Source organism: Sminthopsis crassicaudata, chromosome 3 (genome assembly GCF_048593235.1).
Source record: "Sminthopsis crassicaudata isolate SCR6 chromosome 3, ASM4859323v1, whole genome shotgun sequence".
Classification (NCBI taxonomy): domain Eukaryota; kingdom Metazoa; phylum Chordata; class Mammalia; order Dasyuromorphia; family Dasyuridae; genus Sminthopsis; species Sminthopsis crassicaudata.
Window position 1 is genome coordinate 277,999,157 of NC_133619.1, and position 106,278 is coordinate 278,105,434.

The window sequence follows — 106,278 nt, forward strand, 5'->3', positions numbered from 1 at the left end:
CAGAAACTACTGGATTTATTAACAGTGTTCAATAAGCTCTGAAACATAAATTACCCAGGAAAAATCTCTCTGTTTAACAAGTTATTTAAAAAAAAAAAAAAAAAAAAAAAAAAAAAAAAAGGAACTTGATTTGACGTCAATAACAGGAGAACTTATTGGGGTTGAATCTACGCGTTAGAGTAGCATTTTATATTATTTACCACAGCCAATTAAAAATAGATAAATCAACAATGAGATTTTATAATGATCAGCTATGACAGACTTGGTCTTCTTAGCAATGTGATGATCCAAAATAATTCCAATAGACTTGGAATGGAAAATGCCATTTGTATCTGAAAACTGAAGGTGGATGGAAGCAAACTATTTTCACCTTTTTTGTGTTTGTTTGCTTGCTTGATCTTTCTCAGGGTTTTTTTCCTTTTGTTCGGATTTTTCTATCACAACATGATTAATATGGAAATATGTTTTAAATGATTGCATATGTATAACCTATATCAGTTTGCTTGCTCTCTTGGGGAGGGGAGAAATAAAGGATGAAGGGAGAAAAATATTGGAATTCAAAATCTTTCAAAGATGAATAGTGAAAACTATTTTCATATGTAATTGGCAAAATAAAATGCCATGGAAGGAAAAAAATATATCATGTGAATAATAAAGCTCACACCAAAATTAGAAGAGAACTAGATTAGATAACTTTCTTAGCTTTGACTAGGTGGTAACTTTTTAAGAAAATAAGGGAGAGAAATAATTATAAAAGAAAAAGTAGATTATTTTGATTATATGGAAGTGAAAATTTTAATTAAAATAAGTTTAACTATGATAAGATGCTAAGTTGTCCACCAAAAGAAATAAAGATCTTAGTATGAAATATTTCTAATAAAGATCAAGCTGCTATCAGAAATGAGTAAGGGCAACATTCATTCTTTAATAGTTAAGTGTTTAAAGGACAAATCCTTATCAAAAAATTGCAATCTATTAACAACCATATGAACAATTGTTTCAAAACACTCATTAAAAGGGAATGGCAAACCAAAATAACTTTTAGGAGTCACCTGAAATTGAACAAATTATCAATGATGACAAAGGATGTGAATAGTGAGGAAGAGTTGTAAAAATAGATATACATACACTATTTTAGGAGTAGTGAGTTGCTTTAATCATTCTGGAAAGCAATATGGAATTTAACACTTTGATTCAAAGATTCCACTGCTGGTATTTATACCAAAGAAGTCAATTACAAGAAGAAAGATCAAAATAAATGCCAAAATATTTATAGCAGTATTTTTTTTTTTGGTAGCAGCAAAAAACTGGAAACAAAGTGGTTATCTATCTATTACAGAACGACTAAACTGTGGCACATGAGTAACACAATATTATTGTGCAGTAAGAAATTACAAATATGATAAATACAGAGAAGCATGAGAAGACTTACAGGAACTGATTCAACAAAAGTGAGCAGAATCAGGAAAACAATATACACATTGAACAAAACAATGTAAATGAAAAGAACAACAAAACAAGCAAAACAGCATCTTGCAAAATTGCAATAACGAAACTTGCCTTCTAAAAAGACAGCTGTAAAGGTAGTTTCCAACAACTTTTTAGAGTGTTAGAAGAGGAACTATGGGTGAGGAACACTGCATATAACATCAGAGTTTTGGTTTGTTTGTTTTGCTATTTTAGTTAATTTTGATGAATTGTTTTTTCCACCTCTTTTTAATTTTCTTTTTTCTTTTTTTGTAATGATATGATGGGGGTTATAAGAGAGAAGGATACATTGGGAAATGTAAGTAAAATAAAAACCTAAACTATCTTCATATGTAATTGGCAAATAAAATGCTATGGAAGGAAAAAAATACATCATGTAAATAATAAAGCTCACACCAAAATTAGAAGAGAACCAGATTAGATATCTTTCTTAGCTTTAACTAGGTGGTAACTTTTTAAGAAAACAAGGGAGAGAAATAATTATAAAAGAAAAAGTAGATCATTTTGATTATATGGAAGTGAAAATATTAATTAAACAAAATAAAAATGTTTGGCAGTTAGCAATTGTTGGATTTGGTGAGCGTATGTGTTTAAATGTTAAAATTGCAAAATATTGAATGTTGTATATGTTGAAAATATGAGTATACATGCTACATTCTTCAAAGTGGACTCCAGTGTGCTTGTTTACAAATAAATATTCTATTATTATATAATTTGAATATAAAAAGTAATGTCAAGTAAAAGGGGACAGGGAATATTAGGGATGGGGAAGTTAATGGTATCTCTGTACTTTATATGTGCCCTAGATTGAACACATTTTTGAGAAAAATATTGAGGATTTTGGACCCTGCTTTTTTGATGACACTAGTGTTTAATTCTTTCTCCCCTCCTTTTGAGGGAGTTTGTCATATTTTCTACAATTTCTTCCTTATTTGACCAAGCAGGACTGACTGCCACCTAGCTTCAGATGGTGAAGTTGACAGGGACTAAGAGTTTCCTCAGAGACTAATAACTACGTGATTTAATAGTTTAAAGAATGGTTTCTCAAGTATGCCTGAATGCATCATAATTTTTGTCTGGGGAGATATTCATTTGGTTTATCATAATATAGACATCTATTATCATTATTATTATAGTTTTTGTTGCTGTTGTAGAGAGCCTTGACAATGAGGAAAATAAGGCTGATAAAAGGTACCTGAAATTCCAAGGACAAGTGGGGCCAGATCCCTTTCCATTACTAAAATCCTGTGACTTATTTTGGAGATATTGAAAGGATATAAGTTTTTGGGGTGTGTATATATTGATAGGGAACAGAGGTGGTGGAATAATTCAAGTGAGATTTCAGGGCAATTGTGATGAACTATATCTCATTTCTAGAAGCGTTCACATGAACACCTTACTGGTGCTGCTCTTCTTATATACGTACACAACCATTTTTACTGAGGTCATGAACAAAGACCCTACCATGTTTTTTGCTTTACAAGCAAATATTTTGGTCAAATATAATTTGGTTTAGATGGTTGGAAAAAATGCTTTAGGGAACATGCTATTCAAGTATTTAAAATCACCCAGAATAGTGGTATAAGTGATAGTCTCCACTCAAAATAGACCCAGTTTGAGGAACAGGAAATGTTTGGACTTCAATAATCACAAGCATTGTCAGACTGCCCAGAATGTCCACAATAGAGCTCTCCTGCACTCATATCTCTATGAATGCATCCTTCCTCTCTCATAATGATGTATTCTCTCATGTGTATTTTGCTTCTCCTTAGAGAAAAAAGTTAACAATATTTAGTTTAGAAATTTACTCTAGTGCTTGAAGTTCTAAAGGTCATATTTTTCTCCTCTATATATCAAAATCAATACTTAAAATTGTACTTCTTTTGCAAAAAAAAGTAATCAAATTATTTTAAATAAAAGAAAAGCTTGGATTTTAACTTTTTGATTATCATGATTTTTATGTTGCTACTTAGCTGTTCTTAGTTTTGACACTATCTTAACCTTAAGTTAGCAAATTATTTTTGCCCTCAATCTATTTTAATATTTGTGAAGTGAAGCTATTAGAAGTATAGAGGTGAGAGAATAATTAGTAGGTGGCTTTGTAAAGTTTTGGAAAATTTAGTGGAGTTATCCCACATAAAAATAAATGGTTAGATGGTACAGTAGTGGAATCCTGAGCTTAGAGTGAGGAAGAACGGAATTCGAATTCAGTCTCAAATTCTTAATGGCTATATGACTCTGAACCTCTGTTGCATAACACCTCTATTGGTTTTAGTTTCCTCAACTATATAACAGGAATAATAATAGGTTTCCCTATTATTTCAGGGTTTTTGTGAAAATTTCCCTTCTCCTGCAAAAATACTGCCTAAGGTTGTTATCAGAAACACTTCTATAACTAGTTGTAATGTGATCTCACTGCTGGAAAGCTTTTTACCCACATCCAAAATGCATGTTCAGAAGATCCAAGCAATTAAAAATATTTATAAATGAACATAACATAGACAATACTTTGGTTCTTATTTTAATGTACTTCCTGCCCAGGAGAAGAGGGTGATATTTACTCTCTGAGACCTTGCATTCATTTCAGTTCAATATGTATTTATTATTAATAACTATAGGTTGCATTTCTGTAGTACTTATTTACAACAAAACTGGAAGTAACTAGAGCAAGTATTATCCCTATTTTGAAAGAAGGAAACAAATGCTCTGGGAGGTGAGGGACTTCATAAAACCAGCATAGTACTGGTTTCATTTGCTATATCTTCAGATGATGTGTATATATTATTTGAATGAGATTGGTCATTTTCTAAAAGACTAAACCAAAACCTCACTAGAATTATAGTTTTTTATGATTTCTTTATCATTGCCTAAAGGGAGATGTTCAGACACAGTTTATGGGTCAACTGGGGCTTATCATCTATCTCCATTATTTTTTAATTGAAAGCACATTTTGTGGTGCTTACCCAATGTTCTTTATTTAATTAGGTTTTTTGTTTTTTGACTAGGTGAAAGAGGAGATTCTTTGCCTCAGTTGCTACCTAGCCATAATCACTGAGTGGGTGTAGCCTCAGTCAAACTAAGACCTGTTGAAGACCTTAGCTTAAAAAGGTCAAGGTCTCCCATTTCATTTGGGGCGATCTTCAGTCATCTTGTGTTTTTTATGTGTGTGTGTGTGTGTGTGTGTGTGTGTGTGTGTGTGTACATTTACATATACATATATATATATATGTCGTCACTGGACCCCAGATGGCTCTGGAGGGGAAAGTGAGGTAGATGACTTTGCACAGCCCTCTCTCACTTCAACTCACTTGCATGTCATGGCATCACCTCCCTGATGCTAAGATCTTCTTTGAGAAGGAAGAACAAACAACTATGGTTTAAAGCAGTACCTGAATGCCCTCTTTGATAATGTTAGCATATACAGAATAAAATCTTTAACTCAGACCAAAAAATGAAATGAAATTTAAAGATCATGAATGAAAGCTTTTCATTCAAAACATGATAGATATGATTCATATAGAATAAATTTGTATACAAATACAACAATAACTTTGTAATATGAAAGTGTTCCCATATCCCAACTTCTTTAGGCACTGCATTCACAGGACTTCTAGGTTCCAATACCATCTTTGCCTCTCACAATCACTTAGCATCCCTTTTACCTTGGAAAAGACAATCAATGTCTCTGGGTCTCAGTTATTTAATCTGGAAAATGGGATAGTGGAACTAGATTATCTTTAAGGTCTCTCTTCCTGCTCTTAATATTTGAGTTTATGATCTTTTGAACATAATGAATTCCTCTGTCCACTCTTCACTGAACAAACTTATTCTCACAAATTTTGTGCTAGAAGGAATGAGAGAGATCATCGTGAATAGTCCCTACATTTTAGAGATAAAGAAATTAAAGCCAAGAAAGTCTGGGAATTACCCAATGTGATAATGCTAATAAATGGCAGAATTTGATTTCATATCAGTTCCTCTAACTTGAAATTCAAGACTCTTTCCTTTATTATTACACAATCACCTAAGCAGACTACTTTGCTGTTAATTATTATATGAATATCTTGTATTCCATTTATATCTTTTGTTCCGGAAATGAAAAAGGTCTATAACACTTCAGAAATTTTTAAAAAAATTTGTATTATGATTCCTTTAATAGCTCCTTCACTTAAAAACTGAGTTGACTGGGGACAGCTAGGTGGTACAGTAGATAGAGCACTAACCCTCAAGTCAGGAGGATCTGAGTTCAAATGTGGCCTCAGACACTTAACACTTCCTAGCTGTGTGACCCTGGCCAAGTCACTTAACCCTAATTTCCTCAGCAAACTCTCCCTCCCAAAAGAAAAATAACAACAACAGCAAAAAACCCTGTTGACCATCAACTGCTCAATCAACAAGAACTTTTAAGTGTCTACTGTGTTTCAGAAACTATGGATGGTGTGGGAACTCAACATTAGAAAAAAAAAAAAAAAAGAAAAGAAAAGAAAAAAGAAATCCTAAAAGATTCCTCACCTTCCAGGAAATTTGCATTCTCATTTAAGCCTTTTGAACTCAGAAGGAGGAAAAAGAGGTATAAATAACCCCAAATCAATTTCTCTTGGGATAGATCCTTTTCCTTTTCTATTTTGTCCCTTTCCTATTATCAATTGACAGGAAAAAAAAAAAAAAAAAAAAAAAAAAAAAAAAACATATATCAGAAAAAAAAACAAACCAAAACCAAAACCATGGGGCACCAAAAGCCCATTCGAATCTCAGCATCCCATTAGGAATCTTACTCAGAGGCTAGGTTGAACTGGCAATGCTGATTTTGTCATTCATATTCTTGCCAGAGGAATAAGACTTCTGAGAGCTTATAGCAAGACACTTTATCCTCCATTTCCTTTCCAAGTTACTAATTCTGTTTCATTCTGGATGTAATTTTGGCCAGGTGTGACTGTGTCAGAGAGTTGCTGGGTTTCCGAGCACAGCCACAGAGGGACAGAGCTGTTTACCTTCTTTAACTGCATAAACAAGGCTGTGTTTATTCACAACTGTAGTGTCAAGGGGACGATTCTGGTTTAATTCCAACAAGAGCTTGGGTGTTGAATTCACCAAGGGATCACCTTGAGCTGTGAAAGTTACCAGGCTTCCTCTGGAGAGCAAACAGACATTGTACATACGCCTTGTGACTTGAAAAAGCCTGGGAAAAACAGATAGGCTGCAATACCAATTTTCCATTTTCTTTAGCTCACATGGTTAACAAGAAGAGAAAATAAACAAATGAATAAATAAATGAATGAAAAAAAATAAACTTAAACAATATTACTAGTGACTTTCTCTTTATATCTATTTCTCATGTGTGTGTGTGTTGGTGGAAGGAGGTTGCTTTTTAATGTCAGTAAATAAAAGGCAGTAGGTAGAGCATTAGGCCTGGAATCAAAAAGAGCTGACTTAGATGCTGTGTGACCCTGGACCAATAATCTAATCCCTATTTGACTCAGGTCCTCATCTATAAAATGATGATACATTGGAGATAGAAATGGCAAATTACTCCAGTATCTTTTCCAAGCAAAGCCAAAAAAAAAAAAAAAAGCAAGCTAAGTCCATGGGGTCATGTCGCCTTGGCCACAACTGAATGACTGAACAACAATGAGAATGTAAACTTTGGACACTCCAAGGGATTTCTCTTATGCCTTATTTATCCCTCCTCCTCTGAAAATATGGAAACCTCACTATTGTACATGACTATACTCAATATGCTACCACTGACTTTTCTTGCAATCCAGCTATGTAGAAAACCAATGTAGGAGAATTTGGTTACAAGTAAAAAGCATAAAGCAGGATTCACAAGGGCAGCCATAGAAAATACAGTCACTCCTGTGAACATTCCAATCTCCAAGAATGCAAACAACACTCCTGACTGAGCTGGGCTTGCAGCAGGTCATGCTTCTCTATTTTCCTGGGTAGGAAGGGAGTGCCTCACAACTCCCAGAAGGTACTGCCCTGTCCAGCATCGTTCCCCTTGTCTTACTTCAGAATGTCAAGTATAATTCTTGGAGAGAGAAGTTTGATGAGTCCTATATTATGGCTTAAGGCAATAACCCAACGCAATTCCTTCTCTGTGTCCAGCTGGCTGTAAAGCAGTATCAGAGAAAGGCCTTTTTATTTATAGGCTTTCTCCTCCAAGCTATTACTTTCCCTACCAACTTTTGGCCCCAAGGATGTTTGCCCATGGACTAGGAATAATTTCTCCTTTTTATCTCCTAGCAAATTCTACTTGTCATCACTAGGTTCAGACATGGTGAATACAAACTCTGCTTTCCTTTTCCCCTCAGACACCAAGGTGATTTTTCTTCCCTTTTTCACCCTTCCTCAAAGTGAGACCTTCCACTAACACATCTGTGTCTCTCAAACCCTAAAGACTCTCCTCGGGGCCATTTGGTCTTGCAACAGCCTAACACACCCTGGGACTTTGCCTATCAGGAGAGAAAAAGGCATAATCCCTAAACTAGCTACTTATCTCTGGAAAATCTTTTAAAAGGCCTCTTGGGTACAAGGTTGCTCCCTTGCATGGGAACATTAAGCAATTATTTAGTTGAGATTTGAAAAGCATTGAAAAGACCTCCCCAACTATATTTCCCAGCAATCAAAACCTGAAGGTCAATAGTCTAAATTCAAAAATGTATGAATTTAATTTTACACAGAAATTTTTTGAAGTTGTCTTCTAGAACTACTGAATGTTTTTTCAGAAGTATGTATGTGTGCCTGTCTGTCTATTTCAGAACACACTCAGCAAATGGCAGAAATGCATTTTTGAATGTTTTTATAAAGGATTTTCATTGCCTAAAATTTGAAACACATCTCATGAGCCTATATGACCATTTTAGGATTTAATTCTCTTTGAAGAAGTTTCCTCTGTTTTAGCATTAAATAAACTGCAGCCTAGTATATACATTCAGATTTCAGGAATAACAACCAATCAGAGCTATCAAAGGAGGCTAGAGTTTCCTCTCCCATTAAGAAGTCTCAGTGAGGTAGTGTCAGAACAGGGTATTAAATCTCTAGTCAAGAAGACCTGAGTTCAAATCCAGTCTCAGATACTTAATGGTATATGATTCTGGAAGAGTCGTTCAATCTGTCTGCCCCAGTTCTTTAACTGTAAAAGAGCAAAATAATATCACTTTCCAGGGGCAGCTAGGTGGCACAGTGGATAGAGCACCAGCCCCAAAGTCAGGAGGACCTGAGTTCAAATTTGACCTCATACACTTAACACTTTCTACCTGTGTGACCCTGGGCAAGTCCCTTAACTCCAATTGCCTCAAAAAAAAAAAAAAAAAAAAAATCACTTTTCAGGCCATTGAGAAGAGTAAATAAAATAATATTTGTAAAGGGATTTGCAAAGTACCTGGCATATAACAAACAATTAGTACATGTTTGTTCCAGCAGGATGATTTCAGAAAAAAATATGGAAAAACTTACATGAACTGATGCATATTGAAGTGAATAGAACTAGGAGAATATTATACATAGTAAGCAATATTGTTCAGTGAAGAATTGTGAATGACTTAGTTATTCTCAGCAATACAATGATCCAAGAAAATTCCAAAGGACTCGTGATTAGGCATAGTATATGATAGAACTTATTCAGTCTGAATACAGACTGAAACACATTATTTTTCACTTTTTTCCCCTTTTATTTGAGTACTTTTTGTACAGAATTTGGAACTCAAATTTTTAAATAGAAATGTTTAAAATTATTTTAAATAATATTTTTATTCCTTTCACTTCCTGCTGGAACTCTGTCTTCCCAGAAATCAGCCGGAGTCATGATCACCAAAAGTCTTTATTCTTGGTCTTTTGCAGTCAAGGTCAGGGGATTAGATCTAGCAATCTCCACTCCACCTTCCTCTCTCAACCGCCATGAGAGAAAGCCTCAATTTCCTCCTCCTCCTCCTCCCACACACGTCACTTCCCCTTCTTTGTCCCACCAATCAAGTCAGCACAGAACAACTGGGGAGGGTCAACCTTCAAACAAGTTAATAGAGAACCGTCCAATTGGCAATTAGTCTCACATGCTCCATTATCCAAGTGCATTTGCTCAGTTTTAGCCCTTTACAACTTCCTCTTCTGGCCTTATATACATAAATTTATACATGTATAAATATATTGTTTCTTATCCAAATTAGATATCCCTATCACTTGTTATTGCGTTCTATATACAATAGGCACTTAATAAATGTTTGTTAATTGAATGAAAACCTGGGAAATATAATCTCCATTATAATTTAGAATATTCAGGCCATTCATCTATATCAAATATCTTGCTGTCTGGCAGGAGGGAAAGGGGAAGGAAAGAATTGGGAATTTAAAAAAAATGTTTTAAAGAATGTTAAACCTATGTCAGATTACTTCTGTCTTGGGGAGGGAGGAGAAAAAACTTGGAATACAAAATCTTACAGAAGTGAATGTTGAAGACTATCTTTACTGTATTAAAAAAATATTATTAAGAAAAAAAGTATTAAAATTGTTTTTGCATGTAATTGGGGGAAAACTAAAAGTTCAAAATAAAAGAATATATATAGGTACCATACAAAATCTAGAAGATTTCCTATTGACTTCTTGATAAATGAAATGTCTTAGAAAAGAATAATAGGCATTGTTTCTATATCCAATAATAGAAAGAGGAAAACAAGCTATCTCTGAATCATTTACCTAGAGAAAACTATTGACCATCTTCCAAATAGCAAAGTACTATTAATATAATAGAAAAAATTTGATAGGACAATATATTTTACCAGAAGTTCATTACTGTCTAAACTGCAAAATGTATGAATTTAATTTTACACGGAAATAGTTTGTAGTTATCTTCTAAATGTGCTGTATTTTTCAGAAATGGAGGGTGTCTGTGTGTATGTGTGTGACACATACATAGCCAGCATTGTATAAAGGATTGCCACTGTTTTTCTGCATTATTTCAATAACTATGCTACTTTTGTGATAATTTCTTACACTGTGATGAGCTACTATTTCTGGTTCTTGCAAAAAGGAAATAATCTTTTGAGGTCTAACATTCAAAGGATATGTTTTCCCTTTTCTTGTGTCACTATGCCATCCCTCCTGTTCAGGATCTTATATTCTCAACCCCAGACTATTGCAATAAGCTTCTGTTGGTCTCTTTGCCTCAAGTCAATCCACACTCCACTCAGTTGTCAAATTGATCTTCCTAAAGTGCATCTCACATACACCCTCTGTTATTCAATAAATTTCACTGGCTCCTTATTGCTTCTGGGATCTAACATGAAATCAATCTTCTTTTTGACTTTTATAGTCCTTCATCCCTTGACCCCTTCTGTTTTTCCAGTGTTCTTACACCATATTGCCCTTCATATCCTCTTTAAGCTAGTGACAGTAGATTTTGCTGTTCCTCTCATATAACATTCCATCACTCATCTCTAGGCACTTTCACTGGTTGTCTCTGAAGCCTGGAATTCTCTTTGTTCTCATCTGCAGCTTCTAGCTTCCCTGGAATCCATCAGGTTCCATCTGAAGTCCCATCTTCTGAAGAAGACTTTCCTAATCTTCTTTAATTTTCTGCCTTCCCTCTGAGATTGTCTTCAATTTATCCTGTAGACATGTTATTTGTACAGTTACTTATTTACTCTTTTATGCTGTAAGTTCCTTGAAAATAATTGACTATTTTATTTTTGTTATTGTTTTTTTGCTTCTTTGTATTTTTAGGACTTAGTATGGTGCCTGGAAAATAGTAGGCTCTTAATAAATGCTTTTTGATTTGACTTGTTGACTTGCCAAAACTCTCCTTCATAGTCCTCATTTATTTTCCAATTATTTCCTCTGTCACTCATTCTAAATTCATTTAAAATAACTTAATTATGTTTCAGCTGAAGTAAAAAAAGGCAGGGATAGCAATCATGATCTCAGACAAAGCAAAAGCAAAAATCATTCTAATTAAAGAGATAAGGAAGGAAACTATGTTTTGCTAAAAGGTACCATAGACAATGAAGTAATGTCAATAATAAACATTTATGCATCAAGTGGTATAGTATCCATATTCTTAAGGGAGAAATTAAGTAAGTTATAGGAAGAAATAGACAGCAAATCTATACTAGTAGATGACCTCAACTTTCTCCTCTCAAAGCCAGAGAAATATATCCTTCTTTGCCTCCTTATGTGAATATTTATCCTAATTATTTACAATCAGTCTAAGCTCAGGCCATGGTGTGGTTGAAATAAGTAGTCCCACATGGCTGGGGGCAAGGCTGAATGGTTAAAAATAAACAATAAGGAAATAAAACCTTGCAGAGTTGCACTCTTTGCAGATGATTGGATGTTATACTTAGAGAACCCTAAAGAATCAACTAAAATTAGTTGAACCAATTAAAAATTTTAGCAAAGGTGCAAGATATAGAATAAATTCATGTAAATCATCTGCATTTCTATGCATTACCAACAAAGTCCAGGAGAAAGAAGTAGAGAAATTCCACTTAAAATAACTGAAGACAGTAGAAAATATTTGAGAGACTACCTGCCAACACAAATCTGTGGCCTCTATGAACGTAATAGTAAAACACTTTTTTACATAAGTAGAGATCTAAATAATTGGAGAAATGTCACTTGCTCATGGGTAGTCAACGCCAATAAAATAAAAACAATTTTGCTGAAATTAATTTACTTGTTCAGTGCTATATCAATCAAACTACTAAAGAATCATTTTCACAGAGCTAGAAAAAATTAGTGACAAAATTCATATGGAAGAAAAAAGATCAAAGGAATCAATGAAAAAAATTGAAGGAAGGTGGTCTAGCAGTACTAAATCTTTAAAGTGGTAATCATGAAAATTATCTAGTATTGACTAAAAAATAGTGGTGAATGAGTGGAACAGATTAAACACACAATACACAGTAGAAAATGATGATAGTAATCAGGTCACTTGCCTATAGAATAAATTTCTGATCTTGGACTACAAAGATGACCCATGGTAGTTTCTTCTTCAATATCTTATTCACTACTAAGTCCAAAGTTCTTAGATAATTACTGGGAGTTTTTGAGGAGGGAGATGGGTTATACTGCTTCTTCCTATTCTGACATCTTGAATTGATCTTTCCCCAGTCTTGAAGAAAAGATTTATAATGGAGAGGCATGAGGCTTCTCTGTAGTACACATATTTTTGTATTGTTCCTGACCCATTTTGATACATTTCTTGCATTCTTTACTTCTTTATAACTTTACATTAAAGTTATTGAAATGATGAGATTCTTCAGATGTTCCTGTTTGTGGAAGACATTTTGCTAGTTGCATCAAACCCCAGATCACTGCAGAACATCCTGGTTGAAATCTATAACCACTCAAAAGAATTTGGTCTCATCATTCACATTGAAAAAACTAGAAGAAGGTCTATTGCTCATTTTTATGATAAATGGTTAAAGAGACAACCTAAAGAACTTGTCAATCTCTGTGTGTCATGAAGAAAAAGTATGAATGATCTATAAGTTGGACCCACAATAAAGAAGATGGAAAAGTGTCCACTGTTCTTTAACAACTCCAAACTTGTAGAAACAAAGGCCTGTCTTCTTAAAATCAATATTCAACCACTGTTGTTGTATGACTATAAGTCATAGAACTCAAAGATCTTTGAATAATTGATATTATCTTCAAAAAAAATGGACAGTGGAAAGGTATATGGTAGTTGTGAGCCGGCTGAAACGTAAAATAATTTTGAAGAAAAATAGGAGTGAGAGATTTAATCAGAATTGGTCATGTGGTGAGGGTGAGAACACATAACATACTCCAAATATTCCACTAATATTGTTGCCATGCCGGGAGAAAATGAGAGAAAGACTTCCATAGATAACAATAATTTTGTTGTCATGAATGTTTTGAAAATGTGAATATATATTCCAATGTGAAAGAGCAGGGAATATTTTGAGTTTTATTCTGCTTAAATTCTTTTGGGAGAAAACAATGAGGACACAGAAAACTATATCATTTCACAATAAATCACTAGCTGCAACTCTTCCACAAGCAAGCTAGGTCTTTTTCAAAATGAAATGTTGTATTTATTATGTATTTTCTGGTATAGTAGACAGTGGAAAAGAGCTAGCTTTAGCTATATTTATTCCCATGTCTTTCTATCATGGCCTCCTCCCCAATCTCATTCCACTGTTCAAAGGTCAAAGTCCTGACACACTTCATTCTATGCTCTAGAAGCTGTATGACCATTAACAAGCCCAAATTTTCTCCTGTTTCCTCATCTGTAAAATGGGAATAATTGAATATTAGCACTGAAAGAAAATTTGAATATCAGTGAAACCCTATTATTTTGTAGACAAAACTGAGACCCAGGGAAGAACTATGAGTTGCTCAGGGGTCACAAAGGGACTTATTGTCAAAGCAGGGCCCAGACTTCCATCCCTTGTACAGTCCCACTATATATCAAAGTTTCCTCTATGACATTTGTACTACTTCCTTCATGTTGTGAGGAAATTGATTCTTTAACTTCAAATTTGTAAAGGAATGTGAGCTTTTATTTAATCCATGATCTACTTTCTTCACCCTCAGCTTAGGACCCTGAACTGAAGAGCCTTTGGAATATCCATGCCTTCAGTACAGTGCTCTTGGCCCTTGGCCTGTATACTGGGAAATAACCCCTTTGGAGATGTAACTTAATACCTGCTCCTGTAAGTACTACAGACACATCTGTTGAAAATCCAGAAAAAAAATTTTTTCTTGCCGCAGAAATTCTATTGTCAAAGGATTCAATATCAGAAACTGATTTGATTTTATCAGTGGAAATTTCAATAAAGAAGTATTGACTTCTCCTTTTTTCAAGGATCATATGGGACTTATACATTTGATTTTCAGCTGAAACCTTGCATTTTTGTTATCTCCCCCATTAGAATGTGAATTCATCGTAATCAGGGACTGTCATGCTTTTTTATTTGTATTCCCAGCATTTAGCACTACATTTGCTTTTTTTTTTTTTTTTTTTTTTTGGCTGTTTGGTTGTTCAGTGGTGTTCAAATCTCTGTGATCTCTTTTGAGATTTTCTTAGCAAGTGATTTGCCACTGTTTTCTTCAATTCTTTTCACAGGTGAGAAAATTGAGACAAACAGGGTTAAGTGACTTGCCCAGAGTGACAGAATTGGTAGGTATTTGAGGCTGGATTTGAACTCACAAAAAGGAGTCTTCTGTACTTCAAGCCTGGTATACACTGTACCACTTAGCTTCTTTGCAAATAGTAAGTACTTAATGTATACTTCATTCATTTCATATATATCTATACACAGATACAGACACATGTGTCAGTATATATATATATATATATATATATATATATAGTATGTATATATATACATACTATATATATATAACAAATATATAAAAAATAAGTTTTTTGTATAATTATATCAATTTGACATAGTGAGATGGGGTGACCTAATGAACATAGCATATGACTTAGAGTGAAATTTGGGTTCACATCTTGCTCCATGCAGCATGTGTGGGTACTTAACCATTTAGTGTTTTCTTTAGGCATCTCTTGAAGGCTATAAATTACACCTAATGCCTTATATATGTTGAAAGAGATTGCACATAGTTCCCTATACTAAGGAAAAGGACCCACATGTCCAAAAATGTTTGTGGCAGCCTTCTTTGTAGTAGTAAGAAACTGGAAACTGAATGGATGCCCATCAATTAGAGAATGGTTGAATAAGCGCGAATTTATATGAATGTGAAAGACTATTATTGTTCTATAAGAAATAATCAGCAGGATGATTTCAGAGAGGCCTGGAAAGACTTATATGAACTGATGCTAAATGAAATGAGTAGAACAAGACAACATTGTATACAGCAAATGAGATATTTGTAAAGTATATAATATAGTTCCTGGCACATAGTAGGTACTTTAAAAATACTTATTCCCTTTCTTTCCCCTAAGACACAAGCATTTAAATCATTTGTGCAGCCCGAGGATGAAGCAGCTCACACAGTGACAGTATGGCCAAAAGATTGGGGTTGAATCAGAGACCACCACTTAAAAGATCACTATTTAGAGGTCTCAGTAAATGGTTTAATTCTGCCATCCACTATTTCATAGGGATGTAACAAGCATTCTTTTTTTCTTTATAAGTATGACCTATGAAGGGCTTTTAATGCCTTGAAAAGGGTCTGTAGAAGCAACATTAGTGGGCTGTTCTCATTTGCAACACCCCATTAGTATTAGTAGTACTTGATTATACTCCCTGCAGAAGTCAGCCAAGATAGCCATCTCTTAATTTTTAAGAGAGAGGAGGGGCTGAGATTCGTACTTCTAGGACGCTTCTGGTCTCTAACTGTGATTACACAACCCTCCATCCTGATGGAGGTAAAAGGCCATGCATTTAAATAGTGAGAATAAATGTTCACTCTTATTTAAATATTTATAACCTCTTCACAAGGACATTGAAAGGACTAATAATTTAATTATTGAGGAGCACGGTTAAAGAAATGGTTGATGACGTATGTAGCACTAAGCTTCCACTAACACCACTTAGAGAATTTGGCTGATGAAAAGGGAAGGACAGGGAAGACATTAATAGCAACCAGTTCCATGGTTTATCATCATTCACATCTATTGAGAGGCTATTGCAAACCACTTAGGAGTTCTGTGCTTGCTTGATCTATTCCTCTGAAAGTCAAAACTGAACAACCAACCCTATAGGTCCACTATCTTTCTGAGTACTAGTTGAATCTCTAGAATGTCTTCTTTGCCAGGCTTTCAAGGTGCTTTGGACATAAAGTGAGGATATGCGTTTTCTATCTCATCCCCTCCACATCTAAGACAAAATGCCATTTACCATCTCTAAGCCTCTCTTTCCTCATCTAATTGTTAGGGTGGATGTAGGAAAAGCACTTTGTAAGACTTAAAAATCTATATAATAGTGAATTGTGACTATTAGACACTTCCCATCCTGTTAAGAAGGCAGAAAGCAAATTTTATTATCTCCTTTGCTGAGTAGTGAACTGAACCTAAGATCTTAATTGATTTGCTTTTAGTCTTGTGCTTAATAAGGGATCTGTATCTACAATTTGCTATTTTATTTCTCTTTCATTTGCAGGCAGTCACTAAGTTCTAGAAATCCCTTTGTTCTTAACCTACTGCCACAACCTAGTCATCTCATAGCTACACAACCATGACTTTTCTCTCTTCTATTAAGCACCTGTCTCCCCACTGCCCAGTCCATCTTGCCCACCACAATCACATTAATCTTTCTACTGTACTTCTCTTAAGTCATTCTCCTGCTCCAACACAGTCAGTGGTTTCCTTCTTTATTTTGCCCTAGAGGATAAAATTGAACTTTAAATGTACTCCACAAGTACATTGTCTTCTCTCTCCTTTTACTATTCCTCAGAACATGCTCCCCTTTTTCTCTGACTATTTTCTTCCTTCCCATAATTCTTTTAAAAATATATTTATTTATTTTAAGTTTAAATAGATAATAGGAAAAAAATTGTCATGTGCGAAGCAGAACATGAGAGGATTAAAAATGTAAAGCAATAAATTTTTATATCAAGAAAGCTTATATAATAAACACTACACATTGGGTTCATAGCTGTCCAACTTTTCTTTGCTTTTTTGTAGGTTTTCATTTGTTCTTTGCTATGTAATTTTTACTTTATTTTTTTACCCCCTTTCCCCAGGAGGCTACAATTAAGTAGGGATACATACACATACACAGAGAGAAATATACATATATACACACATATATGTATTATATATAAGCACACACATGTATGTACATATATATTCAAACGTGCAGGTACAAGCACATACCTATACATAGATATCTATAATCATATACATATACATTTACATAAGACTGTACTATGCTTATTTGCTGCTTGTTTCTATAAAAGTGGACATCTTCCTTTAAAATGTCTTTGTGTTTTTCTAAATCTACCAATTCATCATTTCCTACACTACAGAAATATTCCAATCTTATATTGTCTAGTTATTTTAGTCAAAAACAATATTGATTAATATGATTATTGATTAATAATAAGGATAGAGTAGGTTTCCTATTTTTCTCTTTTGATTAAATTTATTTTATTTTTAACCTTGTCTGAGATCTTTTTTACACAATAATTTCTTCTCCTGATCTTTATTTTGTTTGTGTGTATCTCTTATTCCTATCCTTCCTCACTCTTCTGCTCTACTTCTATCTGCTACTTTGCCCTCCTATTACTTGACTTCTCCCCATCTAGGATCACTCCTTTAACCTCTCCCCTCAATTCTTTTCTCTTGCGCTCTTGTTCCTATCAGAATTTAGAAGACTTCTATAGCCTTCTGAATATATATGTTGTATTCTCTTTATACCATTCCCATTAATCTACACTCCTTATTCTATTCACTTACCATTCTTCACATGGGTTTTATCTTAGATTTGACAGTCTTCATGAAGTTTTTCCTGATCCATTCAACTTAGGTCATTCCAACAAGCATTGTTCAAGTCTACTATATGCATGGTACTGAGCTAGGTTTTATAAGTATAGACATATTAAGGAAATCATATGTTATTGAAAACAGATAAATAAATATATATAAAAATAATTGAAGGAGAAAGAGACAGAGACAAAGAGAGAGACAGAGAAGAGAGAGAAAGAGAGAGCATCAACAACTGTGAAGGTGATTAAGGTATCAATAAACACTTCATGAAGGGAAGTCAGATTTGAACTTAATCCTGAAGGGAGTGAAATATTCTGAATTGGGGAGAGGGAAAAGGGACAGTTATGCTGAGGCATGGGTGTGATAATTTGAATGCAGCATATAGCTAATATGTAGAATAGCCACATAGTATCCACATAGTAGAATATGGAAGGGAAGGAGCAAAGCAAGAATAAGGTTAGAAAGGTAGATTGGAACCATATTATAAAGTATTGATAGGAAGCCCCTGGAGATTTTTAAATAAGGGAGTAAACGTGGCAACTACACTTTAAGAAAGATATTTTAGCATCTATGGGAAATTACTGAAAGGAGGAAGAACAAATACACAAAAGTTCCAGTGAAAGGTGATATTGCATAGAAATGGACCAAAAGAGGTCAGTGCAAAAATTCCTACATAGATCAAATGAACAGGACTCAACAAATTATTAAATATTGAAGTTAAAGAGAGGAAAGAATCCAAGATGGTTCTGAAGTTATAAAGTTGGGTGACTAAGAGGATGGTTGTACCCTCAATAAAATGAGGGGATTTTATTAGGGGAAATGTTCTAGAACATAATGACTTCTGTTTTGGACAGACTGAGTTTTAATTGTTGGCAGGATATCAGCAGGCAGTCAGCCATCTGAGACTGGAGTTTTGGCAATAGATTAGGGCTTGACATAGAAATTTTAATCAAGTTGACAACCGAATCCATAGGAACAGATGAGCTCAACAATAGAATGAATGCAGAGAAAGAAGAGTTCCAGAGACTTTTGGGGACATCTGTGTGTAAGGGAGCAAGTGATACATGATGATCCAGCAAAGGAAACTGAGGGGAGAGATAGGCAGGAGAGAGAGGAAAGTAGCATCATTGAAGCCAAAGGAAGATAGAGTATCTTTTTAAAAAGTATCTAAATAGTAACTTTAGAATTATTGTTGTTTGTCCTTTGTTCTGGAAGAGTACCATAACATCAGGGTACTATGACATGCTGGTGAGTTGGTTTAAGTGAAGAGAGCTGCACAAGGTCACCTGCCTCATTTTCCCTCCATAATCATCTGGGTCCAGTGGCAAGATAGAGATCAGGATCACTGGAGATGGTTCTGGATGAAATGGGAGACCTTGGCCTTTTTAAGTTAAAGTCTTCCACAAGTCTCAGTCTGACTAAGGCTGCATGATTCTCAGTGATTAAAGTTAGGTAGCAACAGAGACAAAGAATCTCCTCTTTCACCTAGTCCAAAAAGAGAAATATCTTTAAAGTAGCTAAAGGAGGATGAATTGGCCAAAAGTGTCTAATACTAAAGGAAAGTCAAGGAGGATTAAAACTTGAAGTCACCAGGACTCAGGAATTAAGAAATCATTGGGAGGGGAGATGAAAGCAGCATTTATTAACACTTACTGTGTGTCAGGCTGGCAACCAAGTGGCTCCATAGTATACGAGTACCAGGCCTATAGTCCTGTAGATTCCTCTTCCTGAGTTCAAATCTGGCCTCAGACACTTACTAGCTGTGTGACCTTAGGGAAATCACTCAACCTTGTTTGCCTGTGTAAAATGATCTGGAGAAGAAATGACAAGCCACTCCAATTTTTTTTTTTGCCAAGAAAACTCCAAACGCATCACCAAGAGTCAGACATGATTGAAAAAGTTATAAAAAAAATTAAAAATCAACAACAAAAATTATGTGCTAGGCACTGTGCTAAGGACTTTACAAATATTCCTTCCTTTGATCCTCACCACAACTTGGGGAATTATGTGCTATTGTAATCCCCATTTTACAGTTAAGAAAACTGAGGCAAACAGAGATCAAGTGTCACTCAGAGTCACTCAGCTGGTACAAGGCTAATCTTGAACTCAGATCTTCCTGACTGACTTTATACCCCGTACTCTAGCCACTCAACCACCTACCTGCAAAATGATATGATTGGAGATTATCTCAATTGTTCATTGGTGTCAGTGGACATGTTGTTATTAAAAACAATTACAGAGGGAATAGTAGTTTGAAAGTACAAATGAAGGTTTTCTGCTTTTCTTTTAAAGTATTAACAGGGTCTAGTGTTTCTCTAACGTAGAAGGGACGAAGCAGTCTGTTTCTTTTTTTATATATAATTTTTTGACAGTATATATGCATGAGTAATAATTTTTTTATAACATTATCCCTTGTATTCATTTTTCCAAATTATCCCCTCCCTCCCTCTACTCCCTCCCCTAGATGACAGGCAATCCCATACATTTTACATGTGTTACAATATAACCTAGATACAATATATGTGTGTAAATCCCATTTTCTTGTTGCACACTAAGTATTAGATTCCGAAGGTGTAAGTAACCTGGGTAGATAGACAGTAGTGAAACAGTCTGTTTCTGGAGCGGGATGTGTTCTCCAGTTTGCAGCATGCACAGCTGGTTCCAGTCTGCTCACCACACGGTGATTAGCTATGTTGCTGGAGGCATTATTTGGTCATGCTCCAGCCCTTACTTTGCTCTCTCCTACCAGGCAAGAGAGATAATGACGTGAGGAGAGTGACCTTGGGACCTCATTATCTAAAGCTGACATATGGCCCTGTTCTTTGGACCTTGTGTATTAGTCTCTGTCCTTTGCCTCTGTGTTTGTTCTTTCTTGTTTTAGGTGAATGCTATTGGGACCCCTTAAGCTTCCAAGGGCAGAAGAGTAAACCATAAGCAAGAAGTCCAGGAGCTGTGTCCTTGCCTAGATTTGCTGCAAGACAGTAAAGTCCTGAGTGTCCTGCCTAACCCAGTCTAAAAATAGGATATGTGCAGATTTATCCATCCATTAGCCCTGCCAAACTGAAAAGTGAACTCAATAGGGTGAATACAATGTAAAAACTATATTAAGTTTGAATTCATCCTCTTCAGAGACCTCTCCAGAGAGGAACAGAAGAAAATATGTCTCAGATATTGAGGGGCAAGTTTGCATTTCTGTTCTTACTACATCTACAAAGTAAACATCCCATAATAAAAAAGTCATCTTAATTGGAGCCATTATTGTTGTTTTGCCTTTCATTCTTAAAGAAGATCAGGATATCATGATCATGACATGCAAATGAGCTGATTTTTAAGTGAGAATGGGCTTTACAAAGTCACCAGCTTCACTTTCTCCTTCATAGCCATTTGAGTTCAGTGGTTAAGATTTGAAACAGGATGACTGGAGATGGTTTTGGAGGCAGTGGGAGACTTAGGATATTAGTAACTGGTGGCTAACAGTACAGATTACATCCCAGAATTCCACTAACTCTCAAGAGATGCCTTTAGAACCCCAGTAGGATATACAGCTGGCTTCACTCTGGAAGAATGAGTCCTGAGGCTTATATAATATTGTAAATATAAATATTTATTATAGATAAATTTGTATATATATATGTATATAATCATAATATAAAATTGTAAATCTAAGCATATTTGTGGGCATCAGAAAAGAATTGAATATAAAATTGGGAACAGGAATAATTAATGGAACTAGTTACTGGAGAGGTTGAGAAAAGAATAAGAACTCATGTAGAATTGTTATCTTGAGAAAAAAAAAGAAATATTTTCCTCTGAGACAAAGCATTAAAAGAATGCCTTCCTCTTCAGAATATTTTCCATTTACTTCGTAAATACCATGAGTGTGCTTAGTTAGTGTCATGTCCTTGAGGATAGAGACTATTTTTTACCTTTGCATTCCCAATATTTAACACAGTGCCTGGCATGTAGTAAACACTTAATAAATGCTTCTTCATTGTCTGACCGACAAGGAGAATTTCAGAGTATCACATAAGTGGTAGAGTTCGAGGTATAAGCTGTGGCCATTTCTGTGGGTGACAGATTTACTGAAAATGCAGGTTTTGAAAACTGAAAAGACTAATGAACTGAGAGGTTAGAATATTTGAATTGGGCATTAACATGAGAAGTAAAGACCTCCAAATGTGAGGATGGATACTGGTATGGAAGAAAAACTATGATCCGTAGCCTGAACTCCTTTAAGAAAGGAAAGAACATGACTTGAGGGCTAGAGGAACAAGGGATTAGGATCAGATTCCTTTTTTTCTAAAATATAAATCTGATCATGTCACTTCTCTGCTTGATAAGTTTTAGTGACTCTCTTACTTCCAGGACCAGATATTCAATTTCAAGGGATTGGACAAGGTTATATTAACAGATGGAACAGTGGTTGGATAATAGTGGCCCAGAGAGGGCAAAGAAATGGCAATGGGAAGAAGTATGTCAACTCCTCCTTTTAGCCCGTGATACTGAGAGATATCAAAGGTAAATAAGGATAAGATGTGACAAAGAATGATCTAGGTTTCACTAAGCAAGAAGAGATGCAAAGAATGTGGGAAGAAGAGGTTTACGGAATTTGTTCCTATGGGAGTAGTTTCCAACAACAAACAGAAAGAGATAAATAGGCCAAAAAACAACATATGGGCAAAGGATTGTCCTTGACACAAAGTACCCTGAAATGTTTAGTGAGGGTAGGGATGGCATTTATACGTGCACATTTGTTTCATTGTTTTCTAGAAGAGTTTTGTCATTTAAGTGTTTTTCCTAATTGGAAAATAATTTTGGATGATGTCATTTCTAAATAGCAGTTACCTTTGATAGTGAAAGCTATGAGAAGAGTTACATTCCAAACTCAGGTTATAGCCAATATATTTGGTTCAGTTCTGGTCTTTTCATTTTTTTCCAGTAACTACCTTTTATTAAAACTCTCTACAAGTCAAAGTCACCCTTGGTAGTTTATAGGAGAATTGCTTTTTTGACTACATATAACAGCACAAGAAATTTTTTCATAAACAATTTTATGGATTCTTCATTGAGCATCTCATACATAATTTATCTCCTGATGATTTGTTAAGGTCATAACTAGACAATCTACAACTATAATACCACTAGATGGAATGCCAAGGAAGTGATTGTACTTGTTTTATACTCTGCCTTGTGAAATGCCCTTATGAAGAAGCACTTAACTTTTTGATATCTGATTAACTGATTGTAAAATAACATTTTACAATTATTCAAAATATATGAATCTGATTTTTATTTTAAAAAATAGTACAATAGCATAGATTCAGGTCATATAAAGTAGAAAGTAAAGAAATATCTCTCTTAAGCCTCCAGAAATAACTGGAGGTGAATCATCATAATAATGATATGATTGATATGTGCTTAGAGCTTTAAGTTTGCCAAATGTTTTATATACATCATCTCACTGGAGCCTTCCAGCTTTCTACCTTCAGAAATAGGTATTATGGGTATTATTATTATCACCATTTAATACAAGAAGAAATAGACTCAAAAGAGCCTTTGCTTATAGTCTGTCAACTTATGTTAGAAAGATTTGAATTCAGGTAAAAGCAACATAGAGTCAAAAAAAATAACATTTTAGCTTATTGATTGCTATCTATTGTTTATAATAATTTTTGCTTCTCTCCTGAGTAGGATATGTGTACTTAACTATGTAAACAGAGATGTTCCACTTCCTTGCCAGAACTACCACAGTGATGTAATTCTAAACATTCAAATAGCTAGATTTCTGTTTTTAAAGATATCCAATCTCTGTCTTCCTGGAAGGCCAGGCAAGTAACTTGTCTGGCCAAGGTTAAACTGCCTTTTAGGATTATTACCACCTCCTCCTCGACAACAGTCCTGTTGGCATTCTTAATAATGTAATCCATTTGGGAGGTGAATTATCTGGCCTTGGTGGTAGCCAAGGATTGCTGTGTCCTTCCAAAAGGGTATGAAAGCAAACTATTCACTGCCTCGCTCAACAGGTCTTTAAAGAGAAAACACGTTTGTAAATCTTTCCTATACAAATGTGAAGTTAGTAGTAGTAGTATTACAGATTGACTCAACAGTTGATAGTGAATAATATTTTAATGTGCAAATCATTGTAGGTAATGATCTATTAGGTTTCACAAATAAGTCACGTAACCTGCTTTTTGGATTGTTTTCTCATGTTGAAGTGGCAAACCCCAATAATTTTAAATGAATGCTCAAATTCATTTGTTAAATGACAGTTTAAAAGTATAGAAAAAAAATACATATTCTAGAGAGCTTTAAACAATGAGGCAAAAAACCCCACACAAATGCCAGAGCTTCAATATTGCATGGGATTTCATAACAGCAAAACGATATTGTAAAATTCACCTAAAATTAGGGTATATTAGGGAATGTCTCATTTCTTTGATCCCTTGTTCCCCACCCTCCACTTCCCTATGGACTAAAATATTCTGTAGCTACAGAATATTTTTCCTCCTTGGAAAAAGACGAAGCATCAAAATGAAGGCTTCTGCAGCTGTGGTGAGTAATCCGTCAGCAGGGAAACCATGACAGCCTGCAGTAGAGATGAAAGAAAAAGAAATTAATATACATCAGAAACGAATGTGGGATGAGAACCAGGTGGAAGGAGGAAAACAGGCTTAGGGTAAAAATGAGCTTTCTCAAGCAAATCATAATTCAGACTGTGCTTTGTCAAAATGCTGAAACATCTGAAATGATAAGGGGATGATTCTGTGCTACATTTGCTTTTATGCAGATGAGGAAAGGTCAAGAGGGAGCAGACTGGCTCAGCTAGACAGACAATCCATGTGATTTCCAAAGAATAATTGTAGGGTTAAAGAGAGAGTAAGCAGACATTAGAGCACTGTCTCTACGGGACTTTTGCAACCTGGAGGGCAGGCAAAAGATTGGCTGGTGAAGTTCTTTGGGTCATCGCAAGCCTACTGTCCATCAAGATACTTACTATAGCCAAAAGGGATTAAGGAAAGTTTAAGAGGTGGGGGTAAATTTAGGATCACGAAGGCTTGGGATTGGAGAGCCCTCTTGGATTTGGGTGATCCTATTGTGTATGTATAAAGGGATGAAGCAGACAAATGGCTTGGATTAGAAGCCTCCTCTGATGCTTTCTAGTCTTGTGATTTTCTGTATTATTCCAGTGGTATAATGAGGGTAAAAAGAGATGGCATATGTAAAAATGCTTTGGAAACTATAAAGTGTTATATAAATGCCAGGTGTGATTCACCAGCACTTTTTGTCAGCTTTCCTATGAAAAGCTGTAGAGCTAATAGCTTCTTCTCATTCTGCCTCCAGCAAACAAGGATTTAGGAAGGCTCATCTCTCTGATATCCACCCCAACCATCTCTTAAATCTTTGTCTTCAACATCTCATATATACCAAGCCCTGTCTTATATACAATCTATCTGTTTATGTCTTGGTTTAACATTTGTGTTCTTGTGTTTTCTCTGTAATTACTTATCCATATCTTTCTTAGTTTGTAAACCCCTTCCTGGAGAGGAGAAGCAGGTTAAGTAAGTGGTAAGTGGATAGAACATGGGTACTAGATTCAGGAAAAACCTGAGTTCAAATCTGGCCTCAAATGCTTAGTAATATTGGACAAGCTACTTAACCTTGTTTAACTTAGTCTCCTCATCTGTAAATCTGTTAGAGAAGGAATGGTAAACCACTCCAGTATCTTTACCAAGAAAATCCCAAATGGGGTCACTAAGAATTAGACATGACTGAAATAACCGAACCAAAAAAGTGAATGTTCTTAATTTCAGTTCAGAGGAATCACAAGGAGCTAGAGTTGGTAAAAGATTTTAAAGATAGTTTAATCCTGAATGCATTTGACAAATGAAAAAAGAGAGGGCAAGAATAAACATTTATATTTTGCCTACTATGCAGCAGGTATTATGCTAAGCATTTTATAAATATGATCTCATTTGAGCCTTACAACAACAACCTGGGAGGTAGCTGCTGTTACACCTTACAGATAAGGAAACTGAGGTAAAAGTTAAGTAATGTGTCAGGTGCCGGATCACACAGCTAATTTCTGAAGCTGGTTTTAAATTCAAGTCTCCCTAACTCCAGGATCTACACGTAGCTGACTAAATCAGAGCTGGGATGCAAGTCCATCCAGAATACTATATTCCTTGTAAAATTAAATGAATTCAAATTCTGCTTTAAAATTTTAATAAAATAAATACATAAAATAAAATTTAATAACTATTTAATATGTATAGAGAAGTATTTTAAGTGATGTGTATGATTCTTTCCTTCATAGATTTAAGCTTAGTAGCAAGATAAGTTATTGTTAAGTTATTTTTCAATTGTGTTGGATTCTTTGTTATCCATTTGGGATTTTCTTGGAATTTTCTTGGTGTGAAATAGTGGAATAGTTTGACATTTCCTTCTCCAACTCACTTTTTTTTTTTTTCAGAGGAGGAAACTTAGGTAAACAGAGTAAAGTGACTTATTCAGGTACAAACAGATAGTGTTTGAGGCCAGATTTGAATTCAGGAAGAGGAGTTGTCCTGATTCCAGGGCCAGCACTCTATTCGTTGCTCCTTCTGGCTGCCATTAATCACTAATTTGATATATGATATATATAAAATATCACATGATAAATACAGTAGACTAATACAGACAAAAGTGGTAGATGAGAGCATTATATGGTGAAATAATTCTTGAATTTGAAATCTATGGACCTACATTGGGAATCTCAGCTCTTCTACTTATTATTCATAATACTTTGGACAAATCTTTTCTTTTCATCTGTAAAGATAGCTGGGTGATACCATAATGCATAGAGCGGTGGGTCTAAAGTTAAGAAGAGTATCTTGAGTTCAAATCTGACCTTAGAGACTTACTAGCTGTGTAACCCTGAGCAAATCACTTAAATCTATTTACCTCGGTTTCCTCATCTGAAAAAATAATCTAGAAAAGAAAATTGCAAACCACTCCAATGTCTTTGTGAAAAAAACCCGAAATGGGGTCATGGAGAGTTGAACATGACTCAAAGAAATGGCTGAAAAACAATTTTATCTGCAAAAAATTGGACTAGATATTATCAATGACCCTTCATTGTTTCATATGCTAATTATAGCTAGATTGGGGAGATTATATGCTATTTATATAGCTAGTTATAGCTAGGTTGGGGAGATATCTTTAAGATCATCTAGTCTAGCTCCTTTATTTTACTGATGACTTAAATGAAAAAGTTAAGTTAAAAGTTAAGTATCTTGCCTAAAATGATATAGTGAATGGAAGAGGCAAGATTTGAACTTTGGACCCTATAGACTCCATATAAGACACTCCAAAAATATCAAATGTTGGATTAGAAAAGACTTCATGGAGGAAATATTGATTAAAATAGCAACAATACTTAAGGGACAATATATTTAAAAGTATTAGTATAAGTTGATTATTTTGTGGGTGATCTTCCTATCACATTATGTAAAATTTATAACTCTTTTTATGAGTCCCAAGAATCATATCTTATATTTTTTAATAGCTACAGAAGTGAGCGCTTTGGGAGTTCTATAAAATGCAACTGATTTTATGTACTCTGTTGCTTTGTGTTTTCAGCATCTATATTGCAGCTCTTTCTGGAATCAGACTTCCACCGAGTTGTTCAATTGCCTTATGTTTCTTGGCCATGGCAAAATCTGCCAGCAAGGGAACAAATCCAGCTGAGATCTCTGTCAGGACTGCTGACTCTGCCCTGTTCTGTCCCTCAGGGACAGGGACATCTGCCTTCCTTGGTAACATTCTTCACCTCTGGGGAAAGCTAAATAATCTTTAGGAGCAAATAGATATGTTACAGTTTAAAATAGTGAATATACACAATATTTGAATTCAAATAGAAATAGGTGAGGGGAGTGTCACTAATTTATACACAATGATCCCCCTGGGACTACATATTGACTTAATTTTAAAATGTCATATTATCCATGTTTTATTATAGTTCTAGTTTATCTGTGTCTTGTTAAATATTTCCCAATTACATTTTGGTCTGGTTTGGCCCATATTCAAGAATGTTATAAGCTACATGTGGTTGATGGGCCATGCTTCTGATACTTCTGGTTTAGAGAATAAGGATGTTTTGTGGGTTAATAACCTCTTTGAAATAGTTTCAGTTTTTCTCATTGGAAATTTAGGGCTGGAACTTAAAGATCCTTAGATCAATCCTGACATTTTGAGAAAAATATGGATGAGGCCCAGAGAAGGGAAATACTTTGTTAAGGTTACACAGATAGTGAGAGCCATACAGAGTTTGGATTTGAATTCATATCCTCTGATTTCATAATGACTGATAGTTCCATTCAATTATATTGACAGGGGAATTGTCAAAGGGTCAAAGCTTTTCATTGTAGAAAAAACTGTAAGTTTGTGTGCCTCAAATCACCCTTAAGATTTGTTCACCTGAGGACTGTACATGTGTTAGAATAGGGAGTAGCTACTAATCAACAAAATTGTGTATATGTATCTCCCCCCCACTTCCCCCCCCCCCCAAGCAAGGACTATTATGGATGGGGTAAAATGGTTTACAATTCAGTGAACTGAATGTGCCCAGTCCTGCCCTGATATGAAATTACACAGGATGTTGAAAGTGAGCATCTTTGCTTTAAAGTTCAAGCACTTGAAAATCAATTCTTCATCATCTTTTTTTACAAAACAGCATGTATTATGAGCAGTATCTCAGCATGGGGCTCAAACTGAGATTTTCTTTCTATTTTCTCCTACTGTTCAAGTTAGACTACATGTGGAACTTATCTCGGTAGAGAAACTAGATTTGGGCCTTAGAATATTACCTATAAATCTTTAGCCAAGCTGGGCCTGATGGTGATTGTGATGGTGATTTTGTGTACAAGGGCTGAGTTTTATTCCAAATTTTGTCAAGTGTTATCAAGTGGGCCAAGTTTTATCTCAAGTGTAATTAGTTAAATATTTTTAATGCAATAGGGCTTGAATATGTTCTTTCTCCTATTAAAAACAGCTAATATTTATGTAAATATATTCCAGAATTCCTTTTTGAATTTCTAAGAAAAACAAAGTTAAAAGATTATCAAGGCTATATCATTATTGGTGTTCTAATTATTTTCTGACAAAAACAAAAGCATTTGTTGTCACTTCCTATTTTATAGAGCTAATATGATTAGTCTGCACATCCTTTTTTTCAAATTGAGATAATTTTTTGTGTCTAAAACTGGCAAGAACAAAAGATTATCCTTATTATCTGGTACATAAATTTAGAACTTTAAAATACTGACATTCTCCTTTCATGCAAAGGCACCCAAAATTTAGTTCAATGAGATATAATGGGGCAAACTGAACCTTTATTATATCTTGATTATGTTATTAGTATGAGAAAGACAACATAATATATAGTGCAAAAGTTCTTAATTTATGTGTTATGGACTTCTTTGACAACCTTTGGACACCTAAACACAATGATTTCAAATGTATAAATAACATGTAGGAGTGCAAAGGAAATCAATCAATGAAACTAAAGGTAGTATTTTTTTTTTTTTTCTATCCAAATTCATGGACTCCCTGCCCCAGCTCTGCAACTTATCTATAGATCTGTTGATAGGTTAAGAACTCCTATTATGATATTGGAGTTGGATTAAGACCTGAGTTCAAATCTTGCTTTTGACACTTAATGGATAATGTGTGATTATGGGTAAATCACTTAATCTTATCAACTTAAATTAGGTTAAATTTAGCTTAGTTCTTACCATGATTGTCCATTTCCTGTTTTCAGCTTCTGGAAATACAAGTGACCTTGGACAATAAAATACTTCATCATCAACTTCTTCTGGTTTTCTGGGCAAGCAGTGTAAAAATGTCCAGTTGGGAGCAGCAACTTTACCCATCTAATAAATGATTATTTTCATTTTATTTAGTATCTATATACTGAAAATTATATATTTTAACAGCTATTACTTTACATTCCCTTACATAAGAAAACATTTTTATCATTTCTCCCAATCTTAGAATTAAGGAACCTGAGTTCTAATCTTGTCTCTGCTACTAACTTTGGACTACAGGCAAGTAACTAACCTCAACTGTTTGAGACTCCATTTTCTTTGGTAAAAAGAAGGGTATTGGACTAGTTCCCCAAATCCCCTCCTGTTCTAAAATCTTGTGCTTTGCTACACCTCAAGCAATCTCCCACCCCTGGCTCCAACCCCAAAGAGATACCCTAGAATTTATGGTCAGCTTGGAGTAAGGTAATTTAATGATCTCTCCATATGTAAAAAATAGATTTAGCAATGAGCCCAGGCTCTGGAGTTACTTAATCTTGATGATCCTCTTTCATTCTCTGTAAAATGAAGGAATTAGACTAGATCTTTCTAGATCTGAATAAAAGATTCTTAATCTGTGGTCCATGTTCCTTCAACCCTCATTTTATTTTATATATTTAAAAAACACTATTATTCTCTCCCCTGTTTTATTTTATATAATTAAAACACTATTCTCTACCCCAATGCCCATTTTATTTTATATATTTAAAAAACATGTATTCTTAGATGGGGTTTCATCAGTCTGACAAAGGGGTCTATGACACACACAAAAAAGTTAAGAACTCACAGTTCTAGAACCAGGAAAACATTTTAGATGGTAATATTATGTGATGATCAACTAGGAGTGACTTAGTTCTTCTCAATTTAATGATCCAAGACAATTCCAAAAGAGTCATGATGAAAAATGCTATCTGACTCCAAAAGAAAGACCTAATGTAGTCTGAATGCAGATCAAAGAATCCTTTTTCTTTACTTATTTTTCTTGTTATTTTTCTCTGTTTTTCTTCATGAAATGACTTATAAGAAAATGTTTTTATGACAACACATACATATATTACCTTTATTGAACTGCTTGCCTTCCTAATGGGGGAAAAGGTAGAGAGGGAGGGGAAATTTGGAACTCAAAATTTGGGGAAAAAAAGTCAAAATTGTTTGTTTTTCCATGTAATTGGAGGGGAGGAAATTTTAAAAAAAAAGAATCCTAGTTCTAATTCTAAAATCTTTTTACTTTAAGCATCAGCCCTAGTTATTTAAGAACCATAAAATTACCTCTGGAAGACTAGGACAAAGAATTTTTTGTGGAAATTAAAAATATACCTTTTTCTTCCCAAAGTAAAGGAATAATTTTATGGTTCTTGCCTTTATAAATTGAATTAATGAACCTACAGAGGAGCATCGATTTGTACCTTCATTGTTATCTGGTAACCTTGAAAGTCTTGTAGCCTCTTTTTCTTCTCTTCCTCTTGTCCCATGCTTACCCACGTGTCTGTAATTAAGACATTGCTCCCTTGTGCAGCTTCCATTGGATCAAAAGTCAGAGACAACTTGGTACCATGCTAGCATAGATAAATGGATAAATTAAACAACTCTTGAAATGTGAAGGCAATATTATTATTATTTTTTAATGTAAGTTTATCATACCTCTTTAGCATATTGCTCTGCTAGTTTGGTGATACCGGGATCTGGTTCATAACCCTGTCAAAAACAGATTAAATTGTTAGTTTGTATATATATGTGACACATATGGGCTTCCTAGGGACCTATCTTTCATCAGAATTAGGATTAAAACAAATTATACAGCAAAGTGAACATGCACATCATGGTTGACATATTCCATGATTTTTTTTGAACAAACTAAGTAAACATAATTGTTCAGTTCTCTTTAATGGGGGAATGTGGAACAAATGTTTTCTAGGAAAGACATGTAAACTGTGTATTTGATGCTATAAATTACCACATTTTTTGGTAGCTCATGATTATTAAGAGATGACTAGATGGTGCAGTGGATAGGGCTCTAGATCTAGAATCAGGAAGATTTCAAATGCAACCTCAGTCACTTTACCAGCTATGTGATACTGGAAAAGTAATTTTAATCCTGTTTACCTCAATTTCCTTATCTGTAAAATGAGCTGGAAAAAGGAAATACAGTAAACCACTCAGTGTCTGAATAATAACTACAAATGGTTATTAATGACTTTTTAATGACTATTAGTGACTAAGATAAATCCAAGAAAGCCTGGCCATTTCTAATATAAAAGATACTCTAATTTTAGATTTTCTAGCCTTGATAGTTCCTCTAAATAATTTCAAAAACAAATTGGTTCTCCCACATCCTCTTAATAATTTTATCAAGTTGATTGATTAGAAAAAGCATTTTGCTTTTTCTGACTAACTTGTAATAATCTTCCCTCCCTACCTCACTAAAAACTCCAGGAATTGAAAGATTTACTTAATTCTTCAACCTGATTCTAAACTGTTTCAAAATAAGTTGCTTATTTTTTGTTTAGTAACAAGGCTTATGATGGTGTTTTGAAGGTATAGATACAAAATAGTTATGGAGATTCCCATTAATAAATGACTATTTTGAAGGGGATGGAATTAAAAAGATTCCTAGAAGTGAATTGAGGACCTTTGTTACTGCCATAATTCGAATGCAGACTGTCACTACCTTGTTATTGTTTAGTTACATCCAATTTTTTTGTGACTCAATTGGGAGTTTTCTTGGCAGAGATATTGGGGTGATTTGCCATTTCCTTCTCCAATTCATTTTATAAAGAAACTAAGGCAAATAGGGTATCTGAGATTATATTTGAACTCGAGTGTTCCACTGTGCCATCTAGCTGCTCCTGTCACCACTTCCACCTGGATTATTCATCTCTGTGCCTCAAGACTCTTCTTCACTCTAGTGATTTCATTTCCTACTTAGGAGCCCAAGTAATCTTCCTAAAGCTTATGTCTCCCCTATCCCTGTCACTCTATTCCCTCTCCCAACCATAAAACTTCAAGGGCTCTCTATCACTTCTGAGATCACATATAAATTCCTCTCTTTGCAAAATCCTTCATAATCTGGACCCTTTCTCTTAATGACCAGGGACTAGTTTGCTTCCCTCACGCCTGTTGTCAACACTTAGCACAATTCCTGGCTCACAGCAGGTACTTAATAAATATTTACTGACCAACTCACCTTTTTAGTGTTCTTATACCTGATTTTTCTCCTCACCCTATCCCACATGCTATTTATTTATTGATACTGGTCTCCTTGTTCTTTGGATATAATATTCCATCTTCTGGTTTCAGGGGTATACCATGCCTGGAATCCCATCTCAATCTCCTGGTTTTCCTGGCTTCCTTCAACTCACAGATAAACTCTCATTCTGTACAAGAATCCCTTCTTCTCTCCTTAATACTAAAGCCTTTCCTCTGTTGATTATCTTCAATTTATCCTGAATATTGCTTATTTTTCCTACTTGTTTACATGATGTCTCCTATTAGGCTCTGAGTCCCTCAAGAGCAGGGACTGTCTTTGCCTTTCTTAGTATTTCTAGGCATAGTACAAAATAGGTATTTAATAAAATGCTTATTGACCAACTGATCATCCCAAGATGAAAATCAATAAGTATTCCGAAAACAGTTGAAGAGGTTTAAAAATGAGAAAAATAGGGTGGTTTGGAGGACAATCAAAAGTATTGCTCATACTTTGTCTTGGAAAGTAGACTTCTTTACTGATCCCTGTATGAGGAGGAAGGTCACCAGATGAAAATTGATTATCAGACTCACGCCAGTCAAACTTTTCCATAATGATATAAAAATTGCTTTCAATTATAAGTTAGGGCAAAATTTTAGAAAGGATAAAATAGGAACTAGATCTGTGATTTCATTGAGATAGGAAGCTGAGGATACTCCCCTCTACCTATGGCCTAGAACATTGGAATATCAATAATAATGATATAATTGTTACATAATTATTATATATTATATTATTATATTGTTTCATATTATATTATAATATGCTTTATTATGTTGAATTGTTTTATATTATAATATATAATACTATTATATATTTGCTATATATTACAATTATTATAACAATAATAATAATAGCTAGCAGTTTATATATATTTAACATTTGCAAAAGGCTTCACAAATAGTATCTTAATTGAGTGTCACAACAACCTTGCTTGAGAAGTTGGTGCTATTATTATCCCATTTTATAGATGAAGAAACTGAGGCAAATAGCAGTTAAGTGATTTTTCATGGTTAGTCAGCCAGTAAGGGGCAGCTAAATGATGCAGTAGCTAGAGTGTTGGGTCTAGAATTGGAAGACTTATCTTGGCAAGTTCAAATCTCGCCTCAGATACTTACTAGCTGTGTGACTCTGGACAAGTCACTTAACCTTGTTTACCTCAGTTTCCTTATCCACAAAATGAGCTAAAGAAAAAAATGGCAAATCACTCCAGCATCTTTGCCAAGAAAATCCCAAATGAGGTTACAAATGGTTGGAAACAACTAAAAATGACTAAACATCACCCAGCTAGTTTGAACCAGAGGCAGAATTTGGACTTTGAGGCTAGTTCTCTGCCCCTAACAAAAATGACTTTTTAAGTCATTTTTGCTTTTCGATGTAAACCATATTAAGTTGGAGAGATGAAGGGAGGTAGAGTAATTATCACCATAGAGGCCTTACAGTATTCGGTAAGGCAATAAATCTTCTGATTTTATCTTTAAAGAAAGCAGAATTGCTAATAAATACTGATTTGGAAATTTATGGAGCTATTCCTGAACTATTTGAATTTCCAGAGGTTAAAAAAAAAAAAACAAAAAGCCCTCAAACAATAATACACCATCAACAACCACCAAAATCCCTGGTCAAAAATTTAACTGGTTTTAATATTCTTTATCATTTAAATGAGTTTCTGCCTAAGAACAGTGCTGTACTCATTTTTAATATTGGATTGTTTTTCTTTCAGTAATAATGAAAGGCCTTTGACATCCAATAAAATGTTTAAACTCCAATTTTTTCCATTTTTTCAAATACAGCATTTTATAAATTTTATCCATGAGAATAAATATTATGTATGTATATTTTGTCAAATCCGTATTCTACCATTTATCTAAGTTTATGTTGATAGGACAGGGAATATCATCTAGATACTTCCCAATCCTGTTTTGACTAAGGAATGTCTAACAGTCGCATTCTTCATTTTGTCTGGATTGAATGCCAGGCCTAGAGTTAGGAAGACTGGAGTTAGACACTTACTAGCTGTGTGACAATGGGCAAGTCATTTACCCCATTTGTCTCAGTTTCCTCATCTATAAAATGAGCTGGAGAAGGAAATAACAAACTTCTCCAGTATCTTTGTCAAGAAAACTCCAAAAGAGGTCACAAAGAATCAGACACAACTGAAAAATGACTGAACAATAACAGCAACAAGTTGTCATTATGGTGCTGACCCAGTTAGTGAAGGGATAATAGCAAGAGAGAATGAGGAAAGGTGAGAGACAGGAACTTGTTTTTGTTTTTGCACAACACAAAGCTTTGCATTTTCTGTTATGTGAGACTGAATGGCTCGGACTCAAAAAAGAATGAGTTTCTATTCTCGGTAGAACAAATGGGATTTAGAAAAAAAAATTTAATAACACAGTAGTCCATGGCAAAGGTTGTTTGTGGCTTATATGATGGCTAATTTTTGCAGTTTGGTATGGAATCAATTCATGTATCTGGTGTAGACAGTAGTGCTAGTAGGGGAAATGACTGCACTTTCTTCCTTTTAAATTCTTTTTTGTGTTCTGATTCAATAAGCATTTATAGGTATGTACTATGTGGAAAAGCATTATTCTAGGTAAAAAAGTGAAAACTGGGCCATGCCTTTAAAGAACGTATGTTCTTTTTGAGGAGATCAAAGAAAAAAAAATATGGGTTAGAAATTTTGAAAGAAGTTTAGAATTCTAGGAGGTAGAGGTCAGTTAGTCCTGAATTTTTGAAACACCTAATGTGGTAAAGTTCTGGGAATATAAATAAAAGCAAAAAAAGGAAATGAAAAACAAGGAAAAAAACAGTATCTCTCTCAACAAAACAAAAATGAATTCCCACACTCTTATGTATAGACAACTTATTAAAAAGAAGTTACATACAAGATAAATTGGGAATAAAAGGAAAGGAGAAGCTAAGATTGAGGAGAATAGGAAAAGAATGCTTGCAGAAGAGAGAATTTCAGCTGATTTGCAAGAAGCCAGGGAAGTTAGGAGTCAGAGATGAAGAGCACTATGGGCATTGGGGGAATAGGCAATGAAAACATTTGGGGATGAATTATATCTCATATATCAGATGAAATGTCATGTGCAAGAAACAGTGAAAAGGAGTCACCAGATGTAAGAATACTTCAGTGGGGTGGGAAGGAGAGGAGTGGGAATGATAGGAAGGGGCCCAGGTTATGAAGACTTTGAAAACCAAACAGAGAATTTAATGTTTGATATCAAGGATAATACCCATGTTGCAAGATTGGGTGATCAAGAAGTTAGTGATATATCCAATATTAATAGGGAAATTAGAAAATGGAGAGAGTTTGAGGGAAAGAAATAATTCACAGCCAGGTTATCTGATTCCAAACCCACCCCTCCTTCCACTGAGCTACTTTCTTTTCACTGGATAAAATTACGCAACCCATTTGCCTCTGATATATTCTTCTCTCTCTCTCTCTCTCTCTCTCTCTCTCTCTCTCTCTCTCTCTCTCTCTCTCTCTCTCTCTCTCTCTCTCTCTCTCTCTCTCTCTCTCTCCCTCTCTCTCTCCCACTTTCCCCTGCCTTGAAAAATAAAATACTACTAACATTTAAAAAAAAGAATTAAAGTGGTATATATAGATGTGAATTGTCATTCAATTATATGTTATTGTTATTATATTTTATTTCTAATATAGATTCACATCATAGGATTGTATGATTTGGGAGCTAGATGGGACCATAGAGATTATTTGTTCAGCATCTTCCTTTTAGAGTTGAGGAAACCCAAATGTCACAAAAGAAATTGACAGACACAGAGCTGAAACCTGGGTTCACACAATAATTCCTGAAAAGGAAAAATGTTATTTTTAATGGGGAGACTAGTCTTTCCTGATGTTATTTGTTGATATTGTTCTGTCATTCAGTCATATTGGACTCTTCGGGACTTCATGGATCATAGCACCCCAATATTGTTTATGGGATTTTATTGCCAAAGATACTGAAATGGTTTGCCATTTCCTTCTCAAGTGGCAAACAAAGGTTAAATGATTTGCCAGGGTCACATAGCTAGTAAATGTCTGAGATCAGATTTGAATTCAGGAATCCCTGACCCCAGACCCAGCATTCTTTCTATTAAGTTACCTAGCTTCCCCAATGGTGGAGAATCTTTTTTTCTGCCTAGGGCTATTTGGATATTTATAGTATCATTCACTGGCCATATAAAAATGTCAACTTGGAGAACTCTAACAGTCCGAGGTTGTTGTGTCTAGTTTTCAGCTTATCACCTTCCATTGATTTTACAAATTATTTTATAGGCCTAATAGTGCCCTTGGGCAGATGTTCCCCTTCCCTGCCCTAAGTTGTTTAAGAAAAACAAATTATCCTCCTCTCCCATTAGCACACATCTTTTTCCTACCTTGGGTGTAGCCACCTGCAGATTCATCCCAAATTTAGCAGCACTCATCATGATGGAGTGAAGAATGTTGTTTCCATCACCAATCCAGCTGAGTGTGAGGCCTTTTAGATAACCATAATGTTCCTGTAAAACAAGTGATGTAACAGATTAAGATTGGGAAAAAACAAAAAGGAAAACTCATTAATTTGAAATGCTAGGTTTCCTTTTCTTCCTTCATCCCTTGCCCCCAAAATAGAGGAAACATTTCCAGCTTAGATCTCAGCCACTTGATATAAGATACTGTTCACAGCATATCAAGACCCATATTCTAAAATGTAATTTCAAATCTTAAAAATCTATGATATAGGTATTCACTCTATCATTGCAGATTGCCATGGAATTTAAAAGAACAGCAAGCACTGATCATTTTTTTTAGGATGAGTGTTACAAAATTACAAAGGACAAACTTGTTTCCAATGAAAAGATGCAACAGGACACCTTCCCTCTCCTTTGCATAGTTGTGTTATCAATAAGTGTGAAACATTTAATTTCAGGGGGGAGGGGTTGTTTGTATTTTGACTGGTTTTGTCGAAGTTTTTTCCCTTCTTTTTAAAAAGGTTATTTGTTATAAAGGATTGCTCTTTGGAAGGGGAAAAATTAGGAAATAAAGGAGAATAACTAGGTGATACAAAAACAAAAGTTATCATTCAAAATCTATTTTTTTAAAAAGTGACTTAATTCTCCTAAATCCACTTAGCTTTAACTGAGTATCCCTAATTGTTCTTAAATAATAATTCCTAAGCAATAGTACTCATTTCTGTTGATCAGAAGCAGAGTCAGCAAGAGCCATTATTGGCTGACCTGAAGTTGATGAATAACTTGGTTGTCCAGGGACACTGGTGAAAAGGAGAAAGAATAGTATTTTTCTCCAATATTTTTACATGCCCCATTATCACTTCCTTTACATTAGTGCAACACTCATTCAGAGGACGTTGCTATGTAAACTGCACATAAACTTACACTATTTTTCTTTCAAAAAATAAATGGAGTACTAGAAGTACTCAGTACCTGGGTGGGCAGCAGTAGAGGTGATAAGAATGAAGACAGGAGAAAGCCTGAGGTAAACTTCAGGTACATTACATATGTGCATGGAGTTTTTCCTCTTCTTTGGATAAATGAATACTAGGAGGGAAACTTTTGGTTCATTCTACTGAGAAGTCATTTTAGCCATCCATGAGTAATTAGAGAATTACTTCAGAATTTTTCCAGCTGTTGTATGTCTAGAAACAAATGGTTGCTATGAATTAAATGAATTTTAAGATTCAGGGGAAATGGACCACCTCCCTTAAATTGTGTTAATTGCACCATTATTTTAACTTGCTTCAAAGATAAATGGTTCACAAAAGAGCTGACATTTAATCTGTTTCATTCCAAGAATGGTATCAGATTGGATAGAATGACCATGTAAATACTAACACCTGTTCAAGGACTATAAATTTAGAGATATAATGGATGTTGAAAATCATCATATCCAACCATTTTACAAATGAAGAAATTCATGTTAAGTGATTTGCCTAAGGTGGTATGTAAGCAGGATTAGGGTTTGAATCCTGTTCCTCCAGATCCAGTTTTGCATTCAACCCAAGCAGTCAAATATTTTTATATCCTCATTAGTAAAATCAGAGAATTTTTTCCCACACTGCCATTAATACAAAGTAACTATTTACTGCTATTTGAATGATCTTTTTAGGGGGAGATTATATCTGAAGGGAGAGGGATCAAAATCATCAGAGAGATTCTTTTCCTTATAGGGCAGAGGTTCTTGACCTGGAGTCCATGAACTTGAGATTTGTTTTATTTTTCTTTGTTTAATTATTTGATAAATGTATCTTATTTCAATATAATTTGTTTCCTTTGGCAATCCCATGTATTTTATTTCAAGTGATGGAGAAACAATTCCTTTAAAAACTGCAAAAATATTTTTAAAAGTAGCATACCTGGAGAGTGAGGTAATCAGCCAGAATTTGGATAGGATGGTACATCTCTGACAAGCCATTGACAATTGGAACTGAAGCTTCCTTGGCTAGGTGGTCCAGATCAGAGTGTTTATACACACGAGCCAGAATGGCATCTGTCATGCTAGACAGCACTCTATATATAGCAAATATAAAAGTTAAATAAATCAAAGATATTCTGAATACGTAAGGAATAATAAGTAATGAGAACCAGATGTGCCACTAACAATATAGTAGCAAAACTTGTCTCAGGATTGATGTTTAAAAGTTCAAAGAATAAAAGGGGACAATCTTATTTTGCTCAATTGAACATGATCTTGCTCTGATACATGGCTTAAAGTAGATTAAAGTAGATTGTTGGTACAGCAAACAAGATAATAATTGATCACTCATAAAAGAGAAGGAACATCCAGTCACCAACAAAGTCAGAGAATTTGAAAAGATAGAAGTTGTAAACTTTTAACAGTAAAAAACAAACTAAGAAAAATCAGGGAACATTGAAGGTTACTGTATTCATATGTAGCTACTACTATTGATTTGTTATTACACAAATGAATGTTTAATTCTACTTCAGATGAAAACTATGGCTGATGCTAAATATGGAAGTAGTTTCTCTTCTACTTTCTATAGACAGAATGACTATTGACACCAAAGGTTCCTTTTGAAGAGGTTAGAGATATAATGAAAATGTACTTCAATTGAACCACAATCATAAATATAGCCTATGTCAGGAAATCTGAACAAAAATCTATCTCCATTGTTTGCAAAAGTCTTATAAGATCTATTTTTCTAACCCACACATAAATAATAGCAAATAATAATCCTCTAGAACAGGGCTTCTTGAATTTTTTCTACTTGTGACCCCTTTTCACCTGAGCAATGTTAATGCAAATATATCTAGGTATATAAAATAGGTATACAAATCAAACATTTACTGTTAATAAATCATAAATTTGTTTTGAAAACAATTCTTTGGTATACATACCATTTTACTTTTTATTAAAGATAAAAACAAAATTTCATAATAATGGATGGATGCCTGTTTATTTTTACATAAAGAATAAAATTTTGGCAGAATATTTGCTATTTTTTTATAATTGTCAAGTTCTTTGTGACCCCCTCACATGAAGTTATGGTGATCCCATTTGGGGTTGTGACCCATGTTTAAGAAGCTTTGCTCTAGGTAATACAACCTTTCAAGCCAGCCCTCAAAATTTTTTCATTAGAAATTTGAAGCATAGTAGTAATATTGTAGAATCTAACTGTCATATTTAATAATGAGCTTGTGGAAAATTAATTTAACACTGCATCTTGGAATGCCAAGAATGCATGTCCCTGACTGGCTTCTCCTTTCTTTCCCCATTATTAACTTGCCAAGCAGTGAAAATGAAAACTACTCCAACCTCCCAAAAAGTAGTAATAATTCCCATTCTAGAAGGTCAGATATTGGGGAGTTGAGGGAAATCAAAAGTTCCTCTTTCTATATATCCCAAGAAATAGTCCAATAAATTAATAAATATTTATTTAATGTTTACTATGATTCTAGCATTGGCAAAGCACTAGGGATGAAAACAAGAAGCAAGATAGTCTTGGTCCTCAAGGAGCTTATAATTAGGTTATTCATTATCTTTATAGACTTTCTAGTAATTCCATCTTATTTCTCTTAAGGCTCCTAGGAATTATATTAGTAAAACACTTTCCATAAAACTTTCAGTGAACTAACAAACACCACAACCACTAAAATTATATTCCCCATATTCTACCATTTGAAAGGCGGCTATTTCATCTTTATTACTCCAAAAGTTTTCCATTGTAAATTTTGACTCAGACTATATGAAGCGGTGACATAGGACTAGTGTAGAATGTAATTATGTACAGTATACATATGTTAATAATAGAGGTATACTATATCCAACATAAGTTTAGTTATCTCCCCAAACAAGAAATTTTATGACTCCTATTTGCTTCTATCCATATGTGGACAAATGATATTTTCAGGAAGAATTTAGAAAGTTTTGCCTCACTTTCACAACAAAGACTGAAATCAAGACAAGAAACTAAAGTAAGGACAAGGTATTTTCATTATCCCAGAAAAACGAAAGCAAGAGAACTTCCAAAGAGAAAGACAGATGGAGCCAAGATGGTGGAGAGAAGCCAGAAAGTTGGCTGAATTCTTCCCAGTTTCCCTCAGACAAACACTAAATCAATCCTCTAAACAGAATTTGGAGTAATAGAATCTACAACAATTCAGAGTAAAACAATTTTCCAGCTTAAGATATCTTGGAAAGACTTCAGGAAGGGTTTGACTTGCTTGAGCATAAGGAGAGTATGACCTAGACAGGCACAGTGCAGCTAATGGGAGCCAAAGTGCAGACCAGTAGCAGAGGTCCTTCCATCCTAATTCAGTAGACCAGCTGTGAGACTTCAAACCCAAGTGCAGAAGTCAAATTGTGAGCCCCTGATCCCAGGCACAACAGGTGGGACTAGGCCAAGCCAAGCCAACACAGTGGGAAAGCAGGCAGCATCTCTTACCCCAGTACCAAAAGCCAGTGAGAGGCCCCTGTTCCCCTGCAAAAGAAGCTTGGGACAATCTCCCTGTATCCTAGTAGCACCATTCAACTTTTAAAAATGAGGAAACATTCATATACCATAATTTATTCAGCCATTCTCCAACTGATGGACATCCACTAAATTTCCAGTTTCTTGTCACAATAAAGAGGGCTGCCACAAACATTTTTGCATATGTAGCTCCCTTTCCCTCCTTAGAAATAAAAAGACTATCTTAATCTAACTTTGTTTCACAGATAAGAATACTTGGATTCAAAGCATTAAATAACTTATCCATCCATCAGATGGCAAATGGTAGAGGTAGGATCAAAGTCCTCTGATTGCATAACCCTTCCCAATGTGCCTTATGAATTATTTTACTCACAAAAGCCACTTAAACATGAAAATTGATACATTCAGAAACTTTTATACTGTCTTCTCTTGGAGTTACGTAATCTCTTAAGAAATTCATTGAATCTGTTTCTGAATATGAAAATTTTGCAATGGACTTTGGCAAAAGCAATAACATTCTGACCAAAAAGGATGATTATGAGGTCTGTGCCTGACACAAACTTGGAAGGCTTAGCCACAATATCTCAGATTATAAAATCAAGATTCCAAACGATCTTGGCAGGATAGAATGCTGGATAGATATCAACAGGGATAAACATAAGAAAGTGAACCAGAAATGAAATACAATGGAAATCTAGAAACTAATTTTGTTTCATTGTTTTTTTTCTTAACTGTACTATAATGAGAATATTAATTAAAGAAGGAAGGGAAAAAAGGGGGGGAAAGGAAGGAAAGAAGGAAAGAAGGAAGGAAGGAAGGAAGGAAGGAAGGGAAGAGAGGAAGGAAGGAAGGAAGAGAAGGAAGAGGGGAGGGAGAGAGGAAGGGAGGAAGGAAGTTAAACATCACTGAATATGGTTAAAGCCATAATTAGGTAAAACTACACCTGAGGCACTAGAAGATCAAATACTGAAGCTGAAGGTTAAATACTTTGGTCATGTGGATGGGAAGGCAGCACTCATTGGAAAAGAACCCCAGGATGGGAAATACTGAAGGCAAAAGGAGAAAAGCATAAGATGGATAGATAATATCATGGAAACAATGAGCATAAGCTTGGATAGACTTAGAAAGATAATGGAGAATAGAAGGGCTTGGCATGCTGTGGTTCCATGGGATCATGAAGAATTGAACGTGATTGACTGACTGAACAACATACCTGAAGCAAATTCAGTTGGAAGAAAGGGATGGCAATAATGAACAATGGGGGAAAGATGGTGACAGAGTCACTAGATGACATAGATATGGCTACAGGATGGTCCCACTGTTGGGTAGGACAGAATACTCTCAGAGATGACTATAGATCAATTGTGTCCCATGATTCAAGGAAGAATAATAAGGAAAGGTGAGGAAACATAGAAGTGTGTTCTCCCAAGAAGAAGCACAAGGCTCATGCTGACACCTGAGGCAAAGTAATAGTCAACCCATATTAATTCTGCTTCTGTATATGACAATTATTGGATTTTTTAATTGAGCCAGTCACACACCATGAGTGTGATATCAGTGATAAAAGAATCATGCTATACAGACAACAGAAAGTAAGATAAATTTCATTTTGCATTAGTCAGATTATATCTAGACTCTAGTTTTTGACACTTTAAATTTTTAAAAATCTACCTGATAATCTATTTCTCTCCTTTCTTTTAATCTTCTTCTTTCCCTGATTACTTGGGCATATGTTTCACACTCTCTTCTAACATCGTATTTTAAGTAACTTTTTTTTTTTTTTGGTGAGGCAATTGGGATTAAATGACTTGCCCAGGGTCACACAGCTAGGAAGTTAAGTGTCTGAGGCCAGATTTGAACTCAGATCCTCTTAACTTCAGGGCTGGTGCTCTAATCACTAGAGCCACCTAGCTGCCCCTATTTTTATATTTCTTAGCTTTACATGGGAAGATCTAAAGACACGAGACAATTTTGTAAAGTGTTTATATATATATATAATGTATATGCATATATATACAAATACATACATACATATACATATACAAATACATACATACATATATATATACATATACATATATATATATATATATATATATATATATATATATATATATATACTATTATTATAAATAGAAAAAAGCACTTTACATAGAAGTAAAAGATGTGAGTATTAGTCTTGGCCCTGCTAAATACTTTATTTTTAATAGTATTTTATTTTCTAAGTAGAAGTAATGATAGTTTTCAACATTCATTTTTGTAAGATTTTGCATTCTACAAGATTGCTCACTATCACCATTACTATTCAATATTGTATTATAAATGTTAACTTTAGCAATAAGAGAAGAAAAAGAAATTGAAGGAATTAGAATAGGTAATGAGGAAACCAAATTATCACTCTTTGCAGATGATAGGATGGTATGCTTAGAGAATTCTAGAGAATTAACTAAAAAACTACTAGAAACAAGTCACAACTTTAGCAAAGTTGGAGGATACAAAATAAATCCATATAAATCATCAGCATTTTTATATATTGCCTACACAGTCCAGCAACAAGTGATATAAAGAGAAATTCCATTTAAAATAATTGTAGATAATATAAAATATTTGGAAGTCTATCTGTCAAGGCAAAGTCAGAAACTATATGAACACAATTACAAAACACTTTCCCCACAAATAAATCAGATCTAATCAACTGGAAAAATATCAAGGGCTTATGGGTAGGCCTAGCTAATATAATAAAAATGATAATAACTATATTAATCTACTTATTCAGTGCCATACCAATTAAACTCTCAAGAAATTATTTTACAGAATTAGAAAAAAATAATAGCAAAGTTCATCTGGAAGAACAAAACGTCAAGAATTTCAAGTGAATTTATGAAAAAAATTCAAATGAAGGTGGCCTAACTGTACCAGAACTAAAACTATTATAAAGCAGTGGTCATCAAAACCATTTGGTAATAGCTAAGAAATGGAGTAGTCAATCAGTAGAATAGTTTTGGTTCACAAGACACAATAGTCAATGACTATAGTAATCTAGTATTTGATAAACCCAAACAAAGACCTCAGTTTCTGGGATAAGAATTCACTATTTGACAAAAATTGTTGGGAAAATTGGGTATTAGTATGGCATAAACTAGGCATTGACCCACATATAACTTCCTGTACAAGATAAGGTCAAAATGGGTTCATGATTTAGACATAAAGAATGATATAAGCAAATAAAAAGAAAAAAGGGTAGTTTATTTCTCAGATCTATGGAGGAAGAAAAAATTTGTCCAAAGACGAAGTAGAATATATTATGGAATGCAAAATAGATCATTTTATTATATTAAATTAAAAAGGTTTTGTACAAACAAAATCAATGCAGACAAGATTAGAAAGAAATCAATAAACTGAAAAAAATTATATCAAAAGGTTCTGATAAAGGCCTCATTTCTAAAATATATAGAGAATTGAATCAAATTTCTAAGAATTAAAGCCATTCTCCAATTCATAAATGCCCAAAGGATATGAACAGGCAGTTTTCAGATGGAGAAATTAAAATCACTTCTAGTTATAGGAAAAATGCTCTAAATCATTATTGATTGTAGAAAAGCAAATTAAGACAATTCTGAGGTACCACTACATACCTCTCAGATTGGCTAAGTTGACAGGAGAAGATAATGATCAGTGTTGAAGGGGATATAGAAAAACTGGGACACTAATGCATTGGTGGTGGAGTTATGAACTGGAGAGCAATTTGAAACTATGTCCAAAAGGCTATGGAACTGTGTCCTTTTAATCCAGTAGTATCTCTACTAGGTCTGTATCTCAAAGAGATCATAAAAAAGGGAAAAGGACTTATGTGTGCAAAAATGTGGCTGCCCTTTTTGTAGTGGCAAGGAACTGGAAGCCAAGTGGATGCCCATGAATTGAAGAATGGCTTGAATAAATTTATGTTATATAAATGTTATGGAATATTATTATTCTATAAGAAATGATCAGCAGGATGATTTCAGAGAGGCTGGAATAGACTTACATAAACTGATGCTGAGTGAAGTGAGTAGAACCAGGAGAACATTGCATATAGCCAACAGCAAGATTATAAAATGATCACTTCTGATAGACGAGGCTCTTTTCAACAACAAAGTGATTCAGGCTAATTCTGATGGTTTTGTGATGATGAGAGCTGTCTGCACCCAGAGAGAGGACTGTGGGAAATGATTGTGTATCACAACATAGTATTTTCACTCTTTTTTGTTGTTGTTTGCTTGCATTTTTTTATTTTTGATTTCATTTTTCTTGTGAAACATGATAATTGTGGAAATATGCATAGAAGAATTGTATATGTTCAACATTTAGATTGCTTGCCATCTAAGGGGAGAGGTGGGGGGAAGGGAGAGAACAATTTTGTAACTCAAGGTTTTGCAAGGGTGAATGTTGAAAATTATCTGTGCATATGTTTTGAAAATAAAAACATTTATTGAAAAAAAGATTTTGTGTTCTAAATTTTTCTCTTTCCCTCCTCTTCCTCCAGATAACAATCAATCTCATATATGATAAATGTGCAATCGTTTTAAATATTTGTCATGTTGTGGAAGAAAAATCAGATCAAAAGGGGGAAAAAACCATGAGAAAGAAAAAAAAAACAAAAGATAAAAATACTATGCTTTGATCCATATTCAGTCTCCATAGTTATCTTTCTGGATGTGAATGGCCTTTTCCATCCCAAGTGTAATTGAAATTGCTATGATAACTACATTGCTGTGAAGAGCTAAGTCTGTCATAGCTGATCATCACATAATCTTGCTGTTACTATGTGCAATGTTCTCTTGGTTCTGTTTCCTTCACTCAGCATCAGTTCATGTAAGTTTTTCCAGGCTTTCCTGAAATCAGCCTATTTGTTATTTCTTATAGAATAATAATATTCTATTAATTTCATATATGATAACTTATTCAGCCATTCCCCAACTGATGGGCAACCACTCAATTTCCAGTACCTTGACCCTACATATATGCTACAAACATTTTTGCATATATAGGTTCTTTTCCCTTTTTATTATGTCTTTGGGATACAGACCAGGTGGAGACACTGCTGGATCAAAAGGTATGAACAGTTTGATAGCCCTTTGGGCAAAGTTCCAAATACTTTCCAGGTGAACTTAGCCGAGGCCATTGACCAATTTGTATTCTCTCTTTCCCAATCTGTAAAATAGGAATAGTAATATATGCTTAAGGGGGACTTCAAAGGGCTTTTATGAATATCAAAAGTGAAAGTAACTTAACAACTTTATAGCAGCAATGAACACAAAGTTCACATATACAAATATAGGTTCCTACCTTTTTAAAATTTTATCAAATAGCTTTCACAAATATCATAAAAGCGGGTTGTGGTGGAAAGAACAAAGAATTCAAAATTAGAAGGTCATAAAGTTAGTTGGTGGCAGAGTTGGTCTTCTAGTTAAAGAAGAAAAAGAATAAAAATATTCTTAGTAAAACTTCAAAGTCTTACAGGATTTTCATTTTAGAGATTGATTCTAAGTCTGGGGTTATGAAGTCCAGGGCCATCCTATTATTTTGTCTTTGCTACTGAAGCATGTGCCAATATTTTCTCTGTTCCAGTATCCTGCTGATGTAAAAATGAGATCTTGCAGAAACATGAAGAGCACGGGCTACCCCTCAAGTTGTTTTTCCCCAATAAATGAGAGTCATTAGCCAGCAACAGAGTTTTAAATGCTAAATATTGCTTTATTATGTTGTCAGCAGAAATGCATTTTAATTTTATTTCACTTAAAGAAACTATAAATCATGGAGTTTTTTGGGAAAAACTATTAAAGATTTTTAAAAAGACCTTTTATTGGAAATATTGACAAACATGTAACTTACAGTAGGGCTCAAGAAACTTTAAGTCACCTGGGTGGGGTTTTATATATAATCTCCCCTCAATTTAAACCACAACTCTCAAAGGCTATGAAAGCTTTTTTTAAATAAGTGCTATAAATTAAGGGTTATAGATGCTTAAAATACTTTGTTCCCACTATGATGAGACTCTGAATATTGTTTTGGATCAAGAGAAACTAAAGAATTGATCCCTGAGGCAAGCAGGCAGAAGACTTTGATAGAGATAAGTTAGCCTCCATGGTCCCTCCCTTTGGGAAAGTGATCCAATCTGAAATCCTAGTTATGCCAAACTCCCAAGACCCACCCTCTGTAGAGATCTCCAGAAGTCTCACCTTGCCATGTTCTGTCAGGAATCTCAGTCACGTCCCTGAGGCTAAATTTTCCCTCTAAAACAACTCTTGGCTCATGACTTTGCTGCTACCCTCATTTGAGTCAGTCCACTATGACATTCTGCCTTGTGGTGTCTCCTGTAACTCCACTCTGCTTCCCAACCCCACTTCTCTTCCTTACAGCTAACTCTTTTAGGGTACTAAGTCCCTTTCAGGATTTAGTCTGTTAGCTAAGGGCATGCCCCAACCTCATGGGGGTACTCCTTTCTATTGGAAAATTGTGAGTTCTACTGAGGAATTTGTCTTTCATATGCTCTCCCAACTCTATTTCATATTTACTATTTACTATATTTACTATTCCCAATGTCTATTACATCCTTTCATTTTGTCTGTAAGCGATTCCCCTAATAAATCTACATTTTGCCAAAGAGAATGGCCATTGTGAATTCTCTATATGACCAAACCCTAACTTTTGGTGCCTATCATCATCTGGTGACAAACCCCACACTATAGATTACATCACCTCCCCTCACTAGTGATGCTCTTGAAGCAGGTTGTGTCCCTTTAAGAAACTGTATTTCCTTTTGATCTATGATCCCTTTCAGATTCTCAGCCCCTCTTGGGGAGCATATCCTCCCTAGACAAGTTATCCTTCCAGGATGTCAGGGCCTTTGATTAAATTAGGAATCCATGTCAAAAAGCACCCCTTTGAAGTGTTGTTAATTCCACTAGGAGATCCAGGCTGTCCCAGCCCCAACTAAGACCCAATATAACTGCTTCCTTCAAGGAAGGTCTTTTGCAGATGGGCCATAGATAACTCACTTAGCTATCAGGACCCTTCTGTCCACTGAGAACTACATTCTCTCAGTGCAAAACTCTATTTTTCAATAGATCTGCCATTATATAAGTCAGTCTCTTGGTAAAGTGATTTCTATCCAACAATAAACTTTCATTTTGCAACTAATATTTGGGAATGAATGAATTCTTTCGCTCCTAAAACCTGTGGCCGATTTAAAGGAAATTCTTTTTTTAAATTTTTTATTAAAACTTTTTATTTTCAAAAAATATGCATGCATTATTTTTTAACATTGACAGTTGCATAGCCTTGTGTTCCAAATTTTCCCCTCCTCCCCCCACCCTCTCTCCTAGATAGTAAGCAATCCAATATATGCTATACAATATTCAATATATGTAAACATATTTATACAATTATCTTTTTTTTAAAGGAAATTCTTAATAACTTTCTTATAGGCACTAACTGCTAGACCACCAGGCATCTAGACCACTCAAACCGCATCACTCTAACTTCCTGTCTATTTTCATTTTTGTTGAAAAAATGAAGAGAGAGACAAAGACAGAGAGAGATAGAGAGAGAGAGAAACAGAGAGAGAGAGACAGTGACACAGAAACAGACACAGATAGAGAGGAAAGAGAAAAGAGGGGGCTCTTTCTTCAAAAATAAAAGATTTTATAGTATATATGCATCCTATTTCTTCTTTTTTATATTTATTTTATTTTATTTGGGGGGGGGGCATGAGATTGACATATGACCCAGATCTGATTGAGGCTTCTGTCTCTTTGTTCAAAGCCAAATTGTCAACAGTCAGGTCAAAATTGCCACTATTCTATTGAATTTAAAGGGAAGGTGAAGGAGTAGGAAATGAGACTATCCTTTGCCAAGAATTGTACTAAACTCTTTCATAAATATTTTATTTGAAGCTCACAACAATTCTGTGATGGGGTCAGGATAGCAATTCCTAGTTTGAAATAAAGTTGTCACAATCCACAATAGGCATTCTCTTTGCCAAAAGGTAGATTTATTTAGGGGAAGAAGTTACAGACAAAATGAAAGGATACAATAGACACCAGGAATGGTAAATATGAAATAGAATTGGGAGACCATATAGTTAGCAAAGAAAAAGACAAGTTCCCCAAAGGAACTCACAATTAATCAGGAGAAAAGAAATACTCCATGAAGTGGACTGAAGTCATTGACTGGCAAGCTAGCCTAACCAGCCAGCGATAGCTAAAATAAGGAGAAAGATGCCATCAAAGGAAAGGCACTGTGAGGAGGGAGAGAAAGTAACCTCATAGTGGGCTTAGTCCTGAAAAGAAGTAGCAAAGATCTTCAGTCCTGAGAAGTCAAAACGAACTCAGAGGGAAGATCAAAAAGCCAGATGGAACGTACCTGGCAGACCTGGCCTCATATGTGCTAATCAATATCTCAAAAGGTCATTTAAAGATGCAAAAGGAAGGATTGAAAAACAAGAGTTCCATTCTCACAATCACTCTATACAAAAAGGATACTGTTATTAGAACTGGTAATATCTAATTTAGCCAGATGGGCTTCTTTCTGATGGGGGAAGAATGTCAATTCACATAACTTGGGAGGTAGATATTATTATTATCCCCATTTTATAGGTAAGGAAATGAAAACAGAAATTAATTGACTTGCCTTCACAGCTAATAAATAGTAAAATCAGAACTGAGAACTTCCTGACTTCAGGATCAGGGCTTTAATCACTGTGCTTGGAAACTCCAATCAGCTGCCTTGAAAGCTCATCTAGCTTTCCTAACTTTACTTCATATTTGCCAGTCCTAATGTCTATTTTATCTCTTATTTTATCTATAAACTCTTCTAACTAAATCTCCCTAATATTCTATAACAGGATGATGGGCGACTCTCTTTAGTTGCTTAGAATACTTCCTAGTACTTTGAAGAAGCCTCCAACTTAAAAAAACAAACAAACAAACAAACAAACAAACAAACAAACAAACTGGTTGAAACTGAGCTAGACAAGAGGAAATGCATAAGCACAAGCACAGGAAACAATTTGACTTTAGGTGAGACCTGTGATTTCATAGCATCACCCTCTTAGCAATGCAGATCAATCAGTTGACCATTTAGGGTGTTAATGTATTCCTGGAGCCCAGAGAAGTTAATTGCCCAGGATGACACCACTAGAATGACAGAGAGCTTGAATTTGAACCCAATAAAGGTCACTGGCTTCAGAATCAAAAAACTTGGGTTTTTCAAATGTCATTTCTGACATTACCTTGGATGGCCATGGTGACTCACTTAACATACTCTGGCCTCAGGTTTCTCATCTGTGAAATGCAATGGAAGTGCTCTGTAACATCACTCTAAACTCTAAATCTATGATTCTATGACCTTCCTGACTCCGAAGGCACTTTTCTATCCCCCACACCCTAGTGATGTGACTTACTCTCCTCCCCTGTCAGGAAGAAGTCCAAATCCTATTTGTACAGAATAATGTGAAATCAGAGTCTATTGTTAATTCATCCATCTTGTCTCCAATCTAGTTAGCATCTTTAAAAACATTCACAGAAACCTTTGAGACTACCCTGATGGGAACTTAGCTTTCCCACATTTTTATAACCATAAGTTAAAGCAGTCATAATGAGAACTTTATCAACCATAATTGCATACAAAAAAAGGAAGTTAACTTTTTGAGACTATCTTGACTGACAAATCTTTAGACAGGTCTGAGACTGGTCTGCCAGGTACATTTCATCTAGCTGACTGATCCCTCTTTAGTTTGTGCCTTTGCATCTGAAAAACTCCAATTTTGCTATATTTCCCCTGCTTATGATGATCTTTGTTAAATCCTTTTCAGGACTAAACTCACCATGAGATTACTTTCTCTCTCCCCTCATAGTGACTTTCTTATAAGGGTGTCTTACTTGTCAGTCAGCGGCTTACTCCTACCTCATGGAGTATTTCCTTTCTCATGCATGGTTAATTGTGAGTCTTGTCTTTTTCCTTGTTAACTATATGCTTTCCTAACTTTACTTCATATTTGCCAGTCCTAATGTCTATTTTATCTCTTATTTTATCTATAAACTCTTCTAACTAAATCTTCATTTTGACAAAGAGAATGGCCATTGTGAATTTGTCACATGTTTATTTCAAATTAGGTATTGCTACCTTGAACTCATCACTACATAGGCATTTTGCTGACACAAATAAGTAAGAGAACCTGAAAAATATGTAAAATAAAATTTCTGTCAAAGTACTGGTGAAGAATGACTATGTTGTGCTCTTTTCTTTCTTTTCATTGTAGAAAATCAAAATATAGGCTGGTAGGAGGGATCAGTCCAACACGTACAAAGGTGTTTGCTAAGTGAAAATGAATGAACAATGCCATTTAAATACAGTAAATCCATCCATAGACAAGCTTGCATTAGCTGAATCAGAAAACTTCTCCAAGATTCATCCAACAAGAGTAATCAGGGTTGTTGGGGATGAGAGCAACAAGTGCAGCCATCCCAACAAAAAGATGAAAATCATTTCTTACACAGCACGACAAGTATGGAAATATGTTTAGAAGAATGTTTAACCTATATTAACAGCAAGCAATCTGTCTTGGGGAGGGGAGATTGGGGAGAAAGAGAAAAATTTGAAACACAAGGTTTTGCAAAGGTAAATGTTAAAAAGTATCTTTGCATGTATTTGAAAAAAATAAAATATTGAAAACGAACAAAAAAAGGAAGAAAAATTCAGGAGAATTGGGTTGAATTAATCTACCTTATACCACTTGCAATAGTTTCATGATCTCCTATCAACTGTTAAAGCTCTAAATGTCTTGGCAGCCAAACTCCCTCACCTGTCACCACTGGATCTTTATGTTCCATAAACATCCTGGTATGAAGGCAGCTTAACTATTCAGTTTATGTGTGTGCCTCCTTAGCCACAGGAAGAGATTGCCTTTCACCTCACCCCAGGATTTTCCTAATCATCAGCAAGTGGAATTCCTGTCTTGGTTGAAAATGGAACAAGGTTCTTCGGCTTGACAAAGAAGACTGCAAAGGGCAGAAGTATTTGCTATTCTGCAGACCTTTTGAGGAAGAGGCTCAAAATGTCAGTAGGCAAAATTTGAGGAAGAGGAAAGGTGGAACAGAGTCCATGTCAGGACATTCCTTATAATATTAAAAAAACCTTATTTTCCCCCCTCTATTCTTGATCTTATCTTATTGATGCTGTTGACTCTGTTGACCATGAAATTCTTTTCTTTTTTAGACATCTCTTCTCTGTGACACAACATTATTTTGGTTTTCAAGCCTCTCTTATTATTCCTTCTATGCCTTCAGGAATTCTCATCTTCCTTCAGTCTAACCTCACTTCCTGTTCTAAGAAGAAAATAGTAATGAGGGGAATTCTGTGCTTATACTTTGTTGACCGCTAATCTGGCTCTGTTCTGGACTCTGATTTTTATATATCCCTTCCTTTCTTTCCTTCTTTCCTTTCTTTGGAGATGCCTCAATCCCTTCAGCAAGCTGCTTTTTCTAATTGGTGAGTTCTTACTTTCATTTGAGAGAATGAGCCATGTTCACTTCTAAACTGGGGCTTCTGAACATTTACATCTTGTTCCCAGCCTAGTATCTTGCTCTTCCTCCTTATTTTTCAGCTCTCTTTAGAGAATATAAACTCCTTGAGGGAAGATATTATCTTTCCTTTTGCTTGTATTTGTATTTCCATTACTTAGAACAGTGCCTGAAACATAATTCCTTAATAATTCTTTGTCTGACCTAAATTAGATTTTAGCAAAGCTTTTGGTAAAACATTTCACATTGTTCTTGTGGAAAAGATAAAGAGATATGGATTAGATAATAATAATTTGATATATTCAGATTTGGATTGGATGACTAGAATAGTTTTCAGTGTAAATATGGCAAGAGGTCTCCAAAAGAAACTTCTAACCATATTTGGCTCTATGCTTTTTGACATATTTTTCAATACATGAATGTTATGCTTATTGAATTTGCAGTTACTCAGAATCAGAAGGGCTATTGAACCCAGTGGGATGAAAGAGTTTTCAAAGGGATCTCAACAGGATAAAACATCGGTCTGAATATAAGATGAAATCCAATACTAGAGTAATAAATGTAGTCATGTAAAAAATACTTCACAAGTATGAAATGATGGAGACATATACAGCTAGCAATCACACCTTCCCTCCCATAAAAGCAACATCCAAAAAACTTAGAAATTTTAGCAAACTGCAAGCTAGATATGACTCAGCAGTGTGATGAGATATTGATAGACTGGAGAGTGTCTAAAGGAGAGCTACCAGAATGAGGAGGAACCTTGAGTACATATCATATGAAAACCATTTTAAGGAACTGGGCATGGTCAGCTTGACAAAAAGAAAATTCAGGGTTCAGTGTAACTGATTTCAACTATTTGAAGAGTGGTTCTTAAGGGAGAATTAAATTTGTTTTGTTTAATCCCAAAAGGCATAACCAAAAGCAATGAATAAAAGTAGCAAAGAAGCAAATTTAGGTCTTACATGAGGAGAAAATAAATTGTTCATCCTTCACATGAGGTAATGACTCATGTGTAAATTGGACTTAAGTGAGCAGTTGCACAAAATTATCAATCTCATCCTTTCTTCCAAAGTTGTTGAGGTCCAGTGGAAGGACAAAAGTTAAAATGAATGGTGATGGTCCAGAATATAGTGGATGACCTTGGTATCTTCAATGTCTAACCAAGATATAACCATTCCTAGTATCTGCTTCAGCCACCTTGATGGCCATTGGAACAAACTGTTTTCAGACTCCCATTCCACCGGGAAAAGTCTTTACACAATTTGGTAGACATTCCTCTAACTAATATAAGTAATGTTTTTTGACCTGCTAATTATCTTCAATGTGGATATTCTTAGCCCATTTGCCAGTGTGGCTCCTGAGAAGCCACAAGAATTGGGTTAATGATGACCACCAAAGGTGGATGGAAAGCCTTGAAAAGAGCTTGGCAAGCTCTCACATTAAAGGTGCTAGTCTTCCTGAACTCTATATACCCTTTCTAAGAATTAGAGCTGTCTAAAAGTAGAATTAGCTGCATCAAACAGGATCTCCAGCAACATTTGCATTAAATATTCTTTTTAGTATATACCACTCCCCTTTCTACTATTTGAATTCTCTAAATGTTCTAGTAGAAGAGCTTTTTCAATTAGCTTCTACTCAGTTTTGATATTTCCTACATTCAGAGAAATGGGGAAACATCACTGCTGTACAAAATTGGCCTGTGTCTTCTATTGGATACACTCACTCTATCTATCTATATCTATATATCTATATCTATATACATAGATATATATATATATATATATATATATATATATATATATATATATATATATATATATATATATATATATATATATATATATATATATGTTGTTTGTCCTTAAAGAATGCAAGCCCCTTGAGGACAGAAAATGTTTGGCTTTATTCCTTATATTTCTAGTATTGTCACAGTGCCTAGCACATAGTAGGAGCTTAATAAATGTTTGTTAACCGATGGAGCCTTTGGCAAAAACAAAAACATCTTGTTGAAATTGGTCACAAAGGCATCCATAATTTTGTTTCATGAGTGTGTTCCAGATGTATTCTAAATTCACATTTGGAAAAGATTAGCAAAGATTGTTTACAAACCGTGCAGTGTCTGTGAGACTTTCATTCACTCCCAAGTGAATATCTTGGGTTGTCAGGAAACAAGGATGACCTCCAAGTAAAGCAAATCCTAGGAAGAAATGTTTTTTAAAATTAGATTTAGATATCATAGAGATGCATAAAAAGGAATAGAAAGCCTGTAGAGAAAAATAAAATGGCCAAACTTGGCAAAGTCCTAATTCAAGATATGCTTCCATATATAAGAAATATATTTCTTATCTATCTAGAAATAGCTATCAAATCATATGAACGAATTTATCCAATCACTCTCATGACCACTGTCAAAGCAAAATAAGAAATTCAGAATACTTGCAATTTCCTCATTATTCTTCATATTAAATCCCTGTTTATTTTTAGTATCCTGCAAAATAGATTGCTTTTTGTCTATTGTGTCTCCTTCACATTATTACTTTAACCATGACTAGACAAAACCCTTTTGTGAAGTACACAGGAAGGTAGGTATTCTCTCACTGTACTGTCTGTGGTGTTATATTGCTATAATTTGAGATTCCTCCTCAGTGGATTTCAGAGGCAGGCCTGGGAGGCAGCTGAAAATATATTTTACTTATAAGGCCACAGGCCTTTATTTCCTCTTGCCTGTGTTGCTATTATAATTGGTCACTCTCCTTCCAGTATCTTCTCTATTCTATTCTTAGTTGCTAAAAATATCTCACCAAGGCCCAGGTCTGACCATGCTCAAAATTCTCCAGTAGCTCACTATTTCCTCTAGGATAAAAGACAGATAACTCAATTTTAAATTGAGATATTTTATGTTTTAGTAAAATTGGACTAGCAGCTACTCCACCAATTTGAAGTTCCTTCTTCTCTTCCCTTGAATAATCTATCATCCTCCATGTCTGGAATGTTGTTCCTTCTGCTTTCAATGGTCCTCTTCAAGAATGAAAGACAAATAAATAACTATAACAATCTGTGGGTTCCCCACATGGACAGAGCATGGGTCTCAGCCAAGCCTCAGTCTAGCCAACCAATGTCACTTTCTCATCAAATGCCTACATGAATGCTCCTATAGCTTAGAAAGGGATCATATATCAAAATTTCAGATCACATAACATTGGAGGGAAGATCTAACATTGACCACAAAATCATTATCCCAAAAGCCCTTGACCAAAACCAAAATGATAACTCCTATTTATTATAAATCAAATTTAGGGCAGCAGCAGCAAGGATAGAGATTGTACCATTGGGACAAGTTTAAAAAAATAAAATCTCTTTATCAATACTGTTCAATAACTTCTCTGCCACTTAGAGAACTGCCTAGGGAACTGAAAAGTTATGTCACCTGCCTTGAGTCAAACAGCTATTATACAAACATACATACATACGTACATATATATGTATGTATGTATCTATATCTATATATATTGATATAGACATCAGAAATTGGATTAGAATTAAGGTCTTAAGGTCTTCTTGTTCTAGAGCCAGCTTGCTATCTACTCTTCCACATTCACAGATGAAAATTAATAGAGATAAATGTGAAGTTTTCACTGGGGTTAAAAAAAAAAACTACACAGAATATGGGGAACGTTAAAATAAGTTTTGAGTAGCTAGGTGGTTCAGTGAATAGAATGCTGGCCTGGAAAAAAGAAGATCCAAGTTCAAATCTAACCTCAAACACTTGGTATTTGTGTGATTTGGGGCAAGGCACTTAACTCTGTCTCAGTTTCTTCATCTGTAAAATGAACTATAAAAGGAAATGGCAAACCACTCTAGTGTCTTTGCCAGGTCCACGCCAAATGGAGTCACAAAGCATCACACATGTCTGAAAAAAACCACTGACGATAAGTTTGTATGAGAATAATTCTAGAAATTTTATTTGGACTGTAAGTGACCAGAGTAACATGTCAACCAACAAAGATAATTTAATTCTAGACTGTTTAGTGTCTATAACAAAGAAGATGATAGTTAACTTATATTCTGCCTTATTCAGACAATATTTGTTTAATTTTGTTCAGTTCTGGGAAATACATTTTAGGAAGGGCATTCACAATCTGTAGTTCAAGCAAGAGAGTACCCAAGCTATCTTGGTTTTCTGAAAGAAATGGAAATCATTCCATGAGAAGCTCCACTGAGGAATTTGGAATTAAAGTTTCTAGGTGGTGATTGGGGTGGAGAATGAGTTCTGTCTTAAAGTATGTGAAGAGAAAATTGAAGAGAAAAATTAAATTTGCTTTATAATGTGCACAACAAGGTTGCACAGGGGATAGAGTATGGGGACTGGAGTCAGGAACACCTGAGTTCAAATCTGGCATTAGACACTTATTGGCTATATGACTCTGGGCAAATCCCTTAACCGTATTTGATTAAGTTTTCTGTAAAATGAACTACAGAAGGAAAAGCAAACTACTTCAGTATCTTTAGAAAACCCCAAATGGGATCAGACAATTTAACACCATCCCAGGAGCAGTAACAGTAGGTGAAGTTATAGAGAGGCAAATTTTCACCCCCCATAAAGAAAAATGGTCTGACAATTAGAGCTAGAGACCCTTTTTGCATTCTCAGCAACAAACTTTCGTCTCTCAATGGAAGCTCAATGACCATTTTTTCAGTTATTCTAGAAAGGATTCCTCTTTAAGTTTGGCTTGGATTATATGATACGGAACTTTTCTTTCAATTCAGGTTCTGTGATCACAAAGTGAGGAACCCTCAAGGAAACAGAAGACATCCTAGCTGTTGTTAAGACCAGAAGATTCTGCTAGGGATGGCTTAGATTAAGTAGCTCTCACCTGCTCAGGAATCCAAGATCAAAACCCTCAGAACTTCTTTGACCAAGTACCTAACCTGTGTTGGAAAATTTTCTGCTTCTTTCAATACTTTTTCTATCAACACTGCAAATTGCCGCCCTCAAGCTCCTGACCCATATCCTATCTTCACACTCTTAGGTACAAAACCCTGATAGTATGCATTTGTTGTTCAGTTGTTTTTAGTCATATCTGATCTTAGTGACCATTTGGTGTGTTCCTGGTAAAGATACTGAAGTGGTTTGCCATTTTCTTCTCTAGCTCATTTTACGTGACAAAACTGAGGTAAACAGAATTAAATGACTTGCTCAGGCTTACAGAGCTAGTAAGTTTCTCAGGCCAGATTTGGATTCAGGAAAATGAGCCATGACTTAAGGCTTGACACTCTATCCACTGAGCTACCTAACTGCCCTAGGTTCCTAGTAATTTCCTTTGTAGGTCTTTCTCTTTAGCCAAACATCTTTAACCCACAGCCACATACATAATTTGCATATATTTTGTGTGTGTGTGTGTGTGTGTGTGTGATGTTTTATATGTGAAACATATAAACATATGTACATATTATTTTATATAAATTATATATGTATACACACTTACACATACACATATTGTTTTCCCTATTAAAATTAATTACCTTGAGAGGCAGTAATTTTTTTTATTTGTTTCTTTGTATTCCTAGAACATAGCAATGCCTGACACACAATACACACTTAAATATTTTTGATTTATGTTTATTTATTATACTCTAATCTTTCTAATTATCTTTTATCTACTCAATTTTTTTCCTTACAATTGCTTTTTATAGTCATTTTAAGAACACATTCCCTAACTATTCCATAGAATTTTGAGGTGCTATGATGGATTTTTTATATGAGGGACTTTTATCCCTAAAATATTTAAAGTTAAAATGTAATGAAAAAAACCTTTAGAACTTATGTTTCAAAATTATAACTTAATTATCAGCTATTCATAGATTTTATGATGACTGAATTTCTCCAAAAATAATCTTGATATATAATTCATGTCTCTATATTAATGAAATAAACAATTTTTGAGAGGAGGGACATCATAATAATCTAATGAGTTCTTACTCCTAAGGGAGTGTATTTAAATTATTGATTTAGGAAGTGTTGTTTATATTCTTTCACATAAGGAATGATGCTAATTGGTTTGCAATATATATCAAGTTCAATTCAACATATTTAATTTAGTTCATAAAATATTTGGGGTTGGGCCCTAGGATTCCAAGAGAGTTGTGTTCCAAAACCTTGTATTCCAAATGTTTTAGTCCCTTCCTTCCCTTCACCCCTTTCCCCAGACAGCAAGTAATCCAATATATGTTAAATATACATATCTATACATATTTCCACAATTATCGTGAAGCAAATTTTAAAAATAAATCCTTGTTATATTGAGTACCCATGACTAGAATATGTTACATCCTCTACTAGGACTACTGTCCTCCCTGCTTTCATTTAAATCCCAACTAAAATCCCACATTCTATAAGATGTCTTCCCATTTACTCTTAATACTGGTGTCTTCCCTCTGTTAATAATTTCCTATTTACTCTGTAGCTTGCTTTGCATATATTTATTTATCCCTTTAGACTGTAATGTCCTTCAAGGCAGGGACTATTATTTTTGCTTCTTTTTTATATCCAATAATTTAGTACAGTGCCTGATAGATAGTGGGCACTTATAAGATTTATTGATTGATTACTAAATAACAGGAGCTATGTTTGATGATGTAGAGGATATAAAAGTATAAGGTATGGTTTCTAATCTATTTTTTTCTCATAGCTTTTTATTGACAGAACATATGCATGGATAGTTTTTCAACATTGTCCCTTGCACTCACTTCTGTTCCAACTTTTCCCTTTCTTCCCTCCACCCCTTGCCCTAGATGGCAGGCAGTCTCATACGTGTTAAATATGTTAAAGTATATCTTAAATACAATATATGGGTCACAGAAATTTTAAAATAGAATTGAGATTTGAATCCAGTTCTTTGAATCAGAAGCATTTGATTTCCACTGTATCTCCAGTATAAAGAGACTTTCACAAAGAGGACACTATTTTTGAAATAACATATCAGTGAAAAAAATGTACCTTTTATCCTTTGTTAGAAAGCCAGAGGGCTAGGGTATGGGGAATTGTATATATCATTCACAGTCAGTATGTAGGTTAGTTTTTCTGAAGTGCTATTTTAAAAATGTTATTGTTTATTCTTTATTACAAGGGATGGTGCACTGGAGAGAGAAAGGAGAAGGATATTATTTACAAATGAAGTTGATGTAAAACCCAAATATATCAATATCAATATATTAATTACTCTAAAATTATTTAAATAGCCCCTTAGATTTATATCTTGTGAAAATTTAGTTTGATGGGAGTATGAAATCTAGATGTTGGTCCTGACCTCTCTGTCTGTTCCCTCATCTATCAACTGTGTGTAATAATATCTTGTCCTACTTTCAATTCAGTTCAACAAATATTTCTGAAGAAACTACTATGTTTTAGCTCCAAGACAAACAAAGACATAAACCAGAGCCTCTGCTCACAAGGTTTTTTGTATTCTGCTGGGAGAATACAAGCTATAAACAGATTAGGGGATATAAAGAGAGAAAGAGGAGGAGAAAAAGGAGAGGGGGGAATGGACAGCAGGGGAGAAGGAGGACAGAAGGAGTGGAAGAAGGAAAGACAAGAGAGAGAGCCTAATACTGGAAAGGCTTTTTGTGGGAAGTTACACCTGAGCCTTGAAGGAAATTAGGGATTCTAACTGGTGAAGGTGAAAAAGGAGTCCATTTCAGAAATGGGACAATTATTTACAAAACATGGCGTTAGGAGCTAACGTGTCAAGCTCAAGAACAGAAGTTGGGCCAGTTTGGCTAGAACGTAGGATGGAGAATAATACAAAAGAAACTTTGAAGGTAGGTTGCAACCAGATTATAGAGGGCTTTAAAAATAGGTTGAAGGATTTGTATTTTATTCCTAAGGCAATAAGAAGTCACTTCAGATTTTTCAACTGGAGAAGGCATAATTAGACTTTACTTTCTTCAAATGGATATTCAAGAATCATAAGAAATAAAGGATAGAAAACCAATTTGGATAATGAGAAGCATTCTAAAAATGTAAGCTATTAAGCCCTGAAGTCAGGAGGACCTGAGTTCAAATTTGACCTCAGACACTTAACATTTCCTACTTGTGTGACCCTGGATAAGTCACTTAACCCTAATTGCCTCAGGAAAAAAATGTAAGCTATTATGATATAGATTATGAAGGCTAGTTCATATAACAAACAGTCAATGGAAAATCAACCAGAGGGAACAAATATGAAGAGAACAAAATTGTTGGTCATAGTGAATCAGAGGGAAGCATCTTCATCAGATATACTTTGGAAGAAGCAACATGAAGCTACATGGTGTGCTAAGCTTAAGGTTAAAGGCTAATAAATGAAATAGTAATAATACAAAATAAAAATGTAAATAAATAAAAAACAAATAAAAAGGCTAATAAATGAACTCTAACAGAAATATTCCTCAGGGATTGTTAAAAAGAAAACCTGTTCTCACAGGGAAGGAAATTGCCAAACAAAAATTCCTGGTCATTAACATCTACAGAGCAATCATTTAAGATAAACCTCAGATCTTGGAAGAGTAGACCCTGGCTACTTTCTTTTACCCAGGGGATTGTCCAAGATGCTAATCCAGGTTGCTTTTGGAAAAAGAAACACACAACCTGGTAGCTTCCTATTTTAACTAATTACAGATGCTAATTAGGTGCTTCCTAGAGCAGCAAGATAGAGCAGTGGAAAGACCTATGGACTTAGAATCAGGTAGATTCATCTTTGTGGGTTCAAGTTATATGGCTCTGGGCCAGTTACTTAACCTGTTTGCCTCAATTTCCTCATCTGTAAATCGAGCTGGAGAAGGAAATGGTGAACCACTCTAGTATCTTTGCCAAGAAAACCCCAAATGAGGTCATGAAAAGTCAACTGTGATTGAAAAGTGACTCAACAACAACAAATTAGATGCTAAGCTCAGTTGTCTCTATATGATGAACTTGTAAAAGTACTATTAGCACTCTCTAAATTTTGGCATCCTGGCAAAAACTCCAGTCAATTCACCCTCCTTACGGCTCGGACAATAACCCAGAATTTTATAGGACTTTAAGCTTTATATTTAATTTTTCCTGTGAGGATGTAGTACACTTATCATTATGTTCAATTTACATGTTAGAAAACTGAGAGTTAGAGATTACATCTCATCCAGTCTTGCAGCTACTCTTGGTTTCCTGAGTCCAGTTTAATTTCTAATGTACCACAATTATTCTAGTAAAAAGAGCAGTATACCATCACAGCAACTGAAATGAGAAGGGACCACCCTGCTTACAAAATATAACCCCCTCATTTTATGAGTGAAGGAAGTACCTCACTTTACCTCTAATCACATGGCTAGTACATTATAGAACTGACTCCCTTACTCAGCTTTCTGATTCCAGATCCAAACGGATCTTAACAGTGGAGAGATGAAATGAAATTCTCTTGTTACATGATGTTCAAAAAGTCCCTAAATCTTTCACTTCTTTATTTGTATAAATAGAAATAAATAACATCTGTGCCCTCTTCTTGTCTTTCCTCACAAGGATATTGACTAAACAAATTTTACAAATGTGTGTAAATCATATCTTAGAACAAGCAATATAAATAAGTATATATCATTAACATGAGATTTAAGAGCCTTAAATTTTGTGGCTGATTTTCCTGCAAATGTATTAGGTGAACCCAAGCAGGAGGTTCAACCTATTTGTACTTTGTTTTCCACACCTGCAGAGCAAGAGCACCTTCCTAATTTACTTGATGTGGGTACTGTAAGGAGTGATTAAATTGATGCTTAAGTATTTTGAAAAGCTTGTGAAGCACTTGAAAGTGAAACACAAGTGCTAAATTAGAAGACTCTCTCAGGATTCTCCTCCCACTTTCTATCAGCTCCTGTACTTTTTTGTCAACAACAAATGTGTCCATGAATCCACTCAATTAGTGTAAAGTAAAAAAAGCTGTAATCATTGGCAGGCAGGCACACAGGAGGCTTCTTCCCAGTGGTACTTAGCCAGCTGGGCATTGAGAAAGAGGGGAAATGGAATTATTCTTCTTTTGAAAATTGCTTCTGGCACCTTTTATAATCCCTAGTCAGAGGGGCCCTATTTATATTTCAATGGATATGTGCAGGCCAACCCTTGTAAGCATTAGTTGGCTGACATCTAAGTGCTGCTGCAGCTTCCCTTTAATTATGGAAGACAGAATTGAAGTTAAAATGTAGCTTGGTCATCACCTTTGAAGGCATTAGGTGAAAGAAGGGAGCCATTCAGTCTATGGCTGCATAATTTTTTTTTTCTTTGCTCCTTGAACAATATGTTCTTCCTCCCCGCCCCCAAGCATGCTTTTGATCTTGATGAGAAACAGGTAAAAATAGCTGTCAGGAAAGAACTAATAATGATAATAAATTTAATAGGTATGGAAAAAAATAGGGATTTCTCAAATAAATTGATTTGGAGCCAAAAGATCTTGACCCTTTCTGCTACAACATACCTCTGTAACCTTGCATAAGTCACATTTCCTCATCTGCAAAATGAGAACAATAGACTAGATCAGAAATCAGTCCATGAAAGGCTTGCAGATAATTGTATTTTTAAATGCAAAAACAATTCTTGGGTGTCTAAAAATCAAGGGATGGGGCCATTCAGAAAATAGTTTGCCAACCCCTGAACTAGATAATGTCTGAGATACTTTCCAATATCAGATATTTTATCTCTACAATTACTGAGTCGAATAAGCATTCAAAACAACATTTAATCTGACAAATTAATTCTGAGATGAAGTTCCATTGGAGACCTTTGCTCTGTCGAATTAGCACTTCTTTGATTATCTTATTCAATTATCCATTCGATAAATAAGCATTGAATGCCTACTAAGTTTATGTATTCCAGGTAGGTTAATCAGAAATAAGCTAAAATGATGAGTTTTATCATTCCTATCTATAAGAAAAATACTCTTTTTGAGATATGGGGGCAGTAATTAAATTTTTTAGTATTTCTTGGTTGTTATTCAGTCAAGTCTGTTCATGACTCCATGGACTCTGAGGCTCAAGAACCACACTGTCCATGGCATTTTCTTGGTTATGATACTGGAGTAGTTTGCCATTTCTTTCTCCCGTGGATTATGGTAAACCAGAGGTAAGTGACTTTCCCAGGATCTCACAGTCAGTAAGATGCCTTGCTGCCTTCAAAGCAATTAAGTGACTGACCCACAGTCACATGGCTAGCAATATCTGAAGTTAGAACTTCCTAACTCTATTCACGGAGTCATCTAGCTGTTAAACTACTAATTAGCAAATTGCTATTTAAAAATAGCAACCACAGTCATAGTATAACAGGTTTGGGACTAAATCATAGTATAAGAAAGAGGTTTAGGGCACAGAGATCAAGGGAATTAGATGAGCAAAGTGAAGCCCTGTGAAATTAAATGACTTCCCAGTGCCCTACAGATAATAAATAGTAGACTCATTGACAACAAATCAGCAATCATCTTCACTAGTATCTTCTGTACTCTGATATGTAGTTTATATAAACCTTATAATTAAAGATTCATTGACAAAATGTAGTATGTTAGCAATAATATTCAAAGAGGTCATATTCTAGATTTTGGCTGTAACATATATGCTTAAAAATGGAAAGTTCTATACAATGAAATTCCTGATGTAATTCGGTATAAATCTCTAAACAAATAGCTTATAGAGTCTGCAAAGAAGTGCAAAGAAGTAAAATAAAATTTGTTTGATCACATACATGTCTTGAGGACAAGAAGCTGTATCAAATACTGTTCTGTGTCCATCCACAGTGTCAGGTATTTTCACTCTCTCTAGTCTGTTTCAGAGGTTATTGATTGATATGACTTCCTCTCTCACCATTGTACAGATAGTTTGATAATCTGTCTCTTTAGTCTCCATCATACTCATCATACTTATGCTGGATATTTCCATTTGAATGACCTACATTATTTCAAATGCAAACTGAATTCTCCACCCTCCAATTGTTTTTCTCTTAAATTTCCTAACTCTGCCAATGACAGCCCACCATTCTTCAATGCTGATAAGTCTCTCTCCCTCAAATTTCTTCTTTGGGGGAGATAAATTTCTCTAAAAATGTAGTTTTGTGTTTCTTCACTAAATCATTCAATAATATCTCCATTACATTTCTAATGATATCCAATTAATCTGGCTTCTTGAGCTAGAAGTGCTGACACACTTCCACATGAGAACAACATAGAAAAAAAGGATTTCACAGCAGCATTCTTTTTTAGGTGAAATACATTTTCCACCCATCCTTCCTACCCCACCCCCAAATGATTGATTAATGAATGTTGACAGTCAGCCTATTCAACTTGTATTAAGGTAAGAGATTTAATCCTAATGGACTTTTCAAATCAATTGACCATTGAATTTGGAGACTTTTTTTTTTTTTTTGACATGAGATATTAAACAAACCATCCCAAACAGATTTTGTTCCAAGAAATTCAAAACACTTAGTAATTTAAAATCCTTATAATGTTGTCTCTATTAACATATGTAAAGATTTAGAAATTACAATTAATCAAAACACTCTTTGTGTGTGTGTGTGTGTGTGTGTGTGTGTGTGTGTGTGTGTGTGTGTGTGTGTGTGTGTCTGATTTACTTCCTAATTCTCTCCAAACAATTTGCCGAAGTGGTAGTAATTAAATTTACAACATGGTACATTTAATTTTTTTGACCCTGGAATAAACTGAAAATAATTTTATTTTGAGAACTGCATTGACAAGCCTTGATAATTAGAGATATCCAGGATGTCTCAAAATCAGGATTAAAGGTTCATTAAGAAATAACTCACTGAGAGTATTATGTGTCTAAATTACTCTATGGCATGCCAAGTATAACTTAGGGTTTGATGCAATGGTAAAAATATTGGGCTTAGGGATAGAGGATCCTGGTTCAAATTCTACTTTTGCTAGTTTTATCTATTTGAAATCCTTAGAAAGTCATCTAATTTCTCTGGGCCTCAGTTTCTTTTTGTATAAAGTAAGGGAATTGGACTAGTCCAATCACTCAATTTTGAAAGCACCTTCTACAATTCCTGGTCTTGACTCTCAAAGTCTCTTCCAGCTTTTAACCCATGATCCCATAATTAATTATGATGATTCAACACACACTTACATCAATTTAGCAATTATTTATTAAATTCTTAGTATGTACAAAACACCGAATATTTTGCTAATTTCTGAAACAGATAGAAATGTTAGATAAGAAGATATGGCCTCCTCCATCAAATTGCTAACCTAGAGAAGAGATATACATAGAGAAATAAGCATCATGCAAGACAAAACATAACAAATACATGAGAGGAAAAAACAACAATGTACTGTGTGAGGACCAAGTAAAGAAAGATTAATTTCTGATTGAAGGGATCTGTAAAGGCTTAATTGAAGAGGTGATACTTGATCATGTTCTTTAAAAAGTTAGGTAGGCAGAAATAAATGTCTTAACACAGTGCCTGGCATATAACTAGTGCTAAATGGATATTTGCTTGCTTGATTAATGGAGATGAGGATAGATATTTCAGGGAATGTTTGACAGTGCTGTTTGGCTACTAATAAAGGTTGTGATGTACAGAGCTGTAAGTAGCCCATTTTGGGCATGGGTCAAGGTGTGGAGTGGGAGATGCTCACTTGGGGTTTCCAGGGAATAGAAACACTCATCCAGGATACCATGAGGGTGAAGGACAGAAGGGAATATGTTTTTGGAGGTAGAGTATGTTTTTGGCTGGGGATGGGGGAGTGGAGGAATGCTGCAGAGACCTGGGGGAGAAAAAAACTCATAATATTGAACCTTGTGCCCTCTGAATTTCCCATATGTACAGAGGAAGAACTGGCTCATAGTTCAAAGCTATAAAGTGAGGCAGCTAGTAGTTAGGGAAACGTGTCTTCAGATTTTGTAGCTGTTAGTTATGATGAAGGGCAATATAGAGAAATATGTCTGGAAAGATTAAACATCAGCCTGAAGAGTTTGGATTTTTTTTTTTTTTTTGGTAAGTAATAGGGAATCGTTGAAGGATCTTTAGCAGAACACTAATATGACCTTATCTGGCATATCCATACATTATAAGACAAATTTCCCAAATCAATAGATGGTTAACTGTGTAAGACAGAAGACTTGGATGCTTCTAATGACAAAGAAGAAGTAATGTGGACAGTGAGCAGGTATGACCTTCCTTGAAGAAAGAATTTCCTAGCGACATTCATCTCCAATAAAAAAACATTATGTCTTTCCTTCTACCCAGATGGAACAGGGATGCAGAAATTTCACTACTTTCTCAGAATAATATGTGTTTTCCCACATGGAGATTTAGAGAATAGACTGCCATTTGCAATGAGACTCACCTGTTTCTGTTGACAGTCTTGTTCTTGTGCTTCTTTTCTCAAAAATCATGCTGAGGGATTTCCCTTGTAACAGAGGTAAATACTGAAAATCAATGATAAGAAGTGAATTACAAGATTATCAATTGTACTTTAAGCACAATGTTTTACAGGTTGGAGAAGTCAGAATAAGCTATCTTTAAGTAATACCAATTCTGCTTATCCTCCCTTCATAATGTGTTTTTAAAAAATGGAAAACATTAATTTTTATTATTTCACATCTTATAGAAGAAATGGTAGATTAAGGAAAAAGATGACAGGTAGTAGTGCTGCCTCCCCCCATCCCACCACACCCTTGACACCAAAATCTTCAATCAGTTGAAGAAATTTTACTTTTTTTTTGAGGCTAGCCCTAAGGATTAAAAATCATTCTATTTTAAAAATTTATATTCCAAAGATGATTTACATTTTATCAAGGACCAAGGCACATCTCTGTCAATCTTATGGATAGCCTACTCCTGGAGCTGCTCTGATAATATATTATGCCTTAGAGAAAAAAAATTTCTCATTTATCAACCTTTTCCTCAGTTCAAGAAATAATCTCAGGCTTTTATTTATGTCAATATTTAAACGACAAAGTTTCAGATAAATTTTGCATAAACCTTAACTGGGGGTAGGAAAGACCGTGTTTACATGTGTTTAGAAAGAACTGCTTGGAAGATAGGAAGGATTCCTTTTCCTTTCTGTTTTGTGTAGAGATGATCTAGAAAGGCTTTTTCTTTTTCTTTTCTTTTTTGCTTTCTTTTTCCTACTAAGACCATGGCTAGGGAACACTATTTAAGAGGACAAGTTAGTCTACCAATCATCGATTTATAAAAAAGGCAAGGTGTCAATGCAAACAATTGCCAAGGTTCCCATTTCCTTGTTTCTTGTACATAAGAGAAACCTAACCAACAAAAGTTTCCTCTGTTTCAGGTCTCTGAAACTTGAATTAAAAGATTTATGAGTGAATACTGTCTTCTCTTTGTCTGCCTCTGTTTTCCTGTTAGTCTATCTCTCTTAGATAGATAGATAGATAGATAGATAGATAGATAGATAGATAGATAGATAGATAGATAAATGGATGGATAGATGAGGTCCTGGGTCACTAAGTGGGGTTGTCAGAGAAAGCCTGAAGTACTGATAAGATTTTCCCCTGAAGTAAGCAGGGAAGGGCACTGATGGGGATCAGCTCAACCTTACTGTCCCAACACCTAGTAAAAGTCTGGGGAACCCCCAATAACTGTATCCAATCAGATGTCAAACCCCTGATGTTAAATTTCCCCTATATTTCTTTTCTGAATACGTTTTAGGTTAGTTCATCATGACATTCTACCTCATAGTGTCTTTCTTTTCCCTCCTCCCCCTGCCCCTGTTTCATGGTGTCTAACTATATCCTCTCCCAACTCTTTCATATTTTCTATTACTGATGCCTATTTTATCTTTTTATTTTATCTATAACATCTTTTCCTAAATAAATATCTCTTTTGGTAAAGAGAATGGCATTATGAATCTTCACATGATCGAACCCCAATATTTGATGCTGATTGCTCTCCTCAATCTCAGCATTTGGTACACATTATTAATAAGTAGATAAATAGATAGATATAGCTACACATACATATACATATATATGCATATGTATGTATATTATTATATGATAATATATTGCCATTAAACTTTTTTTCAGCTAAGAACCACCACCCCTTTCTCTTTTTAATGTTTCAAACACTTGGAATTAGGCTTGGAATAGATAATGCTTTTACTATTATTTTGATCAAGGATTCTTAACACTTTTGGTGTCCTGAACCCCTTTGCTGTTAGCTACAGTTTCCTTTTCAGAATGTTTGTTGCCTATATTTACATTTGAGGAAATTATAAATATTATTAAAAAGTTAGTGAAAATAAAGATATGATTCCCATCAACTCCATCCCTTCTATCTAAGTTCACAGACCTCCTAAAATCTCTCCATGGTCACTGGGGGGCCTTTAGATTCCAAGTCAGAAAGCCTTGACCATAGACTGTCAAGCCACAGTTGTGACTAAAGAATGTGTTTAAAGAATGTTTAAAATGCATTTTCAAACATTAAGATTATGTAAATTCTAAATAAAGATAACTAATTATTAAATACCCCACTTCTTTCCAGTGCCTCTTCTTTTTTCTTGGATACCTGTGACCTTTTTTTTTTCAGCCTTCTTCTGAATTAATTATATGAATAATCAACATCAGAATATAATAACAATAACAATGATAGTCATAACTACTCCCATGTAGTGAGGATTTTAGAGTATATGGATTGGTCTAGGTTCCTGCCAACTGATATTTAGTATTTTAACTTATTAAAGCACTGAATCATTGAGTTTAATTGTTCCTAATTCTCCCTTGTCTAGCCTGTTACATTGACCTATCTCCCTATGTTAGAACTAATACTAGGAGGTTTTGATGACTACTGCTTTATGCTATAGATTGAAGTCTGGAAATACTATTCTTCCTTTGCCCCTACCTTTCATCATTTTTTTGGATATTCCATACTTTTTTTTCCAAATTACTTAAAAAAATCAAATTTATAAAGTATTCTTGATAATTTGGTTGGTAAAGCATTAAAAATACAAATTAACTTTGGAAATGTTGCCTTTTTGATTATCTTGGCAAGGCCTAGCCACAAAACACTGAACATTCCTTCAGCTATTCAAGTAGGTTTTATTTTTAATTTCTTTAAAGAAGACTTTATAATTTAAAATGTGCAAGTCTTTGTGCTTTGGTGGATCATTTCTCAGATACTTTATGTATATTTTGTTATTTAGGATGGGAATTTCCTTTTCCACTTTTTCTGGGGTTTTGTTATTATTTAATAGTATGGTTGATTTTGAGGGCTTATTTTATAATCTATAACTTTACAGATACTATTAATTATCTCCATTAATATGTTTGCTTATTCCCTAGGATTCTATAATTATACTGAGTAAATACTATAGTTTTATCTCCTCTTTACATGTCTTTATTCCTTTAATTTATTTCTCTTGTCTTGTTATTGTTGCTGGTATTTCCAGAACTATATAAGATAATAATGGACAAAATGTATATCATTGATCTGCTCACATATTTAATGGAAATGGATCTAGTGTATCCTCATTGCATATGATGCTTACTTTTGGTTTTTATAGGTGTTTTGAATGATATTAAAAAGAATCCTCTATATCTATGCTTTATTAACTTTTTTTTTTAACATAATGAGTGTTGGACTTTGTCAAAGGCTTTTTTCTGTATTTATTGAGATAGTCTAATTCAGATATTATTGTTTTTAATATAATAATCTTCTTTTCCTAATGCTGAACCATCCTTGCATTCAGATATAAATCCAGCCTACCTACAAAAACCTTCCTATTTGAGTAAACCTGTTGGGAAAACTGGAAAGTTGTCCAGAAGGAATTAAAATTAATCCAACATCTTATATTACATTCCACACTATATCTTAAATGAATATCAACTTTAATACTAAAGATCATAATATTTTTAAAAATTAAAAGAGAAACATCACATTCCTATCACAGCTATGGGTAGGAGTTGTATTCTTAACCAAACGAGAGAGTGGCAATTATTATTATTTTTTTCCCTGAGGCTGGGGTTAAGTGACTTGCCCAGGGTCACACAGCTAGGAAGTGTTAAGTGTCTGAGACCAGATTAGAACTCAGGTCCTCCTGACTTCAGGGCCAGTGCTCTATCCACTGCGCCACCTAGCTGCCCCGAGCGTGGCAATTATTAAAGATAAAATAAATAACTTTGAATACATGAATGAGGAAAAATCTTTGTATTAAATTTCTATAATAAATATTTAATATCCAAGATATATGAATAATATATATGGGTGTATAGACACATATATACACATAAACACATAAACACACACACACACACACACACACACACACACACATATATATATATCTCAATTTCTCAATAGGTAAGTAGTCAAGGGATATGAATAAACAGTTCTAAAAGAGAAAGATTCATAAAAGAATGCTAGTATTTCTCCTCAAAATCTACAAATTGCTAAAGAAAACAAAAAATGGCAATATTCAATTCTGGAATGGTGTTGGATGACAGGCACGTTGATATATTGTTAGAGCTATGAATTAGAACAACCATTTTGGAAAACAGTTTGGAATTATGCATCTCAAGTGACTAAAATGTTCACATTCTTTAACCCAGAGATTCCATTATTGGACTTATATCCCTTGGGATATAAGAAAAGTCACTATATATACTATTTATAGTTTTTTTTTTTTTTTTTGTGATAGCAAAGAATTGGAAACAAAGTAGATATCCATCAATTAGGAAATGACTAAATAAATCAAAATGCAAAAATTGATAGAATATTACTGTGCTGTAAGAAGTGATGTAGATAATGAATACAGAGAAACATGGAAAGATCTACCTAAACTGATAAAGAGCAAAATAAGCAGACCCCAAATATAAATGCGTGCACACATACACACACACACACACACACACACACACACACACACACACACTGACAATGATGATGCAAATTGAAAGAATCACATACAAAAATAAGAAATGAATGAATTATAAGAAATGAATGAATTATACGGCTCTAAAATGACTCAGAAGATAGAGAGAATATCCCTAACCTATGATATTATGGAGTTGGGATGGTCAAAAGTATACATTGTATATATTTTCAGACTTTTTCAATGTATTGATCAGTTATGCTGATTTCCCATCCATGCCCCCCCTTTCTATCTTTTTTTTTTCAATATAGGATACCTCTCTGGGAAGGGGAAGAGGAGGGGAAATGATCCTATGGAAAACTATTGTAATGTGAAAAAGAAAAGAAATTTTTATAAAATAGAAATTCAGGATTTCTGTGATTCTCAGAGTAATCCCTATTTTATAGATAAGGAAATTGAGACTTACTGTGATTAAATAACTTGATGAAGGGCAGATAGGTATAATAAATATGTATATGTATATATGTATACATATATATGTGTGTCTTTAGCTATATGTGTATATATAGATATATAAATTCACAAATATACATACATGTATATATATATGTGATTTGAAACTGAAATACAGAGAAATATGGTACTTTGATGTTTATAAATAATTTTTTATATATAATCTCATTTTATCCTGAAAGATTAAGCTATGGAAAAAGGGTTACACTTCCTCTATTTGGTCCCAAGAGGAATAATAGGTGGAAGTGGAAAGAAAACAAACTTACTTTTGATAAATATAACTATTTCTAAACAGTTTGAGCTATATTGAAGTAGAGTACATAATCTCCAGAGTTAGTAGGTTACCCTTTACTAAAAGACTTTAAGCAAAGAATGATTTTATTTCGATTGTTGAAGTGTGTGTGTGTGTGTGTGTGTGTGTGTGTGTGTGTGTGTGTGTGTGTTTGGGAGGGGTAACATATTTCCATGGGTATATACAACTTGAAACAATTTAGAGAATGGGGAAAAATTGATATTTCTTGTTTTCATTTGGTAGGATTTCATTTCATAGGATATGAGAGAAGAGAGCTGTTGCAAGAAAAAGGAACAATTTCCTTAAGTTCTGATCCAATTTCTAAAAATGAACTTGAATGCCTTATACAAATGAAACCCTGTAATTTATCATCAAGCCACTTATTTGGCTGCCTACAATATATTCTTTTGTCCATTCCAAAGCAACCAATCAGCTTATCTGCCTTGTTTCATTCTTGGCTATATGGCAGAGGAAATTTGATTTCCAGGGTTTACTGGGAAGACTGAGACTACTGAGTAGCCCATTTGTCAGTAAGTTGAAAATTATACATACCTCTCCTTTCTGTTTTATTCTGTACTTCAGATCTGCTGATAGCCAGAGCAAATATTTGATTTCTTCTCCTGTAAAGTCTTTTAGAGTTAAGAGGTGACGTCCTTTTAACAGGACATTGCTTTGGACTGATTTTCCACATCTGCATGAAAAAAAAAAAAGAAAAATGTTTAAAAAAGCAAAAACCTTAGTGACTTACTTTGCTTTTTGAGAAGCAACATAATAAATTAGAGTGACTGTCCCTTGATTTTGTGAAGTTAATATATTTAAATATAATTAGTAGGGCTATGGTTTAGAATTTAAATGATCCAATATTTCCTTTAGTTAAGGAAAGGAAGAATGTAAAGGAGAATAAATAATTTTGTTGCTAATAGAGTAAAGTACTAATTGGAAAATTTTCTTCTTTTGCTACATTGTAGTTCCCATTTGACAGTGATTATTATTGCTTGTCAATAAAAATTAAGCATATCAAAAAATTAAGCAAATCACATTTATTTAAAAAAATCATATTTTATTGACACTCAAATAGTTGTCACAAAAGCTAACACTGACCCCTATCTCAAGTGTGAAGGATAAGCTTCCTCTATTGAATGGTCAAGCCTTTGATTGTAGTTATGTACTTGTACTGCTTTTACCCAATACAGTACAAAAAATGAAAAATTCATTCACTTGTTTTGTCTTCAAGAAGAAAGAATGCCATTTGACATATTCTATCACCATATTGTACAATTTGTTGACCAAATTATTGGTTAGTTCAAAAAATTGGTTGATTCTTTTTTATATCCTCTTTTTATATCCTCTTCATTTAGCACACTATCTGGCACATAGTGATGCTTAAATGTTTATTGAAGACTTGAATACTTACAAAAATATAAATTATCCAAATTAATACAACAGAAAATAGAAAACTTTGTCTTAAAAAAAAAGAATTGGAAAGGCCATACAAATTTCCTAAGGGGGGAAAAAACTAGAAATAGATGGATTTACAAACAAATTCAGATATAAAAAATCACAAATATTTAAAAACAATTAATTTTAACACAATTATTTGGGGGAAATAGATAAGAGGGAGTCCTATCAAGTTCCTTCTATGACACATGTATCTGTCAAAGACTAGTTCTGAAAAACAAAATTTTCCTGGTACAACATACAATATAGGTGTATTCCTAGCATGAAAAAAATTATGATCCCAAAGAACAAAATGTTTCCTTAAAAGCTCTCTTCCAAAACGGTTCATGTATTAAAAATCATCTAAGATTCCTTAAATGATTTAACAACAGGGGCAGTTTTTCAACACCTCTCTTATTATTCATATCAAGAAGATTTATATTATTGCCAATTGCTCACCACTGTGGAGAAAATAGATTTTGAAAGAAATTATTATTAAATAACTAATTGTTAATACTGGGGAAACATGGGATTTATCCCTTTTAAAAACTTTATTCTCTACTAAGCTAAGCCATCATTTGAAAGAAATTGCTGACAATAAAATTTGGATTAACTTTCAATCTCATTTAGACCCCATCCATGTGGGGAAACCCACTGTGTATTCCCTCAAGTTCAGGTGGGAATAAATACTTTGATTAGATTGTGCGAGGCTGGACAATTTAGAAATAAATGACCTAATCAAAGTCACATTCCTCCCCAGCCTATCATTAGAACAAGTCCACTTATTATTATAATATTCATTCTTCTCATTCTTTATTAACCAATCAGAGTCAATTGCCACCTCCAGACTCACTCTTCCAAAGACATATGTATTTCATTGAGTGGTTCCAAGAGATGGCTTTGGCATTCAAGAGAGTCACTGATTCTTTTTATTAATTATATGCTAGCATGACTAATAAATGATTGATTATCAAGAAACAATGTCTCTAGAATTTTTCATACATCATATGAGATTTAGGGAAGTATCTTCTCCCCAGAAAAAGTAACTTTAGAAATCTCAGAAACAGAGTTACAGGATTGTGTATATAAAGTTCTCAAACCCACAAGGATAGGATAACCTCACTGATTTTTATCTTGAAGGAGACCTCTCTTAGAATTCTCCAGTCCCACCAGTAAATTCTGATGAGATTAATTACACAGCAAATATGCCCACTAGAACCCATTTGATGTTGGGAAACTTCTGAGACCCAAGATCTACACAGCCTCTCTCAAATCTCCTGACATCCTATATCTATTATTCAATTTCTCAAATAAGGAAAATGGATGAGCAATCTCTGGAGCTCTGCTGTGTTTAATGTCAAGCCTAAGACTCTATAAAATTATATAAATATAAATATAAATATATATATATATATATATATGTATATATATATATATATATATATATATATATATATATATATATATATATAGATCATATGCTTCTTGAGGACAGGGATTATCTTTTGCCTCTTTGTATCCCCAACATTAGTGCAGTGCCTAGCAATTTGTAGGTGCTTAATGAATGTTTACTGATTGAATGCTGCCAATTGGATGTGCACTTTAAACAGTCCTAGAAAGCTTAAAAACCCAATTTGTACCCTTAGAAGCTAAAGGTACTCCTAGTCTCAGGATCTTCCTTAATGTACTCATAAATTTATTTTCTTCTCAGTCTGGTTTCTCATTTTTTGACCCCCAGGAATGCAGACTTCATAGTGGGTGAGATTCTCCCTGGGCTCTCATGGAACTCACTGATAATATTATGTATCTAAATTCCTTTATGAAGTACCAAGTACAACTTAAGAGTTTGGTGGAATAATGAAAGTATTGAGTTTAGGGCTAGAGAATACTGGTTCAAATTCTACCTTTGCTATGCTTTATCTATTTGAAATCCTTAGAAAGTCATCTAATTTTTCTGGACCTCAGTTTCTTTGTCTATAAAGTAAGGGGATTGTACTAGCACCTTCTAAAATTCCTGGTCCTGACTCTCAAAGTCCCATAACAATGGGATGTGATCTGCCACATGGGAGAAAATATCCACATTGATGATACCATAGATCCAGTGAAGCCTTTCAAAAAGCTAAGAAAACACAGGGTCAAATCTATAAGTACCTATGGAGGCTCAGGTTTAAAGCCTCTTTCTTCATTATAAAAAAGTGTAAAAAACACTGGACTATTATCCACTTTTGTATGATAGGGATGCTGAAGGTTTGAGAAAGGATAGACAGAAATGAATTTTGACCCTTTTATTGGAAAATTGTTTTCCTGGTTTTCTCCATTGTGCAGGTAATTGCAAAGGGTAAAATGTGTATCTCCCCTGGTCCATTGCTATTGGAATCCAGTGGTCAATTGCTGATCAGTTGATGCTAAGTGTAATTTTTATCTTCTAGTTTTGCCTCAGAATTTATTGATATTCAGTCTAAGGTAGGAAGAATTCTAAAGAAGAATAGGATGTCTGGCTTCAGGATTTATATGTAGCAATTAATTATGCAGAAAGTAGCATTCATACTTTTTACTTAAAAAAACAAAACGATTTACTATTCAATTATATCAACAAATTCAACAATTGTATAATAGTATTTTCATGCTAACATCAAGTTAGGATGAAGCCAAACCAGTTTGGATAAACTTATTACATCTCTAAAAAAATAATAAAACAAAAATAAAAGTAAACTTTTTTAAAAATCCAAAAAACATTCCAGTATATAACCAAGAATAGAATTCTTATGAAAAGAAAAGAAAAAAAATGAAAATAGAACAAAAATGTGTTTTCCAAAATGGAAGACAAAGTCCCTTTTTGAAACAAAAATGACCATAACAAAAAAAAAAAAATTCAAAATGAAGTCAAAAGAGTTTCAGGTGGACTGCTATTTTGAGATAATACCCATCCATTCAAGTACAAAAATATAGATTAGAAAAAGAGTCAACAGATGCCCTCAAGATTCAATAGCACCAAAAAAAAAATCTGGAAAAGAAATCTTTCCTTCAAAGTTATTCACAAAAACTGCTAGCATACACATTTAAATTGTAAACTCAGCTGTTTTCAGGGGAGAAAGAATCCCTATTTAAACTTATTTAAGGCTAGCAAAAGTGTAAACAAACATAATATGTCTCATGAAACTAAATGCTGGACATTTCAAGAACTATTTAATACAAGTCTAGGGCAATTTAAATTAAAAAATCTGATTACATACAGACACATATATATATATATACATGTTACATATATTATAATATTATACATACACACATATAAATATATACCTCAGGTCTTCCCAGGACAGAAAAAAAAATTGTCCATGGTTTTTAGAAAAAATATTCAATTTCTTGCTAAAAATTAGTAACCAGAAATTATATTCATATTTCTCTAGGCTGGCTTCCACATGTAAAAGTCTCTCTGGATTCTCTTACCTATCTGACCATATGTTCTCAGTATACTTTATGTAATATTAATCTAGGTAAAACCCTAGATGAATCCAGGTCTCTTGTCATAGGCCTTATTTTCTTTCTCTATTCTACTTCATTTAGTGATTCTTATCACCTCCCATGGATTCAATTATAAAATGCCTTCTATAGGAATCTTAACCTAAATATATCAAAAACTGAACTCATTACCTTTTCTCCTAAACCCTCCCTGCTTCCAAACCTTCTCATTATGGTTGAAGGAACCATTATCTTCCCAATACCCTTGACTTAGAACTTAGTCACCTAGTGACTCTCTCACTCTACCATACATACCCTATCCAATCTCTTGCTAAATAACCTGTAGATTTCATCTTTGGAACATCTCTCCTACATTCTCTTTCTTTCCTGTTACTGTCATCATCTTAGTACAGACCCTCTTTGCTTTATGACTAAAAGTACTGCAATAGCCTGCTAGTTGGTCTCTGATACAAATCTTTTCTTACTCCAGTCCATCCTCCATTCAGTCACCTAGGTGATTTTCCTAAAATGCAAATGTGACCCTGCCATTTCCCTAATCAAACCTTAGGGGCTTCTTAATTGCTTCCAGGATCAAATAAAAAATTCTATTTAGATTTCAAAGAACGTCATAACCTCTCCAGACCACCTATCCCAAACCCACCCCATACTTTGGGATCAAGGAATACTGGCCTCCTTGCTGTTCTACAAACAAGATATTCCTAGCTTCCAGAATTTTCCCAGAGTATCCTCCATGGCTGGTATGCTCTCCTTCCTCATTTCTGTTTAATAGATTCCCTGACTTCCTCAGATCATAATTAAAATCCCTTCTCAAAAATCTTTCCCAGTCTGCCATTATTCTATTGCTTTCCTTCTGTTTATTAGTTCTTATTTATCTGGTGTGTAGCTTGTTTGTATATATTTGTTTATATGTCATTTCTTCCATTAGATTTGAGGAACTCATAAGCACAGGGATTGTCTTTTTGCCTTTCTTTTTTCCCCCCTCAGATTTAGAACACACACACACACACACACACACACACACACACACACACACAGATAGAGAAAGACAGAGAGACAGAGAAAGAGAGAGGATGTGTATGTGTAGAAGTTGGAAAACTGTGGCCCATAAATTAAGAATTTTTTTTATCTTTTTACAATGCAATATTACTTTATTTTATTTTATTATTTTTATTAAAGCTTTTTATTAAAAAATATGCATGGGTAATTTTTCAATATTGACCCTTGTAAAATCTTCTGTTCTGAATTTTCCCTTTCTTCTCCCCTGAGATAGCAGGTAGTCCAATATATGTTAAATATGTTTAAAAAGAGTAAAAATGCTATGTTGTAGTCCATTTTCAGTTCCCACAGTCCACTCTTTGGGTATAGATGGCTCTCTTCATCATTGAACAATTGGAACTGGTTTGAATCATTTCATTGTTGAAGACAGCCATGTCCATCAGAATTGATCATCTTATAGTTTCGTTGTTGCCGTGTATAATGACCTCCTGGTTCTGCTCATTTAACTTAGCATCAGTTCATGTAAGTCTCTTCAGGCCTCTCTGAAATCATCCTATTGGTCGTTTCTTATAGAACAATAATATTCCATAACATTCAAATACCATAACTTATTCAGACATTCTCCAATTAATGGGTATCCATTCAGTTTCCATTTTCTAGGTTTTACAAAAAGGGCTGCCACAAACATTTTTGCACATGTGGGTTCCTTTTCTTCCTTTAAGATCTCTTTGGGATAAAATCACAGTAGAAATACTGCTGAGTCAAAGGGTATACACAGTTTGATAACTTTTTGAGTATAGTTCCAAATTGCTCTCCAGAATGGTTGGATCCACTTACAGTTGCACCAACAATGTATCAATGTCCCAGTTTTCCCACATCCCCTTCAACATTTGTCATTATCTTTTCCTGTCATTTTAGCCAATCTGACAAGTGTGTAGTGGTATCTGAGAGTTGTCTTAATTTGCATTTTTCTGATCAATAGTGATTTGGAATACCTTTTCATATGACTAGAAATAGTTTCAATTTCTTAATCTGAAAATTGTCTGTTCATATCCTTTGACCATTTATGAATTGGAGAATGGCTTGAATTTTTATAAATTTGAGTCAATTCTCTATATTTTTTAGAAATGGCCTTTATTAGAATCTTTGAATATAAAAAAATGTTTTCCCAGTTTGTTACTTCCATTCTAATCTTATCTGCATTAATTTTGTTTGTACAAAACCTTTTTAATTTAATATAATCGAAATTATCTATTTTGTGATCAGCAATGATCTCTAGTTCTTTGGTCACAAATTCCTTCCTCTTCCACAGATCTCAGAGGTAAACTATCCTATCTTCTTCTAATTTGTTTATAATATCATTCTTTATGTCTATATCATGAACCCGTTTCTACCTTATCTTGGTATATGTTAAGGTGTGGATCAATACTTAGTTTCTTCCATACTCATTTCCAATTTTCCCAGCAGTTTTTGTCAAATAGTGAATTCTTATCCCAAAAGCTGGGGTCTTTGGGTTTGTCAAATACTAGATCACTATAGTCATTGATTATTTTGTCCTGTGAACCTAACTTATTCCACTGATTGACTACTCTATTTCTTAGCCAATACCAAAAGATTTTGATGACCACTGATTTATAACATAGTTTTAGATCTGATACAGCTAGGCTACCTTCATTTGCTTTTTAAAAAATTAATTCCATTGAAATTCTTGACCCTTTTTAGAACTTTTTTTTTTAAAGATAAGAACCAATTATATGAAGATCAATTCTGTTATTCGTGGTTCTTTTCAACAATGAGATGATTGAAATAGTCCCAATCATCTTGTGATGATGAAAGTCATCTACATCCTGAGAGAGGACCATGGGAAATAAGTGTGCATCACAACATAACATTTTCACTCTTTTTGTTGTTGTTTGCTTGCTTTAATTTTTACCTTTTTGATCTAATTTTCTTGTGCAGCATGATAACTGTATAAATATATATCCATTATAAAAAAAGACAGACCTGTCATGGTTTTCAGGTAGTACAAAATCAATCAAGCCAGAATTGTTCTAAGGGATATAATTTACTTTTAAAATTTACTCTTTTAACCTTTTTCCAAAGAAGACTTTGATTCATGCCAGCAAGCAAAGCAGGAGGTTGGGGCTAAACATTGGTTACTCTGCTCCTTTCAGTGAAAGAGAATGCTGTGTTAATTTTATCTGCTCCCTTAAATGATGTTAATGTAGGAGAAATAATTCTTACATTCAAATTGTGCTTCTAATCATTATTCCTTGGACAAGAAGGAACATTTCAAGCTAACTCCCTTCCCACCAAATGTCACTTCCATAATGAAAATGTCAATTTCTGAGTAACTAGTTGGGGTTGGCAGAAAGCCTGAAGTACTGATAAGATTACTCCCTAAGGCAAGCAGGAAAGGGCACTAGTGGGGATCAGCTCAAACCCAGTAGAGGTTGTAGGTAACCCCACTTTACTATAATGAATCAGATGTCAAACCCCCGATATTAAATTTCCCCTATAAATTTATCCATGGCTCACGCCATCTTTGCTGAATCCTTTTTGGGTTTTGTTGCCATGGCATTCTGCTTCATGGAGCCTTTCCTCTCATTCACCTACCATGCCTCATGGTGTCTTTCTCCTTATAGCTAACTCTTTCAGAGTGCTACACTTCTCTCTAGATTTTGCCTGCCACTTAAGGACATACTCCAACCTCATGGTGTATATCCTTTCTCCTGGTTAATTGCGAGGTTCACTAGGGAACTTGTCCTTTCCATTGTTAACTATATGCTCTCCCAATTCTATTTCATATATACCATTTCTGATGTTTATTGTATCTCTTTATTTGTGTTTGTAACCTCTTCTTCCAAATAAAGCTATCTTTTGTCAAAGAGAATGGTCATTGTGAATTCTTCACATGACCAAACTCCAACATCTGGTGCCCACACCAATCTCAATTTTTGGTGCTGAACTTCAAACACTTCATTTAGAACTTGGAATTGCTACACTGAATACATTAATAATGTATATATATATATATATATATAAAATAGTGAATAAATCCATTTATCCAAATCAATATCAAACAGAAATCAGAATCTCTTTCCCAAAGAGAAATTCCCAAAAATCTCTAGTGTTCTTAGTTGGGAACAGGGATACAGTTGAGGTGCTTCCAATTTCTTTCCTTTTAGGTATCTAAAGGAAATTTAAAACATTGTCTTCTTTCTGGAAATTGGAAACAAAAAGACAAGGGTCCCTTTTCTTTTTGCTCCTCACAAATTCATTGAGTAATCAATCTCCATCAATTAAAAAAAGTGTTTTGGAAATGAGTTTTAAATCACCCCTTATATCAAGGTAGAAAGTCAGCTTAGGAGTTCCAGAAACAAAGGAGCAAGGAAGATGAGGAAATGACTATATTGAATAAAAATTTTGACTTGTTTTTCAGAGTGAGAATAGAAAGTGGGCTTGGGAGAATACATTACTAAGAACTCTCAGAACTACAGTGCAGTGTGAAATGAGAGCAAAAGGTTCCAGGAAGTGGACTTTGCCATGAACTTCCTTTCCTATGCAGATGTGTGCTGGAGCCAACTCAAATTACTTAAGAGAACTGATTGTTAAATTTTCAGTATTAGCATTTATACTTTGAAAACTAGTGAAATCAATACTTCATTGTCCCCATTTTATGTTTTAAAAAAAACTGAGGCTCAAAGAGATTAAATTATTTATCCAAAGTCAAAAAACTAGTAAGTAGTAGATCTGAGAGTAGAACTATTATATTAGGTTGGCCTGTATCTCTTAGACTCTTCTTTTGAATTAGAAATTTGGAGGATGACCTCATTTGCCCAAATTTCAAATATATCATACCAAATGTGATCTTATTTGCTAATTTCATGTTGTCTATCTGGTTCTGACAAACAGACTTCAAACCTCACCTCTGCTCACAGTTCCTTCTCTTTCTTTAGCACAACTACTATCCATGCAAGGGGTATGCAGGTAGTTGTTTAACAACTGACTCTTTAAAAAAATTTACTAACAACATACTTTTAAGTGTAGTCTAAATGCATTAAGATTTTCTACATCATTTTTATTAAATCTAAACAATCAATAAAACAACAAAACAAATCCTCATTTGCAGTTTCCAAAACATAAATGCTCAAGTATAAAGTTTAAGTATAAAATTTAACAATTAGTTCTCTTTAGCAGTTTGAACTGGCTATAGCACTTGCCTGCATAGAGAAAGCAAACTCACTTGAGTTCTTATTATTTGGGAATCAAATACACATACTATTGATGAGCATTGTTGTAGGATTCTAAGAAATGCAAGTTTACAATACCTGGCTTCAGGTGGAGCCATGGTGGAGGGGTTGTACCTATTAATTGTCAGAACAAGCTTAAAAATCATTTTTTCTCCAAAGATAATTTCCAAGCAATAAGAAGTCACATAAAACGAACCTTCTATTTTCAAGACCATAACAATAGTGCATTAACATTCCACAACTCAGCACTTCTTTCAATAAGTTAACATGAACCAGGCTGAAAAGCAACCCAGAGGAAGCTTCATGGAATGCAGGAAAAAGCTACAGGACTTCTGTAGCTCTCAGCACACCCTAGGGTGTAAACTAGGAATATTTTCATCTAAGGTAAAAACAATCGCCGGTAAAGGAAGCAACAGTGGTACAGAGTGTGATGGTGGGTTCGGTTAATCAGGAGAGAAAGCAATGTGGCTCACCCTTTTGTGAGGGCAGGAGAAGGAAGGTATGAATGATCTAGGCTGCCTGTAAAATATTGAGAGATGTCCCTGAATAACAAGACCTTGAAGCAAGGTCCCTTCATCTTCCCAAAAAGCTCTGATAATACCACAGCTAGAAAGTTGAAATTATTGTTGACTTGAGCCTTAACTTTCCCTATTTTACTCAACCAGATTTTCATGGGATTGAAGTCTGCTTTGAGTGATGAAGCATCCCTTTTCTGCATGTTCACTGTGAGGAAGGGTGGAGAGAGAATGGAAAAAGAGAATGGAAAATCCAACCTAATTTTATCTGAGAAAGAGGTAAAATAATGTGTATGGCCTCCTTCAAAGCAGCTGATTCATCAATTAATTTTAGACCTTTTAGCTAAAATCAAGTTACTCTAGATTAAATTATTCAGAATTCCTCAAATCACCTCTATCCCAATACCAATAATATCTGTCTCATTTCTACAAGACTTTACTATTTGCAAAACAATTCATTTTCATAACTACATTCTGAATCAGGTGAGAAAGTAGTTATCATTATCATTTTAAAGATGAGGAAATTAAATTTAAAATGAGGAAAATAAGCAAGTAAATAGCAAGAATTGGGAGTTAGACTTCAATTTCCCTTTCTTCCTTGGAGAGTTCTGATGAAATTCACTCTAGAACAGTTTATATATGGATGACTACTCAAAACTCCTTCACAAGGTATAAAATGATTCAGTCACACCTAAGCCTTGTACCACACAGTCTCTAATCTTGCCCTTTAAAAGTTTTACCTATTTTTACCTAAAAATTTAAAATTTAACTTTTAAAAAGTTTTTAAAGGTAACCAAAAATGTACATATTGGGAATCATCAAAACTATTTGGCATTTATAAAAGAATGGAAAAGATGATCAGTAGGAAACATGAGGAACACAAGATTTAGGAGCAAATTAATATAATTTGTTATATCAAGAGATTTTAACTACTCACTATATGACAAAAATTGCTGGGGAATCTTGAGAGCAATATGGCAGAAATTAAGTTTTAGAACATCTCACATCAAACACCACAATAAATACCTTTAATATTAAAGGCCACATTACAAATAAATTAGAAAATAAGAAGATATCTTTCCTAGCTATGGACAGAAAATTTCTTGATCAAATAAGGAATAGAGTAGTGCATCACCGGAGATAAAACAGACAATATTGAATCAAAGGATATGAGTAGTTCTCAAAAGAAGAAAAGCAAACTAAATGCTCTAAATCATAAGAGAAATAAATTCAAATGAAAAACCCTGGGGTTCCAATTCATGCCCATTAGATTTACAAAAATGATTTTAAAAAAAGGAAAATAACAATTGAGGAAGGAGATATCAAGGGGAGGACATATTGATGTATTGTTAGTAGAATTATGAATTGGTCTAACATCCTGAAAATTAATTTGCTACTATCTCCATATGCTTTGATCTGGTGATGGCATTATTAGGCATATCCAAAAGAGAAATTTTTTAAATGACAGAAATTACATATATATATATATATATATATATACATATACATATATATGTATATATACTATTTTGTTATAGCAAGGAACTAAAAGGTAAAGGAATGCCCATAAATTGGAGAATGAGTGAACAAATAGGATATGTAAGTAAGAAGTACTTACTAATATGATTAAAAGATAGTGGAAAGAATATTATGTACTGATGAAATAAATAGAACCAAGAAAACAATTTGTATAAATGTATAATTATTGTAAAGAAAATTTATTTTGTAAGACTTCAGAACTCCAATTAATTTAAAGACCAAAAGAAGTTTTCCTCTTGAAAGAGAGGTAATGTGCTAGAGGTATAGAATGAAATAGTATTTTTAGATATGAGCAATTTATGAATCTGTTTTGTGAAATTTCTTACCACAGAGGGTTTTATAAAATGGGAAAGGAAAGAAAGTAAGGATGGGGTAGTTTTAGGAGAAAGGGGGGAAAGAAGAGCAAAAAGAAAAGGAGGAGGAGGAAGAGGAAAAAGAGACTAAAAAAGGAAAAGAAAAGAAAGGAAGAATAGGAAGGAAAGAATGGAAGGAGGGAGAGAAGGACAAGGTGGGAAAGAGGGAGGGAGGGAGATCAAAACTGAATTTTGAGAAAGCAAAAAAAGAAAAGAGAGAAACATCAATGATTTTGTTTTATTCACAGAAGAGAACAGAAGGAGGTTTAAAGAGAAAATGAGAAAGCAGGACACTTTTGGAACTAATGTGCTGAATTTGGTAAATACTTGAAAAAAACAAAGCTGTATATAATTAAATTGTTTTTTTCTATAACTTTTAAAAATTATTCTTTGTAACTTTTATATAGAGAAATGTTTAAGTCCGTTTTGTCGAGTTCAAAATTAATTTTTTTTGTTTTAAGAATTGTAGTTTCAAGGTATAGGACACATTAAATTAAAAGTTAACATATCCTCCCAGCCTCATGCCAAAATCCACTTTGCTGAAGACTATAAACAAAGTTAAAATGTAACAGTTAACAAACAAGAGTCAAATAGCTTTCTTCTCATTCTGAGGGGAATGTCAAAGGTCAGAGACCTTAATGAAAAGCAACTGTTCTTTGTTTATTTAGTTGGATGTCATCCAGTAATTGAGTTTGATGTGTATGTGTACGTGTGTGTGCCTAAAGGCATTTGAGCCAGAAACTTAGAATTCTAGATCTGTTAAGAACCTTAAAGCTCCTCTAGTTTGTGCTCCCCTATTTTATTAGTGAAGAAACTGGGTTCTAGAAGGGTTGTGATACTTTCAAGACCAGGCATGAGTAGGTTATAGAGCTCAATCTCTACTATAGGTTTAAAGATTTTTCAGCCCAGTGTTCCTTCAATGACACTACACTGCCTCCCAAAGTTCACTGCAGAAACTTTATTTTAAAATCTCCTATAGACAAAACCAACCAACCAACCAAATAAATAAATAAGGAAATCAAAAGATTCTATGAATAAATAAAGAATATTTTTCTATCCTTAAAATCCATGCATATGAACTTTAACAAAAGAACGATGCCATATTTTTGCTACTGACTCCACACTTCTGATATCTGTCCCCTTCTCTCTAATAATCTGTCACTAAAGTTCACTCATCATTACTCTCTTAGATCCTGGTAATTCCTTATAACTGGTCTGTTTCTAAATTCTCCTCTCTCCAATTCATCCTTCATGCAGTTGCCAAATTGATGCTCCTGTCTATCTTTCCAGCTTATGTCAACTTACCCTCTGTACTCTGTGTTCCAACTGAACTGGCTTATTGGTGGTTTCTGAAATTCTATCTCCTGTCTATTTGTACAGGCTGTCCCCCATGCCTAGAATTCCTCCCTTCTTAATCTCCCCTCTTTAAATCCTGGATCCCTTCAAAGTGCACCTCAGGTACCATCTCTTCCTACAAGTGACTATTTCTGATTGCTCCACTTAGTGCTGTCCCCATGCCTCACCATTTTAGAAATTAATCTGTATTTACTTTGTATGTATTTATTTGCTTCTTTGTTTCTTTGTTTATATGTGTACATTCTCCCAATAAAATGTAAACTGCTTGAGGAAAGATAACTTTTAAAATTTCTTTTGACTTTGTATACTCTTCTAACCTGTAACTTTCCCCACCCTCATCCCAGTGCCTGGTCCACAATAGGTTCTTAATGCCTGCATATTTAATAGAAATAAATTGGCATTGTAAATAGTTTGAGGTTTGTGGTTTGTGTATATGATTTTAATCCTACTTGTGCTTTGTTTATTTAATTAGTTTATGGTTATTAAGAATGCCCCCCAAAGGGGGGAGGTAAACCTATGTGTGATCGTTCCCCCCCCCCCAACTGAGGCTGGGGTTAAGTGACTTGCCCAGGGTCACACAGTTAGGAAGTGTTAAGTAACTGAAGCCATATTTCAACTCAGGTCCTCATGACTTCAGGATTGGTGCTTTGTCCACTGTGCCATCTAGCTGCCCCCTTTGTGTGATCTTATAGAAGGACAAGAACAAAATGAACAGGATGAAGCATACATAACTTGCTATCTATATTTCTGGACATCATATGAAGAAAAGAAAGAGAAACTTGGTTTGGAGGTTCATTATGCCTATCTTCCTGAGAACACATTTCTATCCTTGCTTTAAATCATCTTTCTTCTCATTCCTAGAATCAAGAAAAAGCCATTTCAAAGAGAATATGAAGAGATGCAGGCCACTACAATCCAGAGTTTTAGGGAATGAATTTTCAAATGTAAATGAAAAAAATCATGTTATTTCCATTAGGCAGAAAGTTTTCTTCTTATGACTTTATCATATATTTATTTATAAATCCTTTAGTGTTGAATTTTAAGTCTGCCCAAAGATTAGATGAACACTGGCATCTCTTGAGTGAGATCAGCCAATCAACAAATATCAGCTGAGAACCTACTATCTATCAAGCACAGAGTACAAAAACCGGAAAAAAAATTCCTTTTCCCAATGACCTTTTCATTCTAATGGGGAAGACAAGAAGTTAATATAAAATATGTATACACATGAAAACACATGAAAAAATGCTAAAAAAAAAAAGCATTTCAATACAAGATATTGGTATTTAGGAGGTATAAAGTTTGAGAGGGAGGATACTAGCAGTTTGGGAAAATAGGAAAGGCTTCATACAAAAGATTGTACTTGAGCAGCATTTTTGTTTAGATAGAAATAAATTATATTTATGTTCTAAAATATAATTTACAATGCATGATATACATGTAATATAACTATGTTCTATTAAAAATGTTAGGTCATTGATTATGCCTGTTCAACAAACCATGTATTGTGGGATGACTGATATTGAGCTGCATCTTAAAGGAAAAACAAGACTCTAGGAGACGAAGGTAAGAAGAGATGAACATATCTATACATGGCAGATAGTCAGTGATGGCAATGATGTAGGAGACAGAGTATTATGTGTAAGAAACAGAGATTTATGATCTATGTATGGCTAGATCACAGAAAGTAGAGGGCAAGAAATAGATAATGAGGTTGGAAAGATAGGTTGAATTCAAAAACTGCACAGAGAACATTATATTTTCCTTAGAGACAGTAAGAAGTCATAAAAAGTTAGTTGAGAAGAGCATATTGTCAAGTAATTCTTTTTATGCCTTTTATTCAGCAAATATTCACTGATTTTTCTCCCTTGTCTAGATCAATGATTTCATCCCTTAGGGGATGCCCAGTGTGGAAACTCCCTCCATAGGTGCAGATTAGAATTATCTTCTCAGATAGCAGGTGATCAATATATTTTATTGCTTAATAGATTGATTGATTGATTGATTCAGAGGTTGTGTCTTATTCAAGATTTCCAAGCAAATAAATGCCGGAGGCAGGGCAAGAACTCAGGTGTTCTTGATTTTGAATCTAGATCTCTATCTACTATACCAGTGGTTTTCAAACTGTAATTCAAAGAATCCTAGAAGTCTCTGATTTCTTACAGAAGGTCTAAAAATTCTCAATTTTTTTTTCCTTTTTCTGAGGCTGGGGTTAAGTGACTTGCACAGGGTCACACAGCTAGGAAGTGTTTAGTATCTGAGACAAGACTTGAACTCTAGTCCTCCTGAATTCAGGGCTGGTGCTCTATCCACTGTGCCACCTAGCTGCCTCTACAAATTCTCAATTAGTTCTGATATGGTAAATACCTGGAACTATAACCCACATAACTCTTTGGATAGATACTTAATTTTAAATATAAAGATACTGACAACAAAAGTTTGAGAACCACTGCACTATGCCACTTTTCCACTCAGATATTTGGTGGTAGTCCAATATAAGTTAATTACTTAATTTTCTCGAGATAAGTGGTTGTTAGAATTTAAAGATTCTGACTAGAATGGGCTGGATTACATATGGCTGGAATGGAAAGGGCAAATCACAAATTTTTTTTGGATTCAGTTTCTTCAGCTGGACCAGATAACTTCTAAGGTTTGTTCTAGCTCCAGAGTTATGATAAAAATGAAATAATGCAATCGTATTACCTACCACGGTAGACAGAAAATGAAATGTGATCAATGCAGAAACAAGAAAGGAGAATTCAAATGCTGGTCATAGTAATTAAGAGGACCCAACCCTGATGCCTAAAGGAGACATTTTTCTTATGTATTTTGAACATAATATCCATTCCTTTATCTCCAGAACTGTTAATATTCCCAAGAGAAGAAAAGGTCCAAATTGAGCACTTACTGAAAAGTTCGAACTGCCAACCGGTTTCCTTGTCGGAGACCTGCACTCCTCAGCAAGGTACTCAAATTAAACAGCATCTTTGGCTGATAATGGAAAGAACAACTGCAAGTATGCAAGAATTCCTCTGCACAGAGTCAGCAAGAATAAGCACCTTTGTTTAAAAGAGGATCTTCTATGTGAATGAGGGAGCAAAGGTAATACTACCTTTCAACCACTTTATCTAGCCTTCCTGATTAGGATCCATGCTGTTCAAGGTTAAGGGGCAGGTGTACTTTAATCCGAATTGCACTGGTGTGTATTTTTAAAGGGATATTAACTCTTAGTTTCCATTTCAGGGCCAAGGCAAGAGAAGTCTTTCCTCAATCTTTTGATTGAATCACACAATAGTAGGAACAACTACCATCCATTAACAAATATTTATTGATTGCCTACTGTGGTCAAGGTAGAATAAAATTAGATCATTTATAAAACTTTATAACCATAAAACTTCATATAAATGTGAGCTATTATTAATTTTTGTTGGTTGGTTTTTGGGGACTTGTAATTTCATTGGTAAAAGAAATTCTTTTCACTGGTGATTTGTCTAAAGAAATTGTCTATACTAAAATAGTAATTTGTCTATAGAAAGAGTGAGTGAGAGGGGTAGCTAGTTGGTGCAGTGGATAGAGCACCAGTCCTGAAGTCAGGAGTAAGTTCTTCAAATGTCACCTCTGACACTTAACATTTCCTAGCTATGTGACCCTGGGCAAATCTCTTAACCCCAATTGCCCCAGAAAAAAATAAAAATAAAAAATTAAGAGTGAGTGAGTGAGTTTCCCATAGTCACAAAGTCAGTTTCAGAGGGAAAATTTTAATACTGATCTTGCTAATTTCAAGGTCTTTCTGTTGTCCAATCATGTACAACTCTTTGTGACCACATTCAGAGTTTTCTTGGCAAAAATACTGGAGTGATTTTGCCATTTCCTTCTCTAAATAATTTTATAGATGAGGAAACTGAGACCATCAGGATAGCTAGTAAGTGTCTGAAGCTAGATTTTAACTCAGGAAGGTGAATCTTCCTGACTTCAGGCCTAGTGCTTTATCTACTGCATCACCTAGCTGCTCTAATTTCTTTCTTTCTTTTTTTTTTAAATAGTTTTTATTTACCAGATATAAGTATGGGTAATTTTACAAGATTGATAATTGCCAAACCTTTTGTTCTAATTTTTCCCCTCCTTCCCCCTCCCCCTACCAGATGGCAGGTTGACCAATACATGTTAAATATGTATACATATCCAAACAGTTGTTTTGCTGTACAGAAAGAATCAGACTTTGAAATAGTGTACAATTAGCTTGTGAAGGAAATAAAAAATGCAGGCAAACAAAAATAGAGGGATTGGGAATTCTATGTAGTGGTTCATAGTCATCTCCCAAAGTTCTTTCGCTGGGTGTAGCTAGTTCAGTTCATTACTGCTCTATTGGAACTGATTTGGTTCATCTCATTGTTGAAAATGGCCACATCCATCAGAATTGATTATCATTTAGTATTGTTGTTGAAGTATACAACTATCTCTTGGTCCTACTCATTTCACTCAGCATCAGTTCATGTAAGTCTCTCCAGGCCTCTAGCTGCTCTAATTTCAAGGTGGGTCCCCTTTATTCCCTGTGCCACAGTAAGTACCAAAATATTATATTACTCTAGGAAATGCAAAAAAAATTAACTCAGAACATGATAAAGGGAATAGCAGAACACAAGTTCTCATTCTCTCTCTCAGAAATGCCTCCAAAAATAATATTTAATCAATAGCTAGTATCAATATTAACACAAGGAAATTGAGAATGAGCATTTCTTTGTAAAGGAAAGGGAAAATAGGAGGTAAAGACCTAGAATAAAGAAAAAACCAACACATTTTCATTAAATGCCTGCTATCTTCCAGATGCTGGATATACAAGTACAAAAAAACCTGAAACAATCTCAAACTTTGTGGTGTTCACATTCTAAGGCATCTGGATTGCACTTGGGAGTGGATGCCACTCTAAACCTAGAGTCAGGAAGACCCAATTTTAAATCCAGCCTCAGATACTTTCCAGTTGTTTGACCCTGGGTAAATCAGTCTATTACTTCATTTTCCTTAAACATAAAATAGAGATAATAATATTATACACTATTATGTTGTTATAAATATCGAGTGAGATAATATTTATAAAGTATTTAGCATAAAGATTGGCACACAGAAAGGACTACGTAAATTCTAGTTATTAATGTTATTATTATTTTCTTTTTTTAATTTTATTTAGAATTTTTTCACAGTATATATGCATGAGTAATATTTTTATAATATTATCCCTTGTATTCATTTTTCCAAATTATCCCCCCTCTCTCCATTCCCTCCCCCCGATGACAGGCAATCCCATACATTTTACATGTGTTACAATAAAACCTAGATATGTGTGTAAATACCATTTTCTTGTTGCACATTAAGTATTAGATTCTGAAGGGTATCTTCCTGGGTAGATAGACAGTAGTGCTAACAATTTACATTCACTTCCCAGTGTTCCTTCTCTGGGTGTAGTTATTTCTGTCCATCATTGATCAACTGGAAATGAGTTGGATCTTCTTTATGTTAAAGTTATCCACTTCCATCAGAATATATCTTCATACAGTATTGAAGTGTACAGCGATCTTCTGGTTCTATTCATTTCACTCAGCATCAATTGATGTAAGTCTCTCCAAGCCTCTCTGTATTCCTCCTGCTGGTCATTTCTTACATAACTATAGTATTCCATAACCTTCATATACCATAATTTACCCAACCATTCTCCAATTGATGGGCATCCATTCAACTTCCAGTTTCTAGCTACAACAAAAAGAGCTGCCACAAACATTTTGGCACATACAGGTCCCTTTCCCTTCTTTAGTATTTCTTTGGGATATAAGCCCAGTAGTAGTATGGCTTATTAATGTTATTATTAAAGCAATAAATATACATGAATATACATATACTATACATATGTGCATATACAGAATAAATTTAAGTTATTTAAATAGAAGGTAATTTGGAAAGAAAGAACTAGCAGCTGGGAATAAGGAAGGGTTTCATGTAAAAAATGATGCTTTAGTTGCATTTTAAAGAAGCATTCTATGAAAAAGAGAAAGCCCTATGGAGAGCTTGCCTTCTAGTCTTGAGAGGTATCCATCATAAAGGTGAGGAAATGAAAGATGGAGTGTCAGTTATAAAGAATGGCGAAAAGGCTAGTCTGACTGCATCTTAGAGTAAGAAAAGGTGTATAATGTACAGGTAAGTTGAAGAAACAGGTAGAGTTTAAGCTACTGAGAGCTTTAAAAATATAAAACAGAAGAATTTACATTTTATTTTAGGGGTAATAGGGAACAAATGAAATTTATTCCTTAAAGTAATGGCATAGTTATATATTGGCTTAAGGGAAATCACTTTGGCATCAATATAGAAAATCAACTGGAAAGGGGAAAGATCTGAAGCAGAAAGGCCAAAGAAGAAGCTATTTCAATAATCTAAGCCAGAAGTAACTAGGGTCTGCACTAAGGTGATAGCTATATGAATACAAAGAAGGGATCAAATGTGAGAGAGATTCTAAAGGTAGAAGTAACAAAATTTGTCAACTGAGCATATATGTGGAATGGTAGAGAGTGAGGAGTCAAAGATAATGTTTGAATTTTGTCCCTGGGAATTTGGAAGAATGATGATGGGTTCAATAGTAATAGGGAGATTTAGAAGAGGTGTAGGTTTGGGAGGGAAGTTACTGAATTCTGTTAGAATGTATTAAGTATGAGATACCTCCAGGGCATTGATTTAAAATGTCTAGTAGACAAGTGATGATGCCTTGAGATCTTCATATTTGAGGATACCCTCTTTCCCCCAAAGCCTCAACTAGTCTTATATTCCTCATCGAAACTTACAGTGTATGCTTAATAAATAATTCTTAATCTCCAGAAGACAGAAGTGCATTCATTCTCATTTGACTATTTGATCTCACACTCTTTATATTCTATTTATAATGGCCTATACTATATTATTTTATCTCTATAAATGTCATTTCACCATGTTGTGGTATTTTGTAAGCAACTTCATGACAGACCCTATGTCTTATCCTCATACCTCCTCAAGCACTTAGTTTAGTGTTAACATTTAATAATAACACATATTTTGAGATTATTATGTTTGCTACATGAATAAGGGACATTGGAGTCCTGGCAAGGATTCTTGATCAGAATAGGGACTGAAATATACCCTATATATTGGCTCTTATCTCATAACTTAAGGCCCATAAGCATTATCTGATTTTAGAATTTTGGAATTATTGGATTTTGGAATAATGCCTAGTGGCCATAAGAAGTATCAGAGCATAAAGAAGATTGGTTCTCTAATTGTATACTTACAAGCATTTTCTTCTGTCTTTAAAGTTCATTGCTTCCCCAAGGCAATTCAAGTAGTGTCCTCTGAACACAGTAGTTATATAATAATATTTGATGAATGAATAAATGTGTAAATAAATAAATGAATGAGCGAAACAGTATAGTTCCAGTTATGGCTCAAGGAGTTCCTAAAGCCAAAGCTTAAAGCTCAAATTTAAAGCTGAAGGATCTCTTGCCACTGTTGGAAGTGATAACATAGTGGCTACAATGGGATTCTCCAACCTCCTTCAAAGTTTTACTAATTCCAAAAATGTCACATGTACACAGTGCACTTTTTTGTTCTCTTGTTCATTTTCTGACTTTCAGACTTTTTTGTACCTTCATGGTGCTTTTATAAGAACACGCATACCAGCTTACATGTAAAGAGCACTTTCTGAATAGTCAAAGCTTTATGTACATCATCCCACTTTATCTCCTTTATGACTACCTTGAACATATTAAATAACCAGTACTTGTTGAATGACAGATTATGTATAATTTTGTAGCCCAAGTTACTAGTTATGGAGGGTTAAGAGTTCTAAGAGGTCAAATGTAGTAGATACAAGGCTGAGCTTTGGTCTTGTAAAAATACAATTTCAAGTCTTGAATCTGACACATACTGTGATTACATACATAACATTAAATCTTTCGGAATCTCAAAAATCTTCTAAAACCTTTAGGTTAAAGATAAACTGCTGATCTGCCTTGGTGAAAGGAGTATTCACATTGGAAGTTGCCCATAGTGATAAAATCATAAGTTTAGACAAAACAAATTAAAAGATCTCAAAGTTCACTACATTTGCGTGGAATATACACTTTCAGCTAGACCCTCTAAAGGAAGAAGACAAAATAATTAATTTATTAAGATTTAGTTTCTCAAATGAGATATGATATAATGCAATTATGAGATTATGTAGGCCAAATAAAGTATGCATAAAGAACTATGTACATAAATAAATAATATAAGTACATATATTTATATAACTGTATAATCTAAATTTATGTAAAAAATTTATATAACATGTTTATATGATAGAATATATTATATTAATATAATATACATTAAATGTATTATGTTAACATATGATTATAATTATATAAATTTATATAATATAAATAAATAATGAATAAGTATAGCTGTGGTGATGTTGATGATGATGATAGTGATGGTGATGGTGAGGATGGTGTAGTTTGGGTCTCTGGAAAAATTACAAACAGAAAGGCAACTAGATGGTACAGTGGATAGAGTACCAGCCCTGAAGTTGAGGAACTGAATTAAAATCCAGCCTCTGACACTTAATACTGTACAGCTGTGTGGCCCTGGGCAAGTCACTTAATCCCAAATGCCTTAGCAAAAAAAAAAAAAAAAAAAAAAAAAAGGAAAAATTATTAGAGACAGTAGGAAGTAAATTAGAGTCATAGAAAGAGAATATTATTACCAGCTATTTCTATTTTTTTTTCTTTTGTAGAAATATAATCCAACTGAGCAATCCTTCTAATGTAGGGTATTTGGAAAGATTTTTACTTCTGTAAAGATTTCACCAGAAACTATAGCAAAGAAAACAATACCATTGGAGTTACCAGACCTGCTCTTTCTATAGAATAAAGAATCCCATGTTAAATGTGGCAGAATCAATCCTAGCTCTTCTGGGATATACATTATTTTCCCAAAGAGTCAAGTCACATTATTGGATTAAGTCACATTATTGTATTTAAGAATGGGAAGTGGAGGAAACTGAGGTCCCAAAGGGAAAATAACTTTGACTCCTTTATCATCAAACATCGGTTCAGATTTTAGTTCTGATAGTATTTTGTCATCTTGGGCAAATTAATGCTACCTCTCTAGGTTTACCTTTTCTTATCTGTAAAAAGAAGGGCTCTTTATGGAGAGGTATTGTTTAAGGTCACTTTCAGCTCCTCAATATTATGATTAATTAACATTTATTGAACTGGGTTGAATTAAATTGAATGATTAATAGTGACGTACTATAATAGGTAGGAAAAATAGACATTATCAGGGATTGTGCCTTAAGTGAAGCAGGATAAATAGTTGACTGGTTAAGCTGGCCCTCAATTCAAATATAGAAAGCTTTTCTGATTTGAGAAGATTGGATTTAACTCAGCTAATGTTGTCTTCATTCCAACAATTATACTGATCTCAGCATAAGCATCTTTGTTGGAGGTTATGGGTTCTCTCTCAAGGATGTTTTGTCCCCCACTGGGTTAACACTTATTTATGTGGCCTGTTTTCCTTGGCAGTATTCTGAAAAGGCACACAGGGAATGTGCCTTAGTTCTTCCCTATGCCATATAATACCTAAAACCCAAAGATAAAGGCTGTATCACCACATGCAAGTGAAATCTCTTGTTTTCTCCTGTTCCATAAATTTAAAATCATTCTTTTGCTAGTCATTTCCTTAGCACATATGTTTAAAGTCACACATGATCCTGGAAACTATTAATCTTATGCATAGTTCCCAAACTTGCTAGAGAGCAAAGAAGATAAAACCTCCTAGATTTTTATGTCAAGAATTTCTATATTTTGGTGTGGTAAGATGAATATTAATAAATAGGATTAGGACATGTGCCTTTATAATAATAATAATAATAATAATAATAATAATAAGCATTTATGTAGTACTTTAAGGTTTGCAAAGTGATTTGCAAATTTTGTATCATCTGAACCTCATAACAACCCTGAGAGAGGTGCTATTTTGTTCTTATTTCACAACTGAGGAAATTGAGATTGAGAGAGGTTAAATAATTTATCCAGAACCACAGAGATAGTCAGTATCCAAAGTAGAATTCAAATTCAGAATTTCCTAAATCCAAGTTCAACACTCTACTCTTTGTACCATCTAGCTCTTCATCTGGTAGAGTGAGAAAGAGGGGGGATATAGTATGCTCCTTGTATCAGAAATATCTCTGCCTTGAAGGACTAGGTTATTTTTCAAAAATACCATATATCTATTGACTAGAGATCCCACCCAGAAATCTGGAGAAAACTCTCCATTGGATAGCTTGGTAGGCAGGCCCGAGATCCTCCTCTTACAAGCATGATTGCCAAACATTGTCAACAGGAATGTTATTGACAAAGCAAAAACTCCAATGCAAATAAGAGAATCCCAATAGTCCAAGCTTCTATAACACCCTTTAACAAGAAGTCCTAGTCTTATAATCCCTGGGGAAAATTTCCTTGTCTTAGATTTAAACTCACTAGATCATAGTTTTAGAAAGCATCTCAAAGGCCAGCAAGTCCAGCCCCTTCATTTAACAGATAAGGAAACAGTATCAGGGAAGTTAAGCAAATTGCTCACAAATAGAAAATACATGTAACAGTAGCCATTCCTTGATGTGTGATGGCCCAGCTTTATTTTTTTATATGAAATGGCAAATTCTTAGGGTACCTTTGGTTCTTTCCCCCACCTAGTGAGAATTCCAGGTATCAGGATAAGTAAGAGAGATATTGGAAGTTAGGGAGACTTGGTAGATTTCTTAAATCAAGCAAAATAATAGCCTATCTGAAGAGATGACCCTGTAATCAAAGAAACAAAACTCTTCTGATCTGAGAAGACCTTTATTTGCAGTTTAGCAACGTTAGGCTAGGATATTGTATTAGTTAAAAGAAAAGATAACTTTTCATATAATCTCTTGCTTCATCTCTCAGAAAGCAATTGATGCCCACTTTCTTTTGACTTTCCATAGAGTTGGTGAAAGGATGGGTTATACTCAGAGTTTGGGCTCCTGAATTTAACAAAGTAAATTTGCTTCTTGGCCCCTGATTCCATTTTAAATTTTGTTTGCTTTCATAATTCTCAAGGTATACACTGTGGAGCTTGGAGACCTCATTGCCAATTGTACTAACCAGAGCTATCAGTCAGCCATTTAACCTACTTGACTTAAGGCATAATCCCCTCTTGCTTCTATCTTTGCTACCCATCATTTTACTTAAAATTATCACTATTAATCATCCAATTCAATTCAGTCCAGTTCAACAAATATTCATTAATCATAATATTGAGGAGCTCAAAGTGACCTTAGACATCTCCTCTCCACGAAGTGTCCTTTTCAGATGGAAAGTGAAACCTAGAGAGATAGCATTAATTTGCCCAAGATGATAAAACAGTATCAGAATCAGAGAACCACATTTCGGTCCTAATTCATTTAAAGTCACTGGACCTCAATTCCCTCATCATAGAAAATGAAGATGTTGGATTAGATGCCTTTTAGGTCTCTTCTAACTTTAAATCTATGATACTAGAAGCCTAATGAACATATGCAATAATGCTTTCAGCTGTTGTGATACAGGAGCTACCTGCCAGTGGCTGCTGGAGGTCTAACTCAGACCTGTAGAATGGATCTCTTCACGTGAGAAAATCATGATGATACAAGGAGACTGAGAGGTAGTTGTGTTGTCTGACTTATCTTTCTCCTCTTCCCTCTGCCTCTAATTTATTTCATTCCCAGTCCACAAATAACACCTGTGTCAGTAAAGGCCGTTTCTAACTCCTTCAGATGTTATGATCCACAGCTTTGGAGGCTCTTGGAGAATTGACCTGTCCCTTCACTTAGGTATGATCCTTAACACTCAGTAAAGGTCCAAACTTTATAGTTTGGTGTATATTTGTTATTTCTATATTTTTCTGCTGCTAAAACCTAGACAGATACTAGAAAGATAGAGAAAACATTTGTCATAAATACTTGCTAGGTGCTGGTACTGGAAATACAAACCAATAGAAAATTCTTGATCTCAAGGAGTTTACATTCTAGTGGAGGAAGATAAACAAAAAGTTGTTTAAAACAGGGTTTGGGGGGTGTTTGTTACTCAGTTGTGTCTGACTCTTAATCATCACATTTTAGGTTTTCTTGTCAAAGATACGTTTGCCTTTTCCTTATTCAGCCCATTTCACAAATAAGGAAACTGAGGTCGGCAGAGTTAAGTGATTTTCCCAGAGTCACACAGCTAGTAAATATCTGAGGCTAGATTTGTACTCAGAAGATGAGTTTTCCTGACTGGAGGTACAGCACTTGAAGCTACCAACTGCCCCTTACTGCTACTGAACACTGAAAACTGTGATTTCATTTACTCTGCATTCTAATCATGTTCTTTTTTGTCTACTAACTGGGGTACATTACAAATACATTTTCAAAATGCTGTCCTCCTACCTGCTTGAACTCATCCCAATTTGAGGAACTTCCTCCCCTCCCCTTTTTATATCTATATATCTATACCCTCTTCTCACTTCAGGATGGAAGGAGTGGATGCTTTCTGCTTTACCCAGAAGCAGTTCGCTGAGTAATTCAAGGAATCCAGCGTCATCTGCTGGAAGAGAGCTGAATTTCAAAAAGCAAGAACAAGAGCCTTGCCTGAAGGATGCTAGCTGGAAGGGGCTTGGAAAGAAGGCAATGGCACTATGGTTTTGCCACCTGCTGGGAACAGAGGACAACTGCATGAGAGGAGTAGGAAAAAAAAAGACAGGGAAGGAGCATTAGAAGGGAGGATGGTCTGATGGCATAATTGGAGAATGAGAAGGGAAGTATAAGGGCCATCAAGAGAGATTACAGACAAAAGAGGGCATGGGAACATGCCTTTGGGAAAACAAATTCCAATAGTATCCCTCTCCCTTCTGAGCCTTACTGTTCTAAGAGACTGTACAGATCTGTGGAGGAGAGATAATAACAACAGTAACAAAAGATTTATCAAGTTCTTTAATTGATACATTATATATACATTATATATATATATGTATATAGTTAGATAGATATATTATCTTGTACAATCTTTGCAATGAGCCTATTTTACAGATGAGGAAACTGAGGCAGAGAGAAACTAAGCAAGGTCACATAGTTCTAGGAAGTGAAGTGGAATTTGAATTTATCTTCTTTGAATTTAAGTCCATTGATCCATTGATTGCCACCTCTGCATTGGTCAAAAGACTCAAATGTGAGATCAGTTTATTTATAATATGTAAATAAAAGTATTCATGCTTTGTGGGCTTGTATAGTTTTTATAAGACACAAGTGTCTCATAGGCCCCACACACTCCCTGCTGCCCAGCCCATGTAATTGGGAAATATTGGGAAATTGATAGGGAGGAGGATTGAATAAATTGGGGAAAATAAAAAAGTACAATAAAATAATATATTAATTATACATTAAATATATAAATAAACATAAATATATTAATAAATTAATATTGATACATTATAATATGATAATATATTATAATATGATATATATTAATATATTTTGTTGTTATGTAACATTGCTGGGTTACATCAATACCGCTGGCCTGCTAGGTTCCTCGTGTATGATTTAATGGCCCTGTTTATATGTGAGTTTGATGCCACTGTTATAAGGGGTACTATCTAGGGAGTGCCAAATATTGAAGTTCCCAGATCATTTTCATGGGATTAACAAATCAGAGAAGTGAGAGATGCCTTAAGTGTGACTCAGACCTTTTATAACCCAATGGAACCTCTGACAGAAGGATTACATATAAAACAAGTGATTTAAATAATAAGATAAGTTTTATATCATGTGAATCTTTTGTTTGCAAGGATAATATTTTTCCAATCTGTATTTGAAGGCTGATTTTCTTCCTGGCCAGCACAATAGCTAAATGATGAAAACTTCTTTTGTTTCAATCCCCATGATTATTTATCTGTATTTCACAATAACTGAACTTTTGAATGAGTTTGTCTAGTTGTTTTTTTGTTTCGTTTTGTTTTTTTCCCTTTGTGACCTGGGGATTGTAACAAATCTGCTCCCCCAGGGCTAGTATTTATGTAAAGCAATTAATGATTGCTAAGTGCTTGGAAAACACAAAAGACCAGTGTAAATACTAACTGCTATTGCTGCCTTTTGATATAGTCACATAGTAATAAAAAGGGATTACAATAGCCTGATTTTTTCAAAACTAGATACAAATTACATCCTGTTTGTTCAAGGCAACAAGAGATAGTTTGAAAGTCCAAACAGTCATTTTCTAGAGTAGTTTTTCCTGATCATTTGGTCATAAAATTATTGTAAGGATGTTGGAAATATCTCCAGTGAGATTACAATTTTAAGACCATTTTGGGTTGTGATGATTGCTCTCTGCTTCGGCCCAGTTTGGATTTCTTTCCTACAACTGGTACACTATCAAAACCTCTTCTGTCTGTATGTGTTAGGTGTGAATTTTTGTGGAGGCACCACATATTTGCTATCCTGCCTCTTAGTCATGTTAACACAAGATTAAGTAGACATACCGACAGACAGTGACCTTGGGTTACATACAGGCTAAGGTTGAATTGATCTTTAGTAAAACTGTAGTCAATTTAAGGTGAAATCAATGGGCAGTTTCTAGTATTGTTGCTCTAAAGAGATGATACCTCCAATTCCCCAGAGATGAAAATGTGGAAGGTTACCAGTAGGCCTGGCCACCTTGGGAAGACTGGTCATTTTGTTAGCCACTGAGGAGGCTTGGGGCCTTTAGGACTCTCTTAGGATATGCTAAATCCTTAAGTTTAGGGAATGATTCAAGAAGTTGGTCTTTTTAATGTGTTCTGAGATTTACTGGGGGTTGTGGTTCAGATTTACTAGTTCAAAAAGCCAAAGAAATATTTGAGATCCATCCTAAAGAAAAGACACTTCATTCAGGTTTTGGAATCTGGAAATGCATCTTTCGAAATATTCTATATATCTGTTCTTTTTTTCCTCTTTTCTCAATTTGCCCTGTGATTTGACAAAGTGCTCTTGACATCTGACATTATCCCTTAATAGTATTAGGTGAGTATAATTAAAAGTTATTTATGTTTAATTATTTGCTTATCAGCTTCTTTGATTGTGCTTTCTCTTTCCATCAATATCAGTTATGTCTCCTTTTAATCAAGGTGACTAAATGGTAGGGAGATAACAGATTTAAAGGGAAATTGACACATCAATCTTACTATAACCCAAACCACCTTTGAAAAATCAAACTCTGTCTTCTTTGTTCTTCCTGATGTTCAACAAGATTTCTATTACAATATTATAAAAGTTTGGGGTGGGTTATATGTTAAATATATACTTAGTGTGAGTTGTTACTAATCAATATCATAAAGTATAAATACTGATTATTTTATCTAGTATTACCAAAAAGAAAATTCATTTATACTTGCTTTTAAAATTTATTGATGGATAGTTTTTACATCACATTTATTTCTAAATATAACTCTTCTCATTTCCCTAAGAAGCAAGTCCTGATATTGAATCCCTCTATGCCTAAGAACAATTCATCCCTCTCACGATGTAAAAGATTGAACATTGGATTTAAACTGTGGAGGACCTAGGGTGGATTCCTGTTTCAAGGATACTGACTAGCCAAATGACCCCTGGACAAGACACTTGACCTCTCTGAGACTCAGTATCTTTAACTATAAAAGAGGAAGTGGGACTCAAAAGTCTCCACTAACCCTAAGTCTCTGGGCCTATGACCTCTCCTTCTCATTCTTTGATCTTCCACCTATCTCAACCCTACCTGTAATATCCTATTTCATTGTGCTCTTGGGACCTACTATATTATAATTAGCAAAACACTTCAAAATTGTCAACTTCTTTCTAGACTCTCATGTCATTTGCATCTTCTGAAGTTCATAGTACTTGCCTCTTCTCAGATGACACTGTATTCCTAATTATTATTCTCAATAATAGGTGTGCCTTCTCTCATATTCCTAACCATTTGGTCCAGGAATGAGAGTCAGAATTCTCCTTGCTTACCACTGCAAAGTACAAATTCTCTCCTTAACATTATTACTCATTAGCTTTTCCCTTCATTTTTGGAAAAGATTCTATTTCCTCTCATACTCATATAGTATCACACACATATATGTATATATCTCTGTATACATATGTGTATATGTGCAAATGCCAAAAAGAAAATACACAAACACACAAATATATATGTTTATTTTAATTTTTCTATGTATATTGTCATTAAAATAAATGGCTTTTCTGTGCTTCTACTTTGCAGATTTCTTAGAAAAATAATTATCATTGTCAAATGATTTTTGGCATCTTGATAAATCATGCAGTTTTTTTTTGTTTGTTTTAATGTAATGAATTGTTTTAATTGTTTAACTAATAATCTTGTCTCTCTGGAATAAATCTGATTTGGTCAGAGTGAATAATTTTTTGTATATATTGCTGTAATAGTTTTGCTAAGATTTTGTTTAATATTTTTGTATCAATACTTATCATTGGTATCACGATTGTATTTTTTGTTTTATCCCTCATTGATTTTGCATTTTCACCATATTTATCTCATGAGAAGAGCTTGAGTCTTTTTTCATAATTTTTTATGATATTTGATGTGACATAGGTTTTGTCACAAGATAGAATTCACCTGTAAATCCATTTAGACCAGAGAGAATTTTTCCATCCTAGTTTGTTCCATTTCATTTTTTAAGATTGTTTTATTTATTTCAAAATCTCTAATTTTAAAAATGGATATATTTGTATCTTTTAAATAATTATCCATTTCCTTGAAATCTTATTTTGCTATCATATAATTTTATTTTTTATTATCTATATTTTTCTCAAGTTAATGGATAACAAAAAAAGAAAATATTTTGACATGCAAAATAGTACAGAAAAATAGGATTATTCAACATGTTACTTTCAAAGCTGTCTTGGTTATATCTATGTCTCTTTTCTCTACTTTCTGTTTTCTTCTGTACATTTTAAAAAATGTTTCCTCCATTAAAGAAAGAGAGGCATAATCCTTATAGCAACTAAACATATTCAATCAAAGAAAATTCACATTTTAGCTTTCAGCATTTTACCAGAAATGTGTAACTCAAATATTCCCCCATTCCATATATTTTCTTTTAATGCAATGATTTTATGTGAAAAAAAATTTAAATAAAATTAAGATGTTTTCTATTTATCTTTTAGCATTTCTTTCATTAAAGGGCAGAGTAGCATGCTGAATAAAAATCTGGCCTCAGAGTCAGGTTCAAGTTGCATCTCCTGACTCTTTCTTCCTGCTTGTACCTAGAGAAGGAATTTAATTTCCTTGTATCTGAGGCAACTTTCAAAGACTATAAATTGGAGAACAGTTGTTGATTTTATTGGTAGAGTTTGCCCACCAGGCACTTCTTATGTCTATAGTCTCCAAAGGGGGTACTCCCCAAGGGGTGCATGAGATCGCCTCTAAAAGTAGTAACAGCACTAGAAAGTAATTCAAAAACAACCAATCAGAAAGGTGGGTTGTGCTTGACCTTGTTTTCCCTAATTTCTTTACCTGTAAAATAAGTTGGAGAAGGAAATGCCAAAGCACTCTAGTATTTCTGCCAAGAAAATCCCCAATGGAGTCACTCCATGCATGAAAATCATCCCTACCAGGATATAACTGAGAAGTGGTGACCCAAACTCTGCTCAATGACCTTCAGAGAGGAGGAACCTATCATCTCATTAAAGAGATCATATGCTACTTTTTAATAGCACTAATTGTCTGATGTCATCTGAGCTACATTTTCTCATTGCAATTCTCCCCCTCTCCCCTCTTGGTTTTGCTTCTGCCTTTTAAAACTAAATAGAAAAGGTTAAATCCCTTCTCCACATGCTGGTCCTTCATATATTTGAAGATAGAAGCTCTCTGAGTATTCTTTTCTTAGAACTAAACATGTTTAATTCCTTCAACCAGTCCTCATATGACATGGATTCAAGACCCTGACTACTCTTCTCTGGAAACTCTTCAGTTTATCAATATCTTTTTTATATTTGGAATCCAGAATAATGTATCATATTGCTAATAAAGTTTGAAGAGGAAAGCATGGTGGAATAACAACTTTTCTATTCCTATAAGTTATGTTTTTCTTTTCTTTTTTAAAATAATATTTTATTTTTCCAAGTACACATATAGTTTTTAATATTAATTTTTGTAAAACTTTGTGTTCCAAATTTTTTCTCTCATACTTTCTCCCTTCATATAGATTAAATATGTGCAGTTCTTTTAAACATGTCTCCTTATTTGCCATGTTGTATAAGAAAAATCAGATTAAAAGGGGAAAAACACAAGAAAAAAACAAGCAAACAAACAACAACAACAAAATGGTGAAAATACTATTCTTTAATAACATTCAGTCTCCATAGTTCTCTCTCTGGATGAGGATGGCATTTTCCATCCCAAGTCTATTGAAATTGCTTTGAATTATAGGAACCTATGCTTAACACATCTCAAAATTTCTTGGGATGCTTTGGTGGTCACATCATCCTATTGATTCGGATTGAGTTTGCATTCCATTTAAACCTCTAGCTCTTTTTTCAGTATGACTGGTATCTAACCACACTTCTCAGATCTTTTATTTGTGAAGTTGATTTTTTTTTGGTAGCTATATGCAAATCATTACTTTTTCCCTATTGAATTTAATTTTTATTAGATTCACTCTTATATGTCAACCTATTAAGATCTTTGTGGATCCTAACTCCATCAACCAGTGTATTACTTGTCGCTTTCACCTGTTTCACTTGCAAAGTTGAGTTAGTTTTGATGGGGCCCTGATAGCAATAAGACCTCAATGCTATATAAAGTTCTTGAATGAAAAAGTATCCAAAAGAAAACAAAGCTAAAGAGAAGGGTGGGAAGACTGGTCTCCTCAAAAAATCAGGTTATCAATTAGATCTAGCCCAAATAGACCTTACCTTCCAGATTTCATATAGAATGAACATCCTAAGAATTTGCTTGTTGTTTAATCAATTCAATAGTATGGGGGGGTTTCTTGGCAGAGGTATTGAAGTAGTTTGCCCTTTCCCTCTCTAACTCATTTTATAGATAAGAAAACAGAGGCAGAGTTAAGTGACTTGCCCAAGTTCACACAATTAGTAAATGTGTCAGATTTGAATTCTGGTTTTCCTGACTCC

At 34.3% G+C, this 106,278-nt stretch overlaps 1 protein-coding gene across 1 annotated transcript; it reads right to left on the bottom strand.

The window, feature by feature from the left end:
* Positions 1–24,015: 24,015 nt before the first annotated feature.
* On the bottom strand, positions 24,016–90,208 carry OTC (ornithine transcarbamylase). Its single transcript, XM_074300839.1, has 10 exons — positions 89,986–90,208; positions 73,698–73,836; positions 67,853–67,934; positions 55,608–55,695; positions 39,358–39,511; positions 37,382–37,504; positions 31,390–31,443; positions 31,155–31,304; positions 29,680–29,817; positions 24,016–24,494 (listed from the first exon to the last, which is right to left on the bottom strand). Exons 1-10 carry the CDS (start codon positions 90,060–90,062, stop codon positions 24,435–24,437), a joined length of 1,065 nt encoding a protein of 354 aa, XP_074156940.1. The 5' UTR covers positions 90,063–90,208; the 3' UTR covers positions 24,016–24,434.
* Between the last annotated feature and the right edge of the window lie 16,070 nt (positions 90,209–106,278).

What these genes read in the sequence shown, in the direction of transcription:
- OTC (XM_074300839.1), bottom strand. Translation starts at nt 90,062, where the DNA reads ATGCTGTTTAATTTGAGTACCTTGCTGAGGAGTGCAGGTCTCCGACAA. An exon ending in GAATAAAACAGAAAGGAGAG is followed by an intron (nt 67,935 to 73,697) that starts GTATGTATAATT and finishes ATTGATTTTCAG; the next exon opens with TATTTACCTCTGTTACAAGG. An exon ending in AAGACTGTCAACAGAAACAG is followed by an intron (nt 55,696 to 67,852) that starts GTGAGTCTCATT and finishes ATTTCTTCCTAG; the next exon opens with GATTTGCTTTACTTGGAGGT.